Source organism: Copadichromis virginalis, linkage group LG19 (assembly GCF_057382275.1).
Source record: "Copadichromis virginalis isolate Kocher_CV1m ecotype Utaka linkage group LG19, C_Virginalis_male_GT1.1, whole genome shotgun sequence".
Classification (NCBI taxonomy): Eukaryota; Metazoa; Chordata; class Actinopteri; order Cichliformes; family Cichlidae; genus Copadichromis; species Copadichromis virginalis.
The window spans coordinates 7,991,486-8,135,664 of NC_140636.1; the positions used below are offsets into that span (position 1 = coordinate 7,991,486).

At 39.9% G+C, this 144,179-nt stretch overlaps 2 protein-coding genes and 1 long non-coding RNA gene across 5 annotated transcripts; 2 read left to right on the top strand and 1 right to left on the bottom strand.

Annotated features, from left to right (window-relative positions):
• The first annotated feature begins 4,094 nt into the window (after window positions 1-4,094).
• LOC146685496 (uncharacterized) lies at window positions 4,095-5,196 on the top strand. The gene is made up of 2 exons (XR_014916848.1): window positions 4,095-4,428; window positions 4,963-5,196. It is a non-coding gene; the product is annotated as an uncharacterized LOC146685496 (long non-coding RNA).
• Window positions 5,197-9,595: 4,399 nt separating this feature from the next.
• On the bottom strand, window positions 9,596-84,970 carry prkd1 (protein kinase D1). The gene is made up of 21 exons (XM_085441167.1): window positions 84,539-84,970; window positions 68,080-68,218; window positions 53,523-53,654; window positions 53,265-53,434; window positions 53,158-53,181; window positions 52,650-52,857; window positions 49,852-49,929; window positions 46,555-46,756; window positions 46,346-46,469; window positions 45,339-45,416; window positions 44,826-44,993; window positions 40,764-40,875; window positions 39,811-39,863; window positions 36,544-36,616; window positions 35,364-35,470; window positions 32,780-32,941; window positions 31,491-31,589; window positions 25,051-25,211; window positions 24,699-24,805; window positions 18,539-18,624; window positions 9,596-16,341 (listed from the first exon to the last, which is right to left on the bottom strand). Exons 1-21 carry the CDS (start codon window positions 84,776-84,778, stop codon window positions 16,111-16,113), a joined length of 2,754 nt encoding a protein of 917 aa, XP_085297293.1. The 5' UTR covers window positions 84,779-84,970; the 3' UTR covers window positions 9,596-16,110.
• An 18,270-nt stretch (window positions 84,971-103,240) lies between these two features.
• Window positions 103,241-108,383, top strand: LOC146685498 (uncharacterized). Of its 3 annotated transcripts, none has more exons than XM_085441866.1 (5): window positions 103,241-103,433; window positions 104,772-104,830; window positions 105,673-106,756; window positions 106,990-107,085; window positions 107,277-108,383. In XM_085441866.1, the coding sequence occupies exons 3-5, from the start codon at window positions 106,643-106,645 to the stop codon at window positions 107,514-107,516; spliced, it is 450 nt and encodes a 149-aa protein (XP_085297992.1). In that variant the 5' UTR covers window positions 103,241-103,433; window positions 104,772-104,830; window positions 105,673-106,642; the 3' UTR covers window positions 107,517-108,383. The 3 variants fall into 3 exon arrangements, with proteins under 3 accessions (XP_085297992.1, XP_085297993.1, XP_085297991.1); XM_085441867.1 differs by lacking the exon at window positions 104,772-104,830 and having other exon boundaries at window positions 105,673-105,724; window positions 106,601-106,756; XM_085441865.1 differs by lacking the exon at window positions 104,772-104,830.
• Window positions 108,384-144,179: the final 35,796 nt, after the last annotated feature.

The following is a 144,179-nucleotide window of genomic DNA, read 5'->3' on the forward strand; positions in this document are numbered from 1 at the left end:
TATTAGTTTAGTTTATATTTTACTTGATAAATATGTGGAGTGCGAATTATCATAAAGTAATGACTGAATAGTACTAGATTTAAGGGGACTATTTTGAGCAGCGGACCGATCCACAGTTGTTGTCTTAGTGAGGTGTATGCAGAAACAGCAGATACCGTCATGCTGACAGTCAGTCGGGTTTATATCTCTGATTAGCTGACAAAAAAAAATTAAACCACAGCAGAATAATCAATATCCATGTATTGTTTTATTATTAGTGCATTTAAATGTACAGCAAAAGTGTCTTGTTCTGTTTTCTATGAAGAGAGATCTAAAAAAATATATAATAAAGAGGTAAGAGCATGAACGATTGAAGGGAACGAAAAGAGAGTAATGAAGCGAGAAAACGACAGAGAGCGAGGAAGAGACATATGGTGGCTTGTGGTTTGCAGACTTTTCTGCCTGGCGGCGTTGAGCTGACAGCTCGCCTCACCGCTCCGAATAACATGAGAACACAACATGTAAAAATAGAAAGAAAAGGTAGAGACAATAGAACGAGGCAGGAGCGCCAAACTAAAAGCAGCAGCAGCAGCAGCAGCAGCAAATGGAGATGAAAGAGCAGAAAGCAAATGTACGTGCAAGGCTGTGTGTGCAGAATGTAATGTCAGTTAAATGAAGAAGGAAAGGAAAATAAAAGAAAACATACGAATTAGATTCAATTATAAATAAAGGCTAGAATAAAATAAAAATGTAAAAAACACTTGTACAGAAAGCAAGGTTATTTTTACTCAGAAATGTACTCTGAAATATAAACTTTGAATAATTTACAGGAAAAAAAAAGAATTTACAGGACATTTTAATAGCTCAAACTGTAGAGAAATCAAATAAATACGGTTCAGTTCAATTCAGTGGTTTACAATATTATCACTTTAAATACTTAAAGTAATAATTTATTAAATATTCATTATTATTATCATCATTAAATAATGTGCTGCATTTCTTCCCAAATGTAAAGTTTACCCTTGTAAGCAGCTTTGTAACAAAATCTTAAAATAAAGACAAAAAGAAAAATAACCTAAAAAAGCATAATCTGTTAAATAATAATCTAAGAAATTATTATCTATTAAAACATTTTGATATGTTGCAAATAAATACAGATATATGGTGTTTATCTATACGATTTATTAAAAAGAAGCAAATATTTTATTATTTTTAGATATTTATATACATATATATTTTGCAAATTAATTATAAATGTGGTGTGTACCAGCCTCTGCTGAATTAAATACAATATTAATAAAATAAGATTTAAGAAAACACACACACACACACAAATAAACTTTTACACAAGTCATAATTAGTCCTAAAATATATTTTCTATTTCACCATTGTAAATAATTTAAACCTTTCTTTCATAATAAAACAATAATAAATAATAAACATGCATTTTTCTTTTGATTAACAAAATTTTATTCCTTGTTTAAACCTTCCTGAGTTTTTGAATTCCCTGACTGTACATGTAGAATCATCGATGACGAGCTACATGTAGCTTTCTTTCTGATTTGGTTGCCATCTCAGCAGGCAAATACTTAACACAGAGAGCCACAGCACAAAGAATGTGGAGAACGGACTGAAGGTTCTTTCTGCTGCAAGAAACAAATCGGCAGACAGAAAACGGAAGCAGAAGGGACTGAACGAGCAAGAGAAGGACAGAGAAATTCAGCTCAGTGTAAAGACTATTTCAGTGAATTTAGTAACACTTATAATACACCGTGTGATCATACAGGTCCATTTGATTTCCTAATATAATTGGTCTTGCTGATCACAATATTAGCGGGTTGGGTGTAATTACTTTTTCAACTGTCTGATGTTTTTCATCATCCAGTTTTTATTTATTTACTTTGAGATTTAAGAACAACCAAGCCTACAACACTGTGTGACTATGGTGGATATAGATTCTGATACCTTGATTTCTTTTTTATTTAAATGAAATAAACAAACTAAAGCTTTAAAGCTTTAAAAAAAACTCAAATTAGTCCCTAAAAAATAAACATGTAAAAATAGAAATGATACAAACCACTTCTTTTAACATCATTATGCGATCACACTTATTTTTTTGACATTTCTTTTAGAATAAAAAACATTTTCGTTGTTAAACAGTTTACATATATAGTGAGATATATTTATATAAATTTAGTAGTTTATAAATATATATAATATGAATCTTTTAAATAAAAAACACTTAATAGATATAAACCTAGAAGCAGACAACATGACATCAGAAAAAAAGAGTTTTAAGTAAATTCACTAATGCAAGGCAGTTTGAATCATCTCAAACCACACAATCAATAAAAAAAGTTTACACACACACACACACACACACCCACACACACACACACACACACACACACATATATTTTTATAAACAAAGTGAACTGAAGTTCAACCTGATTGACTTGTTTGGCTTAGAAAATCTATGTTTGTTACACAAGATGTGATTTAATATGGTTCAGTGTTGGAAATTAATACCAACTACTACTGGACTTTACTTTGAGATTTTGAGAATGAAATCCAAACACAGACACACACGTGCGCACACACACACTCTGTCTGAAGACAAAGAGGATTCAGACATCAAGTAAGGAATTCAGTTCTGTTTTCCTGCAGCTGCTTTTACTCGCCTCATTGACACACATGTGACAGCTTTCAATGTGTGTGTGTGTGTGTGTGTGTGTGTGTGTGTGTGTGTGTGTGTGCGTACAGGGAGAGAGAGCGAGAGAGTAGAAACATGAAGCCTAGCTATCAACGGGTGTTTTGCTGCATTAAAAATAAAAAACAAAGTCACAAAACCCTAAAAAACAGAAACCAAACTGAACCACATGTGGGCTGTTTGGACTTCACTCTCAAGCTAAAATCCACAAGTCTCAAGGTTTGCTTGTTGGTCATTTTCAAGTAAACTTTCAGAGTTGGCGGATTTCAGCCTGATGACTGTCGTTTTTCTTTAATTGCTCACAGACTCTCAAAAATAATTCAGTTTTTTGTCTTAAACACGCCTCCCTCTCTCCCACTCTCTCTCTCTGTCCCTGTGTTTTTTAATTGGCATATAGGGAGGCTTGTTTGTTTTTGTTGTCTGCTGTTTCTTAAATGTGTGTGTTCGTGTTCATGTGGCCCCCAGTGTCCCAACAAGCACCGCGGTAGGTGTTGGGAGGCGCTTTCGGCGGCAACAACAAAACAACACAGAAAACACACGCAGGAATACACACAGCAAAATACATAACAAACACACAGACATAGACAGACACACACCGCTCAGACACAAAAACCTGTTAAAACACACGAAAGCATAAAACACACAAACACACACACACACACAAATGTGCACATCCTCACAGAAACACTGAAAAACACATAAACAGTAAATGGAGACAGTGACACGCACACACACACACACACACAAACGCACACACTTCTGTTGCCTCTCATGGGGCGCCATCTTGTGGCGATAGAAGAACCAACAGACACTTGTAGAAAGGCTTTTTTGTGCTTTTTGTGCAAATATGCCACTTTGAAAATACAAAAAGGAGAAGAAATTCAAACTTTAATCGTTAGAAGGATTCTGATACATTTTGTAACACATAAAGATTATTAAATACAACACACCATTGGATAAATCTTTATATATGAGAATTGTTTTAATTTTTGTTTGAAAAACATTCAACATTTAAAAATCCTCAAATTAAACACTTTATGCAGATATTTGACAAAGAAAAAGACAATTTCATATTTTTGAAGCTGCAAACTAAATTAATTCATGATATTACTGCTGTAAACAGTCTCAGAAAAATATCATTATTTATGACATGTGTTACTAGTTAGTTTTGTTATGTGTTTTTGCATTTATGTATTGCTTTTTTCAGAGTATTGCAGCATAGCTAAGGTAAGACGGGGAGTTGTGTGCTTTGTCTGTTTGTAAGACAGGTTTAAACTGAGTAAGATTAAAGTTTCATTTGTAACAGTGATATGTAAAATAACATATTTTTCACATTTTTTACTGTAAAACATGTACAAACTTTGTGTACATAAAGATAGACACACTACTTCTCATACACAGCAAATTCAAAAGTGTTAAATTTTTTGGTGTTAATAGTCTCCTTGCAAAAGTAGAGTTAATTTTACTCTAAGCAGAGTCACATTTTTTTAATGTAACTCTGAGGTGTAAAATGATAGTAGTTAAAATCGAGTGTTAAAAATGAGTGTTTCTATGTCAAATCTGGAGGTGTTACAATGGAAACATTAACTCTTGACCTCTTAACTCTGAACTCCTAGAGGGGCTATGACACCAACAGAGTAAATTCACAGACTCCGCCCCCAGCACGGCTCCAATCGAAGCTGAAGTGAAGCCGTTTCAGAACATTTTGCTCTACATATTTGAGTTGTTTGCCATGCTTGGTAAGTCATTTTTTCAAAGATTGTTTCAATTATTATTATGAGCTTTTACTTCTGTGGCTCTTTGGAGTTGAGACAAAGCTGTGTGAAAGGCATTAGCCATGTTGCTCGGTGATAGCATAATATTCTGTTTTAGCTAGCTGAAAGGTATTGTTTGCGGGCAAATACCACAGCCTTGAAAAAAGCTTGCATGTGAATTTTCAGTCAAACTTTTGGTCAAATACACCTAAAACAATGTCTAGAATGTGAAATGTTGGTATAATGGTGCTACTTGAAGCCTGAAAACGATCGCCCATAAAAAAAAAAAAAAAAACGAGCAAACAGCAGTAGCTGACATCCTGACTGGATTCTACGGTAGCATTTAGATCCCTCCAGAGTTTTGTGCACACGGTTTAGGTAAAAATGAAAAAGGAAAATACTTTACACAAGTAATGGCTCAAAGAGGATTCCTTTTTTTTTTTACTGTGCTGCAATTGTTTACTGGATTATTTGTGCCATTAATTAGTGTCAACTAATTTTTATTCAATCTCCGCACAGGATATGCTTGTGAAGATGGAATATGGGGGAGAGCAGAAGTGCGTTGAAGTTCCACAAAGTGATGAATGAAGGACATGCATATTGTATTGAAGAAATAAGTGATGAGAATGCTGTTATTTGCATTTACCATGTCAGACCTTTTGATAAACAAAATTCTAATGAAAGTGAGAACATGTACACTGTTACATCTTTCAGAAAATGTTTTGAAATTGTGGTGCACAGTTCAGAATAAAAGTTTTTCAAAAACCATTGCATCTTTTTAGCAAATGTTTATTTCCAAAAGAAATTTCTAGAAGTTCAGAACAGTAAAATTCCCGCTTTTTGGAATGAATTAGAAGATAACTCTTACGTAGTTAAACTAAAATACTCTTTGAGAGTTAATATATAAACTCTTAACACCGAGTGTTAAATTATCAACTCCAGACAGATTTGGTGTTTAACACTAAATCAGAGTTAACGTACCAACTCTCCAAAAAGAGTTAAATTAACACTCTCTGGTGTGGACCCATATAGACACTTTAATAGTGTTGAAATCAAATCTGACAGTGTTAATTTGGACATGCTGGATTTGCTGTGTATATATACATTCAGCTGGTAGACAAAGGATTGAAAGTCAGTTACAAATAGAAATATATCCATTAATCAGTGTTAAACCAGTGTTTAACATGTATCTATGTTCACATCTTTAAGCTGCTCCTTCTGTGAGATAAGGCTTTATGTTTGTGGGTTTTTCATTGTCCCATTCCTCTGAAGACACTAACTCAGTAGCACCATTAGCAATTTTTCTCCAAACAGCAAAAATGCTCCCATGGACTTGTGGATAAACCAATCAGAATTTGGTGTTCACAAGGGACAGTAATTTCATTGCAGATAACTCAATAATTCATGTATAAATTGTGACAAAAAGCCATGCAAATGTGTAATAGGATTAAATCATAATGACCTATTATTTCCAAAAGTTCAAAGATCACACATTTTGTATCATAAAGAGCACGCACTTCACATTTTGTATCACTTTCACATCTCTGTGAATATCCTTCTTATATGCTCAGACACTGAATATGTTCCCACTATGAAACTATTGTGTGCTTCTGTGCTGCTGGACTGTTGTGTCTAAGCATCTTTAAAGTATGTCTAAGCATATTTTCTTGGTTCTTTGCAGCAACATACATGCATTTGAGGCACTCAAATTGTTATATCAAAATCAGCTTTAATTGTGAAGCGTGTGAATTCATCTAAGGAATGTGTTTATTTCTTATGTATCTGTCTGAGAACTTACACAAAGACATAGAGCATCAGAAGAAAAAAGGCTTCACAAAGTCAGGTCCAACCACAAATCAAATGGGTGCTTCATTGTCTGGGCACCAAATGAGATCTTCTGCCCCTTGACCTTCACATCAGATGATTGTCTCACTGCATTCAGCAATAGCATCCACAAAAATAAGTAATACTGTGTTTTAATGTCATAAATTACTGGCATTTGTAGAAGTACATATAGTACTAATACTAGCATTTAGAGTATTTTATTAGTGCCTGTTACTACTAATAGATGTTGCAGTAAGGGTGTCAACAGCATGTACAGTACAGTGTATTTACACCATGGTAGTTACAATAGCTGTAATGGGACAATATTAACAGGACCTTTTCAAATCACTTTTAAAGTACTCTACAACAGTACTACTGTAGGTACTGGGTTACCTTGTTATATTATTATTTGTCTCTGGCATATTTAGCAATAGCATCATTTGACTGGTTTGGCACCATCAGCAAGTAAAACAGTTCCTAACAGCAGCAGGGCTACTCTTGCTGCTGCTCTATTCTACATTTCCACTGTGTTTCTACTTCAGGCAGAATAAAATAGATTTAATGTTTTTTATTTCTATTTGAAAATGTACGTTACAAATTAAAATGGATTTTCATGCCGCAATCATGTCAGTAGTCTTGACTTCTGGTTTCACCTCTCTGTGTCAGACAGAGGGATTACTTGGTGTCAGTGTTGTTGACCCTCTCAACTTGTCTCTCTAAAAAGCTGTTTCCTCCTCGTACCCCTTATGCCTCCCCGAGGCCTCATTTCTGCCACCAGCCATTACCATCAAACTCAGAAAACAGAGGAAAAAAACCAGGCGGCTTCAAAAAGTCTGCTGACAGGGCGCTCTAGTTCGGCAGCCTCTTATGCTTCGTCCAGCATAAGTGTGGAAAAGGCAAAATAAGGAATATTTGAGCATTGTCTAATCATAATCAAAAATAAAAACAATGTTGTGAAAAGTTATATAAAGAGTAGTTAGTACTTAGCATCTATATGCTTAGCAGAACAGCTGGAAGTAGGAGGAAGCTCCTAGCTTTGGAAATTATTTCTGCAACTCTACAAGTTTGTTGCTACACAACTATGACTGATTGTTTTCCAGTCAGTCTGGAAATTAGAATTTAGATTTTTATCAATGTGTTTTATCAAATACTTTCAGAGGAGCCACAGTATCCAGGAGGATGTAACATTTTTAACAACATCTGCCTCTGTGTGAGAAGAGTTTAGGTAGCTGCCCTCCACTGTGATTAAACAGTAGATGAATCACTTCCTTAAACCTAGTAGCAGCGCTCTATACAACATGCAACATTCACACAAGCATTAACTTGCCTTGAGGCGACTTTTGTTGTGATTTGGCGCTATATAAATAAAATTATATTGAATTGAACTTCTATGCTTTTAACTGCTTACCATTCCTACTCCCATGGATGCATCAAAGAACAACTTGGGATATTTGGCATGCAGACTGGGGGAGCCAGGGATCAAACCTCTAATCTGTTGATCAGTAGATGACCTGCTCCACCTCCTGAGCTACGCAAGTCTTCTGGCAACATCACTGTGGTTTTCTGCTTGATGACAACCAATATGTCTGGTTGGTTGGTGAATCCCTCAGGGCCATAGCCCTGTTGTTCCAGCCATATTTGGCTGTATCTCCCATCAAGAACTGGGGACTTCTAACTCATATGTGGCAAAGATGTTCTCATACAGGATCCTAACCACTTGGTTGTAACTCTCAGTTTATGCTTTTACAGCTTGCAACTGAGATCCGGCTACCATGTGCCGGACCTTGGGTTCATTGCATAACGTAGTAGAAACCACTAATGATGATGAAATGTGAGATTTAGGTAATCCTAGAAACTAAATGGAACCTAATATACACATAAAATCCAATTGCCTTTGTATTTAACCTTAAATTTTCATTTGTACAAACTCATACATTATGGCATTTGCCATCCTTACGTACTGGTCATAAAAATCTCATCCAATGATTGACTTGTAGAAATGTTAGTTGGCTATTTGAAGCAGAATATATTTGGATTTGAGTTAATGAAAAAAAAACTCAACACACTACCAAGAAGATTTTAAAATATCTTTATTTGAACATGGTCCGAAAAAATACATCTTTAAAGTTTCTGTAGATAGCAAATGCTTTGTGAGCACTTCAGGCAGGCTGTTCAGAGCGCAGACAGCAAAGGGATGAAGCCATACAGCATCAGGAAACAGCTGGACGTTCTGCACATTGACAGACACTTCAACAGCTCAAAGCAAAACACATTCAGAGAAAACCTTTAGACCTTCTTCTACTAATACATTTCATGTTTTCTGACCAACAGGCCAGGCAATAGTTCTTCATTATATTTTAATATAACTACACTTCATCCAATATCCACTGCTGGTGAATATCAAAATCTTCAGTGATTGTTCATAAAATGAAAATAAGCTAGTTAAGTAGATTGTACTAAAAGTAGACAGTTTATGTAAAGTCAGGTAAAGTATATACTCGTGTTTGTTCTCACTGAGTTAGATAATAATGGATAGGGATCTTATTTCAGTCTGTAATACAAAGCTGAAGCACAGCAATGACTAACTTAGCTTAGCAGAACGCAGGAGCAAACAGCTAGCATATCTTTGTGGAATGGTTGAAAAAACAAAACAATGAATTCTCACATCATATACATTTTTTTTAAATCCACAAAACAGTGTACAGTGTAAAAACATGAATTTGTCTTTTTTTTCAAGCATTATATGTGGTAATATTAACTACAGATATATCAGTCTGTCCAATTGGGAAGCATAAACTGGTTTCACCTGATCTGGTGCAAATGAAAGTGTTAACAGGTGCTCTGGAGAGCCAACAACAAGACAACCCCCAAAAGGGGAATTGTTTTGCAGATGGCGGCCGCACACCATTCACATCTTCTTATCCCTCCTGACTGATTTTTCTCCTGTTTTGCTTTTTTCTAGTGTCCTTGTCACTGCCGGTACCATGAGACAGTACCTGCAGCCCATACAGGTACTTCTGTGTCTCCCAGCACAGTCTTAAGTTTGTGAAATGGCACATCTACTGCAACACTAGATTTGCCATTCCACAAAAAGAGCTGGAAAGGGCCACAGGGGCCATGAACACTATTGAGCCATATTACAAGGCAAGTCGGATCAGTAAATGATTTCAATTTTAAACTTGGATTTTTGGTGTCATTTTAAATCCAGCCCTAAATGCGTTGATGATTTTGGTTTCCTATGATTTTCCCGTTGTTCTCAACAAATTACGTTGTATATCTGTAAGAATTACTTACTGATAGTAAGAATGAGTAATTAAGATCCATGTGATCACTGATTTAAGTGTTTCTTTAATTTGTTCAAGCACTGAAATAAATAGCAATAAAAGATTTTTGGATTCTGTAACATGAAAACTAACAGTTTTATTTTTTTAAACCAAGTTAAACTTCTGAAATTCCCAGAGACACAAGTACAAATATCTAATACCTAATTTCTGAGAAAGGCTTAATACCTGTAAGAAAATTATCAGGTTTAACAGTCTTTGCTTTCTGTATCAAACTTTCGCTTAGTTAAAAAGTGTACATAACCTAGAGCTCTACTTCTGCTTGCAGTCATCTACAGATTCTTCACAATAAAACATGTACAATGGTTTAAGCATGTTATAAACAAAATACTTAATTGAATGCTTTATAAGTCAACCCTTTACAGAGACAAGACACAAGACACTTAACATTTCAATTCCAGTTAAAGCTGGAATGCCAATTTTGGAGTGTACAGAAGTTTGATCTGTATGAAAGAGGCACAAAGAAGATGATGCCATAGAGTCTTGAGAGAAACAGCCCTTATGTTTAAGACTAATGGCAGTATCATGATATAAAAAAACCCCAATGCATACTGTTCTCCTTTGTTTCTGTGTGGGACAGGTTAAAATAACCGGTGTTCAACTTTGCCTTGCTTATCAGTAAACAAGTATCTTGCAGAGCCTGGTAGGAGCCCTCTCCTAAACTATTATTTATTGTCTGGGCAGAACTCAGGCCAATAAACTATAACCTTCTAAAATCAACTTGCAGTAATTGCTGGCCACCATTTTTTCTGCGGGGGAGAAAAACAAAGAAAACGACAAAACAAAGCAAAGCAAAGCAAAACAAAACCAAGCTTAAAAAAAGGAATTGTCATCAATAATTATCGATTATGGAAAAGATTGCCATGGGTGTATGTGTGGACCTGAGAGCTTTGCTTCACTCCCTCAACCTCTCTATCATATGCTCTGCAAACAGTCTTCTGACTGCAGCGATGCATGTCCTACAGAAGGTTAGCTGGTTAGACACAGCAGCTAATTTTACCACGGGCAACAACAGCAACACATGTAAGCAGGATCACACCTTTTATTTGGCTTTGACCACATGTTCAACCACCTTACAGAACTGCAGGGACATAGTCAACAAACACTCTGTCTGTGTCCCCCAAACACACATATACTTTGTTCTCTTAGTCTTAGTCCTTAGTTAGATCTTTGCATGTTTGCAGTCATTACTTTTGTAAATAAATTCTCATTAATACATATCCTGGTGTAATTAATGTTGTATAGGAGGATGTTGACCACGGCTGGTAGACACAGTTCTCAAATCCCTCATCGTTACTGATTCAGATATAACTTTAAATGTCATTTTAAATTTAATTATTAACCAGTTTCAAATAACTCATTTAGTATATTTTGTGGGTCTGATATATTAATAACTTTTCTTGATTTGATTGTTTTACTCATTCAAGTCCCCAAATTAATGGTTAATCAATTGAGAAGAGGTTAGTTGTTTTATCAGTGTATGTTCATTTGAAGGTGGTGTCTCAAAAAAGTAAATTCTTTTTCAGGGACAAATTCTGAGGTACAGCGATAACGCTGGTTGCTACTAACCTCTACACTACAATAACAGTAGATAGTTATTTCAGTACAGTGGCACAAACCACCTTGCGCACAAAGGGCTTGTTCTGTAAACAGTTGGTAGTAGCGATAGTACCCATGTACCACAGTTGCTCTCTCCTGAATTCTGAAAGCTGAAAGATGTCCAACATATCCATCCTTACAGACTGAGCTGATCACAAGCGACTGGTCCCTCATCGAATATGTGAGTACGGAAATGCCTTTCCGAAGTGACTGAATGGCAAGATTGAGTATTTAAACCCAGGAAGAGTGGTTGATGTAAAAACATCAAGTTAAGGTAATTTTCTTTACTTGCTGGTGTGAATATTAATAAGCTGGATAAATGCAAACTTGTCCTAATTTTATGGAGTATTTATTTAGTATGGGATCAAGAGAACAGCAGCATTTTTAACTAACAAATATCCAGATGTTTTGGCTGGATGACATTCTGCTGTTTCAGCTAAATAAGTTATTGCCAGATGACCCAGAGCGACCTGCACTGATGAAGATGATAAGGATCTTCATGGATCTGAGGAAGTGCTTCAAAAAGTAGAAGGAAACAATTATGCTAGTGCACAAAGGTAGCTTTTTGATTCCTTTGGCTTGACTTTCTACTAGGAAGAACTGAAATGGGAAGTGGAGGTGGCTAGGAGAGGAGATACGAGGATTGAGGTTGAACTGGGTGCCTGAGTTAAGCAAACTGGTGACAAAACTGCTTTAATGACTGTGGGGGGTCCATTGAGAGAAATTTTGAATGAGAAGTAAAACACACTGGTACTTCAAAAAGGTCGTCGTATGAACAGGATCTCTGACACATTGTCAACAAAATCTTGTCCTACACAATATCTTTCGCACCTGATTCAAAGTATGCTCCACACGTCTTATCCTCTGCTAGTAATTTAGTTAACAAACAGAGATAGGAAATGGAATCTTGACACAGGGACTGGCTTGTCTTTTGTCCAAAAGATGGTATAAGCCTTTAATCCTCAGTCTTAAAAAAGTTTCTACATAGAAGTATTTTTGGATAAATTGGTATTTGCTAAGTATTAACATACAGCATATTACCAGGAATGCATCAGCTCCAGTCTCTCAACTGTATAGAAAGAAGACATGAAACCTGCTGATTAAAGCTTTATTCAAATTCCAAAATTTTAAATATTAAATATTTTCATATGTTTACTAGTAAGCAAGGCAGAGGTGGACAGTCAAGACCATAAACAGGGAGATGAAAACTAGTTTGTGTGTTATTTTCTATGAATGTTTCAAAAAGATTCAGAAGGTTAACTAAATGTTGAGCTAAAGATGGAGCATTTCCTGAAAAGCTTAGGTGAAAACATGGCCTTGATGTTGTCCCTTACAAAATCAAAAGAGCATGTATTTGGGTCCTAGATTGTGCTGAGACACTAACATTTATACTGTTTACAGAAGGCAAAACATAGCATTCAAGTGAACTTCCTGTCAAACGAAACCAGACACATCACCTTTTATCTCATCTCATAGGAAAAGAAAGAAAACCACAGCAATGCAAATGTATCAAAGTAATCATATATTCCCATTTGGATTAGATATTTGTGGCTCCACTGTTAAAAAAAAATACTGACACATTAAAACATTTATCTTGTTGTTTTTGGTATGTCACTGGCAGTGTGTTTTTAGCAACTGAGGATTTTCATTCCAAAATGCTACATATCCATTTTTGGAAAACATGGGGAAAGTAAAAACGTCTCAAATCATAGTAAATTACTTTTCACTGAGCAGTCACTTTATCTGTAAATGACTTAATGACAGTACCTTGGATATCTCTTTTTGGAATGAAACCCGAACTCGTGACTTTTCATTGCTACAAAGGAAAATAAGGAATTATGTTTCAGTTGTGAAGATCAACTGTCCTTCTACTTTGTGTTTATCAGACAGAAGACAAACGTTACCTTAAATAATTTTACATGACGAGCAAAAGAAACGACTTTTGTCAATGTTGAAGAAAAATGCTGTTTCCTTTTTTTAAAATCAAGTTTAGAACTTTTTTTAATAATGAATAATGTATATACATTTTTAAAGAATTGTAAGGATTTAATCTACACAACATCCAGAGTGAATACTCTTTACTTTAATCTGACGATATGAGTGTAAACACTTGGTAAGTTTTGATGGTGAATGAGCTCTGTGTTTTGTTTTGAATTTGTTGTGAAGGAAGCCATGGCTTATTTCCACATCTGCAAAATCTTGTGCAAGCTGCAGGAAACTCGTGAATATGTGACAAGCCCTAAATAGCAAGTTTCATGTTTGTACAGTATAAATTAAATATTAGTTTATGATCGCCTTCTGACACACTTTCTGATGTGTCATTTTCAGTGATTTACTATGATTTATGGTGAAAAAAATGTAGTGGTTCCTAACAATTCACATTCATCTTTTTATTTTCTAAGTATAACTCATATACGCTACTGTGCAAATTTCCTGAGCCACCCCTCATTTCTTTATATATTGCTTCCAAGGACCCAAACTTGATTGTAATTGGTCTTTTGTATTTCTCCAGGATTTCTGAAGGCCTTTTTCTTTGGACAATGGCTGCTTGTTCACTCATTTTCAGTTCAGTCCAGATCATTTTCAGGAGAATATTCTTTTGTTTGATGAGCCATTTAACAATGACCCACGAATCACAGAAAAGGCATAGACCGTAACACATGAACCGGTGTTGTATCTTCACATTAAAGACAACTTAGTACAGAACCAATTTTACACTTTATCCTTAGCACTTTGTTGTCATTTTCCCTACGTCATTAGTTTGTTCTATGAAAATGGCAAAGATCGCACAGGCTTGCAGGCATAAAACAGTACTTGTGCACCAACGAGGCGATTCGGAAAGAAAAATTCACAGAAAACTTGGCAAATCTTGGCATACAGTGTTCAGTGTTCCCTTAACCCTCCTGCCATCCTTTAAAAAACTCACACCCATCACCCTAGGGACCATTCTCAGCCACGCCATAAAAAGACCATATATCCATATTTTATTCCACTTTAAATTAGCCAACCTTGTAAAACTACTTCTCCCTGAAATATTCATGTAAAGTTTTAATTATATTTTCGTTGTTTTAACCCTTCAAATCCCAGTGTTATTACATGAGCGCCCTGTGTTATAAGCCCCAAAAACCAAAAAACGAAACTAAATATTTCCACAAAAAACCAGTTGAAGTAATATGTGATTGTCATTATAAGTAGGCCTTTAGATGGACCAAAGATTGGCACCAACATACATTTTGACCTGCCATTATTTTTTTTGCATTTTTTTTGCAATTTAAAAATTTAAACTTCAAGGCCCTGAGTCTTCATTGACATCCAAGAAAAGAAGAAAAAATAAAATCATATGATGATAATTTGGGGTTGAAAAATAGCGTTTGTAATGGAAGTCAATGGGCAGAAAATGGTCCCCAGGGTGATGGGTGTGGGGATTTCTGCTGCTCAGCCATTTTAGGCTGATTTAAGGAATTCACACTGGAATATTAACATTGACAGGTAAAAACTATCCTGTGGCAAGTTTGGTTATATTCCACCGAACACAGTGGAAATGGCAGCCATTTAACACATAGCAGTGGCACAAAAAGGTCCCAAGAAGGCAGGAAGGTTAAGAAATCGGAGGAAACAGGACATGTGGAGTACAAAAGAAGAAGTGGCAGACCTCAAAACTATCTACAGCAGATCATCAGTATATGAAATCATCTCATTAAGAAATAGGAAAAGATCAGTCAGTCAGATGATGGTTTTTGGGATCTTACCAAAATTTATGAAAATATGGTTGCATCAGATTTTGATGCACTATTATACTTGCCAGTGGCGTCATCATCCAGGACGACAATGATCCTAAACACATAGTCAGTATAGTAAAGCATACTTTGGTAGAAAAAGCCCCACCTGCCATGAATTGGCCTAGCCACAACCCAGACCTCAACATTACTGAAGCAGTGTGCGCACAGGTGTTTTCACCTTACATTCTGTTCCCATTCAACAGAATTCTGTTCTATAAATCACTGCACGGATCTGCCATTTCCCAAGCAAAACATAAAGAATTGAGAGATGTCTCAAGATTTCTGCCCAGTACTGTAATTTGTAGCTCTTCATGGAGAAATGACATTTTTGTTTCATAGCAACAAATTAAGGATGGAACGATTATGTTGTTTTAAATTTATTTTACTACATTTAATAAGGATAAAGATTACAAAGGGAAAAAAATTGCATGAAATAATGATCCAGTAATTACAACAGTGGATCATATGTGTCTCCACTGTATATTTCGTAATTATACTATCTTGCATGACGTTAACTTTTTTAAAGTCAAAATTAAGAAGTCATTTGAAAAATTCGCACCTCTTAATCAAAAATCAATATTGCCTTAACATAGGATTTTTGTTTTGGTATTCTGGGATAGGGTGAGTTTATCAAGGTGCTTATTCATCTACGAGATTTAAAAGGAGCAAATGTTGCATTTGTAAATTGCGAGAATAATTCTTTGAAATCAGGAAACAAAAGACTTGTAATTACATAAAAATAATTACAAGATCCTTACATATAACAATAATCTCAAATATATTTGAAAGTTCTGTGCCTTGTAAAGGTAATAAATAGTTTGAGCTTCACAACCCTATTGAAAAAAAAACTATGGGATAAATAACACAAGGACCTTCTAATTAAATACAAAATTGTTAACTCCTAATTATGCAGTGACTCTAGCATTACAGATGTAATTCTAAGAGCCTTATCTTGCAAATACGAAACAACTACTTGTTAATTAGATTAATTAGAATAAGATTCGTTATGATTTATGGAAGTAAAGTAAGGATCTAATTTTTTGTAAGTTTTCATTTTGTGCTTTTTTCATTTTGTGATAGTCATTGTTTCTCATGTTGTTTGGAAAATAAGTCTTCTTACTTCCTCATAGTTCACTCACCCTCTCACTGAGGGTCTCCAGCTCTTCCTCCTTTTCCTTGTAACGCTTCATCCCCTGTCCAACTTCACCACAGGGGCTGTTGGTTAGGTGCATGGGGTAGTCTAGGCCGCTGAGCTGGGCGTGATGATGCCATCGCAGGTCATCACTCTCATGGGTGATATAGCGCTCGTTTATCCGAGACTCAAGGTTTCTTAGATCCAGCCACATCTGGTAGTCCTGGCGGAGAAAATGAACACACCCATAGCCTAAATAATTTAATAACACCATTATCTTGTCTTTTCTCTTTTACAAAAAACACAAATAGCAAACACTTTTGAAATCAGATAATGGGTGGCTGGTTGTATTTTCTCGTTGTCTGCGTTTGTCTGAAAACTTTGTGGTGAAAGTCTGAAAACCACAAACTTTGGTTGTGGTGACAAATACATAATATATAGATAATTGTGTTCCATTTACTTCTGATTAGTGTCATTCAAAATACTATCATTTATAAGTGTACAAAGCAAGTGTACTTTCAGTTGGGACAGTGGTTAGCACTTTTGCCTTGCAGCAAGATTTTGGGTTCACATCCACCATCTAACCAGGGACTTCCTTTATAGAGCTTCCATGTTCTCCTAATGGTTGCCCAGGTTTGCTCCAGGTACTTCAGTTTCCTCAAACAGGCCATAGGCAGTTAGTAAGGTTAACTGTTTGTTCCAAAATGCCTGTATTTGGATTTGCATGTGAAAAGTTGTCTGTTTCTCTGTGTTAGCCCTGCAACAGCCTGGCGACCTGTTCAGGGTCCTGTGATCCTGTGATAGTTGAAAGAGAATGAAGGGATGGATATATTGTTATCTAGTGACCTCCTAAATCCCCTACTGAATTCCTTACAGAGTATTCAAATCTCTTTGCATGCCACCAGATATGTTAATACTGCAAAATTGTTTTATTAGGTCCATCATGGTTAATGGTCCAACTCATGATGTTGGACACATCCTGGACCTTGTTTTTGCTCCTGTCCTATCCTTAAACTCGCTCTTCATGTCTGTTCTACAACCAGTTTGTCTTCACAGAGGTAGATGCAAATTATCTTTAATTAGATTTGGGCAGCTAGATTTTCAACTCTGAATTGATTTAATAATCTGTGTACATTAGCCCTTGATAATGTAAAAATCCAAATTAGCTCATGCTGTAATTTCCTCCCCTTGGATGAGTGGTTATATTCATCATCACAGAACAGACTGCAGAAAAGCTGAACCAAATACAACCTTCTATGTGCACTAGCAGCACATAAAGGACCTACTAACCACATTCACTCAACTTGTAAAATATGCATAACATCCTACTTGTTTGGCTTGACTAACAATAATAAGTGCAATGCAAGCTTCCTCTTTAGCACTATCAACAGACTTTTTACGCCTGCTCTGTGCAGTTTTCCTACAACATCATCTGATGATTGTGGAAATTTCTTAATTGTTTTCCTGGCAAAAATCAGTGGAATCAGATCAAAGTTCAAGCCTGGAACCTGTCACTCTGTTTTAAAATAGTTTTTATCATACTTCTCCAATCTTCTCCAATCATCAGATCAGGATCTCCTAACTGTTCCACACTCTAAACCAGAGGTGACCACGCTTCTGAGGTTGTAGCACCTAAACTTTCGAACAGTTTAGGCACTACAACTTCACGCCTAAACTGGTCCATAACTACATGAACAGATTTTCTGGCTCAGTGGGGGAAGCAAAACTGGCTGTAAACACAAAAATTGTTTGTTTGTTTTTTTTACCTACACTATATTTTCTGATTATCATCAACATAAGATATAAATCTAACAGATAGCAAATAAAATGCAGCATTAGCATTATTGTGGAATTGTGCCTCTGGTTTTTATCCCATACCAAAGTGAAATGCATTGTGATTCAACAACTAGATGTTTAATTCTTATTCACTACATATCATTCAAAGAATGTGAGATTACATGTTCTCAACTCATTCAGTTAATTCAGTTTGGAACTTCATGTGTGTCAGAAGTCTAGTCGGGTTGCTATACCAGAATGAAATCCTTTTCACAATACAGCATTTCCTGATTACTGCAGAAGCTGTGACCTTAATGTGGCCCCACTTACTTTGCCTGCAGACAATAAAGTTTAGTTAAACAAGATGGATTAAGGTTGCTGATGTTAAGTAAACAAAAAGAAAAAAATTCCCAAAACTCCAAAATGTTTTTACATGCTACACATATGGGGTTAATGAAAGCTCTAAATCTTAACTGAAACAGTAATCATATAAAGTGAACCCTTTATATGATTTGGATGATGCTATATTAATCTGAAATGTATTATTGACTGATTCTTGATTGTTATGTTACAGATTTGTATTGAACTTGAAAAATGCTCCCAAATTGATTTTAATGGAGTTATTCAAATGACTGATTTCCTACCTGCAACCAGGGGTGGCTTAGTGTCTTGTCAACACTATATCTCTTTCTCATCTTCACTTGCAGCAAGTTGTTGATCAGGTCAATCGCTGCATGGAGGAATACAAGAATGTAAGAAAGAAAGAACATAGGGAACACAGGGGGAGAATGGAAGTGCAGAGTATTAGTAGGAGGAGAATTTGGGGTTGAGGCCCACCCATGGTCATGGGCCAGTCAGGGCTAATGAGCAAAGCTAACATGATGTTAACCTCTCTTTAGGGGTCAGTGGTCTGAACAGCTCTGGGACCCCAAGGCCCCTCAGGTCTACAGAGGCCTCCATCACTTGGTATTATGCACATGAATGGACTACCATATGAACCCACCCCCCCTACAAACCTAAGATCCTCATTCCACAAACTGATGGACTCTCCTAGTTCTTCAAGTTTCTTTACCACATACATTCACCTCTCCTTAACTCCTCAGCAGCACTGGCTCTCTCCTGTTTCCCAGACCTGTCTCATGACCTCATAATTTGGATAATCCAAACCAAAGGCCAAAGAATAACAATGTTAGTTTACAGTCATTCTAAACAGTTATTGAACTGCAGTGTTTAGTCTCACAAGAAACCTGATTTAAAGACATACAACTGTGAATAAATAATGAGAAATAGTTTATTGTTATTACTTGACCAGATCGACATCCCAGGGACACCTTTTATACCCTATCCATACCCTATTTTGAAATGTAGTTGTTTCCTTACTTTTAAGCCAAATCCACCTAAAGTATAGATTTCAGAAAATTCTGTCATGTAGATATAGAATATTTGATTCCTGTGTTGACAAGGGGTTCAGAGAAGAGTGGAGAGGGCAGTGGGGAAGAGAAGGGCATGGATGTGTGAATTTCTTGGTGACATTTGGAAAAACATCTATAAAGTTCTCAGTCATCCAGGTTATGGTTGTATCTAAGGAGGTTGGAAAGAAAGCAACTGGACTTTTTTCCACAAAACTTAAAGAAGTCAGAAGGGCCCCAAAACAAACAAAGCAAAACAAAAACAAATCCTATTAAAGAGATCAAAAGTTTTGAAACTAAGATTAACCAGAATTATATAAAGAGAAAGGTATGGAAAAGAAAAGGAACTTCTCATGCCGTCAAGCAGATCATCTGTCAAACATGGTGGAGCCAATGCTATGTCATGGTCATGTATAACTGCCATTGGAACTAGGTCATTAGTATTTGTTAATCCTGATAAAAGTAGCAGAATGACTTCTGAAGTGTTAAGGCCGATACTCTGCTGACAGACCTGGTAGAGCATTTCAAAAGAGCAACAACATTTGTTGATATCTATGGACTCTAGACTTCAATCAGTCACTGACTGCAAAGGCTTTTCATCACAGTATTAAAAACAATTCTCATGTTTAAAGCTATCTTAGATTGTCATTTTGAGCCCTATAAAATAGCTAAAATGAAAATAACTATAATCCCTGAAATAATATCTGCAACATTTTGTTAAATGCCTTAAATTAAATATTTAAAAGCTGCACTCTATGGTGATGTGCAGAGAATAACAAAATCTGTGTCAAATATTTATGGTCCTAAATAAACCTAAATATGAAGTAGTGCAATCCCAGTGAAAGAGAGGATATGAACTGTATATAACTGTAAATGATAAATTATACAACATATATCTCTCATGTAGTGTGATATGCATATGTAGGAATTAAACATTTTTTTAAAACAAATGAATGAATTGTAAAATGCAAACAATTTAAATAATTGTCAATAATTAAATCAACTTTAATTAATATTTTCCCTATTGTTGCCTCTCCAAGGAATCCTTTATCGCTTTTATTTGGATCAAAGGAAGTGAACTAGGTTCACAATAGATTATGCCTTCTAACTGGGTAGATACATATACCTGAAGTTTACCAGACTTTGTGCTATATTGTAATTCTCAAGTGTTCCCTTAACTTTTTTGAGCAGTGTACAAAATATCCTTGCACTAATGTGTGAACACAGTGCTCTGTCTTTGGTCTTTCTTTTCCGTTTATCACAAATAGACCTGCTACTAGAGAGCTCGGTCTTTTCTCTTTGCAATTTACGATTTAGAAATGAGGATTGCATCATCATTAAAAGCTGCAGATATTAAAAAAGTTATTAGTGTATACTTCTGTTAATTTTGGCTGCTTCTTTATATCAATTATATTTTATAAATGTACTAGTATAATATCATCTGAAGCCCCAGCATGCTTTAAAAACAACTTGTATTATTTGGGATGTGCAAGAAGGTTGGCTAATGCAATCTTATTGAGTCTCAGGTAATGGCAGTTAAAGAGTAGCACCTTCATCAATGAATGGGTAACAAGTGTCCCCTTCATTAAGGTGCAGAATTGTAGTCAGAGTTTCATGACTGCACCACCAGCTACAAAAAAGAAGCATACAAAGTTTTTGCCCCATAAAGGGCTCAATGGCAATACCTTAGAGGGTACCACTAAGGTAATGCTGGTATATAATGGCACAGTGATGTGCCATTATACCTTTAAAGGTAAAACAAAATACTTTTTTCCTGGGGGAGGAAGACTACCTCTGCATGACCATAAATGTGGTAGACTTTCAAAACTTTATTTCATCTCCATTTAAAAACTTGAATTGTGTATGCTTGTAGGCAAAAGGGTCTTATTTAAAACTGATCTTTGCAAACGCACATTTCTTGGCGCACTTAGAGTTTATTCCCTGACATTTAATCCTCCTGTGGCCAACAGAAATGGCTTGTATTTATTTTGAAGCACAGCTCAAGTCATTCTGGCAGCATGAGGAGGTGGAGGGAAGGTTAAGAGCACTTCGGGGATCCGGTTTAGGAGTGAGTGAGTCAGGCGATTTTAAATCTGTCTCATAGTCAACAGGACAATTCCAGCCAACACACACGGCAGACACATTTAGAGACAATGACGGCAACAACATGAGTCATACAGCAGCAGAGAATGGCTTGAACTGATTTCAAGGAAATGTTGGAGTTATTATACTGCAACATAAAACATAATTACCTCTGCTTGTATGCTGTCATACATGGTGTCATACAGAAAGATGAAACAAGCAATTCATCTTTGATCACACATTCAACATTTCAGTCAGTCTCGCAGACATGAATCTGCCTGTTTAATATATTCTAATTTAAAAATCCAGACATAGAAATAAACAGGTATTGGTCTCTAAATTTTGAAGCTTTGGTATTAATGCTTTGGCTGCTGTTTTGTTAGTTTTAGTGTCAGAAGCAGTGTTGGGAAGGTTACTTTTAAAATGTATTCCATTACAGAATACAGAATACATGCCCTAAAATGTATTCTGTAACGTATTCCGTTACGTTACTCAATGAGAGTAACATATTCTGAATACTTTGGATTACTTAACATACTATCTTACATTTTACAACTATGTGAATGTACTATTGCTGTGATTTATTACTATTACTGAAGGTCCGCGGCTCCGAACCGTAGTAAAGGGACCTCTGACTAATATGGGTTCCGTGTCGGGCTCGTAGCCGAAAAATAGCTTTACTTTGTTGTCTGGGTCAACTCTGCTTGCGAGAGACAGAGAGAGGTGTTGAAAGGCTGCTCCAACGGAACTTATTGTTTCGGAGGAAAACACGAACAAAGCGTACAGTCGAGTCTTAATAGCTTACTTACAACTGGGCTGCAGTGGTTATTATTATATTTACATGCTTCTAGCTCCCGTTTTTGCTCAATGACAACTCGTACCTTTCGACTCTCCTTTTTCTCCCACCTCGCGCTCACAGACACATAACGAGTATGGCAGTCCATTCTCCCTGCAGCACGGACTACACTGCCTATGATGCTACATTCTGCATTCTGCCTATTAGCTTAGCACAACAACAACAACAAAAAGGCGCTCTCTCACCCAGGAAACACGCAGAGCGAAAGCGTCACCCTGTAACCATGGCAACCGCAACGCTGCCGCCTGGAACTACAGAACGTAGCTGTCAAACAAAACCGAAACAGTCCTGACCCACCACAATATGAAACAGGAAAGTACCGCAGTGTAATCCATTTATTTCAACAAAGTAACTGTATTCTGAATACCATCTTTTTAAACGGTAACTGTAACGGAATACAGTTACTCATATTTTGTATTTTAAATACGTAACGGCGGTACATGTATTCCGTTACTCCCCAACACTGGTCAAAAGTGACTATGGTCGTGTCCAAATTCATGGGCTGCATCCTCCTGAGGCCGCATTTGTAGACCGATTACGTCACAGCGACGCGCCGAAGGCTGTCCAAATTCGTAGACTCCTCCGAATGCAGCCGACAAATGCGTCCTCCTTTTCCCCAAATTTGAAGGATGGGTCGGGTGTGTCCTTCGTGGCCCACCATATCCCAGAATTCATAGCGCGGCCCAGCCAAACTCCAGTTTCCAACAATGGCGGCCGCTACTAAGTTTTAAAATTACTCATACTAATCTTTCTGGGTCACAAAATAAACTTTTAACATTTTTTTAGGCGAGAAAGTAGCTGTGTAAACATCAAATATCTGCTCGGTTTATCAAGATATCGCATATTTGCAAAAGTGCTTCGACGTTTTCGGAGACGTCTGCTACCCACCAGCTCGATAGCTAACCGGGAGCTCGAGGGTCACTGATGCGGCTGAGAACGGCACAACTCCCGGCACATCATTTTCAGATCACCGCGGACTTTCGCTACTCGGGTTAAGTCACTTAGAAAACCTAAAAATGTTATTGTTGGGCTTTTTTCAGTGTTTTGTTTGTTCGTGAGTAAATCGGTTTGGCTGAGATTAAAGTTATTAGATTAGATAAAATAAAACTTTATTAATCCCCCGGGTGGGTCCCTCCTTGGTTTTTACACAGCTGACTAAACGTCAAATAGAAAACTGATTAAACAGAAGTATGAGACGGTCGAGAATTTACGCCAGTGTCCTGTTATATTTTAGATAGCAAGGAGCAGACAGCTGAGTTTATTAAACTCCACCGAGACAGCGGTGACACTAATCAGAAGGCTAGACCATCCAATTTCCCCAGCCGTTTACTTCCGGCCTACCCGACCTTCTGACGACCCGGCCCACGTAGACCGCGAAGGCTGGGTCCTCAGCCCATGAATTTGGACACGACCTATATTTGGATAAGATTCCAGAGTGCCATGTCATAAGCTAAGGCTAGCAAGCTCTGTTAGCAACTAGTGTCCATAACATACAAGCTAATGACAGGCTAATAAAATACCAAAACTAGAGCACTGATTTCTTTGACAGTCTGAACCTTGCAACTATTTTTCTCAGATAATTCCAGTAAAAATGCTTTAGAAGAAACTGACACCAGCAATGTTCAGCTCATCTTTGAAACCAGCTCTGCTGGCTGAAAGAATAGGCTTCTTTATTAGTGATGCATGCATTAACCTAGCTTGTTGCGCCCCTCTGCAGCCCCTAATCTCTTTGAAGTGGTAGTGAAGGAGTGTTCAGCTGTTGCTAATTGACCACACCTAGTCAGGTGTGGATAAAGGCATATATGAGGCAGGCTTTCATGGAGGCACAGTAGTCTCTGTTTTAGTATTACCAGCTATTTTAGCTAATGTGTTACATAAATAATAAAAGGTGCTATATATAATAATAAAACCTCTTCTCATTTAAATTCTGGTATTAGTCTCCATATTTGTCATGGCTGCGGCAACAGACATGTGGAATGATAGAAGAATGAGGACCCAAATGCAGGAGATGCAGGAGAATGTTTTGAACGGACAGCGAGGCTTCGGCTGAACAATACTGCAAACCGGTGGAACAGAGAAAACTAACAACACCTAAACTTGGGAAAACTAAGCACAACATGTAACCTGAGGGTGGAGCAGAACCGGGGGATGAGGAACTGGGAAACAGGGAAAGCTGACAGAGATAACGCTGAGGCCACATAGGGAAGACACGCAGAGGTAACACAGGTGGACCAGTAACAAGCAGAAGAAAACACAGGGCTTGAGCCAGGCCGTAAAACATAAATGGGGGCTCGTCCAGGATAGTTTGGACATTTTTGTGGAGAGATATATATGACAATTATGTCACAAATAGATGTTACTCATCATGTCAGATCTTTTTTGAATGAAGTAGGTTTTCTGTGGGTTAGCTTTAGGTCTTGTAGACTTCTGGTTGAGAGGCTCAGCAACATGCCACACCTTCTTGGGAGATTTTTTTCCAGGGGTGAGGGGGGTACATGAAGGCTGCATTCTGGATCTGATCATTAATATCTTCATCTTCATTGAAAGGGAACGTCCCACTGAGACTGCAAAAACATAAATACTTTTAGTTTTTTGCACATTTATCACTAATCTTTTCATAATAATAGAAATTCATTAAAGTATAGATAGTATCCTATAGATGTTACATTGTGTTTACAGTAACACAACTAAAAAAGGAGAAGGATGAGATAAAGGAAAAATTCAGAAATAGACAAGCAGAAAGAAGAATACAATTTTAAACCAAAATCTACTCAGACTATTATGTTTATCAGTAAAGGTATCATCCTACCTGACATAGATGATGACTCCAACTGACCACATGTCCAGAGAGCGGTTGTAGCCTTTATTTCTCAGAACTTCAGGAGCAAGATATGCTGGTGTTCCGACCACTGAACGCCTGAATGACTTCTCACCAATGATTCGAGCAAACCCAAAATCACACAGCTTCACCTGCAGCAGGAGCAATATAAATTACTAAAGCTGTTAGTAGTGGAGGTAAAAGTAAAACAATGTAAAAGCTGGCTGGTCATTTCACAGCATTATATCTATGGTCTTAACCTACACAACTGTCAGACTGGTAATACTAGACTATAGCAGTGATATGTAGTAAAAACATGGGGTTTGTCACAAAAAATGTCTAAAACAGTCAATTTTTCTGTGTAGTGTGACACATTTGACATTCATTTGTCTTTATAATGTGAGGCTTATCAGTGTCTTGGACAGGAATTTATTACTCTTTAACCACCTGATCTAACATAGTAACCATCTAGCCAGAAAGAAATATCATGTAGCCAGAACCTGGTGTTAGTATTTAAATGGACATGTGGATTGATTCTAAGTGTAACGAAGCTACTAAAAGTTAAAAAAAACTGTTGGCTGTTAGCTTGCTGGATGATTCACTCACACTCAGGAGGAAGATGGAAATTATTATGGATATGTTGGCTCTTTTCAAGGTTGTGATGAATCATTTCTCTTTTGCAGACCTAAACATGCAATCTCACATCGTTGTCTAAATGTATTTCGAGTTGTTTCATGGGCTGTCTCTCCATCCTGATACATCCTGATACTCAAATACTGAGACTTAGTTTTGGAGTCTTAATGTAGGAAAAATCAATAACTATTTATCGAGCAATAACCACACAAGGTGGTTTCAGTGGATATCAAAATTGTCTCTCTGTAAGGTTGTAGAACCACATGGATTTATCAGGTTATGTCAGGGGTCACCAACCTTTTTGAAAGTGAGAGCTACTTCTTGGGTACCGATTAATGTGAAGGGCTACCAGTTTGACACACACTTCTCAAATAACAAATTTCCTCAGTTTAACTTAATTATGTGTTATCATTAATAATTAATGATATTCATCTATGTACGGACACTAATTATGTTAATTATTTTTCACCATAATTATAAAGAATGCAATTAGGAAACATGGTAGGAAACATAAATATCAATATGCAACGCTTTATTTCTATATATCTCTGCAAGTATTTACATTTTGAAGTGATCACTTCTACAACATTTTCACTTACCACTAACAAATTTTAACAAATCATGCACTGTTACATACATTATTTTTGTATGCATGTAACATACAAAAAATCAACTTTCAAATTTTACAGAACTTTTCACCAAATTGGCAGCATTTTAAAGCAAATTGTCACATGTTACACTTAACAAACACATTTGTTTTTCAATAATTAAATTCAACTTTGACATGACACTGTAATGTTGCCACTGAGAACATCTAATATGGCTTTCTTTGTCTGTTAGTGGGAAACCTGGCATTGCATGCTGTTCACCAGTGTGTTGTAATCTGGGGTATAACTTGACACTGCAACTCTGAGTGAGTCTTGCAGATGTGCATCGGAGAGGCGTGTTCTGTGTTTGTTCTTGATGAAGTTCATGTCAGAAAAGGCTGATTCACAAAGATAGGTTGAACCAAACAGGCTGGCAACCTTCATAGCTGCTGTGCACACACCACTGTACTTTTCTGTGTCAACAAGGCACCAAAAGTTTGGTGCACCCAGATAGGCTTTGAGGTGGACGTCATTTTGCAATGTTACAATTTCGATTTCCACCTGTCCAGCATCCAAGCTGAACATTGAACTTAGTTGCTCAGCAATGCATGTTGTGTCCACATTCATGAAAGGATTGGAAACAAATGAGACACATGGCTCAAGCTGATCAAGGTCACAAAACCTGTTCTCAAACTCTTGACCAAGTCGGTTTATGACTTGAGTGTACTTTTCTGCAACTTTGTCAAAAGTCTCAGATGCAGAAGCATTGTCTTTCAGCACCATCTGCACAGAGGGAAAGTGCAGCACCTTTTTTCTCTGTAAATGCACAGAGAAAATGTTCATCTGGGCTTTAAATCCATTTAAAGCACTAATCATGTCAGCAACAGTCTTACCTTTGCCTTGCAGCTCACAGTTCAAATGGTTCAGTTTCCCAGTAATGTCTGTTAAAAACGCAAGGTCAAGTGTCCACTCAGTGTCCTCCAGCAGAGATGTGTCTTCCCCTTTGGATTGCATGAACTCCTTGATTTCACCCAAAAGTGACAAAAAACGAAGCAAAATCCGTCCCCTGCTGAGCCATCGGATTTCCGTATGTAGTAGCAGGTCACCATATTCAGCTGACAGCTCCTCCAATAGCACCTTGAATGTTCTGTGCTGTTTAGCTCTGGAGCGGATGCTGTTTATGATCTTCACGACGGGAGTCATGACGTGCTCGAAGCCGATCACCTTTGCGCATAACGCCTGCTGGTGAATGATGCAGTGGTAATGCATGAAGTTTGGGAACTCTGTGTCACCTTTACAGTGAGCGATGAATCCCGTATGTCGGCCGATCATAGCAGGAGCCCCGTCGGTAGTCACTGATACCAGCTTTTCCAACGGTACCTTTTTCTTCGCGAAAAACTCCTTCACCGCGTTATAGATGTCAACTCCCTTCGTAGTTGTCTTTAGCGGCAGGAGTGTCAGAAGTTCTTCTTTTGTGGAGAAACCATCAAATACCATCCGGATAAAGACCACCAGCTGTGCTGTACTGCTGCTGTCGACGGACTCGTCACACTGGATGCTAAACCAACTGCACTTTGCCAGATCCTGATCCAACTGATCGGCCAAGTTCCCGGACATAGCCGACACTCTTCTAACAATTGTAGTTGCCCCCAGCTGGACATCAGAGAGAGTGGAGATTACATCGTTTCCATATTTCTCGTCTTTAAGCACAGTTTTTGCAATTATCATCATTGCTTCTTTGAAATACTCCCCGTCTAAAAATGCCTTCTTTTTCTTAATCATGAAATGTGTAGCTCTAAATGAGGCTTCGGTTGCTTTTTGAGAGTTTTTCACCGGTCTCGTGAAAAAAGACTGCTGTTTGCTCAAACCTGCCTTTAATTCGCGGGCCTTTTCCGCTCGCAGTGTGCTGCCCTTTGGATAGTTAGCATGGTAGCTTGTGTGACACGTTCGGAAATGTCTCTCCACGTTGTGCCGCTTTGCCGTTGCCACAGTTGCCCCGCAAATGAGACACACGCATGAATCTTTCACAGAGGTAAAAAAGAACTCTTCCTCCCATTCACTGTGAAAATTATATGTTTTCTTCCTTTTTTCCGCCATGTTTTCCTCATCTCCTCACCTTTGCCTTTGCTGGTCTTCACGGCAACTGTTTCCGTGGAGACCAGCTAGCACTAAATATTAGATCATGATCTAATATTTAATAATAAACATTTTTTTTATATATTATCTCTAACAAATTAACGCCAATGCAATTGTGATTAAAAAAAAAATAGCAAGAAAAAATAAAAATAGATGCAGCTTACTGGTAAGTTGTTATGGTGAGCTATTTTTAGAACAGGCCCGCGGGCGACTCATGTGGTCCTTGCGGGCGACCTGGTGCCCGCGGGCACCGTGTTGGTGACCCCTGGGTTATGTGATATAGTGACATTGTTGCATCTCATCAATCAGCATCTGGGCAGAGCATTTTCAAACTTTAGTGTTCTTCCAGAATTCAGGAAATTCAGTTTTTCACCCTAACCTATTCCCACACCTGTGGTCATAACTAAAAATGGTAGGCTGATGAAACTGGCACATTATATGAATGAATAGTTATACTAAATGTTTACATATGCATTGCTTGGTTTTGGTTTCTAAAAATTACATTTGATGCCTGGAAATTTGAGATGCTCTAGTCACCTGAAACCATCTCAAGTGATGCAAATTATTTTTAGGCATACATCAGATGCATCAACTAAGTCATACTTGTGTTTTTAATTTATTTCTATATTAAATATAACACATAAAAACTTAACTTATAACTTTTAGCATAGTAGAGCTCAGTAGTCACAGAGCCACAGTGATCTAGCAGATCTTCTAGTAGTAGTTTACCTCATTTTTAGAGCTTTTCAAACTATAAATAATGTGATTTTACCGTGTTTTATGACCTTATAGTACTTCCCACCAAAAAAGAAATATCATATGTTCATAGTTTTCAGTCACATTATTGACTGAATTGACTATTATTCTCTAGCTGACAAAAATTTACTCCATTATGACAGACAAAACTGGACAAAAATGTTTTGGGAGGTCTTGGATCATCTATCCGTGGAGGAAAAACAATAATATACAGAGAAACTATGAATTTTACAGACTTGTGATCCATACCCCCCCCCCAAGCGACTTTATTTCAAAGTACAGACAATTACATGTATTTTTAAATATTCTTTGTGCATTTTTCTGGATAGGTAAATTATGCCGCCATGTGGAACAAGAAATTGTTCAGCGTTCAAATAAAGGTAAGCGCTACATAGACACGTAAATCTTTCATTTTGACATTTGCTGACTTGCACTTTTATAGTGTAGAACCAGAGAAGTTACTATAGTATTCATTTGTCACATAAATGTTGTGTCATAACAATAAAGCTGAGTGAGTATTTTTCCATTGTCAGGCTAGGAATGTGTTTTCTCTCTATATAATTCAAAATATCAAACTTGAGTTCAAACTTTTTGACCTACTTAATATTCCTTTCTTAACATATGCTAAATATATTGTTAGCTTTCTAGCTACCTGTAGCACAAACTAACTGTGTACATTAGTTATATAGACTAAACAGAACTGTAACTGACAGTTTTATTCAGCTATGCCAACAACATCTCTCTTTCTCCCAGTCGTATTAAACTAGTTTACATACTTTCTCTTTACTAACACAGACATAAATCTGATGCCAATTACCTCAACTGATTCTGAGAAAGATAAAAAAGAGGATTTTGATAAAAGTCATATTATTCTTTAAAATTATTGATTTCACTTGTTTATGGCAACCGGCTGACACGCGAACGTTAACACATCTCTTCCAACCGGAGCCAGATATTTGCATTTTGTTTGTTTCATGATATTTCAGAGGAACAGGCTGTGCAGATGATACACACTAAGTATCATGTGAGGAATTATGAGCCAAACAGCTAAATGATGCATCACTAGAGTTAACAGTTAGTCTGTCTGACACTAACAGCTATTTCTAAAGACCGAACACTGAAGGAAGCTGCTAATAGTTACACTGACAGCTAATGGAGTGTCTATGTCCAACTTTTATTGCTTGCATCCACAAATACTAATACGTGTGCGTGTTTTGTATTTTCTGTTTCTATCACTGCATAACTTCACTCTTTCTGCAGCTCGGAACTCAACACACATCATTTTTTTTACTACTGTTGTTTGCCAGTGTTGTCAAGACATGCAAATTTTTCTGTAGATAATTCAGATAAAATTAGAAATTAGAAGAATTCTGACACAACTTTTAAACAGCTATACTAAAAGTTACAAGATATTAATAACTGAGAATTTGAAACCTTTAACAGATTATTTGCATAAGCCTGAATAAAGGTAGTCAATATTATCTAAACGGTGCAGGACCTGGGTGGAAACACAACATCTATTTAACAGTCTCACAAATATCATCTTCAGCCTTAGCAAAAACATCTACTTGACAGAGCAGTTCTATTACTATTACATATTGTCATGAATAATATGCAGAACCAAGGCTGAATCATGATAGAGCACCTGCAGCAACACGCCAGCAGCTGAATTGAGAAAAACAGTGAGTGCTGATGAGGATATTGGGTTTAATGTTTAAAACATTAAGATAGTAATACTCCATTTCAGTCCACCATACAATGCCTGAAAGATACGCTTTGTGCCTTGCTTTCCCAACTGGCTTCAGCAAGTTCAGGTTCAGAACATGCTTGCTCTGTTGATCTGATTGTTTGAGGTTTACCTAGGATAACTGACAAATAACCCATCCAATCAACTGACTTCTTTTGGAAGCGCTTGCATTTTTCCACCGAAAACTTCGTCACAAACACTTTAATCAACTGGCTCCTTTCGATGTAGAGGAGTAGCGAGTCTACTCTAACCCCATCGCTGATTGCGAAGCTCTTTAAGGGAGAGGCAGCTTGTATCCATGATCTTGTTGTTCTGGTCATTACCCAGAGTTCGTGTGCATAGTTGAGGGTGAGAACGTAGATCAACGGGTAAATCCAGAGCTTATACTCTCAGCTCTCCCTTCACCACGATGCACTGGTACAACACCCACATCACCGCAGCCACAGCCCCAATCTGTCTGCTGATCTCCCATTTCCCTCACTCGTGAACAAGACCCCGAGATACTTAAACTTAGGGTGGATACACATCTCCATTTGAAAAACAGGTACTGTCCAAGCACATAAACATACTACCTGGGGGAAAGAGTCTGCAGAAGCCAGCAGGACGTTTTCAGGTTTCAGATCACAGTGGACAATGTTCTTGAAGTGGAGATGACGCAACGCCACCAAGATCTGACAGTGAGACAGAAAAACACAGATTGCATTTGCTATAATAATGTTGGACCTCTTGTCAAACACTCAATGCTAATGGCACCGGTCAGGCAGTAAATCTATGCAAGGGGAACACTAAAATACTATGATCAGGCCGTAATTCAATTCAATTCAGTTTTAATTTCAATTTTAGTCCCCAGTCAAAAGTACAAACATAACTGACAAAAGCACAATGCAACATAACACAAATGAGACTCACTTACTGTCTGAACTTTACAACCTCCCTTTGAGATGCTCTGCCAGGCCTTTACTGAATCCATCTTTAGTTACTGCTGGTTTGCGAGTCTCTGCCTTCAGTTATGTTCTATTCATTTTCTTACCCATTGTTCATGTGCACAGTGAAGTGTCTGATCAGTGTTGCATCATTTGGCTGAATGTGAGCAGAGATTATAGACCTATACAATCAGAATTTTTCCAGTAATTCCTATCAGCAGTAACATGATTATTAAACACTCTAAGCTCAGGAGGTAGAGCAGGTCACCTACTGATCGGAAGGTTGGTGGTCCGATCCTTGGCTCCTCCAATCTGCATATCAAGTATCCTTGTGCAAGATACTAACCTAAAGTTGCTCTCCGATGCATCTATCGGAGTATGAATGTGTGTAAATGTACTGAGAAAGCACTAAGTTCAGAGAAAGTGCTGGTGAGAATGGGTGTGATTGGGTCAATCAATCAATCAATCAATCAAGGCTTTATTCGCCACGTGCAGTGAAATAGGATTCCCCCCCCCTGACCTTACACACACAACACAGACATCACATGGGGATACAGGTCGGAGATCGTTAGCATTACATAAATGTCCACAGCACAACATTATGGAACACGTGACAAGCCACAGGGTTGGGTGGGGGGTGAGGAGTAATCCACAGCAAACACAGTAGCCATCCTGCCCAGCGCTACCATTCCAGCGCGGGCTCAGACCCACCGTGTTCCCAGGAGGGAACAAGCATCGAAGGCGTTGTACAGAGTGCTTTGAGTACTCCAGGAGAGTAGAAAGGCGCTATATAAGAATCAATCCATTTACCATTTGTCCTGGATGTTGTCACTGGATTTTTCTTAACAAAGGCTAAATTTATGGACCCAAACCTTTGTGACTTTGTTTTTACAGTTAGGGTCAGACAGGGTGATGTTATAATTGAGGCAAAGTATCACCTGTGTCACCAGGAACTTTGTGATCCTCTCAGGAAGTCGGCCTTTCTCACTGGACAGGATCATCTCCAACATGTCTCCATGAAGCTTCTCCATGACCACAAACACTCGCTCTGGTGTCTCAAACATACAGTCCAGGTTGACCACCCCTGGATGATGCAGGCTCTGAAAGGACAAGAGAGATCAGTTTAGACAGTTTAAGAACAGTTTACAATCTCCTGGGTGGGAGATTCAGTTAAAGATTTTTAAAATTGGATTTCTTCAGGTGAACCTACCATATTTGGTAATAAAAATGCTTTAATCCTAAGTATTTACTATGAATTGCATACTTTTTAGCATTTATGTTATTTGTATGCAGTGATGGTTTAATTAAACTGGAATACAGATTAAGATGAATTGTGAATAGAGTTATGTCCACATCTAAATTTAACAACACAAGCACCTTCTTCTTCATTTTAACCCTTGCATGCTTTTTGGGACAAATTGGACCTGTTTTGTTTTTTGACACCAGAAGAACTAGGTGTACTTCTTTTATTCTGAAATTTGATGGTTTAAAGTTCAAATATGATATTAATGAAACATTTTATACAGTTTTAAAGGTGGTAAAAATATTTGTACACTGAGGCTGTTTCAGTTTGACTGAACGAAAATCAACGAGTTTGAGGATTCTTGAAACTCTGAAAACTGTACATGCCATGTCTTTGTAACATTTTTAAGGGACAGTGATAACAGACTTCAAGAGTTACCCTGACACTGTCACAAGAACTGTCTGTGTTCTCACTGCATGTGTCTAGGTTCCAATGACAGGCACCTAAAGGTCTTTGAAGTGTTATGGGTGAGTCTCAAAACAGTGAAATAGTAAAACAGCACAGGACTGATCACATATGATGCACATGAGGAACAGAAGTCAGACGTCAGAGACTGCCATGACACAAACACAATATGTAACAAAATAATCTAACACGTTACAGTCTTTTATCCTAATCTGAGATTAAAACAGAGATCTAATGAGGGGTTTTACATATAAGTAAATATTAGTATAAAATAAATTCATCTGAGCTGTGAATTTAAGAGTGGGAAAGTTATAACATCAAGATTTTCTGTTCAAAAAACGCTTCACCTAATCTTCCAAGATGAACGATGAAGATAGCTCTGAGGCAGCAAAGGAAACATTTATGTCAAAGGCCCTCATGACTCTTTGCATGCAAAAATGACACCATCTTCCCTGCGTGGGAGCTTTAGCAGCAGTGGCAATGGCAGCACAGCAATCTGAGCCTGGCCCTGATCAACACGTCACACAAGAAGCCAACACAAGGAGACAGAAGGGAAAGAGATGCAACTTCTGCTCTGCAATAGATGACTGCGAAACAGGGACAGCGTGCTTCAAACGTGGGAAATACATGTCGAAGTCCCTAATCCCACAGATGCAAGGTTTCCCACCATTGCTTTGAATGCACTGACTGGTTTGCAATAAGCCACTGATATGGAATATTAACAATCACGATGGCACTTGTGAGTATTTTTAATGGCCTCGGAGGATGGATAGCGCTGTTTTTGCTATTTTCACTTTCAATAAACTAATATTTAAATTATTATGGCTTTTATGTTGTCATTTTTGGGAAACAGAGAGCATAATATCGTGTTATCATAGATGTATTTGATCAAGAACAAGTGTGCCTGCTTCTCTCCCTGGGAGGTACGGTGGCAAATATATTACTTCTTTACTTGTACTTCCTGTCCTGGCTCACATTATAATTTATATTTAGCAAACCAAAGCAAAAACATGATGCTCATAAGATGAAGAAGAGAGAGCAGGATGGGTATAGCACCAGGATGTTGAACTTAAGCAGTGCTGGCATGACTTGGCTAAGTGAAAGGCATGAAACACGCAGTTCTGAGAGTGTTTATATAAAGGAATGCCACGGCTTATATTTTGAAAAAAAACACTGTCATACTGTAATATGTGTGGGTGGTTTATGTAGACGCTGCAGTTGTATAAATGAGCGTGCTTGTTTGGTTCAACGATCCCATCCAACCAATCTGTGAAGAGCTCTGGTTGTTCCAAGCTCATAGACATTACTTTATGTCACTTCAGCGAGGATAAATCTGTTTTGGGTGAACATGATATGACTTTATACAATAAGCTTAAGTAAATGTGCCAGTGTACACTGACCACAACTCTCTCTCTAATATGAAGAACGTAAAATTGTATCCACTGTACTTTGCCTCTTATAGAAACGATATTAATGATTAAAGATTCAAAGATCCGAAAGCATCCTCACCCATTTCCCTAACGGCTACAACAATCATTCAAATAAAATGCCAAAAAAGCTGATATGGACCCCAAAGGTAGCAGGAAGCCATTTCCCAAACAGCTCCAGTCTGCTGAGCAGCCAAGCAGAACAGATATCAGCTGAGGTGAACTCAAGTGTGTTTTATGTGCAGGTGTGTGTAGCAGCAGCGGCGGCAGAGCAGGAATATTTTCAGATGTCACACCCCTACAGTGTTGCCACGGTTCACAACAGGAACTTTTACTCCCTGCCAACAGTATCCTGAGCAGCATGGATGTGTGTGTGTGTGTGTTTACCTGCAGGATGGCCACCTCATTGCGCAGCTGACTCTCCTGTTTGGTGGGGAAGCGGAGTTTGTCGATGATTTTGATGGCAACGTCTCGGCCGGACTTCCTGTGCTTACCTGCGTGGAATAAAACCCCAATCTGAGTCACAAACACACTCAGCTGTTCCAGAATGTAATTAAAGCAACAAGTTGAAGAACCTGAATGTGAGAATTGGTTTTCATGGGTTTAAACACTGTAAATGTAATATTCTTCAATATTCTCGATTTCTGGAGCGTTGGTTAGGTAAACTTTGACATCTGAAGAATGTTTCCAAAGTTTATCTTACCTTGTGTCCTCCAGGATCCCCTTTTAATGGGAGCTTTTCTTTACCAACATAATCATTATTAACATATGTGTTTAAGCACCACTGTGAATACAGAAAGTTCTACATCCTTATGGTCTTACTTTTAGTATCCTCAAAATCTAACCACATATCTGTGATATGGGTATGGTGTTGGCAAACACAACGACAGCCAAGCCTCAGCTAAGGAGTTTTGAGCTTGTGTGCTTGTGTGTGTGCGTATAATTTTTCTGTGATACTGGATTGGAAGAAGAGAGCAGAATTAAATAACTGTAGTAAGTGAAGCTGGTGCCCTGAGATAAAGCTGCAGTGATTTCTACTACAGAATCGTGTCTTTTTGTTGCATGTGGACCTGGCGGTCACAATTACTCCCTGATCTTATCCCATGCTTAAAGATATTTCTCAGGATTATTGAACTTTTTAAACATCGGGCACCACAGATGAAATTTCCAATTTTTTTTGCAGTTTTATGTCGACAAACAAAATCACTGAACTTTTTCCCTGCACTGTGTTTCACAGAGGTTACATTTCATCTTAATGAATCGGGCTCTTTGTGGCACGTTTTACAAAACCTTTTTCTGAAACAACAAAAACGAATTGTGATTAAGTTTCATGTTGCCCAACTGATTTTTTGTCTCTCTTTCTAAGTTAAAACCAAGTAATATTTCCTGTGTTTTTAGCTGTGCAGAGTCTCATAGATGAAGAATGCGTTCCACAGGAGAATAAAGTCACAGAATTTTAAAAAATACATTTACATGTATTGGAAATAGAAGATTAATTTTTTTGTGCTGAAAAAGAAAACATTATGCATTTGGTGCAATGACAGCGTGTCTCAAATTCAGGTTTTACCTCCATACACAATGCCAAACTGTCCTGAGCCAAGAACCTCGTCTGGGAAGATTTGATACACTGAGTTGATGTCCTGGAAAACACAAAACACAGTCTGAGTAGCAATTCATAAATCATCAGATGGGGTCCAAGAAAAGGGTCAAATGAAAGTGAAATAAATGACTGAGACCAGTGTAGCGAAGCCTAAACCCCCTGCCAAAGGATAATGGATGCAGGGAGAGGCTGAAGTTCAGGGTGTCCAAATCTATGAGCCCATGGAGATAAAATAGCTGGTTGCAGGGGCATGCCACCCTGAGGATGGAACTGAAGTTTAATGTTTTGTCCTCAGTCTTTTTACAAATGGACGCATTAGGAAATGCTTGTTGGGCGATGGCAGATGTTTTGAAACCAAGCATAACATATGCAGATCCAAAATGAGAAGATGGAAACTAAAAAAAAATCCTTTAGTCAAGTTAGCAGAGCAAACACCGTCCGCTATGACGTCACCCATTGGTGCTTTTACTGAGGTGCTCTGGTGTTAACATCACAAGTGACTTTTACCAATTGGAATACAGAATAGGTCCATCCTGAAGCATGACCTTCTTTGGGATTCTGTTTGACTATAACGGGGACCACAACCTACAAAAGACTAATAATAAAAAGATGATAAAAAATAAAAATCTTGAAACTACTGATTGAGACCATAACCTCATTCTCCTCGTTGTTTCCTGAGGTCATAGATCAAATTAAGTGCCAATACAACTCATTTTAAAATTGAGAAGTTTCCCCCCCACCTACTGGGAAAGAAACAATGTCTCAGTCTCAATGAACTGGTCCCACCCAACTTAACTAAACATTTATAGCCCTACACTCCGACCACAGCACTTAGGTCTACAGACCAACTAAGTTGGATGTTCTCTGAGCCAGGCTTAAATAGAGGTGACAGAGCGTTTTTGGTGTCAGCCTCTAATCTTTGGAACCACCTACCATTGCACGTAAGAGCTAACCCAGTCACCCTGTGATTTGTAAAATGTGGTTAAAAACCTACGTATTCTCTTTGGCTTTCAGCTCTAGCTAAGCTGTATATCATAGCTTTTACTGTGTAAACCCTGTTTGTTGTTTTGATTATGTCTTACTGAGACTGTGTATTTTAGCACATATTTGTTGCTAATTTAGTCATCATTTGTATAGCTTGTATAGTACTTTTCTCTATTAAGTTTTTTGTTTTACGTGTGCTACAGAAATAAACATTAACTTGACTTGACTTACATTTTCACACACAGGAGACACCGTAGGTCCTTTTTTATATAAAGTCTATGACAACAAGTTGTAAAACATTCTTATGCACTCTGGGCCATAAAACATACCTTTCTCGGGTTTAAAATAGCCTGAAACTGCAAGTTTCTGTAATTAAAGTTTCAGGTCATGGTTAAGTTCCTTGAATGGAAAACTGCAATGAAGGAAAGCAAGGGAGGCTCACAGAAAGTGGGTTCAACAAAAAAAAAGTGAATGCATCAATTCATCACCTGGCAGAGAAGATTTCCGGAATTAATTTTTTGGTAGAGAAAGCCTACTGTGCACCTCTCTCAGTGTAACTACACAACGTCAGTGATCCTCCACAGCTTTGACACCAAAGCTGCAAAATATTTTCTCCTTCATTTGTCTGTAATTACGTCTCCTTTTTCTCCCCTGTTAGCTGACAGCCTAATATCACACCTCAAGCAAAGAGAACAGAAATACAATATTATAAACTTCCTCCCCCTTCCCCGAGCTCACTGCGTAATTACCATCGTCACCATGGAAACCGTTTGGCTGAGTGAGTAATCACAGTAATCTCCATTTGAGGTGTTTGAAGACGTGCTCACCTTGGAGACGGCGAGGTGCACGTCTGCATAGAAATGGGACTTGATGTTCTCTGCAGTTGCATTTATATGCAATGCAATGAATAGAAAAATGAATAGAATTTGCAGATATTGGAGCCTGATGTAAATCTTTTTGATGTAAATGTAGTGTTTCAAGCATAGTGACACGCTCTGGGAATCTCTGCAACATGACCCAGAAGTCTTCAAATGCAAATTAAGAAGAAAGTGACAGAAAGCAGGAAAAAAAAGAACTGGATGGAGGTGATTTGAGTATGAACAGGATGTTGTGTTGTCTGTCAGAGGTTGAAGATGGGGACTCTGTTTATAAGTGTGGGTATACAAACAACATGTCCTGATGCTGGTTTGAGTGCAGTGTCAGTTGGAGTGCCAGGAAATAAAGCATGAATGAAAGCATGGTGCTGATGTAACATCTAATTCAGGTTTGGGTCATCCATGTAAAACATTAGCTGTCCAATATCATCATGCCTAGGGGGACACATCCTACCACATGACTTAACTGACTGACCGTTAGTGGAAGGTCGGGTGAAACCTCGGTGCAAAAATGTCTCAAAGGTTCAGTCAAAGCAAGTCAGTGTCTCATTTAAAATGAGAGAAAAACACAATATGCACTCTTGCCTGATGAAGATTGTGACATGCTTTGTTTGCCCTGTGAACTTGTAGATCTTGAAAGAACACTGTCACTTTCTTTAACTCTTATTTACAGAGCAGGTATCTGCAAGGAAGTTTATTTGCCAGTGACATTCTGCAATTCAGTGTTTCTCAGCTTTATTACTTTGATCTCAAATAAAAATTGGTTGGCTCCCTTACTTTGTGACATCACTTTCCTGATGGTTTTATAGGCTAGTTTGAGATTAGTTAAGGAATCCTCATTGGTTAAGAAATTGTCAGAGAAAAGTCATTACCCTCAAGTCTCAAAACACCAAGACAGCAAAGGTGAAAATGCTCAGCACAAGGCTTCATGATAAGGACTTTACTAACCAGCGGGTGACATGGAGATAGACGGCCATGTCAGTAGTTTTAGAGGCTCTTGGTATTCTGATGTCGTCGATGTCATGGGTGCATGAATGTGTGAACCAAATTTTAAGAAATTCCACTGAACAGTTTTTATTCGCATAGCGATTTCATTTTGTCCTCAAATGCCAGAAAACACTTTACAAGAGAATTAAACCTTGTAATATGGTGCACGAAGAAGAAGCTTCCTTAAGCTACACCCTTGTTACAAGGGGTCATCACTGCAATGGATGGCCTTACTTCCTGATCTGGCTTTCCAGCTGGACTCAAACCACAAAGCTTTGGCTTAACAAGCAAATATGTTATCCACTACATTATGGAGCCACAGACTTTATGCAAAAGCAATCCAAAAATGTGTGTGTGTGTGTGTGTGTATTTGTATTTTTTCTCTTACCACATTCTCCTGGATCTGGCAGTTGGAAACTGAAATACTGATTGAAATCTCCTCTGTTAATGAGAGACACAAGTAAGATTAGAATAAAAAAAAAAAACAGGATAACAAAAAACAGTGAATTAGCATCCTCCTGTTATTCTGAGGTCTTTACCTATCAATGTGAAGTTGACTGTTGTTGTGATTTTGTATGATTAAAAAAGCATCTGAGATAATATACATTGTGAAACACAGTCTTTCAGTTGAAATGAGATTTTTTTTCATCAACATCAGAAGGACAGATTTCAGCGGATGCACATCTCTCTGTGAAGCAAAAACAATAAAAACAGGGCATCTGTAAAAGGATATTAACTTGTTTACTCTAAGCCACACTTCTGGTGTGCATTAGAAATAAATATGTGATAAATGTGAACCAGTTAGCAATCTGCTAGTTGAGACACATTTCTTTAATCATAAAAGGTACTACGACCACACTGAAGTGTTAGTCATGATGGTTTGACGTCAGTGAAATGCCTGAAATATCTCTGATGGGTTTTGTGTGGGTGTTGTTGGCCCTGAATGGATCTGAGACTCTCTGGGAGAATTCAGTAGCAACATGGATACAAATACTTGAGTTGAAAGAAATCATACATTGAATTTGTGATTTATCTGTTCCAAATAGTCTCTGGCTGGAGACAAAGTGAAAACTGTGCTGGAAATACTTTAATGTGGTTGAGATAGGTGTGACCCTGTACATGTATACAGCTTTGAGACTTCAACTCATTTTTTCAATGAGTGGCTGAGATTGTCTGCTACTAGTTCATCACTTAATTTGTTGAAATCAAGTGGTTGTAACAGCACATTTTTATTTGAACTCCCTTTAAGCTTTTTGTTAAAAAGATAGAAAGAAAAAATCTTCAAAAAATGCTAACTTATACATGTAATATTAACAGGCCAATAATATTACAACAACGTACTGTGTCCACTGCGGTGGGAACTGTGGCAAATTCCTGTAGAAACCGCTGGCATCAGAGCATGCTGGATGGCCATTTCCCACATTCGAGCCACATCCTGCCCAACACCGCTGACCTGAAATCACAATTCTGGTACTCACAATTTGATTCAGTAAAAGGACTAGATGTTACAATCCCTGATAATACATTGCTTCAAATGGAGAAAATCTTGGCTGTTATGAGGAAAGGCAGCTCAGAAACTTTATCAGCGGCATACAGCGTTGTGTGCCTGAGCTTTCAGTCTTTTACCCAGGCTAATCTGCCATTTTTTTCTTCCTTGGTTAGGTTTAGGGATTAGGGATCTTATAGTGGACCTTAGATTCATTGGGTGTTTCGGCCCTTATCACTAGGCACCCTCATCTAAGAAGGCCCTGCCAGTGTGTCACTGGTTTTTGTTATTTTTCTTCTTCTTTCTTCTGTTTAGTTTTCTACAGTTTATTTTCTTCTATCTCATCACTGAAACTGAGAAATAATACTTACCTCTTTAACATTTATGGAGCCTCACTTCTTCAAAGGGATAGAAAAGGTGATAGAAAGAAGTAAGACAAAAAGGGACAAGATAGGAGAGAGCAGAGAGGATAGCCGGAAGGGGGGCGCCCAATCTGGCTTCCCACACCTCCCTGCCAGATCGGGCTGTACGCTTTACCTCCCCACTGGGAGGAAGAGCAGAGGGGAGAAGAGCAGAATATTTTTCTTTTCTTTCATTCCTCCTTTTGGTTTCACTACCATGAGGTTAACTGCACAGTCCCCAGGAGGCCCTGAGACAGCTGTATCAGTCAACCAGCAAAATTTCTAATGTTATATTTTACCCTTTTGACGCCCCCTGTTGAGGTAGGCACACCACGGGTTGATAAATCCTGGGCTTGTGTCTCGCGGTTAGCTGACTGCCTTAGCTACCCAAGGCAGCCCTTTTTAGTAGGGCTGGGTATCGTCACTGATTTCTAGAATCGATTCGATTCCGATTCACAAGGTCCTGAATCGATTCGATCCACGATTCGATTCAATTGGATTTGAATCTGGGAAATTTTGCCTCAGACAGTCAGAAATATTATAATTCAGATCAGTACATTTACATATTTTTGTATCTATAAAAAGGAAGCTGACACTTTCGAGACTTTATCAAAGGTGTGAGCATGACAGCAGATGCCTTTGTGTCAAAGTAGCTGAAGATAAAACACAGAAAAACATGAAGGTGATTTTCCTGGCCTGGGATTTTATAAAAATATTCCACAGTACATCAAAAACCAAAGAAAACCATTAACCAGCACATGAACATTACCTCTGAAGTTACAGCGGTTTTATTACAGACACAGCTGAGCGTTTTGCATTTTGCATAATTTTAAAAAGTTCAGAAGCCTATTGAACGGCAGAAATTAGGTTTTCTTTTCGGAAGTAAGTAAAAGGGAAAAAAAACATCAGCCGACAGCGCTGTAAATAACGGTAGTCTTGTGCGTAACAAGCAAGCGAATAATGCAGAAAACAGATTTCGGGGATAGACGGGAAACTGTTCTTGAAGTACACAGAGAGAGAGAGAGAGAGCTGTGCATGAAGTGTGATTTTATTATGGTGGAAGCAAAACAGCAAAAGTAAGAGTGAATTCATGACGATGTTTATGTGAAGCGTAGTTTGGATCTTCTTTTGCTGCTGGTTCAGTCAATATTGTTTGGAGAGAGATAAAACTAACAGCTTTAGAATCAGCGCAAAAAGGGCGCGAACACAAAGCGCGGACCAGCCGAAACATCAGAATCAGCGAGCTGTTGGCTTTCAGCCCCGACCGTGTCCGTGCCATCGGATGAGAAAGTCACATCTCACTGATTCTGATCCGCGGGTCCGCGCTTTGTGTTTGTGCAGAAGCCGTGTACCTGCTCTCATTTACTGTTTTAGCTGTTTGGTGGTTGTCAAAATTTTGTGACGTTTCACCTGAGATTCTGGAATTTCGGGCAAAATACATTTATATTAAAAAATCGATTCAGGATTTTAATGAATCGATATCACGTTATCCAAGCTAGAATCGATTTTAATCGATGAATTGATTATTAAAACCCACCCCTACTTTTTAGCCATAGCCAGTGACTGGTCCTCTCAGCAGTGTTAGCCAATTCTCTTATAGCCTGCCATTGCGCCTGTCCTCTGATCCCAATCTCTCTAAGCAGTTTTGCTGTTGGACTGGCAACAAAGCCCCTGCATCCCACTTCCACCGGGCGCACCTTGATCTTCCAGCCTCTGTCCTCTGCCTCAGCTGCCAAGTTGGCATACCACAGCTTCTTACGCACAAATGTTTCCTCAATTGCTTCCTCCCATGGTACCGTCAGCTCAATGACATACGCAAGTTTTTGGGAGTTAGACCAAAGGACGAGGTCTGGTCGCAGAGTAGGTGCTACGATCTCTGTGGGATCCAAGTCCACTTGCATCTGCCAATCCCTGGCAACCTTCAGTGGGCCCATTTCTGGGGTTAAGGGGCTTGTACTCGGCCACAGAGGAAGACAGGGGGAGCCCTCATGGCTAATTGAATGGAGAATTCATGCTTTTATTTTGTCTTTTGTTTTTATATATTTATTTTAAATATTTAGTTATTTAGTTCCTATCAGAAAAACATAAATTCACAAATGCAAAGAGTTTAAAAAACAAGTCTTTAGAGCAGTCTGAATCCTGAATGAGACATATAGGAATTATTAGTACTGTACTTTGATCTAACTTTATCTGAAAAGATTTTTAAAATCGCACTTCATCACTTTAAACAAACTTTAAAAATATTAGTAGTTTCTGATTTTTTTTAAAGTAAGTTATGTAAAATTTTAACTTGAAAGTATTTCTCATTGCAGAAATAACTAAGTATGAATGGTAGAAGAAGACTGTAATCCATGTACCACAGAGGGGAAACGTCACTTTTTCGATTTCTGTCTTTTAGTTTAATATTTTTATAGCTGACATTTTTTAAACTTTCACCCCCTTAATTTTTACACCAATATCTCTCAAATATCTTTCTTAACATGATTGCATTTGAGGGGTGTTATTATTTCATGTCACCAGTGTTGGGGAGTAACAGAATACATGTACCGGCGTTACGTATTTAAAATACAAAATATGAGCAACTGTATTCTGTTACAGTTACTGCTTAAATAGTTGATAATTAGAATACAGTTACTTTGTTGAAATAAACGGATTACACGGCAATCTTTTCCTGTTTCATATGTTATGCTATCCCCTCTCTAATTTTGGTAATTCCACACATTGCCGGAAACCCAAACAAAGCACACAATGAGAGGCTCTAATGTGAGCGTCCAGTTAATGTTGGTGGTGTCAGTTACACAATGAACCCAGAGCCAGCACAACAGAGCCAGCAGTGAACGGGCAGGAAGGCATTTCTTACTTGGAAATTCTGACACCACTTCATGAGAAGAATGGGATGGGCAAAATCTGACCGTGCAATGCAAACTTTGTTTGCCAGCAACCAAGCTGCTCTCAGCATCAAAAGACTCCAACCTAAAGAAACATCTGGAAGTAAGTTCTTTATTTAAAAACTAACATTAACCTACTGCAACTACCTTGTTCGAGTTATGGTAGCTACCATAGCTATGGTAGTTATGTCCCACTTCAGTATCTTCGATGTACTATTGCTGTGTGATTTATTACTATTACTGATGGCTACAACCTGCTAGCTGCAAATAATCATCACATTTGAACTGAACTGAACTGAATGAAGAAAGATGTAAGAAAGAACAGAGTTGGAGAAAAAGAGATTTTAGTAAGGAGTACTCAGTGACATTTGATCAACTGTGAATTTAAATCTTTCATGTAAATGTGAGTTTTTCAAAATTTTGAAAAACAAATGTGACAAATGTCTTGATTTTGCCAGCTCTGACGTATCCGATTTAAGACTTTGTTGAAAAACATTTCTCCTTAAAGTGTTTGCATGATATCATGCAAGCACATTAAGGATGATATCAAATCTATCAATAATATCAAATCTAATTATGATCTTAGAGAACCTATCTTGCATCATATCAGATTAAATCTGCATCTCACCAGAATGCTGCTGCCTGTCACAGATGATTCAGGTCTCTGCAGGTTCTCTCCAACATAATAAACCAGTGATGCCGTGGCGATCTCAAAGCAATGAGGATTGGCTCCATCAGGAAGTAGAGAAAAATTCTGAGCAGGCTCCAGAGACAAGATTTCAGACAGAGGGATTTCCTGCAGAGAGGATGAAGTAAAGGGGTCTGGGTGGAATACAGTTTACAGTATCAGCACCAGTACACCATACATGATGTACCTCCTGAATCTGTAGTTGAGGGGTGTGCTGTGTTGCAAGTAATTTACATTCAAATATGAATTAACATATATCTCATACCAGTAGATCACATTGCTCTCAGACTGCTGAGTTTAGAAAGTAGAATAGGTATATCAGGCCTCTCTCAGCAGACTCAAGTTCAAAAAAGACTACTACTGTAAACTTAGCAGTTAGTCTTTAAAAGACAGGCACACCTGCAGTGATGACTTTGCAGCAACAAATAAACTGCTGGAAGGTAGTGGTCTTACCTTGTAATATTTACTTCCTGTGTCGTTCTGAAACAGCGTAATGCATTTACTGTCTAGCCTCCAGTAATGTCTTTTCCTCTGAAACATTGGAAGAGAGAAGAGGAAGAAAAATAAGGGAATACCACAAAGAAAAAAGAGTGACATTAAAGAGCAAAACAACTGAGGAAAGAAAAGAGAGCAAATAAGTATGAAGCAGACAAACAATGACAACCTGTAAATGCCTCTCAACTTGTTTTTAACACTCACGCAGCTGAAGAATTTCAGAACAGCAACACATCCTCAAACCACAAGTGGCAGTTTTCTCAGAAATAACTCTTGCTTCTATTAGGAATGAGTTTAACATTTATTATTTCTCACTATTTGTTTCTTCGATATTTCCTACCATCTCCGTTATTTAAATAGGAAGAAGCACAAACACTTAAGACAATCTTTGTACGATTCAAAGTGTATATTTATAATAATGTGTCAAACAAAGTTGGAAGCAGCACTTTGATTACAAATAGTGAAATATCTGCAACGCGTTCTGTCCTGTTTCTGAGTCCTCTTATCCTTCACTCAAAGACTTCAGAAACAGCATCACAACTGGATTCTTTGCTTGTTCTTGAAATGTAATGAGAATAAACTGTGTTTTTCCACATGGTTCAGGTCTTTTTTTTATAATTTAATTATGAATTAAATTATAATTCTAAAGTGTACCATCTTTAAGTAATTGGGAAAAATTTAACAATTACACGAATTCTCCCCAGGGTGCTGATTGACTAATCATTAGACTGAGAAGCCACTGTTTCATGTCACAAAGACAGAGGAATCGGTGAAATTAAAGGAGTAGATGACAAAGCTAAGACTGAGGCAAAGCCTGATAACATCCGAACCAGTGAACAGAACGAAAACAAAACAAACAAACAAAAAACCCTGAGGGCGCTAGCTGTTTGCTTCATGTAAGACAACATCCACAACACAAATTTGGTGAGGTAAATAGACTGTTAAACATAAAAAGAAAGATGTACCAGAGTGTCCTTGCTGGTGTAGTGGACCATCCAGCCCTCTTTCATCACATTGCTGCTCTTCCTCTTTGTGTGTTTGACAGACTGGACGACTCGCATCAAAGGAATGTTGTTGCTGGTGGAGGGGCTTTAAGGGGCACGAAAAAAAACACAGCCTCAGAAACATCTCAGTACTATATATTTTTCTTTGTGTGTAATTGTTCTGTGAGTACCTGATGGCTCGGTTGGACTCATCTAGGTCAGGGTCGTGCATGTCACAGAGATCGCTGGGTCCTGCCTCTAGCAGCAAGCCACTCTCTGAGGCCAGCGCTTCATCCATGTCATCCAAGAGGCTACCCCCTCTGTCAATATCATGGTCATCAAGGCAACCCTCCACCATGAGGGCATCCGATTCTGCACCTGGGCTCAGAAGTTCTATGCAACAATAGAATTCAGGACCTTTATTTTGTGTTTCTAAACCATTCAGAGGTGGACTTATGTGTTATGCTAATGTGTTTCAAACCCTTGTATTGATACATAATCCGAGTGTGCTAAGCTTCAGGACAGGAAATTCTCCTTCAGAATTTTAGGTTGAGAGCAGAATTCAAGATTCCATCAATTACAGAAAGTCATTCAGATCCTCACTCTACTACCACCACGTTTGACTGTTGGTCTTTTTATGGCTTCCTGTTTTACTCTCATGCCAGAAGTAACGGGACACAAACTTTTCAAAAAGTTCAGCTGTCTTGTCAGCCCACAAGTGGTGTTGTGGAGGTCAAGAGTGTCAGACACTATCATGAGTTTGAAACTAGATCGAAGGAGTGACGTTGAATGTTATCATTGAAATTTTAGAATATATTCAACAACCTGTAGAGAGTATCCCAGAGATGAGACAGTAGTGATTAGACCTCAGTAGAAATGTATGTGAAGAGTAGGGAGCTGATGAGGTGTTGGGAAAGTATGATGTAAGGAATTGCAGAAGAGCAGGTAGTAGTGGTGATCACATGCTTTAAGAAAAAACAAAACAAAAGGTGACGTATAAGAGTGGAGAAAGGTGCACAGAGGTTGATTTTTGTAGAAGGCGTCATATGCTAAATTGGCAATACAGCTAACAAGGCTGCAAAACAGGACCCAACACTGACAAGTCTAAAGTTCAACAGGTTTATTGAGTTAAAGTAAGTGAGAAGTTGAAAGGGGAGGTAAACACACGGATTCCTGACAAAACAAAGCAGGTAGGAGGACCTGTCACTGAGTCACTGAGAGAGTTAGCCTTGGATAATCCACAGAATAGCTCCAGAGAGTGTTGTTTAGAGTGAATTTGACTGCCTACTTGGTTGGTCTGGAAGAGATACTTGCAGGGGGACAGAGTCGTAGGAAGGTGAAGAGGCAGGTGAGTTGAAATTGAGAGTTTCTTGATCAAGGATTTCAGGAGGAGAAGACCAGTTTGACAGAGACAGTTAGGGGACACTGGAGGTGGAGCTGCTCTTAAGGCAGGGGACAAATGGGACACATGGCAATGAAGGTGTTACACTTGAAAGCTTGTGTCACCACAGGAGACACGGAGGAGCCAGATTACCAGTTAAAGGAGGCATAAAATCTGGTGGAGAGTGAACCCTGGATCTGGTCATACCAAGATCTGCCCAACCCAGCATAAACCCAAAACAGCAAACAGACCATGAAGGACCATGACAAAGATTGGAGACTGCAAGGTAGTATCAGAAATCTAGCTAGGCAGCATTAGGTGGTAGTCTGCAGGATGACTTTGGAACTCAAGAAGAGTAAGGGAATGAGAAAAGGACTAAGTTATGGAAGCTGAAGGAAGAATGTTATGCAGCATTTAGGAAGGAGTTAAGGGTTGTAGGGAAGAACTGCCAGATGACTGGGAAAAGTACAGCTGACGTGGTTAGGGAAACTGCCAAGAAAGTATTTGTCTACAGCCCCTTCTTGCTCTGGCCCCTTTACACTGAATACATGTGTGAATGAGAGACAGGTAGGAGTAACAGTGAAACCGGGGCAAAGGGAGTTAAAGTACATGACTGGTCCATTACCAGGGATCAATCATCCAAAGCATTGGTCAGTGCACAAAGGTGTTGGTGGAGATGAGTGTCAGGGTTGAATGGACAAAATTAGGAATGAGAATTAATAATGCAACGGAGTGATAGCTTAGGTTGAGTTGTTTGGAGACAAAGCTAGAGAGGCAAGGTTTAGACATGTTAGACGTGTGCAGTGGTGGGATGGTGACTACATTGCGCAAAGGGTGTTGAACATGGAGGCAGGAGGGAAATAGGATAAGCACAGAAAAGATACATGAATGTGTATATATATATATATATATATATATATATATATATATATATATATATATATATATATATATATATATATATATATATATATATATATACGAACATCCAAGAATACATTAGGAAGATGGCCCCAACTGACCGAGTGCTCAGTGAATACCTCAGGCAGCAGAAACCCAAGAAAGAGGAGGGAGACGAGGAACCATCATGGAAGGACAGGCCCCTGCACGGTATGTACCACCGGCAGATAGAGGAGGTGGCTGATATCCAGAAATCCTACCAGTGGCTGGACAAAGCTGGACTGAAAGACAGCACAGAGGCACTAATCATGGCAGCACAAGAACAAGCTCTGAGCACAAGATCCATAGAGGCTGGGGTCTATCACACCAGGCAAGACCCCAGGTGCAGGCTGTGTAAAGATGCCCCAGAGACAATCCAGCACATAACAGCAGGGTGCAAGATGCTAGCAGGCAAGGCATACATGCAACGCCATAACCAAGTGGCCGGCATAGTGTACAGGAACATCTGTGCCGAGTATAACCTGGAAGTCCCGAGGTCAAAATGGGAGATTCCCCCAAGGGTGGTGGAGAATGACCGAGCTAAGATCCTGTGGGACTTCCAGATACAGACGGACAAAATGGTGGTGGCTAACCAACCGGACATAGTGGTGGTAGACAAACAGAAGAAGATGGCCGTAGTGATCGATGTAGCGGTTCCGAATGACAGCAATATCAGGAAGAAGGAACACGAGAAGCTGGAGAAATACCAAGGGCTCAGAGAAGAGCTCGAGAGGATGTGGAGGGTGAAGGTAACGGTGGTCCCCGTGGTAATCGGAGCACTAGGTGCGGTGACTCCCAAGCTAGGCGAGTGGCTCCAGCAGATCCCAGGAACAACATCGGAGATCTCTGTCCAGAAGAGCGCAGTCCTGGGAACAGCTAAGATACTGCGCAGGACCCTCAAGCTCCCAGGCCTCTGGTAGAGGACCCGAGCTTGAAGGATAAACCGCCCGCAGGGGCGTGCTGGGTGTTTTTTTTTTATGTGTGTGTGTGTGTGTGTGTGTGTGTGAAAAAGAAATTAAAGCATCGTTTTTATTCAGTCTCAAGCCTGATTTTAAAATAAAATTTTAAGTTATGATGGGGTTTATGGATGTTGTAGCGGTGGCTAAAGTAACGCTCTGTGTTCATATAATACAAAAACAAAGAAATGTGTTTGTGTGTCGGTAGGTACCTCCATTTTTTGATACTTCTCCCAGGCAGTTGTTTGGCACTTTTTGCGCACATCGTTTATGACAATTAAATTTACAGTCTGAGAGAGAAACAAGAAAGAGGAACACAAGGCTTAGGAAGAGGCTTTGACATCAGCTCCACAGTAACTGTTCAAAATCTTAATACAGATGAAGACATGATGCAGTTAAAACTCCAAAACGGCCAGATTACACTATATTGCTAAAAGCATTTCCTCGTATGCCTTTATGAAGTTGAGGGATATCCTATTCTTAATCCATAGGGTTTGATGTTGGCCCAACCTTTGCAACCTTACACCTTGGTTCACAGTCCCCACTCATTTATACTGAAGGTGTTCTATCATGTTGAGGTCAAGACTGTCCATGTCTTTATGTTACTTGATTTGTGCACTGGTTTGCACACCAGTTGTACGCCCTTTCATTTACGACGTCTGATGATGCAGTTCTATATCTCCCTGTTCCAACATAATTGCACTTATGTTGGAACAGGGAGATATAGAACTGCATCATCAGACGTCTTAAATGAAAGGGCGTACAACATGATGTCTATAACCAAGGTTCTAGAAACTGTTAAACAAAGCTCTGGTGACTAGGATGGATTTTCTCCAAAGATCCATCCAGGGTGTACTCTAAGCCAGCGGTCCCCAACCCCGGGCTTCGGACCGGTACCGGTCTGTGAATCGTTTGGTACCGGGCCGCGAGAGTTGAGGCTCAGGTGTGAAATGTATGGTTTTCAGGGTTTTTATCGGTTTTCAGCGTTATTTTGTTATCGTTTTTATCGTTAACTCGGTTTTCCTGGGTCTTTTCACATGTGCTATGAATAAATCTTCTTTTTTTCATTACCGGTACTAGTTTTATTTTGTTGTATTTATCCGCGACACCTTAAAGGCCGGTCCCTGAAAATATTGTCGGGCATAAACCGGTCCGTGGCGCAAAAAAGGTTGGGGACCGCTGCTCTAAGCTACAAGAGAAAAATAGCACAGGAGCAGACCTACCCAGAGCTGAAAAAGATGTGTCACACAACACCAATGCTAAGTAACCTCCCAGCAAGAGCCAGTCAACATCACAAAGTGGACAGTGTTGGGGAGTAACGGAATACATGTGCCGACGTTACGTATTTAAAATACAAAATAAGAGTAACTGTATTCCGTTACAGTTACCGTTTAAAAAGGTGGTATTCAGAATAGTTTGTTGAATTAAAGGGATTACACAGCGGTCTTTTCCTGTTTCATTTGTTAGGCTATGCCCTCTCTATTTCTGGTAATTCCACGCCGGTGGAAACTCAAACAAAACACACAATAAGAGGCTCTAATGCATGTGTGTCAATCTCGCGGCCCATGTTACCTGTACTTGCGCCCGCATAATGATGTGAAGAAATATTTTTAAAAATTACTTTTCAACAAATTATTTATTATGAAGGCAATATGAGCAGAGTGTTACAGGCATAGCCCTGGAGAATGTAGCCTCATGGGCAGTGTAGCCCAGTTGTAAGTAAGCTGTTAAGACTCGACTGTACACTGTGTTCATGTTTTCCTCCGAAACAATAAGCTCCGTTGGAGCAGCCTTTCAACGCCTCTCTCTGTCTCTCGCTAGCAAAGTTGACACAGACAACAAAGTAAAGCTAGTTTTCGGTTACGAGCCCGACACGGAACCCGACGTATTAGCCAGAGGTCCCTTTACTACAGTTCGGAGCCGCGGACCTGAAAAAATATGCGCGCAATAGTTTTCTATATGAGATCGCTGCAAAAAGTGCAGCCTTACCTAATGTCCACCCTACTGTTACTCATTTATATTAAGATTTAAAAATCTAGTTGGTATTGGTATGGCGAGTATTCTTCAGTAATAGTAAAAGATCACAGAGCAATAGTACATTCATTTAGTTGCCTACATAATTGCCTGATAATATATTAAGTAATCCAAATTATTCAGAATAAGTTACTCTAATTGAGTAACGTAACGGAATAGGTTACAAAATACATTTTGGGGCATGTATTCTGTAATCAGTAGTGGAATACATTGTAAAAGTAACCTTCCCATCACTGATTGTGGAATATATCTGCTATTCCTCCTTTGCACTATGTCACTTTGTCTACAAACCACTCAACCTGAGCTGTCCCTAGAATTTACTAACTTTCAGTCCCAATGAAAATCTTAACATCTTCATTACTCTACCACTACCAGCTTGGCCTCCTATCTGTTTGTCACTGTGTCTTAACCATACATAGCAAGTCTCGCGAACATCTCATAAACTTCCCATTCACTATCCTTCTGTAACAAATCAGCCCTGACATTTGTCTCTAACAGCTCCCCCCATTTGCACACTCTTCTTCACCTCTCCTCAACACTGCTTCTGTTGCCTGGAATTTATCCCAGGTACTTAAAATAATCTACCTACATTATCTAAACTCTATATTTTAATAGTACAATCAGCAGTCTTTATTTATCCAGGTAATGTTTTTACACATTCAGTATTCAGTCTCTCTACTAGTCCTTTTACAGCAACATTACATGTAGCACCATGGCAAATCATTATTCTGTATTATACTGTATTACAGTATCTAATGGTTACATTAACAAGTAAACAGTAAACCTACTGGTAGTTTTTACATGGTTGAGCCAAAGAAATGTCTCAATGATTCTGAAAGGACAAGGTTTCTTTAAGCATCTTAATGCAAAATGTTTTGGACACTGGACAAGCTGTGCTACAAGCAGAGACAGTTTTAAGTTTGACATCTAGAGCTTTGAAAAACATCTACAGCAGGTTTTCAGAACAACAGCTCACCTTTGCACTGCAGGCCCTGCCTGAAGAGGCCTTTGAGCAGCTTCTTGCAGTGCTGGCAGACAGTAGGCCGGGTGTAAGAGTGAATCAGGAATGTGTGGGGAACTTTGACTTTTGACAGTAAGATCTTGTCAAGCTCAATGGGACGGCCAACATATGATTGTGAGCTGGATCGCCGCTCTCTACCAGGAAAGTAATCTAACTGGTTCTTCTGCTGTTGGGAGAAACAAGCAAAGCATTTCAAAGTTTTTCATACGTTTCTAGTTTTTGCCAGTGGACCTGTTTTCCATGATAAGTCACACTTAAAATGATTTTTTATGGCAGCAGATTTAGAGTTTGGTTTCTCAGCTCTGGGGTTACCGTTGCCTGCAAGAACTATATGATAAATAGACTAACAGATGGGAGAATGAATTGCACAGTATAATTTAACTTGGCTGCCTGTTCACTATTATGCAATAAGTAAAAATGACCCTAGAGAAGTATTTCTATGTAAAAAGATGGGAGGACTTACCTCCATGCTAGGACTGACTGGAGACTGGACAACAAAAAAAGAACAAAAAAAGTTACTTCAACATTTCTGAAAAACTGTGTTCCACAGGTCTGTGCTTTTGTACTGACCAATAAAGCATCATCACTGTAGTGGGGAGGTGAAGGCTCAGCAGAGAGCGGACGCCCGGTGTTGATTATCCCGCCTGTCAATGAGACATTGGAGGGACGACGCCTCCTCACCCCGCTGCAGTTGTTGGGGATCTTAAAGGCACAGCGCTTGTGGTAATTCAGACCACAACCTGGAGAAAAGGATAGTGTCTCTTTTTAAAATTTTACCTCAGCCATAATGTTCTCATGATTTCATCTTATGGGAGTAGGATATTTTACCTTCACATTTAAGTCCTTGGCGTACAAGTCCCCACAGCATTTCCCCACAGTGGTCGCAGAAGGCTGGAGCTCGGTACGAATGGACAAACAGGCAGTGTGGACGAATCTGGAAGTCCTCTACTGTGGCTGAAGCTGTAGAAAATTATAAGATATAAATGAATTCCAACTACAAGTTTTTGTGTCTGTCAAGTAAGGTTATATGTGTACTACTTGCTTGTTTTAATCAATTTTAAATCATGCTTTTTATTTGTTCTTGTTTCTAATGTCTCTGTAAAGCACTTTGAATCACCTTGTTGTTGAATTGTGCTATGCAAATAAACTTGCCTTGCCTTGCCTAGGGGGTTGATGCACTTAAAAGAGTTGTAGTTGCACTTATTGAAAACTGAAAAAAGTTTAAGTGTAAGTAATAAAATAGAAGTATAGAAGGGTCAGCTGAAATGTAAATCTGAAATAAAAGCAATGACTTGAGCTTAAATTTCAGGTAAAGTGTAGTGATGGGATTTCCGGATCTTTTTAGAGAACCGGCTCTTTCGGCTCCCAACTGGCTCTTCAGGTTGTTTTGTTGCTTTAATTAATTAATTATTGACAACAATATAAAATTATTCACAAAAGGAATTACTAATGTAAAAAAAAGTGGTTTTATTTATATATGTTTATATATAAATATATACGGTGGCCCCCAGAGACAAAACACGTACAAACTCCAAAACACATTTCTAGCGTTAACTGAACTTCCAAAACAGAGCTACCTAGATCACTTAAATTATACAATTGAAAGCATATGTGTATTGTTTGTGTATTTATACACAAGCACTCATATGTATTCAAATAATTTAAAAAAAATGTTAATTTTTGTTACTACCACACACCAAATCCGGTCGTTGATACTTCCTGGCTTGTGTGGCCACTAGGTAACAAAGCTCAACACTGCCCCTAGCATCCTGGAGCACTTCTGTTGTGTTTTGGAGTTTTTACGTGATTTGGAGTTTTTACATGTTTTGAAGTTTTGTGCTTTGTCTCAAGGGGCCACCGTAAATATACTTTTATTTATTCACTCCACATAAAATTTAATAAATAAATCGTATAATACAAAAACCAACTATTTACATTTCAACTTTAACTATTTAAATTTTCAGCTTTTTCCTTTTAAACAAGTTTAAAGTGAAACAACACAAAACACTGCAAACCACAACACAATTAAATATAAATATGAAAAAATATGAAAACAAAAAGAACATGCACATTCTCTGTCATATGGGCCTGCATGAATAAACTTTCTGAATCCTTTATCATCTGCAACTGAAAATAGTTGCGGATGATTACTATACCTTTCTAATGTGACGTTGTTGTCCCTGGCTCTTTCTCTCTCTCTCCCTCCCGCTCTGTTCCTGTGCTACTGCGAGTGTAACTACCGCCCCTCCCCCCTCTGCCCAGCGCAAAGCACAAGGCTCGTGTACGGAGTGAAGCGGGAAAAAAGTGTGTGTGAGAGAGAGGGTGAGAGAAAGGAAAAAAAAACCCATGGCTCCCAAAAAGGAGTCGGCTCGTGTTGTCCATGTCAAAGTGTCGGCTCTAAGAGCCGTTTCGTTCCCCATCACCAGTAAAGTGTAAACATGACAAAAACTTTAGGGCAGCTGGTGCTCAGGAGGTGGCAAAAGTTGTTCACTATTCAGAAGATCGGTGGTTTTAGTCCCTGACACTTACAGTGCACACATCAAATTGTCCTCAGGCAAGTAGAACCTCAAATTGCACTTGTGAGGGTAACACATTACACACTAATGAATGGCTGTACATATGCATCAGAAATCATATTACAAAAGTTTTTCAAATATTTGCAAAACAAAAACATTACGTGAAATGTAAGTGCTTAAGAAACTGAAATGTCAGTACACACTGTACTTTCATATTTGTGTTGAACTGTTTCAGTTAAAAATAAAGGTTAAAAGAAAGAATAAATATATTCTTTCTTAAACATTGTTTACTTCTTTGTGTATTAACTAAGGAAGTAAAAGTGGCAGTTAAAAAAAGAACTGCAGATAAACCTGGAGATTCATTAAAACATGGGTTAAGAGTCACTTGAAAACATATAACACAACATAAAATGTAAAACTCGGAGAAGTGGAAAAGTGAAGACAAATGGTGTGTGAATGCACTGAAATTAATGGGGTTTAATCATAAGAAGCTGAAATGTGAGCTGGACTGTACGCTGTTACATCACCTGAAATCCATTTTCACATGTCAGCTATGAAGTTTGCAGTTGAAGAGAAAGTGTCACTTCAAATGAAGGATAAGCATAATTTTTTAAAGGGATTTCTACGATAACGACCTGAGATGTACCTGAGTCAGTGTAAGTGGACATTATACATTATACACACACTAAATGTGATGTTGTCTGCCAAAGTGTCATTAGACATATCAGCAGTGAAAGCAGCTGAAGTGTTGCATGAAATGAAAAAGTGTACTGTTCTTTAACAAACACGTTGCAGTATTTAGTGATGAATTTTAGCGATGAACTTACTACTGTATTGTACCGTAACTATCAATACTCATGATACGTAGTAAAATTATGTTCAGTGGTTTAGTGTAAGGACTGGGAGCAGTTACAGTACATTTTGAAACTCCATTTCTGACATTATACATATGAGTCATTCCACATTTCAATAAACAGATGAAACCCTTTTTATACACATTGCTCTATGGTGTACTTGAGAGTTCAAATGCACTGCAACTTAGGAAAACACCAGCAAATAGAAAAATGCTGCAAAAGCACACAAATCACAACAAAAGTTAAATCAAAAAGTTGGATCAATAAAAGTAACTTTCAGCAAAATCTCACAAAACACAACTTAAAGAAAGTGACGAAAGGATTACACTGATACATGGTTAAGAAAAGCAGAAGCTTCATCAGTGTTGTAAGAAGCTGTTTAGTATTAGCTTGTCATTTCCACAACTGTTTCGTCATGTTATTGTCTCACCTAAAACACTTCTGTTGTGTTTTTTTAAGGTTTTTTTTTAAACTATGTGGTGTTTTTTTTCTTTTATTCAGCTTCCATAGTGTTTTTTTTCTTATTTCCAATGATTTTATTCAACTTCCATTTTCTTTAATGTCCTTCTACAGCATTTCTATTTGATGGTGTTGCAGTGCATCTGAACTGTCACCAAAACATTAGTTTTTCCGACTTGAGAACACTCCATAAAGTTATGAGCAATTTTCCCACTTAAAGGATAACAATATTCAAATCAAGGAAAACTGAAAGTGAAAAATAAGAACATTCCAACATAATAGCAATCCTGAATGTTAGACTTTTAATCACTGCTGACAAACCAATCTGTGGCACCATATTTTCCTCCACATTTTCCAGTGTTTCTCCATGCTTTTAATTTTATTTCAGAGATGAGCAGCTGCTTATCTGGGGTGACTGGGCTCTTGGCCACAGCAGCCATCTGAGCCCAAATATCCTCCAGCTGTTTTGACAAAAACCCAGTTGGGTGTACAGGCAGTGCCGATAACCCCTGCTGTTACACTCGTAATGTCAAACAAAGAATCAGTTTTTGCTGTTTTTATAATATCACAAAAACAAACGAACAAAAAAAGACAATGAAAACAGGGGCAAAGTGAATGGGATTTCTGGTAGAAACAGCTACTGACTCTGCAGCTTTACATTTAAAGTTTTTAAATAGAAAGCATTAAAGCTCACTTTGTACTACAGTCACTGGCACCAAACTACTGATTCAGACTTAGAACTGGCATGTGTAGCTCCAAAGGAGTTTGGTAGTAATTCAAAAAAAGAAATTAAAACAGAGCGCAATTTAAGGAATGCAAACTTTAGTCAGTAGCTGCTGAGTCTACAAACAGCCAACTTTGGCCAATCAGCTCAACATAAAAACTAGAAAAATGTAATTGTAATATTTACAACTTGTTTTTGCCTATTTATTGGATTAAATATGTGGGTGAGAAATGTGAAAAGAAAGTCTCAGAAATAAAGAAAAAAGAAATACTGAAAAAAGATAAACCAGATAAACCAGAAACATTTACCACTCAGATTTTATTTTATTTTACTTTTGTACTTCTGTCAAAGCTTCATGGGTAACTGAGATTACCCATGAACTGGGATTAATAGTTACTTATAGTTTAGACTCCATTAAATTTCTTGTTTCTTTGATTTCTTTTGACATCTGATATTTTTTGATTTTGGAGCATGTACAAAGTTTTACTTTTAGTGTTCTTATACATTTGAGAAAAAGACAAGCCACATTTCTAAAGCTTGTTTCATGCTAGACCTTATTCACATATCTTCACATTAAACCTTTTTTTAAGGATTGAGTGGGTGTGTAAAGCCTGTGCTTGATTAACATTTCCCATTACACCTGTTAGGGTGGAAAAATGTTTATCGTTATTTAGATTGTTAACGCCTGTTGGCTCAAAGAGTATAGGAACTTTGACATTTTCGTATTAGATTGTATTTTACAAAAAGTTAACACATATTTTTGAAACTTGTTATACAAGTCAGATTCCCAACTAAGAAAATAAAAATTTCCTGTAAATAACGTAGTTGATAAAATAGATATTTATTTATTCTAGATGTGTCAAATTAATATGATAATAATAGCGTTGCATTTGCCACACTGACTGGGAAAAAAAAGAATACATTTAAACCTAGAAACACTGAGGCAGTCAATGCGACCCTGATAGAAATCCATGTAAAACGCTGGGTTTAACATGCACCCCTGATAGTGTAGCAAAACATGATATAACAGGAGCCATAAGTAAATATATAGGGGGCTGTGGTAAAAGATGAAAAAACCTAGCCAACTTAATTGTGTCTTCTTGCTTGACTTTCTCAATGTTTGTACAAACCAAATTCAACAAATTCCTACTTTAAGTTGATGAGATAATAGGTATTATGGTGTTATCATAGTAAACTCCAATAATCTATTTTCTAATCTGTTGTCTATTAGTTTTAATACTATCAGTGTAAATTGGCAGCAAATCAGAACCAATTATGAAATTATCTTTTTTTTCTACATTATTAACACACTGCATATAAATTTTCAATACTGCCAGTACATGGGTTTGGATATATCATGTATTCTGTCTGCTGAGACTGATTCAGTCAGATGTAATTCTGTAAGAAATTTATTGTTGAAATGTGCCACATATATGTTATATGTAATAACCTTACTTATTGTTTATTAATTGATTTGCTTTTTTTCTGCCTGAATTCTTTCTAAAAATGTTGTGAATTTGAGAAAGGAGTAAACATGGAGGATGCTTGTAAAGATGAAGTGCATCAAACACACCTAATTGATTACATGATGACGAATACATAGAGGAAGAAGGCACATTTTGTAGAGCATTGGATGCTTCTCCTGTATAGGGGTGTGGGTGGATGTAGAGTTGGAGACACGGGTGTTGGGATCCTGACTTGAATGGCCTGACTAAAGCAGATTTTGTTCAAAATTCCAAAATATGACAGGACACTTAACCACATACATCTGTCAGCACCTCTTCAAAGGACTTTCCTGTAAAGACAGTCTGCCAAGGTGATCCATCTCCCAGAGAAAGTGTGTAGGAACTGAACTGGCTTGTAATGGCAACAGGTGCTGATTATACAGATATAGGTGGAGTAGCATTATTACCGATGTGAGTGTTCAACCTGTTTGTACTGCAGGACAGTCAGATCTGTCAGACCTAAGACTACGGATGGAAGTGAACCAAATCTAAATGGAAAAGGTGACTCATGGTTTTCACACGGTTTTCTAACACATTTTGAGTTAAGCCACCTTTACCTGCAGTCTGATCAAGAAGTGAGTTGTCAATTAACAATTTCACCAAAGATCTGTTCTCTGATCACTTCCTTTTCCCCATGCTGTTAAATTTACATCGTTCAACATTTCAGCATCACTACAATTGTCCAATAATCAACCTTCCTGGGTTCCCAGAGCCAGTTGGTTTCCACTCCATGCTGTTTCTAATTCATTGTGATCTGTCGCTCCTTTACACCAGCTCCTCCTCATCCATGTTGTCTAGAACATCTCATCCAAACTCTCCATGAACCATCTGCTTACTCTGCTACACTGCCACCAACGTTTAGTGTCGGGGGAGGGGGCCCACTTACTATGGTGTCTCCATAATGTTGCTTCTCCTTGGCGTAATTGCCAAAAATACTTGGATGTCAGAGCTTACTCTTTTCTCCCAAATTATTTCACCTTGACGAAAATCATAACTGCTGTAATGCAAACTTTTGCTAGTAGGAGTTAGTTAAAGGAACTGTGTGGCTCCCTGAGATTTTTCGGGATAACAGTGGAGCTAAAAGGAATAGTCAGTATCAGGTTCTGATACACACACACACACATTTGTTAGTAGATACTTGGAGCGCCACATGGGATTTGTTGGAAAAAAAGGAAAACTACAGAATATATTCAACTAGCCGGAGATAGAGGAAGAGAGAAGAAGGGAGGGAGATAAACAGAACAACAGAGACAAAGACTAATGAATGGGTTGTTAGTGGGTATTTTGTAAATGTTTTGGAGGTAGGAGAGGCTCTTAGTGGGCACAGATGGACTGAATGTCTTTTAAGTTGGCCAGCAGGCTTGGCAAGGCAGGATGGGTAGTTTATGGTACACAGTTTTCGGTCATTTTCTTTCTTTTTCTCTCTCTCTGCATGTATTTCCGATTCTCTATCGCCTTTTCGTTTTCGTTTACATACACACACATTAACACACCCACACACACAACCCCGCACACACACACACACACACACACACACACACTCGGCCTGTGTCGCGGTCCTCCAGTAGAATACAGCTCTGATTAGACATTCTGCTGTAGGAAATTACCTCCATTTATTCAAATTATTGTTTATGGCTTTTGTTTGGAGGGCCAACATACGTCTGGATGTGTGAACAAGCTCCCAAACTGTTATTATATGCTTCAGAAAATGACTTATGTGCATGTGTGTGCATGTATTTGTGTGTTTGAGTGAGGTTTCCTAGGTAGCCCTTGTTTGGATATAAATGCCTGTGTTTATGGCTGTGTGGTAGAATTAGGAGTGCTCGTTGCTAACTTGTTATCCTACAACTAGAAAACAAACACTGCAGGGGAAGAAAGTGTAGACCAGCGGCGGTGGCATAAGCAGGTGCGGTGTGTTAAGTTTACTTTCATGTGTTTGCTTTCATATGTCAAAATAGGCTGTATGTACAGTAAAATAAACATTTCAGCACCCTGCAAATAAAACAAATAAATAAAAAAAAAAAGATGTGGAGACATTTCATTCAATAACTTTTGCTGGTGCTGTGTTCTACTTTTGACGCTGTTACTGCTCACAGAAGAAATATGTCATGAAATTGACCCAGGGATGTTTTGCCTGCTAAGACTCAACATGACAAGATATTAATTAGCAAGCAGCTAAAAAACTGCTCTTATCTGTAGCAATAAGAGCTGCTTTTCACAGTTTCAAAACCTGAAAGGCCGGCAGGCTCCAGGTAAGGCAGAAAACCGGGCTCATGATTGTTGCAACTGTTCAAGGATTAGAGACTGAAAATGCCGGCTCCTAAAGGTCAGCAGAAATGTCTGAGCTGTTGTACGTGCCAGCATGTGATAGCACAGTGAGCATTTTCATTCATTTTCTTTCCACACTTGGCTCCATGCAACTTTGTAAACAACAAAAATTAATCAAGTGGAAAGATTACAGTTTTCACACACTGGAAAAAATCCAGCACATATTACAGATGCGCAATTACAAGGGGACATAACATGATTTCCATGAAGTGATCTATTAATAGCAACTATACTGAAAATGGTCCAGATGTCCATGAGAAGCTGATGTGGAATGAAAGATGAGCCAGATTGAAATCAGAAAAAAATGTAATGACTTACAGTATTATAGTTCCTTGAATGTACCATGACTTGGCAAGTTAAGAAAATAATAAAAAAAAAAGTAAAACAGCTTTACCACAAATGCAGCTAAATGCTGGACAATAAGCTTAAGTGTCTGGGTGGACAACTATGGAGATCTTGCTCACTAAGCTTTAGTGCTTTTGTTTACTGTAGATTAATATAATGGACAAACATAATGGTACCATTATATTAAAAGAACAGTTACTCCCTGTTCTGTGACCTGGTATGAAACACAGTTCCTTAGGCTTGAACTATGGCACGACTGGGGGCTAATTTTGGGTTAGATGTGAGGTCATTAAAGGTTTTTTGCTTCGCTTCGTGTACCACCCGAGCCTTTATTATTGTTTTAGTCCACCCCTGCTTACTATATGACAGAACATGCATTCTGTTGGAGTTTGCATCTCTGTTTTGTGTTAATTTCCTGTTTGTTTCCACCACATTTTCAGCTGTTGCTGAGACTGGCACGGAGCTGTTAACAAATGTGTTTTTAACTGAGTGGCAGCATCCTGACGGAGGAGGAGAGAGAGAGAGACAAGTTAAAGAGGACTGAGTCAGAGAAGGGGAAGGTACGAAGGATTAGTCAAACATGTAGGGTGTTGTAAACAAGATGGAAAATACCAGGCGTGAATGCTAAAAGATACAAAAAGAAAATGATTATTTCACATCATTAGTGCTTAATTCAGCTGGCAACTTTCGGTGCTTCCGTGTCTTTAAATGCTTGAATGTCATCTGTTGCGTGTATGTATTTGTTACACTTTAGGACCTTTTCCAGTTCCAATTTATTATTTTCAGCTGAACTGCATGTCACCAAGCTTTAGAGCTTTTGTTGTAACTGACACTTTCAGCACCTAAAGTTCTTTCATTGCTTCTGTTTCAGCAAGCAGTTCCTTTGTGTCAGTCCTTTAAATCTGGTACAATTATAACACAATAATTTACCATTGAAATGGATATTACACTACACTACAAGTATTAAAGCTAATTTACACAAGCCCTACTCTGAAAAACTGTCACAGAGTTAACACTGTCTGTGAAGCTGGATTTAAAAGGTAAATGTTTAAAGTTTCCGTTTTTCAGCCCATGTCTAGCGGCATGTTGTGTGAGTACAAAGTGTGATTTCCCTGGTTGGTTGGCTGGTTGCTGCTAATAGACTTACTTTCTTTTATGCTAGCTAACTAGTGACAGAAGTGATAATTCAATGCAAAACAAGGAAAATAAAACTAAAAAGCAGTCTAAGGGGGTCACTGGTACTCAGTGTTGGGTAAGTTACTTTAAATAAGTAACTTAGTTACATTACTAGTTACTTCTATCAAAAGTAACTCCGTTACTTCAAGTTACTCGTTACTTTCAAAGTAACTAGTTACTAGGGAAAGTAAATTTGGTTTTACTCAGAATTCTCTTGTTAATGTGTTGCTTCCATAACGTTGCCAGTCTTCTAGCTTGCTTACTTGCCACAAGTGCCCTGTGCCACCTACCAATAGAAAGGAAAAAATAATGTGCATATTTCTACGAGAGAAATCCCACACCTGGACCATCATTGACCGCTGCCATGATTCTAGCCTACGTCACAGCATGATGTGTGCTTTTTACATCCAACACAAAAACTGCAGTCGTGGTGCTTTCGATTGTACTCAGAACTCGGAAATTCTGCCTTCCGAATAGGAAGATGTAGGTAACACCAGACTGAAGATGGGCTGCATACAGGGCTGGTTTGGGACAAAAAATTGGCCCGGGCTTTTTGACTAGCCATTATAGGAAAAATCATAAAGCCTTTGAATGAAAACAAACACTGTTGTGACAGTGATGTACACTGTTTTGATGGTATATATGTATCAATCTATCAATCGTTTGTTGTAAGATTCAGATAATTATTTTTTAAAAGTGAGACATTTTAAATGAGAATAAGAAAGAAAAGTATTTCTTTGTGCCCCTCTCTCCCTGTTAATGCCCTAATTGCCCCCCCCCCCTGGCAAAACTTTGCTAGATCCGGCCCTGCACAGTTACCAGCTGTCAGCTACATAAAAAAGGATCCTGGTGTATTTGTTTCTCAGAAACAGAGATCATCTTCATGTTTCCCTCTCACCAAATATCCAAACCGACATCATGACCAGCAGGTTTACAGCTGTGGCTCCAGCAAACATCAGCTGATAATAGAAATTAATATTAAATAAACTCTAACAACAGCTAATCAAGCTTAAACGTGCTGCTGTTGTTTAACGCGACATCGGCTGGTTTCCTCTTTCTGGCGCAAAGCGGGCGATAAACAAACAAGAGAGAAAAGCCGATCAGCTGATCATTGATCAGTTTTCATGATTGAAGTAGAAACAGGAGAGGGAGGGGAGAGAATGAGAGAAGAAGAGGCAGCTGTGCAGCTCCACCTTTGTGTCTTTTTCATTGTAGCTGAAGTACCGGACAAACTGTGTTCCTTTTCACCTCAATACGAAACGCGTAATATTTTCTCTGAATACGAGACGATTCTGTTTTTTACGGGACGGTTGGCAACTCTAATAATTAACCTTATGAACAAAATAAAGTTCAACGGTTCATCATTAACTTCATAGCACCCACCCAGCTGTATAGAAACTCCATCATGCTAGCTAGTACGCAGTACGGAAAAAGTCAGCACAACGAAAATAAACTCCACCTAAACTTGGTTTATATCTGACCCAGAGAGACTGCAGGTCATAACTTCTTACCTGAAGTTCAGTTCACACTCGGACCGATGGCCGCCTCGGGTCTCTCATCCACCTGCTGGCCTCCACCACTTGCTAATGTTACTGAATCTGTGGAAGCTCCGCGATAGCCACCACCCGAAGTAACGAATAACGACCATATCTAAATCCCAATAACGATTAACACGTTCCTGATTTTGGCATAATAACTAGTTACCGTGCTCGTTACCACAATAATAACGTAGTTACTGTAACGCATTACTTAATAACGCGTTAGTCCCGTGCTGCAATGAGTTTTATATTAAAAAACAATGCCATACTGTCCACCCTCACTCTGTCCCTTAAACAGTAAGTGATTCTTCATTGTTGGCTAGCAGCATTGAAATGGCACAATCTACCTGTTAGCCACAAGTACTGTGTGGAGAAGAGCCTGTTTAAGTCAGATGCTTTTGTAGTTCACCAGACCGACCACAGATCCCAGTGGCACAATCAGCTGGCCACTAACTATAAAGAGATCGCTTCTCAGACAAATATATTTTCTCACTTTGCATCCATCCTTTAAACTGCTTCCATATTGCTGCCAGGGTAGGATATTATCCTTGGAAGCATGTTTGATTTCCTTCTTGTCCATGCCCCTTTAAAAAGACTGACCCTAAATGACACAACTGTTGCCTGCAGGTGATTTATGCTGTAAGGTAAAGGCCCTACAATAATACAGACAAAAACAGTCAACAATCATATGACACCCTATAAGCAAGCTTTGGTGACTGTAGGAAGGAAAAACTCCAGGGGAACAGGAAGAAGCTCCGGCAGAACCAGGCCATTTGGGGCAATCTGCTGCCAAAAGTTGGGGATCATGGGAGGAAGACAGAACAAAGACAGTGCGGAAGAGAGCTTGAGATGAATAATAATTAATGATTAAATGTAGAGTGGTGTAAAAACACATATTGAGTGAAAAAGGTAAGAGAGAAACACTCTTGGGAAGCCTCCGCAGCCTACACCTATTGCAACATAACTTAGTAATGTATCTTTATCAAAAAGGAAACTTAAAACCTAATCTTAAAATACTCAGAATACTGATGCTAAGACTGATGGGGAATACTTTTCCACAGAATAACTTTTTTTTTAAAATTCCCATCCATCCCATCCATTTCTTTTTTTCCCCCACTTACCAGTCATGACAACAGCAGGCTAATCATAGAAGCTGAGACTTCCTTCCTCCTACACATCTCCAGGTTATCTGGGGAAATGGTGACACATTCCCATCCCAGCTAAGAGATCTAATCTCTCTAGTGAATCCTGGGTCTACCTCAGGGTTTCCTTCCGGTAGGATACCTAAACCCTCAACGAGAATGTACCCTGGAGGAATAACATGCAGACTCCCACCTAAAAACCAGCAGTTTCCGACTTTGATTGATAACATAAGAAAAAAAAACCCCTATGTGACAGTGGAGAGCATATTTAATTACTTATTACATTTTTTTTATAGATGTTCCTTCAAGATAAATCACAACCATGGATGAAAAATGGGAAAGGGGGAAAACACTTCCAGTAGGGAGCTGGTTGCCAATCTTTCCTTGATAACCAAAAACTATTTGAACCTGCTCCCAACTGTTAACAGATTGTGGTGCCAGTCATGGATTTGCATTCATTTTTTACAGTGTAGATTTGATTTTTTTTTTTTTTCATTCCTTTTCTTTCTCTGTTACTTTCTCTATGTTTGTCTTGTTTAACTTTGGATGCCATTTTTTCAGTGCATACATTTCCTCTATTACAATGTTGCTAACACCTGTTTTGCACTTCTTTGGCTTTTTGGGGGTTTTTTTATCTTCAAAAGTTTGTGCACATATAGTATGCTAAGTACAGTGTTATAGTACACAATATATAATTTGTTATCACCATTAAAATTTATTGTTAAAGAGAAGCTAAAATTGTAGACAAAGAGAAAAATGTAAACATATTAATTAAAGCAAACACACACAAATGTAGACAAACGATATGCAAATGTTCGCACATACTACAGTTGATGGTGAAAGAAAGGCAGGAAATTAGGGAGAAGCAGCTGTCGGGCCATTAGCATAGCATCGTGTGAACACCTGAGTCCTGAGCTGGATGACAGCCAGAAAGACAAGCTTAATAAAGAATTCTCCAAAATGAGATCATCATTACACACATCTGGACATTTTTTAATTCATTTCAGGCAACCAGATTACACTAACAGTACATGCTGTTGTTGTTGAACATGGAGCTTGCTTTTTTTGCTGTTGTTCTTTTTAATAAGGCAAGTGTGTGTGTGTGTGTGTGTGTGTGTGTGTGTGTGTGTGTGTGTGAGATAGATTATTTTGGAGACATAGTACAATACATATGTTTCCACAGGTACACTATGGGATGTCAGTTTCCCTGTGGGGCACACAAACATTTCCCCAAAGAGAGACTAAGTTACACAGTCTGAGTAAGAGAAGTTGGAAAAACTTAAGAACACATGTAGCTCTAGCTTATCGGCAGGTTAGAATAGCTTTCAGTTAAGATTACAGTTACAGCATGGTGACATCTAGGTTAGAAGAGAATGATTGATGCCAAGGCAGCTTTAATATGACATGAGTTATTGTTAATCTCTGGCTCTTTTCCACAGTGTGTCTTTTGTCCCATCTTCCTCCCCTCACCCCCACCATGCCGGTAGATGTCTGCCCCTCCCTGGTTCTGTCAGAGGTTTCTTCTTGTAAAAGGGGAGTTTTTCCTTCCCACTGTCACCAAGTGCTTGCTCAGAATTGGTTGTCTGATTGTTGGAGTTTCTTCTGTAGTATATAAATAAAGAGGGCATGTCCACACTAATATGTTTTTGTTTGAAGTCGCATCTTTTTCTCTACGTCTTGGCCTTCCGTCCACACAGACGGCGTTTTTGGTCAAGGAAAATGCAGCGCATTGAAAACGCTCTCCAAAGTGGATACACTTGAAAACGCCGTTTTCGTGTCGCAGTGTGGACAGCAACCCCGGAGCCTTTTCGAAAACGATGACGCATTTTAGTCATGTGATGCAGTCATGAGACCAATTAAACTAAGATAGCGGAGGGCATTATACAGCAGTTGGTTTGTTTGCTCTCAATTTTGGCAGCCCTATTAAAGATTAATATCAGTCTGTACATGCTCCAGATAGCTTTTCTTCAAGTTCTTTAATTCTCACTTGCTTTTGCAACTTTGTACTTTTGTGTTACTCGCAGCAACAACTCCACTTCGTTCTTAGTCCATTTAAAACACTCTGTGCTTTTCCTCAAAGTTTTGCAGCAATGTTTCAAAGAGCCAGAAAGTAAATAAACAGCAGACAGAAATGAGGCAGGTCGAATCGTCTTGCGCTTCACGCATGCGCAGTACTGGAATGTAAACGTTTTCGGCTGTTTCAATGTGGACGCACAACTCTGTGAAATTGACTAAAACGATAATGTGGACGCGGAGTGTTTTCAGACGAAAACGCTGTTTTCAAATTTATCCGGGCTAGTGTGGACTTGGCTGCATTCGATTTGATTCTCCAACTCTGGTGTGATGGTAGAAGCACTGTGTTACATAAATTCTAGGAACATTTCATTATAGCATAAAGCTGATTAAAATTTGTGTTTATTTGTGGTAACCCTTCAATGTTTGGGCCATGAGCTTCTAGTTGGATGTGCTCAGAAAACAGCCAGTGATCTTGTTCCTTACCTCATGACGTAAATATTGCCATCATATAATACAGAGTGACTGTTACATGGGACAAAATTCCCAGGGGTACAGTCATTTATCTGTCTGTCCTAAGCTCATTGTTACTGTGCTCACATGACTCTTAAGCTCCTTCACACTTATAATTTTATAATGATAAAAAACATGTTTTCTGGAACAATAACAGAAGACTTTAAGGCTGGAGAAAAACTAAAGCTACGAAGGAAACAAGTACAGAGCACGGATTCAGTTTATTTTTTGTACATCAGTGGTCTGACATGGGTACCCCTCCTTGCTTTTACCTGACAGTATGGCTTCCACCAAGTCACCCTCCTGGATCTGAGAAGCAGAGCGCAGTAGCTGCAGCACGTTGTCTGATGTAGGATCATGACGGAATAGGAGGATCTTCTCGTACATCCCATAGAAGCCGCACTCTGGTAACTAACAGAGACAGAAAGGCATATTATCTCAGCAAAATCTGTATTTCAAAAAAAGTTATGTTAGTTGTAACTACGTCTTTTTCATAATTGCTAATATGGGGATTTGTTGATCGTATAACCATTCTTTATCATAGTTTTGAGTAACTTTGTACTCATTGCATATCTGCATTTGGTCTAGTATGTCCACTTTTTCTCTTTATAACAGTTTTCTGTTATTTTCTCCTTATGGTCATTTCATGTGGATATTTTGTGTCTCTGTACGAGCTTTTTATCTGTGCACAATTGGTTCCTGCACAAAGCTGTGAATCAGGACAATGTCATCAGTTGACTGCTCTGAAAATAAAAACATTTTACACACAGACTTTTAAAATAGCATGAGCCTGTCTTTCTACTGCGATCACGTCAAAGTAAATTCAAATTTGAGAGAGCTGATGAAAAGAGACAAAAAAATGAAGAGTAGTGACGCAGAGAAAGAGAAGAGCTTTGATCTCTATCAACAGATTAATAATAGACTGAGATTATCATCAGAAGGAGATGGACAGACCGATTTCACCAAATAAATTAACACAAATACAATGATGTTGTAAATTTGCAGAGACAGAACTCTATCAAAGATATTCATGTTCCTAATTGTGTTATGATGATATAATAACAAACAGCAGCCTGATAGTCCTCCTACTATTTGACAGTAAATTTGATTCAAATCTACTACTTTTAATTCAAACTGCTACATTTTTGACAGGCTTCCATTTCAGGAATACAAAATCTGTATTAAAGCTGCATATATTATATTATATCAACATCATCTATTACTGGAAAACAATGTTACTTTTATTTTGAAAGTTTAGTTTCTGCTAACTATCGTCTCTTTTACATATCATGTGACGTTGTGGTAGTGATGGATGGCATTCGGCTGTTTCCATTGTCAGATCAAACTCCAACTGCCTTAAAGTGCTATTCCCACTAACTGTACTGCTACCAGTTCTGCTGGAAACCATGCAGGCCATGAAATTGAAAAAATTAATAATAATAATAATTAATAATAAAATAAATAAAAAGGACCAAAGCAACGAGAGACTAGGGGCACAAATGTATGAGTAAGAGATGCAAAGTAACCACAGAGAAACACACAACAAAGTGGAATAGATATGAAACCCAACTCTAGAATCTGTAGCTGTTCTTTCTATTTCAGTCTTTGGTTCCTCTCTGGTGGGTGGGGGGCAATTCACAGGTCTGTGCCCAGGGACTATCTGTCTCATAATCACTGGATACAGAAGACGATAACACTGCAGGAGAAGTTTCAGATGTTTCACTTAAATCGCTAAAAGTGTTGGAGTTGCCAAAGTGCTAAAAGGTGTTAAAATCAGTAAGACTTCAAGCCTCGACTCTACATGGAGTTGTCACTTTAAAAACACAAACAGAAGATTAATTGCTCAAACTAGTCCCCACAAAGACAGGTGTATGTGAGCAAACGCACAAACGCAGCCGAGTGTAACCACAGGAAGTTAAAGGTGCAGTTCGCTGTTATGTTAAAGATCGATGAGGCACTGCTGAAAGGAGCAACACATTGACCAAGTGTAGAACACCACTGAGATTGTTATCGACCACAAAAACACACAAACACTCTTCCACGGTAGAAGAAGACACACACACCATAGCATACAATAGCATACATGAAAACAAAGATTTATATCAAACTTCTATTTTTTTTTTTTACATACGTCACTTCCATTGCTACATATATGTGGTCAGACCAAATCAAATTTTTTTAAGATACCACAGCACTGAAATGTGATTGAAAGCATCCATTTTTTCCAGTTATGTGGTTAGGAAGTCATTGTTTTCTTTCTTTCTCCTTATAAATTATAAAATTATGAATTCAGCATATGTATAAGAATTACCCACGAGTGCCATACACCTTGTAGTATTCATTTTCTTCTACTCTTGGATCTGTCTGGTAGTCAGAAAACTGAATATTTGATGTACGACGTGGAAGTTTTATTGGAGTAACCTACAGTTAGTGTGTCACTGCAGCTACAGCTATTTTTCTGCCTTTTCTTTCTGGCTCCTTCATGATCAGAAACTTGTCTGTGTGAGCAAATATCAGAGAAGGACAGACACTGTATATTTGTGTGTTTTTTGTGCACTAGATTTTGAGTAGCAGTGAGTAAGGATTTGGCAATGGTATGAACTCCTTATCCATATTTAAGTTTTGGGAGTGAAAATAAAGTCACACAGCGGCACTACTACCTTGGTAAGTAATGTTAGTTTTTATTTTTTCTAAATAAGCTCTAAAAATACTGGAATGTTGTGTCCCCCTGATTTTACTCTGAAATTTCCACCTATGGTGGAGGCTATGGGAGTACAGAGAAGTTACTGTCATTCCCAGAAAAACACTCTGATATGGACATGGTCATGCGCTCAGGCGCTTCTGTTAACATGAGCCTCAGTCTATAGAGTGACTCAGAGTGTGTCAAAACAATATCGGCGCACCATTACAGCAGCAGCAGCGGTCAGAATGAATAAAGGTGGGGAGGATTCCCTGCATTCATATCATTTACACCAAATTATCCAGTTTTGATGAGCCACTGCCCTCAGTATCTTCTTCTTGGCCGAGTGTGTTCTTCTTCTACAGCAGTCCATCTTTAGTGTCCCTTGTACCTGAATTACTGTTAACATTCTAGTCATTATTGTTTGACTTCTGCCATCAACAAGATATTTTGCCCACATTAGCATCACTCCTTGAAGCTGACATGCAAGAATTAGCAGTTTCTGTCACCCTAAATGATGAATTTCAAGGACAGCAGTAGGAGAGAGAAGGGTGAGGAGAGGAAACAGAGAGGAAAGAAGTTGAAAATGAGGTACATAAGAGCAAGAACATAATAGAACAAAAAAGTGGAGACGCTTTATCATACTGCCCTGAACCTTCCTTTTGATCAGCACGCTTGCATCATTATGTGTGTGTGGTGTCACCATAGCAGCGGTGTCGCCGTTGTTGTCATGGCAACAGGAATTCAGGGCCGATTCCTTTCCATCTCCTCCAGCTCTCTTTATCCAATTCAGCTCAGTTCAAGACTTCCTGTGCTGAATATGTTGAACTACAGCATCGTGGATGCTGGAGCCTGACTGACTGTTCTCTTAACATCTTGTTGTCCAACAAATATCTCTAAAGCAAAATAAAATTTCTTAAATTAAGAACATGTGATAAAGGTCCTGATGTCACTTCCTCTATAATTTTCGCCATGAGCTTATTTTATTTCCCCAAATTTTTAAGGCATGTATTCTCATTTTTCTAATCTCTTTACTCCAGACCATGCCCTGAATCATTGTTCCAATTTTTAGGACTACTGATGTATTGGAGTTAAAGTACTCCTCACTATCAGATTCTGAAGTAGAAGTTAATGTTTGTATATACTGAAAAATGCTAATTTGACAGTGAATTAAACTTAGCAGAAAAAAAATATATTTATGAATGAAAAACTGATTCAATATTTTGGTTTTACATGATATGGGCTCACCACCTGCAGGAGGAATCATAAGGGTTGGGTGCAGTGTTTGGTTGCAGCCATTGAGGGTCAAACTTTGGCAATACGATCCCCAGCAGAGAAGGAAGGAGTCTTAGGTAGTGTGTGAGGTTAAGAGCTGGATTTACCTCAACACACAGCATGGGTTTTAGAACCAGTCTCCTAGAGGAGGGGCTGGACTTTGTTCTAGTCTGAATTTTCCATCAGTGAAAATTCTTGACATTCTTGCTGGCGCCCGTGTAGTAATTGTCAAACCAGTAGGCAGACAACAGAAGTGAAGGTAGCCGTCAAGCTAAATGAGTCTTTGGTGTGGTACTCAACAAAAAGATATTCAACCAAGCAGTGTGCAGCTCTTACAGTAGCCGAATCACAAGCCGAATCAAAATAGTAGGGGTTCAGTGAGGCCATGGAACAAGACTTTCGGTCAATCTTGAAGCTTCCATCCATCCATTCTCTTTTACTTATCAAATTCAGAGTTGGTGGGGGCTGGAGCCTATCGCAGATGCCATAGGGTGAAAGGCAGGGTACACCCTGGACAGGTCGCTAGTCTGTCACAGGGCTAACGCAGAGAGACAGACAACCATTTTCACTCACATTCACACCTATGGGGTATTTAGAATCACCAATTAACCTACGCCCATATGATGAAATCAGAGTACCAAGAGGAAACAGAAAAGCCCAGCAAGATGATAGATTCAAAACTAGGGCCTTCTTTGTGTGAGGCAACAGTGCTAACCACCACAGCAGCGTGTTCCCCTGGTCTCCAAGCAATTCAGGGAAATTATCAGGTTATTCCGAAGGGGAATACAGTTCTCTAATCACACAGTATATAATGTGTGCAGGGTGCTGTTAACTTCAACTCAGGAAGGTCAAAGGGATACTTTGAGGATCTCCTCAGTTCTTCTGTAGCAGAGGCGGAGTCTGGAGATGAGGTGGGTGATTTGCCCATCACTGGAGGTGAGGTCACTGAAATCGTTAACTCCTTGGCAGAGATGGGCAGTAACGCGTTACTTGTAATGCGTTACTGTAATCTGATTACCTTTTTCAGGTAACGAGTAAAGTAAGGGATTACTATTGCAAAAACAGTAATTAGATTACCGTTACTTTCCCGTAGAAACGCTGCGTTACTGCATTACTAAAACCATGATTTTTTTGCAAGAATGTCTCATGACAGTGACGTAAGCGAGTGCGACATTCGTGACAACAGCTGTGTGCAGATCAACAGTGGATCATATATATCGAGTTAAAACTAATAAAACAAGTTTTAAAAAGGGACTTTTCCATTTGATTACATTTTGTATGATGGATTATGTAGAAAAAGTAGAATTGGGCTGAAAGATCTATCGCTTTATCACCTATTCAGGTTGTAAATCGTGTTTTTAAAAAGTAACTAAGTAACTAAGTAATTAATTACTTTTTAAAATAAGTAATCAGTAAAGTAACGGGATTACTTTTTGGGGGGAGTAATCGGTAATTAGTTACTGATTACTTTTTTCAAGTAACTTGACCAACACTGCTCCTTGGTAGCAGAACCCCTTGGGTGGATAAGGCTCACTCTAAAGAGTTCATAAAGGTCCTGGATGTTTTAGGGTTTTCCTGGTTGATACCCCTTTGTGATATCACATGGAGATCTGGGGCAGTGCCTCTGTATTGGCAGACTGAGGTCATAGTTCCCATTTTTAAGAAGAGGGACTGGAGGGTGTGCTCTGCCAAACCACACTACTCAGCCTCAAGGTGTATGTCATAGTACTGGAAAGGAGAGTCCATCTCTTAGCTGAACCTTGAACTCAGGAAGAGCAATACAACTTTTATCCTGGCTGTCAAATGCTGATCCAGCTCAGTGTCCTCTCGAGTGTTTGTGGGCGTTTGCCCAACCAATCCGCATGTGTTTTGCGGACATATGACTGCATCTCTCAGGGGATCCTGTGAGAGATACTTCAGGACAATCAGATGTCTTGGTTGTTGTTACAATCCATTCAGTCCCTATACAACCCCATAGCTTGGTCCACATTGGCAGCAGTAACCCTGAATAACCCAACTGCATTCATAACTTTATAAACAAAGGCTGGATGTGTTTGAGGAACAAACACTGCAGTGTGCTACCTGTTCTTTTTCAGCAACTGACATGTTTTTCACAGCCGTTGTAGGTTCAACTGTTTAAACAAAAAAGCAAAAATAAAACCAAACCAAAAAGTTTTATCAATCAATAGGCCAAAATTTGTCACAAATACTGAATGTAGTACTTTAGTAAGTTAGGTTCAGCTATGCCCCATAATAAGCTGGTTACCTATCCAGGATGTACCCCACCTTTTCCCCTATGACAGCAGAAAAAGGGCCCAGGACCCTCATGACTAAATTGGATAAGTGGTTAAAAAACAATAACTCATGGATCCGATCCATGGACTCATGGATAGATCTTTTTTTTAATGGAAACTGTGTCCATCTTGTCTAATCAATATATCAATATATAATGTCTACTTAAAAATAACAGTTATATATTTTAACTGAGGTCAGTTAACCCATCCATTCTCTTCAGGTTATCCTCATCAGGGTTATTGACATAAGCCCATAAGACAAGAGGCAGGGTATATCATAAACAGGTAGCCAGTGTGACCCAGGGATAACACAGACAACCATTCACACTCACAATCACACCTATGGACAATGTAGAATCAACAATTACCTATCCCCACTTGGGAGGACGTCAGAGTATGGGAAGAACATGCACACTCCACAGAGAAAGATCCCAGTCACACGGTGAAGTCAAACTCAGAACTTACTTGCTGTGAGGCAACAGTGCTAACCACCGTGCCTCTGTGCTGTAAAGATTTTATGATTAGGCAGATGGGCTTAAAAAGCCGTACCAGAAAGGGGCAAACCCTTTAGTCCAGCATGTACTTAATTAAATATAGAAATACGTATCTATTTTTATCTCAGCACAAGAAAAAAGCACAAGAATGATCAGTGACATTAATATCAACTGAATCCTGTTAGGTTAGCTAATTCTAAGGACCTGCTGTCACTGAGCCATCACTGATATTATTTAGTTATTTTATTTGTGATGGTGCTGCTAAGGAACACGGGGGTGTTAAAAGAGCCCATGGATGCTGTTACATTTGAACATAAACACAGCAATCCATCCTTATAACATAATGAGGACAAGAGTAGGCTGTCACTATAAAAACAGAACATGAAATAATCTTCAAATGTGCATGCACTTGTTTTACTTGTAGGAACTTGAATCCATATGTGGAACTCGACTTCAAAGTCAACCCAATGCAGAAAACTACATGTGTGGTATTTATAAAAATTAATGTTCCTGCAAAGGTGAGTAAAATCTACAATTAGCTCCTTAACAACACAACAAGACTGCTATCAAAAATGATTTAAAGTCTCAGTCTAAATGCATTACTATTTGTAAATTTTGTAAACAATTTAAAGTTAAAACTTAATAGCAAATAAGTATGAGACATCTAAATAGTCTAACGTGTAATTTGGTTGCTTACGTGCCTATAAATAATATGAATAATATATGTTAATCAGATTATGCACCACTGCATGATTTTCATTTAAAAAACAAAACAAAACAAAAAACAAAATATTTATTTTTTATAAAAGGGCATCAGACCAGACCCATGGCAGTGTGCATATGCACATTATCAGGTTAAACTTTGTCCAACAGCTTTTTAAAAGATTTCTACTTGATAGTGAAAATTAAATTTTACAAAACACAAGAATGATCGGTTACAAATGTGAAAAAATAATAAATTTTTTAAAATAATGGAAGACAAAATGAGATGAAGAGAAGACGGAAGAATAAAGAGGCATGAATGGATAAATAAAAAGTAAGGAGATGAAAGAGAGCAAGAGCGAGGACAATGACATGGACAGAAAACACACATACATCTGTTCATCTTCTGTCTCATTCAAAGTGTGTGTGTCTCATAATGGCCCTCAGAAGGACACTTCACAGCTGCAATCATCATCAGTTGCCAGGCAACAAGGAGAAACCACTACCGACAGAAACACAGCACACTCGGCTTCATTATTATTGTTACAGAGTGGCAGAGGCGCGTGTGTGTGCGTCCATTGTGTGTGTGTGTGTGCATGTGTGTGTGTCTGTGGTATATGGTAAGAAAACCAATCCTTGGTGAAACCCAAAGTCTTTTCTGGCATGCTATATCATAATGTTCATAGAGCTGTTCATTACATTACCATTGACCACAGTGCATGGTATGTTTTTGAACAAGACTGAAAAAAACGTTCATACCAACATCACTTTTAAACTGTGCAGACTGTGGTGCTATGCTGATGCTAATATAACAACTTCCCACATAGCAAGTAGGTCTGGCCCGAATCTGGTATCAAGTTGGCACTGCTGGCTGACTTCTGGCATGATAAGACGTATGTCATCCAGATATGGGCCAGGCCTGGCATAGATGGCACTGTCTATGTGATGGCATGCCACATCTGGCTCGATTGTGGTTTGGGTTATGTGGCCCAGTCTCATAGAAAACAGGCCTCTGGCATCAAGCTGGCACTTCTGACTGACTGGTGTCATGGCAGAGTGTATGTCAGCCAGATGTGGGCCAGGTCTGGCAATGACGCCACTGTTTATGCGATGGCATGCCATATCTGGCCCGATTATGGTTTGGTTTATGTGGCCCAGGCCCATAGAAAACAGCTCTGGCTGGGATCCGGCATCAAGCTGTCACCTCTGACTGACTAGTGTCATGGCAGGGTGTATGCCCAGATGTGGGCCAGGTCTGGCAATGATGCACTATTTATGTTCCTATTTTAGTTAGAAGACCCAAATGCCATGTTGCAATACTATACTGCTATGGTAGCCTACATTTCAAATGCAGATTTGACAGGTTTGTGAGTGTACACTTTATCCAAAACCTAGTGACGGTTTACTCATCTTTGCCAGTGGGTGGCTGTAACTCAGGAGGTAGAGCAGGTCACCTACTGATCAGAAGGTTAGTGGTTTGATCCCTGGCTTCTCCAGTCTGCATGTCGTGAGTGTGAATGTAGTTAGGAGGCACTCAGTTAAGAGAAAGTGTGTGGTTGGGTGAATGTGGCATGTTGTATAGAGCACTTTGAGTAATCTGGGAGACTCGAAAAATGCTATATAAGAATCAGTCCATTCACTGTCTGAACAGAGTTTCGTCGTGTTACTTTTGCACTATTACGCACGTTGTTATTACATGGCTTAATTAAGGTACACATTAGGCTGACATTTAGGGCCAGAGCTGAAACTGCTCTGGGCCAGCACAGGGCCAGCAGTGTGTCTGCAACTGGCCTTGTGTGGGCCACCTTTCGCAAACCAGATCTGGGCCCCCAAAGGGCCCTCATTCTTTGTGGTATGTGGGCCATGTGTAAGCACATTGTCTGCCATCCTTGTCCATAGTCTTATTACATCCCGTATTGATTACTGTAATTCCCTCCTATTTGGTCTCCCTAAAAAGGTCCCTTCATAAACTCCAACTTCTTCAAAATTCTGCAGCTCGGGTCATAACTTGCACTCCGTTAAGTGCTCATATTACCCCAGTTCTTCAGCAGCTTCACTGGTTGCCCATAGAAGCCAGGATAAATTTTAAAATCTTACTTCTTGCATACAAGTGTATCCATAAATCTGCTCCTTCATATTTGTGTGACCTGCTCCATATCACCACTGTTTCCCGCACTCTCAGATCATCATCTGCTATTCATCTTACTGTTCCGTCCTCACACCTTATCACTATGGGGAACAGAGCTTTCAGTCGCTCTGCTCCTCGGCTCTGGAACTCTCTTCCTCCTGCACTAAGAAATATTGACTCCCTCTCCGTATTTAAGACACAGCTCAAAACACATCTGTTTAAACTGGCTTATTCGCTTTAATGCTGATTTTATCTGTTGTCACGCTCTGTTTTGTAATTTTAACTTATTTTATGTATTTTATGACTATTGTTCCTTTTATTAATTGTGTTTTTTGTAAGGTGACCTTGGGTTTCTGAAAGGCGTCCTCAAATAAAATGTATTATTATTATTATTATTATTATTATTATTATTATAAAATCCCACATAGCAAAATTGGCATGACCCAGACCTGGCCCACACAATATGCTTACACATGGCCCACATACCGCAAATAATGAGGGCCCTTTGGTGGCCCAGATCTGGTTTACCAGAGGTGGCCTACACATGGGCCAGCACAAGGCCAGTTGCAGACACACTGGTGGTCCTGTGCCGGCCCATGTGTGGACTACCTCTGGCAGACCCTGATTTGGGCCACCAAAGGGCCGTCATTCTTTGCGGTATGTGGGCCATGTGTAAGTTGTGTGCAGCCACGGGCCAGTTGCAGACACACTGCTGGCCCTGTGCTGGCCCAGATGTCAGCCTAATGTGTACCTTAATCAAGCCATGTAATAACAATGTACCGGAACATAACAGTGCAAAAGTAACATGACAAAACACTGTTCAGACAGTGAATGGACTGATTCTTTTATAGCGCTTTTCTGCTCTCTTGGATTACTCAACGTGCTCTATACAACATGCCACATTCACCCAATCTCTCTAAACTGAGTGCTTCCTAACTACATTCATACACATGCAGACTGGAGGAGCCAGGGATCAAACCACTAACCTTCCGATCAGTAGGTGACCTGCTCTACCTCCTGAGTTACAGCCACCCACTGGCAGAGATGGGTAAACCGTCACTAGGTTTTGGATAAAGTGTACACTCACAAACCTGTCAAATCTGCATTTGAAACGTTGGCTACCATAGCTGTATAGTATTGCAACATGGCATTTGGGTCTTCTAACCCGATCCTAGTTCTAGCAACATTCTCTTTCCCTTTCTGAACTCATCTGAATAAGCGCTTGCAGACAAATCAGATCTTCACTGTCAATTATTACGGAATTTTTACTATTTAACATAGCCAGAACATATAATGTAATGTAATTGTAAGGCATAAGTACATTCTAAGACACCTGGAAGGTAACATCTACTACACTCCAAAACTATGGCAAAATGCAACCTAACTTTTCTTACACATCTTAAGCATCTTAAACATTTTGTTAGTCAGTTGAAATAAACTGAGTGCTTAAAAACACGCATTCAACAAGCTTAAAAATAGAGAAAAGCAATCGTTTGACCTGAGTCACCACAAATATTATTTACTCTAACATCAACCTAAGACATAAAAAGACCATTATTGTATTCCCACTTTAACATTATTCCTGGTAAATACTGAATTGATAAAGTGACTCTGCTGCTGAAATGATGAAATGCACTATAGAAATAAAACACAAAATTCAACTGGTTCCTCTATCACAAGTCATATTTTTATCACAACAGAATGTCATTGTGCATGGCATATTACTCTCATATTATGGACGTTTATTACTAATGATCAGAGTGTTGGGGTCTCACTGGTGAAAGTAAGTCTATTACTGTTACATTACTTCCACAGTACTCCATAAAATGACCTGCAACCCATTGTCACATAATTAATAACGAGGACATATTTATGATCTTTCTTTTAGTTTTTGTTATCTATGAACACAAAACTGACAACAAAATGCACAGTTAAAAATCATCCCACAGTGATTCTACTGGTAGAAATGGAGGCTACAATGCTGCAAGCCTGACTGCTCATCACTGTGTTTATTACTCGAATTTGCCTTAGTTCCTGGCTGCTGGGGCCAGCATACATTTAGCTATAACATCCCTGTAGGTTTTTCACTAGCTTTTTGTTAGCATGCTATCTGCGCAGATGTTTGCAAAGAATTGTGTTAGGAACACAATGCAATTGTTTTTGTCCTAGAGGCAGTTTGCACTTTACCATTGCATTCTTGTTCTTTTGTGCAATAAAAATAAAAGTACTGTCTGTATCTCTACTCCCCAAAAACTGTAGCTCAGCTCATACAACCCAGTGCACAGGAAGAAAAAACTTTGTAACTTTCTGTCAACAGTTACAATTTTTTTGTCAACAGTTACAATTAACTGTAATGTAATTACTTAACTTCGTGCTGCATTACTGAAAAAATGTGATGTGATTACAATACACGACACTTTGGAATGCACTACACGCACAACAGCTAAGGGGCCACTGGTATATATAACCCAGTCCCATTTATAAAATTAAAATTAAGATAAAATAATAGACATTAATTGCAATTATATTGATACTGAAGGGCTTGATGTTTTACATTGTAGCTTTTGGAGTGGACGTTGGTTTGATTAGGTGTTGGAGAAAGAGAAAAAGTAATTTGCAACAACATTATTGTTATTTGTGGAAATAAGAGAATAAAAACACGCCTGCATTCATAAACTCCTCTGAGATTTCTCTCTGCTTGCCTATGTGAGAAATAGGACATCTATCACATTCATAAGGACATCGACACTGTCTGTGTGTGTGTCAGCGTGGTTTAATTATGAGTGCTCGGTAACAGCTTTGCAGTTCAATTCAGTTCATAAAGCAAAAGCCAGAAAAACAGAAAAACCCCTGCAGAGCGAGTGAACAAAGGCAGAATTAATCATGTTTCCAATGAGAAACAAGCCTCAGAGTGAGTCACCAACTGACTAACACTCCTTTCCAGACTCACATACTGTAGGCTTTACACATAGAGCGAAAAACTGCTAAACACACTGCATGCCATCAGAGAAATGTTGTGTGTTCATGTGTTAGTCTGTTCAACAGCAAAGGCTTGCTGCTGCACCTCAAATCTCCTGCTGCATGTAACAAATAAAAAACACTGTATCAAAAGTCTAAAAATGCAGCCATGTTTGCGAGGATGGATACATTCGAATGCCTTATTTGAGCATCTGATACATTGTCAATACAGTTATTTTAAAACAAACAATTCATGAAACTGTTTGTCAACAATAAATCTTTTTTAACAGCAATTAACTTAAACAAATTACCCTCGGTGATATACTAAATTCTTTTGTGCCAAATTTTGTTTCATCTGCTGGTGAAAGAATCGAATGGAAACCACCATCCTTATTATTGTTGACGTATATAACAAAGCTTAATATAAGCTTTGTCACAACTAGTCAGCATTCCTGAGGTAAAGTTGCTGTACTGGAAACAAACCTGTATAGTGTATAAAAACTGATTTGTAAAGGTGTGGAAAGTGACATAGCAACAGTATTCCCCTTTCTACTATTCTAAGCCTATGTGTTAGTTCAGTATTAAGCTCTGCAATCATCTGCCCACTTCCCTAGGTGTTCAGCTTCTTTACATCACTACCGCTCTCCCACACTGTCAAACTCAACACTGGCATCGTTGTTCCAGTCCAATCATCTTCTTCTTCAACTGAGCCAATCAGACTCACTTCTGTGTGGTTTAAATCACAAACCACTTCTGTCATTCTGCCTTTCATACATGCAGTGGTGTTTATGATGTTTCTTTTGTCATGCTATCACATTTTTAATCATGTGTCCCCCTCTTAGTGACATCCTCGAACCTATTCCTGATCAAGATCAGCCAGAGCCATTTGAATCCTCATCTGTGTGAAATTCTAGTAGAGGGAGCTCCTGTATTGTGTCCCATCAGAAGTACTCTTCTCTGCATCTTCTTGCCCGATCATAGTGCATGAGAAAATATGAGAGCTTGCTGTTGCATTAGACATGACTCAGTCTGGACTGCAAGTCAGTCCACCTCCTCAACAAACCCCCATTCCTGCTGTTTCTGCTCCTTCTAAAACAATTACGTGCAAGCAAAATAGAACCAGGAAGTCTGCTGCATCACCTCCCCTTCCACAGGAAAAGCATAAAATTCCGTGAAGCTCGGATCCTTGGCCATCTACCAGCAACATGGATGTGACGCAGTTATGCCTTTTCTAAATGCCGTCGACTTTCACCTTCAAGTGATGGAGAACCCAAACTGCGTACACTCACCTTTGATCTCTTCCACTCAGCCAGTTTTGCTCCTTGGGCTCAGTGGCATCCTTCTGGAATTCAAAATGTTACTTTGCTGTTATTTTAATGTTCAGGTGTAAAAGACGTCATTTTCAACCTAGTCTTTGAAACTCTCTGATGGATTGTGTTGAATAAAGTTAAGCTTCCAGCTGTGTGTCACCTCTTGGATGATTTCTTCTCATTGATCCTCAGTTCAAGAATTCCAGCTTCTATTCTCAAATTAAAATCCCCATTTCATCATTTAGAGATTGCCTTTTCAATATTCAGTCTTTTGGTATTTGCTTGATTCAGTCTCATTAGGTAAGGGTTGTGGCTCAGATTTAAGGTTCTGGTCTATGCTGCTGAATAACTGGTACAGAGTAAGTTTTTTTATGATGACATAGTATTTTTTTCTGACTCTCTCAAGCCCTTCACAGTTGCACCATCATCTATAAGTTTTGAAGGTATTCTCAAAGGGTAAAACTGAGTTCTCAGTTTCAAAAAGTTATTTTACAAAAAGTGCAAAAACAGTGAGGTGAAACACCTGCATATGAACATTACTTTTATTTTAACATCCAGGACGGAAACAATTGCATTATGCTGCTAACATAACTTTGGCTCTTTGCAAGCATAAACAACGTGCTACTGTATTGTTAAACTAGCCAAGAGCTATGTTGAAGCTGAGTGAAAGCCAACTCAGCAGCCAGACCCTGAACTTCTACAGGAAAAAAAGAAAGAACAAGAAGTGATGAGCAGTCAGACTGCTGCCTCCATTTCTACCTGTTCTTGTTTCTAATATAGAATCACCATGGCGATTGTTTTAAAGTATCTTTGTGCTGGTTTTCATGTTTGCTTTGTTCTGTTGGTTTTGTTTTCATACCTAAATACTAAGAGAAAAATCATGTATGTGTGTCCTTGTTAGGATAGAGATTTGTGCTGATATGTGGTACTGTAGACTGTGTTTAATTGTAATTATGAGACAATGTGTTTTAGTTCATTTCAATGTAACCAGTAGTGTAAAAACTTTCTCCTGGAATTAATTAATATTTTGAATTACTTTTTAAGAAAACTGTTCTGTGTCAACACGTTTTCATCCCAACACGTAACATGCAGACACTATGTGACAAATCATCAGCATGTTGCGCGTTCTGAGGCATGAGAGCAGGTTGGAATAAATCTATAAATTTAAGATTATGGTTAGGGTTGCAATAGAAAGCTGGCAAGAGAATAAAAAGGAAGCAAATAGAAAGCCACGAAGCAGCTTTCTATTCACTTCAATTAGGAATCTGGAGCGTTTAATAAGGACACGGAGGGGTAGCTTTCGCGTTACTATGACACGCCTTGGACCGCGACAAATCGTCGGTATGTTACGCGTTGGGAATGTGAATGCTCTGTCTGTGTAATGTGTAACACATTACTTTGTTGAATGATGAGCCCAACACTGATCACAACAAAGATGAGAAATACCTCCAACATGCACAAACATTTGACTACACAGCACGCAATTAATCTGCATGACTGTAATGCCTTTGAGATGCTGCTTAGCGATGGTGGTGAGTCTAAAAGCCAAAGAGAACCTAATGAGAATCAGTAAAAGAATTAAATCAATAAGTGATATCCGTAACGGAATCGGAATTGGTAAATTCTTATTAATGCCCTTCCCTGCTCATCTCACTCACTTTTTAATCCTTTTTCTTGATACAGGATTGATGAGTAAATGTTTCCCTTGGTCTACCCTTGGGCATGACTCTCTCTGCCTTCTACACCTGTTCTGAATTTCCTTATCATCCAGGAAGGACAACAGATTGTTACACCACCCACAGTCTCACTCTGTGGATGTGATTTCTGACTTACCTGTATTCCCAGTGAGTTCCACTCAAGCCTCCAACCCCACTGACCTGCCTTCCCACTCTCCACCACCACTTGTCTCTTCTTGCTGGATACTTGCCTGTAACGTATAACCTCCTCCATGATTCATGTCCGGATAATCCACAAGTAAGGCAATTCCATTGCTTCACAAGATTCTTCCGATATTAAGATTGGCCAGAAATAACACTCTCTTTCCTCTTGTACAGATTATCCACTAGTTTTCTGATAACCAGTATCCCTTTCTGAACTACTCTCCAGTTCCCAGAACTATCCAACAACTTGTTCAATAATCCTTTTAAATCTGACACATGTGAGATAAATCTCTCTTTGGAGTCTGACCTGTAGTTCTGAAAGCTGGCACCACTGTGCCAAGAATAGCAATGCATTTTATTTAAGAAATGGATGTCTTCCCACTATTGATGGCTGACTACTCATTATTGATGACTTCCTAATTTGCAAAGTAATCCAGTGGCTGGTTTGTACCCAGTTGCGGGTCAATTTGATTAATATATGTCTGACACCCCCAATTAAAAAATAAACTAAAACAAACAATAACCTACAACATTAACCTTCAAATGTTTTTGTTTGTTTGTTTTATTGAAGGAAGAAAACCAAACCAGAAAGTGTTTAAAAATTCAAGAAAAAAATTATGATCTGTAGATCATATTCGTTTTAAATACTGTAGTGCAGTGTCCACTTCCCTTTTTTTTAAAAAAAAAACTAAAATATATACTGGGTCAGAGAGGACTGTGACATCATCTGTGAGGTCACGAAACCCCCAAATAAGAAACCCACTGAAAAATCCAAACTCCTTATTGCACTTCCTTTGGTCCTCAACAAAACACTTGGCAAGTTTAAAGTAGATCAGAGAGACGAAAAGCGTGAAATGAAATTATCTGTGTTTATGGTCTATATTTAATGAATTTTAAACCCGTGAAAGATTTATGTCACCAATGTAACTTCTTTACATTATGATTACTCTGTCAGGACTTAGAGGATTTTAGAACTTGATTTTAGAACTTGGTTTAAACTCTTTAGTTACCTTTTGGTCCACGATGGAGCACGCCACCTCCCGGACCTGACTGAGGCTGAACTCCGCGGCATCCAGCAGCACGGGCTCCCGGCTCAGACCGATCTGGATGTGGAAGGAGATCACACCACCACCTCCTCCTCCTCCTCCTACACCACCACCACCCCCTCCCCCGGCGCCGGTGTTGGTGTTGTTTGTGCCCCCTGAGAACGGGAGAGGGCTGGGCGCACGGATCAGCGGAGGCGCACTCATATGAGCCTTTTCACCACCGGTTTCTAACTCTGCCAAGAAACAATTAGGAGTCACGACGACGTGAAACGACCGCACGGGTGAATGAATAGGGAAATTAGCGACACGTCCAGGTGGAGCAGCCAGAGCAGGGATTTACACCGTGGAGAGGTGCGAGAGGCTCGGACGCACGGAACTCCCCAAAGCGTCAGAAAAGTGCAAGAGGATAAAAAGAGTTTCCGACAAAAAAGACGACTGATTAACTAAAATAAAACTAACTGAAAAAAGAAAGGGAGCCGCGAGAAGACAAACAGCGCGGGTGTGAACACAGAGGCAATTAGAAGAGCCATAATGACTACATGACTGGACCAGAGAGCAGCGTGGAAACCGGTGATGCGGGTGACAGAGCCATGGACGTCAACAGTGGCTGGAGAGGAGGAGGAGGGGAGTAAAGGAAAGGAGAGGAGAGAGGGAAATGTCCTGGACTGAGGGATGGTGGATGAATGATGGATGAATGGAGAGGTTTAGAATTCAGAAGCTGATGAGACTGTGCGTTCTGTTCACTTATGTAAATCCAGATATTTGCAGATTTTCAAAATCCCAAATTCTGTCTCTACTCCGTCTATCCTCTCTTCATCTACTGTCCCAGTAATTATTACTGTATTCAACTACTAATTTCTTAACAATATATGCAGTTATGGTTGAGAAATAGATTTTTGGATATACTAATCTAAAACTAGTGAAATATTACCTCTTGAGTTTGTCTTTTGCTGACAAGGCATTTGTTACCCTAATATGGATGTATGGGGTGGGGGGTGGGGGGTTAGGGTGACTTTAGTAAAGTGCAGAGGAGGCAAAACACAGGTTGAAACTCTCCTCACTGGTTTGATTCGGGTAAGTGTCGGGCAGTCAGGTTACTGTCTGGGCTTGCCATTTTGCCGTAGACCCATTAATTCCCAGTAATGTTGAGATGGCTTTTTACGATTAGATTAATTATGTAGGATGTTTAATGTGGTTGCAAACGTGGGTCAAGCAGTTAACTCAGGAGCAGATTCTTTTTTTAAAGGTAATTTTGCTTTCTTCTTGTATGCAGCCTCTTTTTTGGTTTGCAGTGCAGAAAAGCATAGACTGTACCAGAAATGGAATTTGTAATAAAGTTAATCTGTTTTCATGTAACATAATTTTGTCTGTGATTTTCTTTAATCAAGACAGAGATTATTGCCACTGGAAACAATTTAATTTTGTCCACCTAAATCTAATGGATTGCAGTCTCCGCAGACAGAAGGGAATAAATAGAATACAATTAAAAAATAGACTTGGTGAAGAACAAAGTAAGGATGCATTCATTTTCTTTGTATTATCGTGGGGTCTTTACCTTACAATATAAAGTGTGATGGTTAGTGTGATTTCATGCTATATAAATAAGACTGAATTTAAATGACTAAAAGCCCTGTGACGGACTGGCGACCTGTCCAGGGTGTACCCTTCTCTCGCCTTAAGACAACCCCCCCCCCCCCCCCCCCCCCAAAAAAAAAAGGATAAGTGGAAGAGAATGGGATAATGGATGGATGGACTGACTAAATAATATTTTTTTTATTGAAGTATGACAGACTCTTACTTCTCTATTTAATAAAAATGCGAGATACCCTCCTGCTTAAAAACCTAAAATATTAACATAAAAACATGGTATTTAATAGGAATTTGAAAAATGTTAACAGAACCTAAGAAAATGAGGTGAAAAATGAATTTGATCATTTTAGTCACCTTTTCCCCCTGTTTTTATTTTATGAACTATAGAAAGTAGGACTTCCAGTAGTTGAATAAACTATAGATCTGAGAACAGACTGGGGACAGAACCACAGTAGTGTCTATGCTTGTTAGACTATGAATAATATTGTAAATGTCCTACTGTGGAGTTACAGAGAGGTCGGAGTTGTAGAGTAGTGTGTGAGTCTTACTTAGGCATCAAAATCACTTGTTCGGGGTTAAACAAACATTACAGTTCGAGGTAAATTACAACAGGATCAGGTGGTGAGTAGTAGCTGGTCTACTAAATATGCACATGCTGGAATACAGAGGTGGGAATTAAGGAAGTAGAAATACTTTAGTACTGTACTGAAATAATATTTTCAGATATCTGCACTTTACTCCAGTATTTATCTTTATTTTTAAATATCAGTACTTTCAACTCCTTACATTTCCCAAACAGGCTCTTTATTTCAGGTTTAATACATTTGAAGGACGATTTCAGAGCGCTGCATGTCTTTGAACATCAAACTGAGCCTAAATGGTGGGATGGCATATCCATCATGGTGGCTTATCACATGTAAAGTGATGAAAGAGGCAAAACCATATAATTTATACATCATTCATAGCTCTATGCTCAGGGGTTTAACTGGGCTGGAATGAGCTGGAACAGTATTTTTGGTGAAGATGTCCATAGGCTGTGGTTGCGGTGCTTCAGCATCTAGCTAGCATTACAGAAGAGAAGTGAGCATAATGTTCAGCTCAGTACTGCTCACTGCAAAACAAAGTTAAGTATACTAACTTTGTGTTATTCAAGCTCTCAACATATTAGTGCAGAACAAACAGGTGAGCTTGTTGGACTGGGGTCACTTTACAGTAAAGCACTGTGTTGGACTGGTGGGCAGAGGATGTGATGCAGCATGACACCTTAACGCTGCCAGATATCGTCGGGAATTTTACTTGAATTTGTAGCAAATCCAGGTAATGATGCTCTTAACAGCTCAATTACCGAATGACATTCAGTAATTGATCCAGTAGGAATTCTTTTGTGACATTTTGAAAATAGATGACAGAGACTGACTGGTTCAAAGAAAATAGGCAGATATGCTCATTTTAATTTTAAAACTAAAGGATTCTATTTGTTTTAACTTGAAATTAATCATGACAATAAATAAAGTCTTCTCTACCTCATTCCAGCAGCATGTTTTACAGTGCACCTGTTGCATCTGCAGCTTGATAATGTTCTGTCGGCTCACTGCAGACTGAGAGTGAAGGGTACTGGTTGCTAGGAGACATGCACATATATATACACAAAGACACACTTCAGCCAGCCCTCCTACGCTTCAACCTTGCCTCCATTTAGTCCCGTTTATTACCAAGGATGATGCCAGAATTGTAGCATATGGTATGTGTGTGTACTTGTGTGTCCATCTTTGTGAGGACCGATTTGAGTTTCTGAGCATGAGGCGGAGGATATTTTTGGAAAACGAGAACATCCCGGTCCTCGCTTGCGGACAGAGGTTCAAAAAGCTGGGTGAGAGTTCAAATTGAGTCTAAGGATCAGGTGTAGGTTAAGGCTAGAGTTTTAAAGTTGAGCTTTGCATAAGAGGCATTGTGCCAAAAAGGGAAGTGCAAATGTGTGACTCCAGAGAGAGGAAGAGTCGTAGCAAACAACCAACAGGGTCAAAGCAACTAAATATAATTAATATTAACTTGTAAAAGATTCAGTGGATACAGAAATGTAATTAAATAAAATAGCGAGACCACATTCATGCAAGAAATTTGGCTATAGGGGATTATGTGGTGTGATTTCAAGTTTACCAACCCTGCTCAATGATTCTGAATCCCCTGAGCAACAATAATAAATCTACCTATTCATCTTCATCTGTGAAGGTTCTACCTCTCTTTCCATGCACTTTATCAGCAAAGTGTGAAATTCAGTACATTTATGTGTTAGATGCAGACATTTTAACAAAAACATATACAAAACATATATATATATATATATATATATATATATATATATGAAACTGGAAAGACAATAAATCCATGTTAACATGCTGTTCGTGTATCTTTAGGCAGGTACTGCTGTTTTTCCTGAGCCCTATATTTGAGCCCTTCTGATGTCATATTGTTGTTAAAAGTACAACATTTTATTTTTAGCAACTTCAATGTAATGAATGTTACATGTAATGAATCCATACTGTAGATGTGTGAACGCATATGATTGGATTACTGTTACTCTTGCAAAAACGTCAGGACTTCCCTGTATTTTTTGTGTATTTTTTTCCAGGTTTTGCTGACATATGTTTCCTTTACTTTTGGTTTGGTTATGGATAACATCCTCTAAATTATCAGGAAGCACATAATTACACACCGTAAGCCTTTCTGTAAGAAATAAAGGTAAATGAAAATTCCCTCTTTATGTAGTGAGCCTGTAGAGCCATTAGGGTCTGTGCAGTAGCACTGAACATTAGCTTATTATTATAAAATATCATTTTAATTGTAATAATATAATCAGACAAGAGATGTCAGAAGGATTTCCTAAAACTGATTGTAAAATTTGGATTGGTGTTAGTTTTATGACCCTGTGCCAATGCAGTCAAAGTGATTTTGAAAAGTATTTGCCCCCTTCCTGATTTATTTATTTGGATATTTGTCACATTTACATGTTTTCAGATCATCAAGCAAATGTTCATATTAGACAAGATATTCATGTAAATGCAAAATGTAGTTCTTTAAATTATCATTTCATTTATTAAAGGGGAAAAAAGCTTTTCAATTCTATCTTGGCCTTTGTGAAAACCTTCCTTGGGGATCATCAAGATGTCAAGAGCCTTTGTGTTCTTTTTGGTTAGAAGTGTTTGGAACTTTATATCCAGGCATCCATAGATTCCTATGGATCGCATGTTTGCACAGTCACTTTCTTATTCTTGAATCATAAACTCTGAGCTTGACTGTGGAACGTGAGGCCTGCAGCTCTTTAGCGTCATCTACAAGGGTTTTTTGTGACCTCCTGGTCTGAACTAATTTGGTAGGTTCCTGGAAAGGTTCACTTCTGTTCCAGGTTTTAGCCTTTGAAATACTTTGATTAACCCTTTCCAGAATTTTTCCAGACACGCTTTATTTAAGCGATGTCTTCAACAGTTCTGGGAGTAATGAGGCCTTGCTGTGGCAATTAAAATTAACTCAACTTTTAAAAAAAAACAGGTTAATCAGAGTTAATTCATTAGTTAGAAAGAGTGGGCAATTGAGGTGGCTGTAGTTTAGAAGGTAGAGCAGGTCATCTACGGATTAGAAGGTTAGTGGTTCAATCCCTGGCTCCTCTGCATGCCAAGTATCCTTGGGGAAGATACTAACCCCAAATTGCCCTCCGATGCATTCATCGAAGTATGAATGGTAGTTAGGAAGCACTAAGAAAGTTAGACTGGGTGAATTTGGCATGTTCTATAGAGCGCGTTGAGTACTCCGGGAGAGTAGAAAAGCGCTATTTAAGAATCAGTCCATTAGCATTACTTTTTCAGATAGGGCCAGGATGGTTTGTACAGCCTTTCCCTTTGTAAATTATTCCCTTTATTTTGTATTTATTCAGATTATCTTTGTCTGATATGCAATTTCTGGTGATTTAAATGTGACAAATATGCAAAAAACAAACAAAATCAGGAAGGGTGTGTTTCTTGCTGAAAAACCTTTAGCCTGAAGGCCCTGCCTCCCATTCTATTTTTAAATGCCTTTGGAACCACAAGTAGCCAGCAGTCTTAAATTGCATAATTTTAGTTTCATTTTGTTGATTATCCTTTTTCTGCTCTGACGTGTCAGAACGTGTGCAGTAATAAGAGTCTGTTACACACCCAATATTTTTACTGAGCATGTTTGCAGTCTCTAACAGTGTTTTATAACCCAATTATAAAATCAAGCTAAAAACTGTCATGTTTTGAGAGCTGAAAGTATGGTCTAATGCATGCACAGCCGGGAGGCAGGAAAAGTCATGCTATGCTAAATTCAGGCTTAGAGGCAGGCAGAAAGAAAACAGCAACCACTAGGAACATGACAACACAAGGAAAACAACAATAGGAGACAAAATAAGTCAAACAAAACTGAGGCAAGTGTCATTTATGAATTCAGTAGGCCTGAATTGATAATTGGCAGCAGTTGTGTATGACAGCTACAACCAGAAGTCTAAATGTATGTAAGGGGTTAAGAGAAAAAATACACTCACTGTAAGCAATACCAAAAGATGGAGAAAGACTCAGTGATGTAACCTGCTGAAATGTTCCATTGTGATCCTTAAACTGAGCGTTTTCATCTCTGCCATGAAAACCATTTAAAGGTTTTTAAATGATGTAAAAAGACAAGCTTGGATCTAAACTGAAAGTCACAGCACAGTTACTGATTTTTTCTCAATCACAAAGTAAATTTTACAATCATTGTTTGTCCTAAAAAGGACCACAATTTAAAAAAATAGGTATCATGTTGCATCCCGTAGCACTAAAAACTAGTGTCGGAGCCTATAAAAACAGGAAAGTATTAAGTAAGTTCTTAGAGCAAGGGGGTGTTGGAGTTTGTGGGAAACTCCAACACACTCTGAGTTTCCAAGAACATCCCCGAGCAGGTCAATGTTTTGGTGAGCTGGCATGACAAGGGCTCAGGCTCACTGAGAAACGTGCCCATACAGGAGCAACTTCCCAGACAGTTTTGGAATTTCAGCCAAACTTTGCTCTGCACAGTAAAGAACAATGACACTCACACAGCATATTCAAATTCACAGAAGCAAACAGTTTGTTTCAGAATTGGGTATTTGTTATAAATCATTTTTAAAAGTAAATGGATCCAGGTACACTGTGTCCCTTATGAAGGACAAATGAACTAAGAGGGAATGATTAGATTACATTTTCAGTCTGGCAGAGAGGATGTGCTGTCCAGCTATGACTACATCACAAGTTCTGCTAAGAATGCTTGTGACATCCAACAACATTTCATCTTTAACAGTCATAAATACAAATCTCTAAAATCATACTCAGCTCTGGCATGTTGTTTTCCACTCTGCGTTTACTTGCAAGCGATTCACTGTGCCAGAGTTCATCTCCCCGTGGATCCATCCAGGCTGAAAATGCACAGTTTGCAAGAATCTGTATTTTTAGAAACATTTGCTAAAGCAGGACAATGTTGATGACTCGTAGCAGATGATGCTTTGGCAGAAAACTTCACGATGGGAGAAGTTGGTAACATTTTATGATAACTACAATCATTAATAAGGTATTAGTAATACTTCATCATTTATAAAGCATGACTCCTTCTCAGTATGTCAGTTAAAAACATGGATATAAATGGATATAAACATAGTTTGGTGTTGCTTTTTATATTACATTTTAATGTCAGTATTTTTATACTTTAGCAATTTCTTAATAAAATATTATATAAATTGCAAAAAACTTTATTTATGAGCTGTTAATGGTTCAACAATGTCTTTAGATGCACATTTATACCTATTTTTTTGTGAGTGTGTTAGTGGAGGTTTTATAACGACTTATTATAGCTGGCTTTAGTCAAACAAGTCAGTGTTCAGTCTGGTTTAGTTCCAAAGTGCTCCTGGATTAAACTCAGCTGAAATGAACAAAGCAGGGATGGTCTCCTTGTCCAGCACAATGAAAACTCAGAGCAGCTCCTCACAGTAAGGAGGTGACCAGATTTAAAGGCGTCTTCCTTTGTCGTGGCATTTCCATTGAAGCTCAGTTTCTTATCTAAATTGCTTTGCGATTCTCAATGACGAAGCAGGTGGCTAACCACCCCAGGAGCCTGGTCACCTCGTTACCCGAGGAGCTGCTCTGAGTTTTCACTGTGCTAGAGGAAGAGACTATGCCTAACTTACATAATTAGAATTTAAACTGACTTGACGCTGACTTGCCTGACAGCTGAGATCAAAGGAACTGAGATCATTTGTTTTTTTTCTCTTTTTTCTTTCTCAATAGGTGATCCAGGTGATTGATATATGTATTTTTTGTCTGCTTATTTTGTTGGTTTTTGTTCTTTATCACCATTCCTCTTCCCCGCTGTTTTTCTTTCCCCATTTCTTTCTCCCCTTTCTTTTCCCCAGTCAAGTCTGTCCCGTATTTAGCAGGTTAAAATAAAATAAACAATAAAAGGTGAATCAAATAGACGAATACTGCAAGGCTGGGTTGGTCGATTTGGTAAAGTAAATCCGTTGGGCATCTTTCTTTGCCTTTAGACAATAATTCTGATGCCAAAAAATCCCAGACTTTTAAACATCCTGGAGCAATTTTCCTCTTTACATATCAGGTGATACTTTATAAATAGGGGAAAGCCTAAAGTAGCTTTTATCAGTGAAATATGCATACTTTGTTTGCAGTGGTTACCCTTGTTTGTGAAGCAGTGTGGCTTCAGGGTGTACTTATATCCACATTGATTTCATTATTTTAAACTTCAGCCTTATTAATTATGAGCGTTAACCAATGTGTTTATATTTGACAGAATATAAGAAAAAGCATTGACTCACTTTTAAGAATTCATTTTGGTTTAAAATCTCCCCCAAATAAACTGTGATTAGTTTAAAAATATTAATATAATTTTTTGTTTGACCTCTGGATTTCCTATTTTCCATGTTCTATTTAAGTTGGCTGCTGAAATTACTTGTCTCTCACATTTGTTATAAGGTGGTAGAAATGGTGTAACTGTAGCTTCCCTTCTCTGTGTTCGTTTCATTAAAATTCCTCTCTGTGTGCTTTGTGCTTGCCTTTCTGTCTGCCCCCACTCCCAGAGTTTTACCTTTAAAGGTAATATTCAGTATTTCAGACAACGATTGGATCATTTTCTATATTTTGGTCAGTATATAAATAAAAGGTATATGCAATAAGCTGATTACAATATGAAAATAGCTAATTACAAGTTGTGCATTCAAAAATGTAGATTACTTATATAAAAGTTAGAAACATTGTTTCTTTATGGCCTCTCTGAACATTTCTATGGTGATTTTCTGTTAATATAAAGTTATTTCTTAATGTTTTATGGTACTGATCTACCAACTCCTCAAAGGGTAATGAGGAGAAGACTCATGGACAGAGCGGGTAACCTCTGTCCATGAATGATGTGAAATAGGTTCATTAATAATGTGAGGTTCTGTCTTGGACCATCCAGCTCTCTCTTGAGACAGTTCATTTATGTCCAGCAGCACAAATATACATTTTGCATTTTACCAAGGGTCAACTCGAAATTAGATATTCACAGAAAATAAACCATATGATCCAAATTTGTTCCATAATTTCCATCTCCTAAGCCCTACCAACTGTCTTTAACTGTAAAGCCATAGATTTATTCCCTGAACTCGACAACACATTTGTTTTCTGAGTTAGAGACAAATGAAAGAATCTTTCTAACTGAATCATAATACGAGGTGAGTCAGCAGCTCGACAGTCTGCTTTTAGGAAATCCTCCCACTCCAAGCCTGACAGCTCTTCCTGAATACTTGCCTTCAGTGACCCACTCACTTTTTGCGTGCGTTATAAAAATAGCTTAATACATGCATGCCCACAACAGAATGTGTCTTCCCCATCAGCAAAGCTATCTACTTCCAGTTACCTTTATATGCTAATAATTTGTTTGCCATTTCCTCAACAGCTTATAAATCAGTTTCATATACAAAACTGCTAAAGAAAAACTCAGTCAGTCAATTAAAACCAATCAACCAACAAATCAGTTACACTAGTATCTCAGATTTGTCCACTGTTTCCATAGTAAAGTGAGATCAACACTGTAGCAGCTCTGGACACTGAACTGTCTCCTCCATGGTCACTATCATATAATGTGTGAAGCACACTGTGACATTAACAACTCGGAGCAGATATGTTTGTTTGAGTTCTCTCGGTCCATCTGGGGGCCCAAAAAGTTGACAGGACCTGAAATCAGCAGCTGAGGCCCACGGTGTGAAAACATGTCGGCTGAGAGTCACAACTTAGAGCCACCAGGGTGAAACTGGACCACATGGAGTGATACAAGAATCCCGCTGCAAGTTTCATTTAGTGTGGAGCTGAATGTGACACAAGGGGGTCTTACCTTATTGAATGAAAAACCAGAGAGATGTGCATGTTTGAGCGAAATGTGTTTCTGAAGGTGTTTTTATAGTGCATCAAACAAACTGAACAAAAGGCTGGAAAGAGGACAAGAAGAGCAGCAGGGGGTGGGAATTTCCCTGATTCCGCACAGAGAACCAAATAAAGCCTGTTATGGGAGAATTCTGGTTTAGTTGGTGCACTTTCTTTGGAACTAGCTTTGCATTCAATTACATCCCAAAAAAGTGATGTGATTTTTAAATGAACCATTTTGAATGTTTGTTATAATTTAGAAAAATAAACATGGAACTTGACATGGATTGGACATTTGCTAACTACACTAGGGATTTTATTTCAGGGGCACTGCCTGATGTAAACACCATTGCTCACACTCACCTTTTTTCTTCAAGTAAGGCTCGTGCTAAGCTAATTATATCCCATTATATAACACACAAAATTGCATATAGTTATAGTTGAAAATAAGGTACCCTTTCTATCATGGAAGGGATGCACAGATGAAAACAAACAATTACTTGGCAAAGGTTGTCATACTATTGCAACTGTGCACTTTCTTATTTCACTGCTAAAATAATGGAAGCTCATATTAAACGTGGACAAAGTTTTACGTTATGAGGTCAGCATACATGAAAGTAATTTTTATAATGTCAGTGAAAACATTATTCTCAGTTATGTACCTCTGGCTGTGAGCAGTGAAACCTCTCCTATTTGTTATATATATTTTTTTCTTTTCTTTTCGAGAGGGGGCAACCACTGAGTAGTTGGCTTAAAGTGAGTCCGCAGTATGGTTCAGAAGTCCATGAACTGACCAAGAGGCTGAAACAAACAAAACTAAGTTGAGTCTGATGTGTAAAAATGTACAGAATATGGACAAAACGAATAAGACAACCGTGTTGCATCATCACAAACAGCAGTTGCTTGTTTTTTAAGTCCCTCTGACTCTACAAGCAATCATCCTGGAAAAACAAAAGACTAAGGATGTACATCAATGTGTGAAACCCCAAACAAATACTCAGCAGGAGGTGCCGACAAAAAGAAATTGTCAAAAACAAAAGGTAACAGGGTGCACAAGTTGTTGAACAAATAAAATGAAATGTAAATGTCTTTGCTTTTACATGACAGGGACTCCTTCCTGTCCCTCTCTCTCCTTCAAAGTTGTAGATGTCTGCCTCGCTCCACTGAGCAACCTCAGGATGATTGGACTTCCTGCAACACCTCAAAACACACTCACGCAACACTTGGTTACTCTCAGTTATTCACACACCATTGTGGCAAAATGAACACAAACCGCTTATTCACACGCGTACACACATATACACTTGTGTCAGAATGAACACACTCCACTTCGGCAGATTTGACACCCACCACCCGTCGTTACATTTTTGCAGCCCCCTCCTCCCTCCATGGGTGCTATTCCCGTCACCGTGGGGTGTGTGAGATGCGGAAAAAGTGCTAAAAAGCTGTCGTCTTTTCCCAGTAAACTTGGTGCCGTTGTTGTATGTTGTTGTGCAAATGTTTTGAGAGGAAGTTTGCTGATGCCGACGCATGGCGAGGCACAACAGTAGTCAAAGGGCAGCAGTAGGAGGGGATTGGAGTACTCCGCAGGAAGTCCACACGTGTCAGTGTGCAGGTCACAGGGCACGCCTCCTGAATGTTACAGTTTGTCTTAATTATTTTCACATTTTCTGAAATCATACTTCACTTTCACAAAACATTCAAAACAAAGACACAAACATAAGACACCCTGTTTGTGTGTGCGTGTGTGTTTTCTTACACCCAGTAATATTCTGTTCCTCCCAAAGTACTCGCATTCTTTCTTCAGCATTGTGCAAAACTTAAGCCACAATGTCCCAAATGTTTTTGTGCATGCATCCTTCAATATTAGATTTTATATACCTCAGTCCTATACCACAGTTAACATTTAATATCTGCCATAACTGCTGACCTGTTTAAAGTTAGGAATGGGGTGGTTATTACCTTAAAATGCTTACTTATCCCTTTTGTAAGGGAACATCACCCATTTTCTTGTTTTCTTTTGTTTCCTTTTGGTAGTATAATTGTTTATTTTTGCAACATTATTCCTTTTTATTTTGGACATGACCTCTATGATTTTGAAATTCTGATATACGTTGCTGGGAGAGGGGAGTCATATTTATGTGATGCTTATATTTCCATCCAGTAACCTGCTGAATGCTAATTACTAAATTAACCTAAATATTAAACATTAGGAATCAAATTTGCTAAGTGCAAAGCCACATTTGCAAAAATGTGTAGAAATGTAGATGATCTGTGAGTAGAAACATGATTAAACTAGTGTCAATTCCAAACTCGTACTGAATGTTGATTCATCAAAAGAACGCTCCAATAAGTGAGGCTGCTAACCCTCTAAGCCTAACCCCTGCACCTAAACCTAACACCCCCCTCCCTGCAAAAAAGAAAAAAAAGAAAACCATTGAAAAAACCAGAAAACTGTTTGAACAGTGATTTATGGCTCAGGTGTTTTTTTTGTGTGTTTTCATCTTCTATCATCCTCTGAATAGCAACTAACATCCATGACATCTATAGCTTGAGGACTGTCAAAGGACAAGTTAAAGCTGAGTTTCTTTCTTTCATGCCAGTGAGCAAGAGGCAGCAACATGTAAAGAGAAGCTGATGATGTGAAATTAAAGGCTGAGGTGACATTAGCAAAGAGTTTCTATCCTAAAGCAATAATATCACTTAATGTTGAATAAATGCACTTAGGCTGCTGTTTTCGAGAGGAATACGAGGGGAATGTGTTTATTTGTGTTGCTTTACTTATTTATTATATAATTATTTTATTTTTCTTGCTTTATTCTTTTACTTGCTAATCGCCATACCAATACCAACTAGATTTTTAAATCTTAATATAAAATGAGTAACAGTAAGGTGGACATTAGGTAAGGCTACACTTTTTGCAGTGGACTCGTAAAAATATTTCTGTATCAGTAATATGTTTTCTTTTTGTCTGCTTTCAGAACTGCACATGATTATTTGCAGCTAGCAGGTTGTTGATGCTAACCATCAAGTCTATGAACTAACCTCAACTAACACCAGCTAACAGTGTTAGCTCGGTGGCGAATAGCCTTCAGTAATAGTAATAAATCCCACAGCAATAGTACTTCAAAGATACTGAAGTGGCACATAACCCAGGTAGCTACCTCAACTAAAACAAGGTAGTTGCAGAAGGCTGACATTAGTTTTTAAAAAAGAACTTACTTCCAGATGTTTCTTTAGGTTGGAGTCTTTTGATGCTGAGAGCAGCTTGGTTTCTGGCAAACAGAAGTTGCATTGCACGGTGAGATTTCACCCATCTCTTTCTTCTATGATTATGAAGTGGTGTTGGAATTTCCAAGTAAGAAATGCATTCCTGCCCATGCACTGCTGGCTCTGTTGTGCTGGCTTCGGGTCCATTGTGTAACTGACATCATCAATATTAACAAGACGCTTACATTAGAGCCTCTTATTGTGTGTTTTGTTTGGGTTTCAGTGAGTGGAATCACGAGAGTTAGAGAGGGGATAGCCTAAAATATGACACAGGAAAAGATCGCCGTGTAATCCATTTATTTCAACAAAGTAACTGTATTCTAATTATCATCTATTTAAACTGTAACTGTGACGGAATACTGTTACTCATATTTTGTATTTTAAATACGGTGCATGTACTCCGTTACTCCCCAACACTGCAGAAAACTGAGGTTTGAAAATACATGTTGAGGCACTTTGTTACTAGCAGCCTGTTGCAAAAACAAATATTTTTGTTCCAATTTCCCTTTTTTTGAATCTATACAAATGGCAACGATATTATACTGTGGCATCAGTGTACCTTTTAATGCATTAGTGATTCATTTACAAATTAATGTTTAATTGTGCTTATTTATTTAGAAATTAGTAAAATAATTCATTTTTTAGATGTAAACAAAGGGATTATAAATAAATATTTTGAAATAACAATTAACCTTATTAATCAACTAACAACTGTTAATTAATTAATGAGCTATTAAACATGAAAAAAGATTTACAGACACTCTCAGTAAAAACCTAAAAAAAATCCACTTTCAGATGCAGATTTAAAAAAATAGATTTTCAACATATTTTAAAGAGAAATAAGTAAATGAATTCAAAAACTAAATTAGGAATACAGATTTTTTCCCCCAACATATTAAAATGGCGATTCCGTTCAGTTCAGATTTTAAAAAAAGCAACAAAATCCAGGCTGCCAGCCTTTGTGTCTATAACTAATTTGCATTGCTTTTTTTTTCTACAAGGACCAAAAGAGTCATGGAAATGCTAAATGGAGACGCTAATTTGTATTTTACGGCATATTTCATTGTTAAATCACAAAATGCTTTATTTCAATGCAAGCGATTGTCTGGTCCTTTCCACTTGACCAATAAACATGCAGCATTATCGTGTCCACCATTTTGGATGTGTAACAATTGAAGGAGGCCCCAGTGACACAGAGCTAGAGACTGCTGAACAATCATGTGTCTGCTAGTAATCTGGGAGAAATAAGTATTCCTGACAACCTGCCAGTGGTTGGGGAAAATGACTGCAAAATCCCCAGTTCCACAGACCTACATACTGGTCAGTGACCCCCCAGCAACCACTAGTCGCTATGGAAAATGTGTATTTCCAAACCAAATATTGTGATTGCTTTGGCCACTGCCATATTACTGCAGGCTTGAATGGAAGTAATGGTAAGAGCACCTTTTTTAAGTTTCTAGTGTTTTCAGTTTTTTTCACCAAACAACACCTTCCAGGAACTATTGCCAACCAGTCATTTCAGAGGTACAGTAAAAGTGACAATAAACTTATACAAATAATTAAATTAATTATTTGTATAATTAATTATATGTATTATATTTATTAATTATAATTAATCAATAAACGTATACTTTGAGTCAAGTATCCTTTATACATTTCTATATTTAAAAGCATAACCACCCAGACACGCATCCACATACAAACAAAGAAAAACCAAAGTGTACCGCAATAGAAAAAAAATCAGCTATTAATGGTCCTATAAGAAGAAAAATTCAAAACCATGTCACATGTATTTCATGGCAAAATTGATATTGATATGAACATAACATTCATCTTACAAAGTCCATTCAACAGCAGCAAGAAAAAGACTCATTTTAAACGGTTACAGGGATGGAAGTAGGCCCATTTTTGCATGTTTAAAACAAATCAGGTTTCTGCTACAGATGGGCAATCAAGGAACCACATCAGAGAAAAAAGATGTTTACTGTTACCATGCAACTGTTGCCTAGCAACTGTGTCATTAAATGCCCTTAGAATGTTTTAAAAAGGAATGATGACACGAGCATGAGATTATGAGCTACGTATTACAATGAAATCAGATTTTGTTGACTGATAGAAGATGTCTGTGTGTGCTTTGAATGCCTAACAGTAGATTAGAACTGTCTAGTCTCTACGTAGGTGCTGGAAGCTTTCTGTAAATGGTTCACAGTAAATCACAATGTATGCAGTGAATAACTGATAGTAGATCTCAACGGGTGTATTTCTATGACTGTTTATGGACATTTTACTTTAATGACTCTTAGCAGATCACAACAGGTGATTATTCTTTATTTATACATTAGATATTTGCTGTGAAGTAGGTGTTTCTTCCTTGTTTATATTCTAGATCATTTCTGTGAAGGACTGACAGTAAATCGCAATCCATGGTAGGAATGCCAAATATAAGATCAAAACAAGTGTGTACTATGTTAATACATGGTAAATGGCAAATAGACTTGTTCTTATAAAGCACTTGGGAGACACATCCTGTGAATGACTGACAGTAGATGTTAGGTTTTGTATTGTTGATTGTCATTTATGCTTAGAAATATCTACTTATATATGCTTAGTGTTTTATAATTAGTTGCAAGGTACTCTTTGTTTGTATGTAGACGTCATATGTTAATGAACCTATGTATATTCATGTAACCTCAATAGAAGAGCAGTGTTATGGGGGAGCGGACGAGAGCAACTGGGGTCAAGCGAAGGAACGGCGTTTGTCCGGTTCTCTCCCGTGCACGAGAAACATGAAGAACTTTGCCTACTTCGTGTCTTGCTTGCTGTGTAATTATACTGTCTTCAACGTTCCAGCGAATAGGTTCAAGCTACAAACCTATCAGTAGATCACATGTGTTTTCAGTAGATTTTCAGTTTTATTTATGTCGCACCAAATTGCAACAGCAGTCACCTCAAGGCTCATTATATTTATTTATTTATTATTTATTTATTTATTTATTTATTGTCATTGTCAAGAACAATGAAATTGCGTTTGGGGCTTCCATACAACCCAAAAAAAAGAAGAAAATAATAAATACCCCTTAAAACCCAAGTGTACATATTTAACCCAGTGTGACTCCAATGCAATAAGACAATCCTTAGCAATAATGTTCGTAGAAATTCAGACAAAGACCTGAGAAACATGACAAAATACAACAATGCAACCCATTCAATATTATTGTACTGTGAGATATGATATCAGATATATCAGATATATTATCACGTAGAAACCTTACAATAATACAGAGAAAACCCCAACAATCAAACAAGCCCCTTTGAGCACACACCTGGTGACAATAGAAGGGAAAAAAAATCCCTTTTAACAGGAAGAAACCTCCGGCAGAACCAGGCTCGGGAAGGGGTGGCCATCTGCTATGACCGATTGGGCATGATGCGAGAGACAAGGTATCCTGTGAATGACTGACAGAAGATTGCAATGCTTGCTGGAAATGAGTAATAGAAGATTATAATACTTATTTTGAATGACTTCACTTATGTGGAGTGGATCACAATGACTGATACACAATAGCTATATGGCAACATGTAACGAGACATAAGTTCTTGTTGCAAGACAAGAACTGTCACATTTCAGGGGCCCAGGAGAGATGTGGGGAAACTCATCGTTTTGCAAAAGATGCATGTGTGCAAAAGTATATCGGATAGTAAGCCACAGTGCTTCCTGGGAATGACTGATGCAGGATTGCAAGGTGTTCTGTGAATGACTATAATCATCAATTATATCACAAACTTTAAAAGGCAATGAAAATGTAAATGATAATTAAGAAATGTTTAACAGAATGATGAAGACAGTTTCCAAGATGAACAGATTAAACTTGCACGTGTTTATGTAACTGAAAAGTGTGCTACGTAAACAAATCGACTGACATCTGACAACTATTATAAAATATGTGACAACTGAAGAAACACACAAAAAGGACAAACAAAAGATGCAAAATGACTAAAGTGAAAGTGAAAATTACCACACTGAAAAGCAAGATGACTACAAAGGGCCCCAAAAGGCCCCCAAAGGCTGTGCTTAACGCACAAAACAAATACATATAAAATGGCTGCAAAGAGAATAAGAAAACCAGAAGAAATAACCATGAAAAACTGCAAATGACCAGGAAGAAATTCATATACATGAATAAATTACATGAATATAACATATTTATGAGGCCTTTGAATGTGTTCAAAAGCCTCATAAATAACTTTTTTGGTTCACCATAGTCAGATTTCTTTATTTGGACTTCTGACATCTTGATCAGACTTGCATAATTTTGTTTTATATTTCATGATTTTGTGTTCTTATTATTGCTAAGCATTTTCCCATGGTGAGTATTTTCACTATAAATGAACCAAGCAATATCTGCAATGCGTCATTTTTTAATATTTTCACAACTTCAATCAATCAATCAGCCACATAGTATAAATGATCATACTTTACTTTGTCTGCAAGTGGAAATGATCTTCTGTTAATTTCATTCCCTGTCATTTTAATTATCCATCCATATGCAGAAAATGAAAGGATAATTAATCGTGTTCCGGAGGCCTTTTCATGATCACGTGTTTGCATGAACAGCTTCATTATTTTTCCCCCTAAAGGCATCAACAATAGCAAGTCCTGAAGTTTCACCAAACACAATTTGCAACCTTAACACAGGGGCATGCAAACACACACAGACACTCATCATTGTGAATATCAAGGTGACAGTGCCACCCCCTCTTCGATGCTAGCTGTTTCCCCTGTGAGTTTTATGTAAATACTGATGAGTGCCTATGCCTGCAGCTGAACTGCTGTGCAGGAGCCGTCAGCTTTCATGTTTCATTTCCTTTGACATATGTTGATGAACAACTGGGTAGACGTGGCACTGCAAAAAGTGACAATGCCTGCAATTTATTTGATCTAATCTTCAGTTATTGTTGATAACAGAAAGTGAAGTGCCTTTCATTATTTCTGTTCTTCATCTTGTTTCTCTTTTATAGAGCCTGCAAGTGTCCTCAACCTGATGTCACATGTCAATGTTAGAAGAGATCACAATCCCAATACTTCTAGCATGAAGGGAAGAAAGAACTGGTAGCCATGTTTGACCACAAACCACTATTAATATTTTTTGGTTTGGGACTATTAGAGAGAGAAAATAAAACATTAGAATACTTCATTCTGTGGAAAATTGGGGGAAAACTGCAGGTCTTACAGCGATGTACACTGAAAAAAGTGATATTGTCTCCTTTTAAATATAGCATATTATATTTTGGTATATCTTTTCAATTCAAATGAGTAATTCCTGTCTACATATATAATTCGAGTAACTCCAGAATACATTCCCTGCGTTTTAATCCAATTAATTTTAGTTAATTAAATGTAGCTCAAAATGCTTAAGTATGTTTTTCATAGCCTCCTGCTGGGCCATTTTGCGCATGCGTTAGGACAGGCCACCATTTTGCGCGCGGACTGAAGAAGCGGACTCTTTGTGTGCTGCAAGCGGGCTTAAGTTAATCGCACAACTTCATATAAAGGTGGTCTAGCTTCGGTAAGTAAACCTTTTACGGTCGTTTTTGTTTTATTTTTTTACCTCAGTCAAAGCATGTTGACTCTTTAAGACGTGTGCACATGGAGAAAGAAGTCTAAGTAGTTGTACACCTCTGAACTTTGTCATGAATTTGACTTAAGCTAGCTATGTGCTCTATTAGCTACTGCTCTATTAAAAGAGTAATTGTATTGATGCGTTAAAATGTCATATGTTTTTAGCTTAGTTCTTGTGGCACACTTTGTACTAACAAATTATGGAACGAGGCAATTTCTCTGTAGTTAGCTGTAAAGTTCACTGTACAGTCCCCTGCAGTTTTAAGTGGAGAAATCGTCCCTCCCGCCACAACATTGGCATTAAGGAATAGTCGGGCGGGGGAGGGGGCTTCTGAACGCACCTGCACAGTCAGGGGTGCAGTAGGAAATAAGTAGGATTGGCGTTGCACAACGTCTTTTGTGCAGAAAAAAATAATGGTTGTAAACTGTGGAGGAGAATAACTCAGTGGTTGCCAAAAATGTGAGATCAAAAGGCACTGAGAGTGATGTTTGTCAGGACTGAAATTAACTCAGAAAAGAAGTTGCTTCACTTGATAGAGCTGTTGAGTGCAAGACCTGTCAGCGGTCTGGTTTAGCATTTAAAGCCTCGCTACGTGCTTCCAAACCGCTGCATTTAATCTCAGAGAAAACTAACACAGAGAAGTAAAGCAAGTGTGTAAGTTCATCTCTTTATGTTTGCATAGTATTTCCATGTTGAGCTTAACAACCGATGTATGGAGCCACAGCTGGACTGGCTGTCGGAGTTTTGTATTGAGGGGGAAAGGAAGCGATTTGTTTTATACTTCAGCTAGAATGAAAAAAGACACAAAGCTGGAGTTATTCGGTGTCTTCATGCTGAACAGCTAAAACGTCTTCCCTCATTCTCCCCCCTCCCTCTCCTGTTGCTACTTCAATCATGAAACTGATCGATTATCAGGTGATCGGCTTTTCTGTCGCTAGTCTCTCTCATTTGTTAGTCACCCAGTTTGCGCTAGAAAGAGGAAAACGGCAGATAAACAACAGCAGCACGTTTAAGCTTGATAAGCTGTTGCTAGAATTTTTTTAATATTACTTCTAGTATCCGCTTATGTTTTCTGGAGCCACAGCCGTAATAGCTGCTGGTCATGATAGTTTGGATATGTGGTGAGAAGGAAACATGAAGGTGAAACCAGGAGAAGTTTTTACTGAATCATTAGAGCTGAACAGGTAATGAAGAAACAGGTTTACATTTTAGGTCACATGAATGAGTTGAAGGGAAGTTATGAACTGTTTCTGAGAGACAAATAACTCCAGGATCCTTTTTTAGGTAGCTGACAGCTGGTAACTGTGCAGGGGCGGATCTAGCAAAGTTTTGCCAGGGGCCAGGTAGGGCATTAACAGGGAAAGGGAGACACAAAGACATAATTTTCTTTCTTATTCTCATTTAAAATGTCTAGCTTTTAATAAATAATTATTCTAAATCTTACTACCAAAGTGGTGATCTGGTTAAATGTATAGAGATCCATTATTGTATGTAGTAAATATTAAGTCTAATATATGCCCTAGTAATAGTAGTACATATAGCACTTTTTCCTTTGGGAAGGTATGCTGTCTGCGCTGTCTGCAACTGTATTGAAGAAAAATGTTGAATCAAATTATTATAGAAAAATAATTGATTTCTGTGCATTAAAGTAGATTACGTCAATTAAGCATTATCAGGCGGAGGGTGCGGGGTGGTTTCCTAATATTTTTGCTGGGAGTTGGCAGTCCTATTAGTTAGTTTAATATTTCTATGTACTGTTTAGAATACCTGAATAAGGAGGATGGTGTAAGTTTTTTAGGTTGATCAGTATTGCTGAAGTATAAAATATTTTGGGTGCAGTGTATTTTTTGCATACAGGTATAACAGAATAGCTTTAATGTTTTGTTTTTAAAACTGAGTATGAACTTATACAAAATGCAGCAAAATATTTATAAAAACAGTTTTATTTATTATAAAATACACTATATCGGATTCATATCGGCATCGGCAGATAATCAAATTTATGATATCGGTATCGGACATAAAAAAGTGGTATCGTGCCATCTGTAGTTTGCACAGAGGCACAAGTAAGATTTGTTTTGTTACAAGGGAGTATCATGAAGTAATGCACTAATGGCTTGGAAACGGTAATTGTTTGTCTTTCTAAAGTTTTTTTTTATTTTTATTTGTCTTCCTTTTCTGGCAGATTTTCTTCCCCTTATGTGTTACTGTTTATTCAAGAAGATGGTGTTATTTTGGTAAGTACATGCAAATTCCTTACATATTTATCACAACAGTATTTGTCACAGTATTGCAGGGACAAGTTTATCTATCTCATCTTAAGGGTTCTTGTGATTATTAATATTGATATTAATTAATATCAATTAATATATATGATTAAATTTCTTTTATCCAGGACAAAAGAAAAAAAAACTTGCGAAAGTGAAATGAAAAACAGGAATTTAGTTCTTGTGAGTTAAGAGGATGCAGAGCATAGGGTTAGATGGAGGTGGATCATTCACTGTGGTGATCCCTGAAGGAAACAGCCAAGAGAAAAAGGATCAGATTGCAAAAAAAAATGTGGTTTGTTTGCATACATGAGTCTTTACGGTACCCACAGGACTCCTGAAGTATAAGTACTCTGAAGTTTGCAGAGCAATTTCAGAGATGTTTGGGGCTTACATGGCAAGCATGTTTTTAGTTGCACATCTAAATTTTCTCTGCTCTCTGTTGCTGATGGCAGAGTTCTGCCCCGCTGACCTCACAGGTGAGACACTCCCACCAGTGGACAAAGAGCACAGGAAAATGTGTTGCCAACCACCTGAAACAGACAAATATCTGCTTTTTAAAACCCTTTAAACCCGTTAAATGGACTGATGCCATTCATTTCTTCTTTGATTAACAGTAGTAACATCCTTCATGCACTGTATACTAACCCATATGATAATCATGCTTTATGAAGTGATGGCAATTGCATTGTAGCATTTAATGAAGAAATAACAAAATAATCATACCAATGATTAAGCACCAGTCTTCTTTTTTTCTGTGTGTGTGTGTGTGTGTGTGTGTGTGTGTGTGTGTGTGTGTGTGTGTGTGTGTGTGTGTGTGTGTGTGAGAGAGAGAGAGATATACAGGTAAATGCTGAATTCCAGTGTATTACAACACTTCAACTGGAGATGACCTTCGCGGCACAGTTAGACAGAATTACACCTCAGTTGATGACAGTTTTCCAGAAGAAGGGCGGTGTTTCTGGGCAGAAACTTGCCCACCACTTGCAGATCATGCAAGAGGTAAATCTGAATATTGCAAATTCTATTTGGATTTCTTTTGTCTTAAGTGGCAGGTCACTGGTGAGTCCAATAAGCCGTTTTAGGTGACCAGCCAAGCAATCTAAATTTTGAAATTTCATATATAAATTTTATTTACTATGTTTGAACTGACATATGATAAAATTTACTTATTGCGAATGTCAGACATTGTTCTTTTTTCCAAATTGGTTTAATCAGCAACTCTCTTTAAACAGGCTGAAAGTGATGTTAAAGTGAAAAGGGAAGCAGTTCTCAGGGCACTTTGCCTCTACCTTGGTGAAGAGGACGGAAGCCTTATTCGGGAGTTCTTTGTAAGTCATTTAAGTCATTGTAAGCAAGTCATCTATACACACACTTTTTAGATAGATATCTGTGTGTGTGTGTATTACACACACACACACACACACACACACACACACACACACACACACACAAACGACTAGATTGGAATTTAATTGTAGAGTTAATTGTTTTTTCTTTTACCTTTTTATTAAATGTTTAGGACATTGAAGGAGATGATATCCAGAGAGACCTGAAGAAGCACACCATGGGCATTTATGTCATCAACAGGGAGGATGGACAAAATGGACATTATGATGACATTGGAATATTTGTTGAAGGGGAGATAGTCATGGACAACATTGGATCTCTGGCCCAAGCTTGTGCATTGATGCTTGGAGTAATCTATGCACTAAACCTAGCCTTCCCCAAGGAATTGAAGGACTATTATGAATTCATTTAGAAAGTGTTGATGGGATTCGATGGTGAAAAGCTCTCCCCCAAAGTCTTTGGGCTGAAGAACAAAATTGCTACTGGATAGGAAGATTTCTAAAATAACACATCAAGAGAATGCTGTTATGTAAATTACCAATGACTGGTGCTCTTGTGAATAGGAGTGAAACTCTTGTACAACCATCATTTGTTCTGTGTTATGTTTCGATTGAACATTTTAACTTTCAATAATGAATGTTTCACGTGTGGTACATTTGAGTAGCTTGAAGAGCAACTTTGTAATTATTCAGTTATAGCTGCTGCCCTGCGTATAATCAGTGTTAACTCAACCGGATAAAAAAAACAAAAAAACATTCATGATTACCACACTGCAGCACACTGGTAACACTTTAAAGACTATTAATTGTTTTGAAGCGAGTATGTTAGGTCAGAAAATATGTAAAACATTCAGAATCTTCAAGGAAGGACTAGAATGGAAAGACAGTGGTCAATAAGCAGTAAGGAAAACACAAGTTTAATTTTAAGTCTAATTACCTTATTAAAATGCAATTTCTAAATATGGATCGCAGAACAGCAAGTCTGAAACTGGTTAGTTTGTGGATGCATCAGTTTCTAATTGTGATACATTATACTGCTGGTAGTGTTTTATTCTTTTATGTAAGGAGTTTTTTTTTTCTTTTTTAGAGGAAGAGAAACATTGGTTAACATTTCTCTTGTCTGTTGTTTCTGTTTTGTTTGAATACAGCTTTTTAAAGCTACTAGTTCATAGGCAAAAGTTTTGTAATTTGTATTATACAAATTGCAGCAATTTCCCTTAGAGATGTGGATTCTTATTCTGTTTGCAACAAATTTTGCATTAATAAATGATGTGAAAGAATGTTGTAGTTTTCATTATTGACGTTTTTAAAAACTACAAATCAGGGTAAGCAATATTTTTTAAGTAAACTTAACTTAATTGAAATAGAGAGAAATTAACAATTTGATTGATTTGAATATAAGTTTGGGACATAAGTGTAAAGGAAACAAATTATTCTGGTACATTTAACACGACCTTAGTTGGACTTACTAATAATATTTGACTAAGACGTATCCACAACAGTTAAGTTAAAGTAGCTTAAAAATATATGTTGGTTTTACTCGCTTAAATTAAATTCAGTGTACTTAAAAAATATTTCTGGATTCAAACAAATTTATTTCGTGCAACCACTTGTCATAAAAAAATTGAGTAAATTGAACAAAACATTTTTTTCAGTGTAGTTAAATAGACTTTAAGTAAATAAGGCCCAAAATTCATTCAAGTAACAGTTTTAAATTACGTTACATAAAATAATACAAAGTAACCAGAGTCAGAAGTTCATATGGCTAGCTCACATAGGCTAAGATAAGATTTATTAGATCATTATTAGTCCCAATAGAATAAAATAAGATAAAAGAAAAGAAAAGAATAACATACTATACAAAATAGAACAAAATGCTTGGCACAAGGTTATTATCGTTAACGAAAACTAACGAAATAACGAAAACTAGAAGTGAAAAACACATTTTCGTTAACGGAAATAAAAATTTATAAAAAAAAAAGGAAAACTAACTAAAACTGTAATGAGTGTTCACATAACTAACTAAAATTAACTGAATTTATAGCAAAAATGTGTTTAGTTTTCATTGATGTGTGCGTGTCATACAATAGTCAAGGGTGAAAATGAAGTTTAGTTTCCAGATTTTTTTCTTGCTGTGTCTCATTATGCCAGCAGGTGGCAGTACGTTAGTCGAGTCGTCTGTGTTGCTGCTCCGTCCACGCACAGAATCATGTCAGGAAAAGTCGGGAGAAAGCGCCAGAGTCCAATTTGGGATTAGTTTGAATATGACTGTGTTTTGGCTAAAGCAAGTGTCTTGTAGTGGAAAGAGACAAATTATGAGGGACATTTCTAAAGGGAAAAAAATCCCACAAACCTTAAAGTGCACTTGAAAAGCTCACACAAGAAGGCTAACCTAGCTTATCTTGAGAAGGGAGCACACTCAACCCTCATCCCCAGAAACAGACGCTAACCCCAGGCAAGGCAGCGTGATGCATCCCGAGACAACAGGACTGGGATATCTACATAACTGTGTGAGTCAATTGCCTTCAAAAAGTTTATCAATTCACTTGAAACAAAATTACGAACACCCGGTGCTGCAAGAGCTAATAGTCTCATTGGGGCCAAGATATAACTTTATAGTTGCCTGGTATCAATGGTTGTTCATCTGCCTATATTTATTTATTTATTTAAAGAACCCATAGGTGGGAATGTGAGTTGTCTGTCTCTGCGTGTTAGCCCTGCGACAGACAGGCGACCTGTCCAGGGTGCAGGGTATGGTAGCTGGAATAGCAACATACCCGGGTATGTTGCTATTCCAGCTACCATACCCTGCACCCTGCTTATGCAGAAGAGAATGACTGATATGATGAAACTGGGATTTTGTTACACTTAATTATTGCAAACACAACTAAAACTATAACTGAAACTAATCAAAACTAAACTGAAACTAAGGATTTTCAAAAAAAATAAAAACTAAACTAAACTAGCAAACAATTGGTAAAAACTAATTAAAACTGATATAAAATTGAAAATCTGAAGTCAAAACTAAATAAAAATAAAAACTAATGAAAATTGCAAAACTATTAAAACCCTGGTTTGGCACACTTGGTACTATTACACATCAGGGAGACAGGACGAAAAGTTACCATTGGGTATGGGATGTGTGTGTGGTCATCTGCAGTGACCATGTTGTGGAGTCTGACAGCAGCTGGATGGAAAGACCTGCGAAATCTCTCCGTCCCACATCGTGGGTGCAGCAGCCTGCCACTGAAGGAGCTGCTCAGTGCTGTCAGTGTCATGGTCCTGGGTTGTTGACCCAGCGTTTTGTGTTTCCTTGAAGTTCATTTTTGTGCCTTGTGTTTATTCTGATTTTGTATTAGTTTAGGGTTGAACCTGAAGTTTGGTGTATATTCAGCTCTACCTGTGTCTGTCCTTGGTGCTCTGTTCATGTCCCCGTGTTGTGTTGTAAATCAGTCTGTGTGTTTCCTGCTTTACTTTGAAGGCTCGTGTCCTAGAGTTCCTGTTTTGTTCTGAAAGTCTGTGTCTGTTGTCATTGTGTTCAGCTTGTCTCCTCCGGTCCTCATGTGTATTGGGTTCAGCTGTTCTTCCCTCCTGTGTGTGATTACCTGGTTACCTTAGGGCGACCGTGGCTCAGGGGGTAGGGAATCGCATCTGTAACCGGAAGGTCGCCAGTTCTATCCCTGGGCTCTCTGTCCTGGTCGTTGTGTCCTTGGGCAAGACACTTTACCCTACTTGCCTACTGGTGTTGGCCAGAGGGGCCGATGGCGCGATATGGCAGCCTCGCTTCTGTCAGTCTGCCCCAGGGCAGCTGTGGCTACAACTGTAGTTTGCCTCCACCAGTGTGTGAATGTGAGAGTGAATGAATAGTGGAATTGTAAAGCGCTTTGGGTGCCTTGAAAAGCGCTATATAAATCCAATCCATTATTATTATTACCTTGTGTTTGTATATTTAGTGGGTGTCGGTCTGTGTTCGTTGTCGGCTCGTCTGCGTTCATCTGCGTTCATCTATTTATCTCTGCGTTCTATGGTGTTCCTGTCTCTGCGTCTCTCTGCCCCGCACCCCTTTTGTATGGTCTCAGGTTTGTCAGTTAGTTTCTCCCAGTTTAGGTTTCCGTTTGTAATTACTCACGCTTCATTGCCTGTTTTTGCCACTACCACTTTGTAAATAAACATCACTCGTATCATCAGTCACTGCTGCATTTTGGGTCCTCCTTTTCCTCCACACCACACGGCTCACTCCGCCAGCCGTGACAGTCAGAGACCTATTTTTAGGTGTCTAACTACTTGGTTAGACTTAAACACCCCAAAATATCAAGGTTAAAATTTAGCATTTGCAACCTGTTTCAAGGTTTGTAATTTTAGGATTCCTGCCTGAAATATACATGTACAAGTAAATTATCCTTATAGGCACAAAAAAGTAAAAACTGATGTCCATTTTGTCATGCTCCATGCTAGTGTGTCAAGAACTGTAGTTCTAACACACAAGCTGGACCCAGAAGCAAACACAATACGCAGGAAATGCACACAGAATAAACTTTATTTCTTAACTAGGTGACCTGGAATAACCAAAGGGAAATGTTAGAACAGAAGAGACCGGGAGATAAACGATTCAGGAACACCGTGATCAGGACCGTGGGAGGCTGCAACAGAAAAGGGAGAGGGTTACTGGGGAGCAGGGAAATGACAGCATACAAAGGGGTAGAGCTATTTATCTTACGTTCGGGACCGGACCGTGGGGACCGGAGGGAGGGGTGAGTGTCCACGGGAGAGGATTGCAGGGAGACGGAGAGGATGATGACAGGTGGTTTATCTGAACTCCAGGCGGGCAGGAGGACAGGCAGGTGAAGGGTCGAACACGCCGGACAATAACCTGAGCATGCGGTAACAGGATTAACACAGTTCATAGAAACCAGCAATTCCACATCAACCTTCGTGAGCGGCCAAGTTACCACTGAATGGTGACTGACGGACTGGCGTGGAGCAGCCGGCCGTGCGGGGTTAGTCCTCCTGATGATCACCTGGAATGGGATGCAGGTGTGAAGACGACAGCCACACCCGTAGGCGTGGGCATCCCCACCGCTCCTCAGACACCGAGCCGTGGACCATGACATAGTGTGTCTGGGGTTTATGCTGTTTGTGCAGGAGGACTTCCAGGGTTCATCCTCTGGGGAGGAGTTTCCTGCATCTCACCTGCTCCTGATTCCAGAGTGATCAGCAGGAGGGTTTTAAAACCAGTGCTGCATTCCACTCTCTGCCAGTTTGTCCTGCTATTTTTGGTGGTAACTAGGCCTCCATGTTGCCTTTCTGTGTCTCTACTCCAGTTTGCAGTTCCATCAGATTCTCTCCCTGCTGTGCTCTCCAGCGCTGGTCCTATTTGTTTCCGCTTCTACAGCCAGTCTACAATCCAAGGGTTCCACACTCACCTTGCTTACCTGCCTGCCCTCCTGCCCATTGTGACTCTCCTGTACCCCCTCTGGACTCTCTGGAACAGTACCTTTACCTCTCACTGTGCTCTCTCCCTACAGGACTCCCATGGACACCCTCCCCATGGAGGACTAATCAATACTGCTCTGCAAAGTTCCCGTTCCGTCCCTCTCCTTGTGTTCCCAGTGTTTAAGCATTGTCCAGCTACAACTGATTGTGAATTTGGCCAACTTTATTTTCAAAATTGTGAAATTGTTGAACTGCTCTTATGTTGCTGGAATGGTATGTGGGTTAAATTAGTTAGTTTAACACAGTGGACTAAACCCATGAGCTACATAGGTTGTGCATAGCAGTATAACTAAAGATTAGTTGTAAAAAAGCTTATGAAAGTGCTACTACTGAGAAAAAATACAAAATGAGATTTATCTATCTTCTGTTTACCTGCTATAAGGAGTTTGTGAACTTCAGAGAAGCCAGAGGCTCTAGTGTCATATGCTCTGAGGTTCAAGCATCATTAACAAAATAGTCAACTTGCAGGTACCTGACACTGTAGGAAACAATAGGGAAAACAATTTCTCAAAGCACATTGATGGCCTGTTAGATCAATGATTTTATTTATATTGTTCATTTATAATGTACTGATACATGTTGGGGCAATCACACCATGTGTGTGTGTAAAACCAAACATTCCTAATGGCAATCACATTCTTTTGTATTTCTTTGATACATCAAAGATATTCCTCTAAGAATGGAGTTAGCTTTCTCCACAAACACGACTTGAGTTATGTTAAACAGTTATGTTAATTGTTGACATCTATCCACATCTTTCTTCCAGCATTGCAGATGTTCTACCAGAAATTCAGAGCAACCTGCACACACTTTTGGAAAGCTGAAAGAGTCCAGAATACTTTGGAAAACTGTAATGAAAAGGTATTCTGTAGCAATTACACAAGAATATCCAGTAATGTCCCTGCCTACAATTAAACACATTCACTTACCGAAAATCGTGGGCATCTGCTGTGGCAAATGGGTGCAAGCCTTTTACCACAAACTTAGTCACTGCTCGGTGACATTCGTCTATCCTGGCCTGAAAGGAGACACTACCGACAGACTGCAGCGAGAACTGCCAGCATCTGAGCCAGCCAGACTCTGTCTGTCTCTCTCATCATGGTCACCTAAATGCACAGTAATGGCAGGTTTTGTAATAAGGCAGATCGCGCTAACATAATATGCACTGTTAGTTGATTATTTACCTGCCGCATTAGGACGTGCAAACGTTACCGCTGCTGCTGGGTTGAGATTCACGAGTCCGGAGCGGAATTAAAAACATGACATTCATTTAAGGTCATCGTGTGTTTTGTGAGCAAATGCTTTTGCATATTCGTAGTGTTTCCTCCCTTAAATGAAATATCTACTTTGCAAGTATTGCAAGTTGCCCTGTTGTCATCCATTCTCGTAAAGTATAATCAAACTTTTGAGCGTTTGAGCCGCCATGTTTCCTGCCAGGTAAATGACGCTCCGCAACGTGGTGACGTCATTCGGGGCGACTGGAATCGATAAGGGAATCAGACCAGACTGACCAACCTGTGCACTGCCTGGATTGATTACAAGAAGGCCTATGATTCAATGCCCCACACCTGGATCCTGGAATGCCTTGAACTATATAAGATCAACAGGACCCTAAGAGCCTTCATCAGGAACTCAATGGGGATGTGGCGTACAACACTAGAGGCCAAGCCCATAGCACAAGTCACCATCAAGTGCGGGATCTACCAAGGAGATGCTCTGTCCCCAATGCTGTTCTGCATAGGCCTTAACCCGCTCAGTGAGATCATTAACAAGACTGGCTACGGATACCAACTATGGAACGGACCAGTTGTCTGCCACCTCCTGTACATGGATGACATCAAGCTGTATGCCAAGAGTGAACGATACATTGATTCACTGATCCACAATATCAGGATATACAGCAATGACATCGGGATGTCATTCGGGCTGGAGAAATGTAGTCGGATGATAACAAAGAGAGGGAAGGTAGTCAGAACTGAGGGGATCGAGCTACCAGAAGGCAACATTGGAGACATAGAGGACAGTTACAAGTACCTGGGGATCCCGCAGGCGAATGGGAACCACGAAGAGGCTGCTAGGAAAGCTGCAACCACCAAGTACCTGCAGAGGATCAGGCAAGTCCTGAGGAGTCAGCTGAACGGTAAGAACAAGATCCGGGCTATCAACACCTACACCCTGCCCGTGATCCGGTACCCAGCTGGTATAATAAGTTGGCGAAAGGAGGAGATAGAAGCCACTGACATAAAGACAAGAAAGCTCCTTACCATGCATGGAGGGTTTCACCCCAAGTCCAGCACAGCACCCTGAGGCTGTACGCTAAGCGGAAGGAAGGGGGCCGGGGACTGGTGAGTGTCAGCACCACAGTCCAGGATGAGACAACGAACATCCAAGAATACATTGGGAAGATGGCCCCAACTGACCGAGTGCTCAGTGAATACCTCAGGCAGCAGAAACCCAAGGAGGAGGGAGACGAGGAACCATCATGGGAGAACAAGCCCCTGCACGGTATGTACCACCGGCAAATAGAGGAGGTGGCTGGGATCCAGAAATCCTACCAGTGGCTGGACAAAGCGGGCCTGAAAAAAAGCACAGGGGCACTAATCATGTCAGCACAGAACAAGCTCTGAGTACAAGATCCATAGAGGCTGGGGTCTACCACACTAGACAAGACCCCAGGTGCAGGCTGTGTAAAGATGCCCCTGAGACAACCCAGCACATAACAGCAGGGTGTAAGATGCTAGCAGGTAGGGCACACCTGGAACGCCAGTGGTAATTGGAGCACTAGGTGCGGTGACTCTCAAGCTAGGTGAGTAGCTCCAGAAGATGCCTGGAACAACATTGGAGATCTCTGTCCAGAAGAGCACAGTCCTAGGAACAGCTAAAATACTGGACCCTCAAGTGCCCAGGCCTCTGGTAGATGACAAAAGCTTTAAGGATAGACCTCCTGCAGGGGCGAGAGGGGAATTCTTGGTTATTTATATACCGGTCAAAAGTTTTAGAACACCCCAATTATTTATTTCAATTTAGGTTGGCTTCATCGGGTGAGGGCCTCCAGCTCGCACTGGAACGGTTCGCAGCCGAGTGTGAAGCAGCGGGAATGAGGATCAGCACCTCCAAATCTGAGGCCATGGTTCTCACCCGGAAAAGGGTGGAGTGCCCACTCCGGGTCGGGGATGAGTTCCTGCCCCAAGTGGAGGAGTTCAAGTATCTCGGGGTCTTGTTCGCGAGTGATGGGAGAAGGGAGCCGGAGATCGACAGACGGATTGGGGCTGCAGCTGCAGTAATGCGGACGCTGCACCGGTCCGTCGTGGTGAAGAGGGAGCTGAGTGTAAAAGCGAAGCTCTCAATTTACCGGTCGATCTACGTCCCTACCCTCACCTATGGCCACGAGCTGTGGGTAGTGACCGAAAGAATGAGATCGCGGATACAAGCGGCAGAAATGAGCTTCCTCTGAAGGGTGGCTGGCCTCTCCCTTAGAGATAGGGTGAGAAGTTCGGCCATCCGGGAGGGGCTCAGAGTAGAGCAGCTGCTGCTCCACATCGAAAGGAGCCAGCTGAGGTGGTTCGGGCATCTGACAAGGATGCCCCCTGGGCGCCTCCTGGGTGAGGTGTTCCAGGCATGTCCCACCGGGAGGAGGCCCCGGGGCAGACCCAGGACACGCTGGAGAGATTATATCTCTCGGCTGGCCTGGGAACGCCTTGGTATTCCCCCGGATAAGCTGGAGGAGGTGGCTGGGGAGAGGGAGGTCTGGGCCTCTTTGCTTAGGCTGCTGCCCCCGCGACCCGGCCCCGGACAAAGCGGATGAAGATGGATGGATGGATGGATGGAGGTTGTTCAAATCCAAATACCTTGAAATGGCTACAAAGGTTAGTGGTGATCTGCCAGAGGTTAAAAAAAAGGGTAAGGTTACCCCCAAACTGAAAATAATGTACATTTCAGGATTATACAAAAAAGGCCTTTTTCAAGGAACACAAAATGGGTTAACAATTTAAAACTGTTCTGCCACAGTGGCGTTTGATCAAGCCTTGAAAATTAATGGTGAGAAAAAGGCAATTAACAATGGAAGAGACAGACCATCATAACACTTAAAAATGTAGGTCTTTGCTACAGAGAAGAGTCAAGGTGCACAGTACACAGTTTCCTTGCACAATCAAACAGCACTCAGAAATTGGGGAAAACACTGACAGGAAGAGGTCTGACAGACCTAAAGCCACAAGTGAATCAGAGGACAAGTTAAAAGCTTGCGTGATTGGCGGGACAAAGCTTCATAGTGGTCACAGTACGCAAGTCTCAGTTTATATAGAAATGAACTCAAGACTAACCAAATGAACTTAACCATAATACAAGATGATGTGAAAATACAAGAACACAAAACACTGGGTCAAATGACCCAGGACCATGACAAAAAGCAAAGCAACTAGCAAGTACCACACATTTATGGGAACTTCTGCAAAAGATATAGGAATAACTTCTATTGTAAAAACAATTCCATGGGTGTGTTCAGCTGTTATATCTGCCAAAGGTGACTACTTTAATGAGTCAAAGGTTTAGAATACATTTGATTCCATGATTTATTTAAAAAAAATGTTAACTCCATTTGCGTATATGTATTATGCTTTGATTTCAGAGTGCAATGAGACACTGCATATTTTTCCAATAAAAAAAATCTAGAAACATTGGGGTGTCCTAAAACTTTTGACCAGTAGTATTTTTCATATGCTACTTCTGCATTGTGGCTCAATTTTGTTCACTTGTTCACAGGCGTTGTCATTTTGCCTTTATTCATTCATTTCTGTTGTCAAAATTACATCCTTGGTGTTTATAAGTAAGTATAACCCACTATATTGTGAATGAACCTATTCTAGTAAAACATGGCATGATGGCATTTGATTTCAGTACACTAGAACTGCCAAGGGGATTATTTTGATAGGTGAAAAACAGGTTCAGATGCTGGGTGTGCAGAGCAATGAGGAAACCATAGCTGAATTATGCAGAAGTGTGTAGAACTAAACTTAGGAAATAAAGAGTAAAATCTAGAGCACAGCAGCCAAATCGAATGGGTTTCAGTCCTAAACAAGATAAATGAGGAGCTGAGGGCTGCAAACTGAGGCAGAGCAGTGTGAACAGTGGATGAAAGAGAGGGGGTGCAGGTCTGGTGCAAATTTGGATGCTGTTGTACTTTTATACTAATCAGTTTTTTAAAATATGTTTTCAATTTTGTTGTCGCCAACTGTGAGGTCAATTTTAAAATGTGTGTTTCACAATGAGCACTCTGTTTTTATTTTGGTTAAGTGTATAACTAATACTACACTTAACCAAAATACATTTTTAAATCCACAATCCATCCATAATATTTGATAATAATTACTAAATGTAATTCCATCCAAAAAACCTATAAAGGAACTCAAAATAACAAATCCAGCCTGCTCTCTTGACTTTGATGCAACTAAAATGTTATTCATTTTTATTTTATTTCATGTCATTACTCTTTTTCTCATTTACTCTGAAAATAGTAAAGTACGTAAGGAGAAAGCCAGGTGTCAATTCATAAATTTTCACTTGTACAATGTAAACATGTCAATATTATCACAACAGCGCTGCAGCTTGTTGTGAAAGTGCTGACATATGAACCGCAAGGCTTCTGTGAAAGGTCTGCAGATGCTCTTTGCTTCTTATGCATTTCACTTGACGACCACAAGTCTGTGGAAAATCCTGCTGTGGCTGCTTCTGACTGTGACCCATCCTGCTGTGAATCAATTATCAATTTGCAAATGACAACACACATTTTATGTCACAGATATACACAAACCAAAGGGCACAAACATCCAACAAAAAGAAGCATTTATTCAGAGTAAAATTAAATAATGCACTGGAAAAAAGAATCTGACATATGGTGAGATGAATGTATGCTTCCTGCTGTGATTAGAGCGAAGTTGAATTAAGCTTTTTGTCTATATAATGAATATTTAACATTTAAATGCTACATCAATAAAGAAGAAAAGGCAGGCAGAGTGGAGGTGAGGCTTTAATCAGCCTGTTAGTGATTGTGTTGTGTTTAAGAAACAGACCTCCCACTGGAAACACACACGCCGTTGTGTTTCCCTCACTCCAGAGGACATTACTTAGGCTTACATTCATTTCCTGAAGACTTGACCTAAGCCTAACCTTACATCCCCTTTGCTTTACCTTAAACAATGCCTTAACCCTGAGGATGCGACCTCACAAGCTAATTCAAACTTGACGGTTTAACTACGTAAACAGATCTGTGTCCTCACAAGATGAACAATACCACTATGCACACACACTTTGCTTGTTTACAGACAAACATTCGAGGAAAACATGATGTGAAATAATCATCTGGAGAAAAACAACAGTTGATATTCATCAAAACAATTCATCAACGCAAGATTTATGAATTTATTTGAATGTTACTGTTACTCTTACTGTGGATTGATTCTTCACTTTATTTTGTTGGTAATTATACAAAAAAAAACATGTTCTTTTATTTATATTCAAAACGCTTCTCAGAAATTTCTTCTTTGGCAGTGGTTAAAAGTGCTATTTTTTTGAGTTTACTCACCAAGTTTGAACAGTTTATCTCACTCACCTGACTAATCAGCCAAGTCATCTCTAGGCCCATTCACGGACGCTCTTTGGCGTTTATGTCTGAGCTTTGGCTAGACCAGTCTAGATCTCTCTCTGGCGGTACGTGGGAAATCTCCATTGTTTTTAAGATTAAATAATATACTATTGTGGAGGTATGCAAAGATGACACGAGAGTTCCCGAGGCTCTTCTGGGAGCCGGAGTCAACCAGAAAACGTGTCCCCGAGCGTGAGTCCCCTATAAAGAGTAGTAGTAGGGCGGCGGAGGGAGCTACTTAATTAAACTCCCGGAGAGCAGCCATTTGGCTTTTCTACTTTTAAAACCCGGAGAGCAGCCAAATGGCTGGTAGGCTTTTAGCTAAGCTTTAGCTTCAGCCAAGTGGAAGCTAAATTGGCTAGTCATTCATATGTATATTAGGTTGTTACCTGGGAATTCTGGAGGGAGGGGAGTGGGGGTGTGTGATTGAGGGGGTGGGGGAGCTGCTAAAAGCTGTGAACTTCCTTTTGTGTTTCATCTTGATGCATTCTCAATCATCCAGGGAAATAAATCTCCAAAAGTCACCAACTTGGAGTGTTTCAGTTTGCCATCTTAGGGAGAAATCAACACACATGGGTGTATGTCCTTGCTGAGATTTATTGTCATGAACCGAAGTTCCACGCACAAGCTGGACGGAGGAGCAGAACACACACACAGCGGTACGAGAGAACAAAAAATAAACTTTATTATAACTGAGGGTGTCCCGGGAGGGTAGAAGGGAAAAAAATGCACGGAACCAGAAAAACCGAGGGACCGGGAGGTGAATCGCGCAGGAACGCCGAGAGCGGGACTGTGGGAGGCTGAAACAGAAAAAGGAAAAAAGGATTATTGGGGTGCGGGGAAAACGGCAGCATACGAGGGGAAGTAGAGTACGCGTCTTACGATGATAGCGGGGCCGAGGGAACCAGAGGGAGGGGTGAGGGTCCGTGGGGAGAAGCTTCAGAAAGGTCGAGGCGGCTGGGGCTGATCGTGATCCAAATTCCGGACAGGCAGGTGGACAGGCTGGTGGCTCAAACACGCCGAGCTCTGATCTGAGTATACAAGGCAGAGTTAGTGTTAGTTCACACGGATAGGTTTGCATAAGGGCTTTCCCGCAGGTGTACGTTACCGCTGAAGGACGACTACGGACTGGCGTGGAGCAGCAGGCTGGGCAGGATTAAATAGTCCACCTGGTGATCGCCTGGGATGGGATGCAGGTGTGGAGTTAGCAGCCACGCCCACGGGAGTGGGCATCCCATCAGCACCTCGGACGCCGGGCCGCGGACCATGACAGTACCCCCCCCTCAAGAATCGCCCCCAGGCGACTGGCCGGGACCCCGCCTGCGGAGAGAAGCATGGAAAGCAGAGATGAGACGAGGGTCCAGAACGAAGGAGCGCGGGACCCAGAGGCGGTCCTCGGGGCCGTACCCCTCCCGATCCACGAGATAACGCTAGCCGCGCCCGCGCCGGCGCGCGTCCAGGACCCGCCGGACTGCATAGGCCGGATGGCCGCCAATGAGCCGGGCGGGAGGAGGGGGCTCGGAAGGAGGGCACAGGGGGCTGAGGCGGACTGGTTTAAGCTGAGACACATGGAACGTGGGGTGCACTCGCCGGGAGGCTGGAAGCCGGAGCCTGACCGCCACCGGGTTGATGACCCGGTCCACCTCGTACGGCCCGATGAAATGGGGAGCCAGTTTGCAGGACGTGCCTCGGAGCGGGATATTCCCAGCAGCCAACCAAACCTTCTGTCCCGGCTGGTAGTCAGGGGCTGGGGCACGGCGCCGATCGGCGTAGTGCGCATGTCGTTCCTTCGCGCGCAGGAGGGCGCTGCGAACGCTGCGCCATACATGTTGGCAGCGCCGAAGGTGATGTGGAGCTGACGGGACGGAGAGAGTTAAGTCCTCTTCAGGGAAGAGTGGAGGCTGATATCCGAGGGACGCTTCGAAAGGAGATAGACCGGTGATGGACGAGGTTAAAGTGTTATGGGCGTACTCCACCCAGGGCAGGTAGGTAACCCAAGAGGAGGGGTTTTGACTAGCCACGCACCTCAGCATAGTCTCCAGCTCCTGATTGAGACGTTCAGTCTGTCCGTTGGATTATGGGTGGAAGCCGGAGCTTAGGTTGACCTTGGCGCCGAGAGTGGAGCAGAAGGTCTTCCACACCTGTGAGGTGAACTGGGGACCTCGATCAGAGACAATTTCCAAGGGGATTCCGTGGAGCCTGAACACATCAGTAATCAACGTTTGGGCAGTCTCCGCGGCCGAGGGCAGCTTGGCTAGCGGGATGAAGTGAGCGGCCTTAGAAAATCGATCTACAACGGTGAGGATGACACACTTTCCGGAAGAGGTAGGGAGACCGGTAACAAAGTCGAGGGAGATGTGAGACCAGGGCCGGTGGGGTGTAGAGAGCGGGTGGAGCTGACCTGCGGGGCGCTTGGTGGATGACTTATTACGGGCGCAGACGGCACAGGTGGACACATAGTCCCTCACGTCCCTTGTTAGCGTCTTCCACCAAAAATGTCCTTTGAGGAGGTGCGTCGTTCTGCTCACGCCTTGGTGGCACGTGAATCGTGCTGTGTGGATCCAGTGGATGACCGCTCCACGGGCGGCAGCAGAAACGAAGCGCCGTCCGGGTGGTCCAGTCCCTGGATCGGGGTCCCCCGGGAGAGCTCGGCGAATGGTCTCCTCAATCTCCCAGGTGAGAGTGCCCACCACGCAGGCGGCGGGTAGGATGGTGGCGGGGGAAGACGCGCCACTGTCGGAGGAGTACTGACGGGAGAGCGCATCGGGCTTGGTGTTCCGCGACCCTGGACGATAGGAGAGCGTGAAGTTGAAGCGGGCGAAGAACAGAGACCAGCGAGCTTGGCGTGGATTCAACCTCTTGGCGGTTCTCAGGTACAGGAGGTTTTTATGGTCTGTCCATATGAGTAAGGGCTGTTCGGCCCCCTCCAGCCAGTGGCGCCATTCCTCTAAAGCGAGTTTAACAGCTAGCAGTTCCCTGTCGCCGATGTCATAATTCTTCTCCGCGGGGGTGAGTCGGCGCGAGAAGAAGGCGCACGGCCGGAGCTTATTTAGAGGCCCAGACCGCTGGGAGAGAATCGCTCCCACTCCCGCATCAGACGCGTCAACTTCAACAATAAATTGCTTAGAAGCGTCTGGGTGGGTTAGGATGGGTGTGGACGTAAATAATCGTTTTAACTTAGCGAAGGCTGCGTGGGCCTCAGGGGACCAGGTGAAGGGCACTTTGGGTGAGGTGAGCTGGGTGAGAGGCGCGGCCACCTGGCTGTAGTTCCGAATGAAGCGGTGGTAAAAGTTCGCAAACCCCAGGAAGCTCTGAAGCTTCTTCCGTGACTCCGGAACCGGCCATTCCAACACTGCCTTGACTTTCACCGGGTCGGTCTTCACCTGCCCACCTGCTAGGATGTAGCCCAAGAAGGAGATAGATGAAACGTGGAACTCACATTTCTCCGCCTTGACGTACAACCTGTTTTCGAGCAGCCGTTGTAGCACGCTCCTCACATGGACATGATGTTCCTCGGGTGTTTTGGAAAAGACCAAAATATCATCTAGGTATACGAAAACAAACACATTTAGGAAGTCCCGTAACACGTCGTTGACTAGAGCTTGAAAAACCGCCGGGGCGTTAGTTAGCCCAAACGGCATCACCAGATATTCGAAATGCCCCAGTGGGGTGTTGAAGGCGGTCTTCCACTCGTCACCCTCGCGTATCCGAACCAGGTGATAGGCGTTCCGCAGAGCCAGCTTGGTGAAGACTGTGGCTTCCTGGAGTGAGTCAAAAATAGAATTAATTAGCGGGAGGGGATATTTATTCTTGACGGTGATGTCGTTTAGACCCCGGTAATCGATGCAGGGGCGAAGCGTCCCGTCCTTTTTTCCCACAAAGAAAAAACCCGCAGCGACGGGGGAGGACGACGGCCTGATACGTCCTGCCGCTAGCGACTCCTGGATGTAATTCTCCATGGTTTCTGTTTCGGGGCGAGACAGGTTATACAGTCTGCTAGAGGGCAGCGAAGCTCCCGGGAGTAAATCAATGGCACAGTCATATGGACGGTGAGGAGGTAGTGAGAGCGCCTCGTCCTTACTGAACACCTGCCGAAGATCATGATATTCGGGGGGCACGGAAGAGAGGTCTGGTGCGGGTGGCGGGGCTGAGTTCCGTTTCGTTGAGGCGGAGGGAACGGCAGACCCCAAACAGTTCGCCAGACAGAACACACTCCAGCTCGCAATTCTCTTTCCGGCCCAGTCAATGTGAGGGTTATGTTTCTGTAGCCAGGGGTAACCTAAGATAAGCGGGGTGTCAGGAGCGGGAAAAGTGAAAAAGGAAAGCTGCTCCTGGTGATTTCCTGATGCGACTAACTGTACTGGTGCGGTTTGGTGGGTGATATAAGCAAACACTTGATTATTCAATGTGGACGCAGGGATGGGCGGCTCGAGTGGAGTAAGAGACACCGCTAATTTCTTAGCCAGTCTCTCATCCATAAGATTCTGTTCCGCCCCGGAGTCCACCAGCGCGGAGCATGTAAAGGTCTGGTTATTAGTCACGAGGGTAACGGACAGTAATAATCGGGGTCTAGTAGTGCTTAAAGTGCTGCCCACCCGTATCCCCGGACTTACCGGTGGGCCGGGTCGTTTGGGCGGACCGGGCAAACAGCGATGCGGTGACCGGGCCTTCCACAGTACAGGCATTCCCCAGCCCGAAATCAGTGTTCCCTCTCCTCCGGAGAAAGCCGAGAGCGTCCGATCTGCATGGAGAAACACGGATCCTGGGGCGCAATACGGAGCCCATAGGCTTAAGCCGCCACTCGGCATCCCTCTCCCGCAGGCGTCTATCGATCCTACGGGCGAGGGAAGCCAATTCTTTGAAGGATTTAGTTTCTTCGTGGAAAGCTAGTTGGTCCTTCATCTGGTCGGTTAGTGACCGTAAAAAAACCCCACGGAGGGCCGAATCGGGCCAACCCACGGCGACCGCTCTGGTACGGAACTCGACTAGGTACTCCGCAATACTGCGCCGCCCCTGACGGAGCCCCAGCAACTTCTGCGTGGCGTCATCTTCTGAGACCGGAGGGGAGAACGTAGCCCAGAACTCCTCCAGGAAATCATCGTAATCGCAATCACGAATGGAGTGAGAAGTTAAGTAGACCTCAGCCCACGCTAAAGCACGTCCCCGTAACAAACCCACGAAATAGGAGATTTTAGCTGCATCCGTGGGGAAGGCGTGTGGCGTGCGGCTGAAGAACAGGGAGCATTGAAAGAGGAACCCCCCACACAGGTCTAACTCCCCGTGGAAGGGCTCAAAAGGCGGAGGCGAAACGCTGCAGAGCACCGGGTCGGGCGGCTTGGTTCGCAGCTGTTCCTGAGTGTCACTGAGCTCTTGGTAGCGGTCCTGGAGCGATTGGAGCTGCTGATCGTGGCGACCAAGAATAGCGCCCTGTTTATTAATGGCGGAGCGGAGTGGATCTGCTGGGTCCATACTGGCCAGTCCGTACTGTCATGAACCGAAGTTCCACGCACAAGCTGGACGGAGGAGCAGAACACACACACAGCGGTACGAGAGAACAAAAAATAAACTTTATTATAACTGAGGGTGTCCCGGGAGGGTAGAAGGGAAAAAAACGCACGGAACCAGAAAAACCGAGGGACCGGGAGGTGAATCGCGCAGGAACGCCGAGAGCGGGACTGTGGGAGGCTCTCGGCATCCCATCAGCACCTCGGACGCCGGGCCGCGGACCATGACATTTATTGATAAAAACAGTACAAAAAACCAACCATTTGTACACATATTTACAAATGGCCTGCTGAGTGGTTCATGGAGCATGTTCATTGGTTCATGGACCTCCCTGAACTAGCGGGGCCGAGGGAACCGGAGGGAGGGGTGAGGGTCCGTGGGGAGAAGCTTCAGAAAGGTCGAGGCGGCTGGGGCTGATCGTGATCCAAATTCCGGACAGGCAGGTGGACAGGCTGGTGGCTCAAACACGCCGAGCTCTGATCTGAGTATACAAGGCAGAGTTAGTGTTAGTTCACACGGATAGGTTTGCATAAGGGCTTTCCCGCAGGTGTACTTTACCGCTGAAGGACGACTACGGACTGGCGTGGAGCAGCAGGCTGGGCAGGATTAAATAGTCCACCTGGTGATCGCCTGGGATGGGATGCAGGTGTGGAGTTAGCAGCCACGCCCACGGGAGTGGACATCCCATCAGCACCTCGGACGCCGGGCCGCGGACCATGACATTTATTGATAAAAACAGTACAAAAAACCAACCATTTGTACACATATTTACAAATGGCCTGCTGAGTGGTTCATGGAGCATGTTCATTGGTTCATGGACCTCCCTGAACTAATGGCATTTATTGCAATTGTCATCTTGCGGGGGGTTAACAGGGTTCCATCTCTAAATGACTGCTGGTCAGCAAACCTGGGAAACCCACAGATAATTGGAACTATGGCATGAAACCGCTTCCAAGACATCATGCAACACCTACGCTTTGATGACAAGTCCACCCGCAGTGATCGAGCAAAGACTGATAAGTTCGCTGCAATTTCCAGTGTGTGGGGATCATTTGTCACCAACTGCATCACGTGCTACAACCCTGGTCTACATATCACTGTTGATGAACAGCTTTTCCCATCAAAGACTCGGTGCTGTTTCCTGCAGTATATTGCAAGTAAACCTGACAAGTTTGGGATCAAGTTTTGGGTGGCTTGCGACCTAAAATCCAAGTACATTTGCAATGTCTTCCCATATCTTGGCAAGGACTTTCTGAAAATGTAGCAATGAGGCTGATGGAACCATTCCTAGACAAGGGCAGAAATGTTACCACGGACAATTTTTTCACATCACTTTCACTTGCGCAAAAACTTCTTAGACGGAAAACCACCATCCTCTGCACAGTCAACAAGATTCGCAGGGAAATTCCTCAATCCACTCAAACCCCCACTCCCCTCCCTCCAGAATTCCCAGGTAACAACCTAATATACATATGAATGACTAGCCAATTTAGCTTCCACTTGGCTGAAGCTAAAGCTTAGCTAAAAGCCTACCAGCCATTTGGCTGCTCTCCGGGTTTTAAAGGTAGAAAGGTAGAAGCCTGGGGATGCTACTGTTTTAATGGTGTGGTGAAGCCTCCACTGACGCGGGATGATTGAGTGAGACTCCATGAGGAGTGTGGGAAGCCCGAGAGCAGCAAGCACTGGGAGAGCACGATGAAGCTGGGAAAAAGAGACGACACGGGAGTAAGGGAGAGCACGGGGATTTATGATCATTTATCGCACTGTAAATAAATGCACCGTTTGCAGTGAAGAGTCCTGTGCTTTGGGTCCTATTTTCCTCCACATCCCCCCACGGCTTGCCCTTGCAAACCGTGACAGAATCATCCCGCCACCATGGACTCAGGATCTGGCTCGGAGGAGGAGTTTGTCGCACGGCTCTGGGACCACTGCCGGAGCATAATCTGGGCCACGGATCGCAACCAGAGGCACTGGCATGCGGTATTCTTGGATGAGTTCCTGCCCTTTTTCCCAGAGATTTCTGGACATTCGAGAAATCTGTCAAATAACCACCGACTTGAGAGCAAGTTCCTGCTTTGAGCTGTTCGGCTTTGGCAGCCCAGGCAAGGTGAGTGCCGCCATCCTCCAGGAAACCCTCGCCTCCTGGTATTTCCGAAATCGTTGGACGATGTTTTCTCCGTCACTTGCTCATTCGACCCTCCTTTTTGGGAAAAGCGACGCTCAGACCATCGTTTCACCACAGTTAAACTCACTTCAGCGGCTGCAACAGGAGCAGCTGCTGTCGGACCACTGACTTGGATCGCCGGCTTGGAGTACTCGCCACGGTGAGTAAAACAGCCTCTGTCACTCCGGAAAATTCGCTCACTGTGAGGCAAGGAATGGAGACTGTTTTTTCTATGCGTATGGCAATACCAATTCGTTTTCAAGGGTAATTGGACCCGCATTAGCGGAGGGACAAGGCAGTGTTGAGAAAGGCGGGTTGTTGGCTAGGCCTGTTTCGTTGTGTGTTTCGGGGTCTAAGACCACCGACAAGGTGTGTAGTGGGCCTGGTCGGGTAATCAGAAAAGGAGTCATGTTTTGTGCCAGCCGGAGAAGTACAGAGAACTGGGGTTTGGCTCCAGGGTCGAAGGATTGTTTTATTGAGCCTTTAGACCCGGAGCAGTTAAGCAGACAGAGTTTTGATTACTCTGTCTCAGAGCCTAGTAGTGACACTGCTTCAGCTAATGTTAAAGGACAATGTGAGGAGGGAGCAATCAGCTCTATTGTTTTGGCTCCTAAGAGAAGACTGTGACAACGTTGCTGACGCCCTGTGCCGCTACCGGCATCTGAGACGACTGTTAAAGGTGTGGCTAAACCCACAAGGGTGGATGGACATTGTATTTCTGAACTGCCGACCAATAAGTGTTGTCTGCCTGCCAGCTCAGGGGTAGTGTTTTATGTAGGCTCAGAGCCTGAACGGTGAACCCAGAGTCAGTGAGCCCAGTAACTATTAGGTTTGAAGCTGTAAACCCCAAACCGGCAGAACCTGTAATGGTATTTTTGATCTCTGAAAAGGTTGACTTTGAGACTGTGGGCTCTGGTTTAGGGTGTGTGAGTTGTGGCCAGAGGACCCAGAATCATCAGCACAGCCCGCCGTAGCACATGGCGGAAAAAGCATGGCGGCGACGGAGAATGAGAAGGGCGAAAGCGGATCGTTGAATGAAACGGATGAACCAGAATTGGTTTGTAAAAATGCTGCAACTTCAGTGGTGTGGAACTGGTTTAGCTTGCGTCCGTCAGATACACAACAAAGCACTATTTTTGGTAGAGCATGTTAGCGGGCTGTCATTATTACCATGTTTTTTGGAAAATACGGCACACTTGAAATCAATCCTTTGATTTTTCTGAAAATCGACAGTGCCCCTTATAATCCCGTGTGCCTTATGTAGGAATTCTGGTTGTGTTTACTGACCTCGAAACGATTTTATGTGTACACGGCGCTCGAAAATCTGTCAAATGTTTTAGTACAACTTCGCTAAGTTACGAAGCCGCACCGCTTGATGGATTGTCAGAGCATTACGGCTATCGTAGGCAGGAGCCTCGCGGAGTGATACGTACTGTGCTTCAACATAATATTACCGTATTGTGTGTGTATAACCTCTTAAGTTTTGTTGATATTATACATGGTTATGCTGAGGATATGTCGGCCAATTTCCACTGGAAATGCCTTTTGGTTAAACTGTCAGCAAGGAATTTGCTTTTGCACTGTTACATTTTTATATAACTTTAATGCACATAAAACACAGCTGCTTGTTTAAGTGAAAATACATTGATGGGGTTTTTTTTGCACTAATAAAGTTGTGGAGTTGTAAAATATTTTGTCTAGTGTCAATTATATCGTCAGTTATATCGTTAGCCCAAATTTTCAAATGTATATCGTGATAAATATTTTTGGTCATATCGCCCTGCTGTAGCCCGTGCTGTCCAAGCCGGGGGTCAGCGAGCCAGAGGGGCCCATGCTACCCGTGCTGTCCGAGCAGGAAGTCAGCGAGCCGGAGGAGCTCAGCGCGCCGGAGGGGCCCGTGCTGTCTGAGCAGGAGGTCAGCGAGCCGGAGAAGCTCAGCGAGCCGGAGGGCCCCGTGCTGCCCGAGCAGGAGGTCAGCGAGCCGGGAGGAGCTCAGCACGCTGGAGGGGCCCGTGCTGTCCGAGCAAGAGGTTAGCGAGCCAGAGGGACCTGTACGCCGACCCCGTCCAGCACGGCCTGCACACCGATCACATCCAGCACGGCCTGCACATTCATGTCCAGCAACCAAACACCAGCCATCAGCCAAGACCCATAAACACTGGCCATCAACTAAGGAGCCGCAACGCTGCCGGCACTGTACCCGTGGCAGGCCACCCGACCCGCAACGACGTTGCCACTGGACCCTTGGCAGGCCACGGGAGCCACAACGCTGCCACTGCCGCACATGTGGAAGGCCGCCTGAACTGTTTTGCTGCTGCTGCCGGACCCATGGCAGGCCACCTGAACTGCAATGCTGCCGTTGGGCCCATGGCAGGCCGCCGGAGCTGCTATGCCGCTGCTGCCGGACCCGTGCCAGGCTGCCCCAGCTGTTTTCCTGCTGTCACCATCTATCGGGCCGGCTGCCAGAACTTTGTTGTACCACCGTCGGACTTGCGGTGAGTCGGTTTTTTCTTTTTGGGATTGTGTGCCCCGCTGCTGGAAGTGCAGCTGGGTTTTTGAAATGTTTTGGACTGGGGCTCTTTTTGCCTGACGATTTTTGTTTTGTACCCAAAAGCAGGTGTCATCAGGTCATCACTTAAAGATTGGATATTCCACCTGTTGTGAATGTTTTAATGCAGTACAGTTGTTATTATTATCACTTGTCACATCCTGTTTATTACAGTTAAAATAAATAACATTCATATAAGAAATAAAATTGTCTCATGTAAAATGTCCGTTCGTCATAAGGGTGGTACTTCAAGAGCCAAATATTTTATGAGGTGGTACTCATTGTGAAAAGTTTGAGAACCACTGGGGTAGACCATTCAAGAACTTCTCATTCAGAGACTTGTCCCCATCATATGCTGTTTTTTAACTACAGTTATTAAGTATTGTTTTTACGTTTTTTTTCTTTTGTGAGATGTGAACTATTACATCCATATTATACAACAGTATTCCGGTTCTTCCTATCTTGGTGGGGACTAAATCTGAAATTTACTATATTGGTTGGAACCAACAGCCCTAGTGGGGAACAAAATCCAGGTCCCCATGGGGTTGAATGCATTTTTCACACTCAAAATGTGGTTTTAGTGTCAGAGTTACAATTGGGTTATGGTTAGGTTTAGGGTAAGGGTTCGGCATTCGTTTTTGATGGTTAGGGTAAGCAGCTAGGGAAAGCATTATGTCAATGAAATGTCCCCATGAGGATAGCAACAGCTACCTCAGCTGGGGATGGGTCACCAGTCTGTTGTAGGCTTTTTATTTATAGCTTTTACAGCATTCATACATTAAGATAATTGTTTCATTATATTGTTAGTATACTACCACCATGCTTCACTGTTGGGAGGACATTTAGCAGAAACAGCGCTTGGAGTTCTGCTCCAGGTAGAGGTGCTTTTTAGTCATAAAGCTGTTCTTCCAGCAGGCTCTGTAATATCCACAAAGTTATTTTAGAGGGATTGTTGTATTTTTGGTTACCACCTTAACTTGTGAATAATTAAATCTTCCTAAAGGTTTTATAGCATTGCCTTAATGTGTCCCAAATTTGAATGTGTCTCGCTAGAAAGAATTCTCAGAGAGCACTTTAATAAATCAATCAAAGAAATTGTTGGTAACATGCTCACATGAGAAGCAGTTGTCTTTTCCTGAAGCAACATTGTCACTTCACTTCTATGAAAACATTATGAATAGTTTTTGTTTATTGGTACATTTGTTAGGTAAAGTCACAGAACAATGCCACCTTGGAAGTGCCTAGCACACAAGGCATTTGACAAGAAATATAAATAAAGCAGAAAGCTCATTGTCATCTTTACTTCTAAGAAGCATAAACCAAATTTACTGATTTGGATTATTGTTTTATTCATGTAACAGATCAGATGTGTGATTTTTAAAGACCAGGTGTGTCCCCCGAGCTTAAAAATGAATGAAGAGAAGGTAGAATTACTCACACACTGCCACAGTTCTGTAAACACACAGCGACATCAACAGGAGCAACAAGAAATATTAAATTTTTTTCCCACTCTGACAAACAACTTTAATTGGCTCTCTCTCTCTCTCTCTCTCTCTCTCTCTCTCTCTCTCTCTCTCTCTGTGTGTGTGTGTGTGTGTGTGTGTGTGTGCGTGTGTGTGTGTGTGTGAGCATCCAACAATGATAATTAGAAGCTGTGAATAAGGTGACTGTCCATTATCTACAATGTATAAGCCAAACATGTTTAATATCAGTGATACTGATGCTGAATGGAAACACAATTTCATTTATTACATAATAACGTTTATGAAAAAGTAGAAAGTAAATAACTGATGGTTTTGGAGGCCTGTTTTAATTATAACGCAGGATGCTGATTTAACCTCTAAAATATTTATGCATGAAGAAACCAACTGTAATAGTTGTAAGAGTGTAACCTGTTTTTTATGGTACTCCCAGCAGCTCTGAAAACCTGAGGTGCTGTTCAAACAAGCCTTTCCATCAACTTAATTGAATGAATTCACCCACCATGCAACACGATGCCTTCACCATATATTTCTGTACTTTTCTTCCAGTTATTCACACTTGTCAGTTCTAACCTGTGGTTCCCTTTCAGACTTGCCATTTCATTGTCCAGCAGTTGTCCCTACTGTCTTCCCACCTTTCCACATCCCCAGACATTCAACAGCCAACACACCTGCACCTTATTCGTTCTCATCAGGTACAGTTCTTATCCAGTCCATACACTCTCCTACTCTATGATGAGTATGCCTCTGTGGAGTTGCATTTGCGACTGATGAAGGGTGTCTTAATTAAGGATTCAGGTATAAACACAGCAGCACGTTTTGGGATGCCCTCACCTTTCTCACAGGGGAACCTTTCATCAATTTCTCTCATTTATGCTACTATCAGTAGCATAAATGAGAACTTTTTCTAGTTTAAATGAGAACTTTTTCTAGTTCTTTGTCATCAACATTTAAAACATCAAATATATAAAACAATAATAATATCAGTAATAATAATTGTAAAAAGGATCCTAATTCCTTAATGTTGTGTGCTTAGACATGCACCTTTGCAAGCTCAGTTTATAGGCCTTTATGACTCATTTCATCTTAAGGTAAGTTAGCTTGGAACAGCATTTAACTGTAGAAGATTCTTCATGTGACCTTGCAAACAAATATGTCAAGACTTTCAAATTAAATAGTTGTAGCCACTCACAGCTAAATGAAGCACCTTTTATCAGGATGTAGCAGCAAATTCAGCAGCTTTGGGACAAACCTACGTCTTTCAAGGGCAGAAATGGAGCACAATCTTTGGTGGTATTTTAATAACTGGCTGATTGGAGTTGCAGATCATTTGCCTGATCATTCATCTGTCCATCTATATCCAAGTTTTAAATAGTTTGCCCTGTCTTCCTCCCATCACCCCAACTGGTAGCCACTCCCTGAGCTTTGTTCTGCTGGAGGTTTCTTCTTGTTAAAAGGGAGTTGTTCATTCCCTATGTTGCCAAGTGGTGGTCCTTTGATTTTTGGATCCTTTTTCTCTATTATTGTAAGCTCTCTACCTTACAATACAAGATGCGATTCCTGTTGTGATTTCCCACTTCCAGGTGTTAGTTAATCACACGCATTTGGATTTCTTCAACCACTACATCTTCATCTACATGGACAACATCCTTGTCTTTTCCAAAACTCTTTTGGACCACCAGAACCTCGTTTTTCAGGTATTCTAAAGATTACTTGACAGATACTGCAGATTACTCCACAACTCACCAAGCCTTTAATGCCATGAAATGTTTTTCTCAGTTTTGATTCAGCCATTTTGCTCTGTCCGTCATGTATTTGTTCCTTGACAAATACAGTCATGGTCTAATTCAAGATTCATATTGCTGTTACCACTCTAGATTATATGTCATTGACAACAACAAACTCAATGAATATCTTTGATTATGACTGCATATTTTAGAATTCTTGTGCCAGTTACTGTAACGTCTCTTAGAGTGACACCTAAAACACCCAAATCATTCAGCACAGTAATGACTAATCATGGTCAAGCACTCATGGTTATAAGATGCACCATTATGCCACTCCACTGTTCTGTCAGGGTCAACCATGGATGGACAAATGAGGCATTTTTTTCTCTTTTTTTCTGCTAGTTGAATCAGTTTTAATTCTGGCCAAACCGATGATTTATGGCTCATCTTTCTGTCTGGCAGCTGAAGGCCAATGTTGTAAGATCTTCTGGATTCAGGTATTGATTATTTTCCAGAAAAACTATTCATGTGAGGTATAGAAAGGCTAAAAAAAACAACAATATAACAGCTTCACCAGTAATCCAACGTATTTGAACATTTTTGTGATCTTATACTGTGACTCTGCTTTTATATGATCTGAATACGAATGTCACAACATACAATAGCTCATCAACAACAGCATAATTTTCAGGAGTGTAACCCAGAAACTGTCCTTCAGGGAAAGCTGATAAAACAGCTTGTTGTATAATCCAGTGTCAGTGTGCATTCATTAAAACCCAAAGTTTATTGCTAGAGGCAAATGATTTGAGGTTTTATTGAATCAAATGAATGTTTTATTGCCCCAGTAATCAAACCTTACAGCATATACTTTCTGTGTAGTGTTTTAAAGCTCATTCACCTTGCTATTATTTGTTTGTTTATTAAAGCCTTTCTCATTTTCCATCTTCACACAAAAACCTTGATGAAAATGCTGCTCACGTTTTCCACACTTGTCACGTTGTTTTGAAAATAAACCTTCACCCGACACTGCTTTTTCCTGAAAGCAACATGGAGTGATTGAACAAATCAGTGAGGAGGCAGGTGAATGGTGAGGTTGAGCAGCATCCCATGATGCTGAGCGGCGTGATAAGAAAACATGTTTGTTATGTGCAAGGCGATGTGAATAAAGACCAGTCTCATTTACAGTTTACAGCGGTGTGTATGTGTTCATTGCACTGGTTTACATGCATTTAATTTTGTGCGTTTGTGTGTGAGTGTTTTATGATTGTTTACTCACCTCTGCACCTTCACACACACACACACATATACACAAATTGTTTGTCATAGTGTGTACACAAATTACAGCATGTTTGTATGAGAGTCTGCATGTTTTTGTGCTTGGCAGCTTGCATGTTTTTGCATGCTGTTTACACACCTCTGTACCCACAATGCCCATGTTGTTTTTGTGCATATATGTGTGTGGGCCATCAGTCCATGGCTCAACACACACAGTAATAGAGCCCACTGGGACACAAGTAAGTCTACAGTTACTAGCTGTAAATTGACCCGTGTGTATGTGGAGGGGGTTGTCCACAGAGAGCTATAATAACTGTTATCTCTCCCACAGGCCCTTATTGTTTCTCACACACATAGACACGCACACACATACTCATACACACACACACAGACCTACGAGAGTCACACTGCTGCACTAATAATTAGAGCTTTCAGCCCTCCTCAGGTCAGAGGGACTGTCATTGATGTAGACAGACAGATAATCAGTCTGTACTCTGTGTTCACAGAAGACGGGACGATAAATAAAAACACATGATAAAATAAATAAAAGAGAATACAGTGGAAAAGTATTCAAGCTAATTGATAGAATAACATTTTTTATTAAGTGTTGTGGGTCGAGTTGATGAAGAGGTGAATCAGCAGGATCAGTGATTTAGAATTTAATGGTCTGCTTTGTTTTTTGAGTGCGAGATGCTTTCTGCTGTTTTTACAATAATTATGAATTGAAGTTATATATGTGTTTAATGCAATATTTTTATTGAGATAAGAGTTTCTACAGTTTTTATTGGGATATTGTTTTGGGAACGATTTAATAAATTGCATGCAATTGTGTGTAGCTCCTTTTTGTCTGGCTCATGCGCTTGATGCATGCTCTGACCCAGGCTGGTGGTCTCCCAAAGCCAAGAAGGAGACCATCAGCCTGGTCACGGTATGGTGACCCTAAAGCTGAAGCAGACACAAAAGTGAAACATATTTAAAAATAAAGCAAATATCCTCATGTAGGGGTAGAGCTAATTTAGGTTTTATCATAAGTAAGATTATGCTCTTATATCAGCAAAAGTAACAGCAATAAAAGGTTCAGAATAAAGTTGTACACAAAAAAAAGCCCAAAGGCCTGAAGCTAGTACTGAATGGTGGCGATCTCGAGGTTGCAGAAAGCACTGTGTGGAAAACAAAAAACAACAACATCTGATATTTTGCGTGTTTATATTTAATTAAATAAGGAGTTTTAGGTGATTTGCCTTGTTAAACATTACAAAAACAGAACACATGCCAAAAGAAAAAAAACTGGTACTTGGCTGTACTCGCTGTTACTGTATGTTTTTTCGTAGCATCCCTAATTAGGTTATATGAAATGTGCAATTCACTTGTATTTTTATTTTTATTCCTATTTATTCTATTTATCCCCTTCGTATATTTTATTTATATTGTCTCTGTATTTATATATATGTGTGTGTGTATAACTCTGTAACTTCTGTCGGTGCTGTGCTTTTTTGGAAATCGAATTTCCCAGAGGAACCCACCCGAGGGATTAATAAAGTTCTATCTATCTATATTTTTCAGGTTAGAATTTTATTAGCTGAAAATTTTGGAACTGTGGGGCCGGGTGATGCCAAGTCGTCTAAGCAGGACTTGCACTGTTCAACATCTATTGTTGTGCCGGGAAAAACCGACTGTTTGCGTTCCTCTTAATGTTTGTGCTTTAGCTTGTGTTCCTGTAAAATGAACATGATATGAGTGGGTGGAGCCATTCCCACAAAAGATTAAATTGTAAATATGATAACTTTTTTCTTCCACCTCCCTTCGGACGTGACCACAGCAAGTCATTTATTTCCTTCCATTATGGAATGAAGCAACTGATTTGGATGTTTGATTTGCAAAACTGTGATTATAATAATAAAACCTAACATATATCCAACTAGGTATAATGTCTGTGACAGAATCAATTAAGACCAATTGTTATTCTTGTCTGTTTTCTGCCAAAGTTATCATAAGGGTAACACATTTTTCCTGCTCCTGCGGCAGGTGTTTTTTTTTTTAATTCTCATTTTTATTCTAGTTATATTAGTGACATGCTAACCATCTGACCATCTGAAAAACAGATTCTTCTTTCTCACACCTCACCTTAAATTGTGAGTGCGTGTTTAATTGCAACAGCTCTGTTCTGTTCATGTTTGCAGGTGGTTGGTTAATTGGTGCTGGAGGCTCAGCTCGTTAACTCGACCCTCATCTGCCTCCAAAACAGCCTCACGCCAATTACTGCTGCTCACTCATCCTCTTCTCTCTTCTCCTTGTTTACGTCTCTCACTCTCTCACGTTTTTCTAAAATTCAAATTTGCTTTACTGCCTTGACCATAATTAGTAACAGTACTAACAAAGCAGGTTTGCTTCATAGCATAGAAATTTAAAATGTTGTAAAACAAATGATGTCCACAATAGCTGTGTTCTGTGTATCGCTGGTACTTTTACAAAACCTTTTGAAAATAATAAGGGGTGTAGATATTAACCATAACAACATGATTATTAAAACCTAAATGGTGTATCTGTATTGTTGTACTAAATTAAAGTCAAATTTTCCAATATTTAAATACTGTGACATGCAAAAAAATCTAAGCCCATTTGTTCCATAACAGCTTTTAGCATTATGTTTCTCATGCTAAAGACGGTCCACTGTAACACCAAGGCTTCTTGAACATGTATTTGTATAAGATCAGTTAGAGGTCAAACGCAGTTGTAATAGAAACTTATTCTTTTCCCTTCTTCTGAAATTTATCTCACACTTACTCTTATGCATAAAAGTCAAACTGCAAGGTGCAACTTCATTTAAAAAAAAGGGGGAAACAAGCTATTCAGAGCAGTTTTATACCCTGAACATAGCTTACCTTCTGTACATGCAAACATAAAGACGTATGTATGGATGAACAAATAATGAAAGGTACATCTAAATCTCTCTATTTCTGCTTTCATCACACTCTTTTTGACTGACATCCAAACAACCAATTACTACGTAGTTACCATGACGACCCCCCTCTGTTTTTCCCTCCCCACTCATTCTCTTTTTCGTTCCTTTTGCAGCCTCTCTGTCTCTTCTCTGATTGACATCTTAACAACCAATTACAGCCCTCTCTCCCTTCAAACACCCCCATACCCTCCCCCATCTCATCCTCATGTCTCTTTCATTAAACCCATCTTGTTGTTGTTTGTCAGTCCACTGCTGTGTTCTTAAATGCAGCATCACTCCCACTCAAAAAATCTATTGAGCGAACAGAGCACTGCTGTTTACCAATAAAGGATGAGCGTGGGAGTTTGGGTGAGACCCCGCCCTGTTTGTGCTAAAAGCACAGCTCAGGTGTTTGTCGCTCCATTATAAACCTGCCAGCCAATCACATCCTGGTATTGTTCATGAAGTTTTTGTTTTCTTTTTTTTTCTTTTTGAAGATTCAACCAGTAGCTATAACACTCAGTATAGAGTGTATATATAATCATTGCTTGTTAACATTATTTGACCCAAAGCTAAGCGGCAAAGTCTAACAATTGTGAACCATAAAAAAGCAATGATTCATGATTTTGCAGAAAATCCTGGCTGTGGGTCTGTCATTTATGCATTTATGCTCTTCTTTGTTGTTGTTGTTGTTGATGTTCTTATTTTTGTTCCAAAATCTGATAATTCTTCTACTGGATGTGTATATTTTCACATGGGGACCATAATCTCTGAACAGCCACATCCTGTAGACTTCAGGATCTTGATGATGTTTATTTGTTGGAAGAAAAGAGCAACAATACGCAGCAGGACAACCAAAACTGTCACACCCTCACAAACACCTATACCCTTTGTGTGTGTGTGTGTGTGTGTGTGTGCGTGCGTGCGTGCGTGCGTGCGTGCGTGCGTGTGTGTGTGTGTGTGTGGTTTTGCTACAGCTGACTTGCAAAATCATCACACATCTCTTATTCATCCCTCCTCTTATCCCTCACTCACTTTCTCCTCCAAAATTAATATAAGCCGGGCTGCTGTTGAGTTTTTTGCCCAATCAAGAATCCATTAATACTCTCTCTCTGTAGTTTTTACCCCTTGCTCACACATGGCTCACTACACAATAACACAACAACATACAAATGCAAAAAAGAACACTTGTGGTTTAGCTCTTTTGCAGAGGTAGCCTAATGATTGAAATTTCACCATATCAAATAGTAAAATATGGTAAATTCAGGTATAGTATATATTCTTGCATCTTTCTTCATTATCGGCTAAACCAAAGCAGATAAAAATATATATTTTATTTTTTTCTTCATTGTTTTCTTATTTATTATAACTGATATGGAAAATGTAATGAATTATGACTACACTGAAGAGACCCCACACATTATTAGCATTTTGATAGCCAGTAATATGTTAATAGAGTCCTAAACTTGACAGACAGAGGAGAATTTCTAAAGATGGAAGAAGAAATCATTTTAGGTCAAATTTAAAGGTCAATCATTGATTCTGATGAAAATTGATAAATAAATGCTTTTGCTACAGTAAAAAAAAAAAAAAAAGAACAACACGGGTGTTAAAAGGCCACATTTATTTGAATTTATAAACCTTTTTATAAATTCTTTGTCTGTATAAAAAAAATATTGTTTATACAGTTAATTAAAGAGCACTATTTGACAATTTATTATGGTGCTCTACATTTGGCAAGGGGGCCCCTAGTTGCATAACACTGACCTTCACAGTTGCTTAAGTTGGATGCCTTAAAATGCAGTCTACTAGTAATTATTTCATTTACATTATAGGAATAAATTAATACCTCTGAAACAGGAGTTTTAGTTAGTAGCTAACTTCACTTAAGTTAATATAGAAACTACTCGAAGATGGGGGAGAAACAGTAAGTCATAGTGCAAACTGTCAGGGGTCGTGTGTGGATGCGAGGAAGAGATGACCCAAACGCAGCACTCATGGTGCAGGATACGGAAGTTTATTATAGTGAGTGGATGAACACAACATGAACGAACGCTGACTGGCTGGATGACTGAAAGGCTGGCTGAACTGAAAACATACACGGGTATGACGGCAGTGACAACATCAACGACAAGACGCTGAAAAGAGAGAAGCTGAGGGTTTAAATACAGGCTGGATGATGAGTGATTAAAAACCGGTGAGTGAGCAGCTGAACTTAATCTGAATAAAGACACATGGAGGTAACTGGAACATAATACACAGGCAATGAGAATGAGTGGGAAATAAACTGAACATGACAAAACCGAAAACACTTGGTCAACGACCCAGGAACCCTGACACAAACATATGCCTACCAACACCCCCAAGGCTTGAGGAATAATAAGCTGAGTACAAACAGATGAATAATTGACAATTTCACATGCGATTTAACAGTGCTGGGTTTGACTGCATGTAAAGTGTCATTCACCAACTACATTTTTTTGCTCCTTTTTCTCTTCACAATGCAATCATGAACTGAATGAAATGTCCTGGGTTTATATTTTATTAGTTATTATTTAGTTTTTCTTTGCTATACATTTTCTGTCTTTGTCTTGATTTTTTTATCAGTGCTCTCCATAATGTTTGGGACAGTGGCACAATTTTTTACATTTTGGATCTGTACACCATCACAGTGAATTGCAAATAAAAAAAACAAAACAGCAATTTTTATACACCATCACACCACTTTAGATGTACAAAATTAATGGGACAACTGACTGACAAGCAGTTCCACAGCCAGGTTAGGCCTGGTCACTTGTTATGTCATGAATGAAGCAGACATGTTATCTAAAGTTGGTTCAAAGTGTTGAATGTGTATCTTATAGCTTCCCATTGTAGTTTTATTGTAATTGTAAATATGAGGCCAAAAGAGATGTTAAAGTAAGTGAGGGAGGCTATCATTAGGCTGAAAAACAGAGAGATAGTAAAAACTTTAGAAGCGGCAAAATCAGCAGTCTGGTTCATTGCCAGCTCTGCAAAACCAAAAGGCATGAAAGACCACAGAAGGCAAAATTGTTTCTAACTTCACAACATACTGAAATCAAGAACAGTCTTGAGGAGGCAGCTGTATCATTGTCAAAGTCTAGAATCAAGAGTTTACAGCAAGGTGCAACCATTGATTACACTCAATACCAGGAAGTTCAAAACTAATCAAGTGTAATTGGATAATGACCCAGAGCATACATGAAAAGAAAATTTAACAGGGTAAAGAAGTTTTTTTTCGATGGCCAAATCAATCACCTAATCTTAATTCAATTCTTTATAATGTAAGGTAGACCCTACAATAATGCACACAGAGAAATACTCAACAATCAAGTAGTTTGGCGACAGTGGGAAGGAAAAACTCCTTTTTAACAGGAAGAAAACTCCAGGGCCAGGCAGGGTAAACTGTTCCCTCGATGTTTTCCTCATAAGGGTCTTCTGAATCGCCCCGCCCCTCCCCGAACCAGGCTTGGGGAGGGGCGGGGCCATCTGCCGCGACCAGATGGAAAACAGTATAAAAGACATGCTGTGGAAGAGAGCCAGAGATTAATGACAGTGCAGATTCAGGGCAGATAGGTCTATTAACAGTGACTGAGAAAGGTGAGAAAGGTGACTGAAGAAGAAATACTCAATGCATCATGGATCATTGAAGAAGCTAATATAGGAGAAATACGCTCTCTTTTTCTAGTCCCTCTAGGATTTTGGATTAACTGAAGACTTTTCAGGGAGTTTTTCAGGATCAGGATGTTCTGATAGTCATGAATTAAAGTAGTCCAGCCTAGAATCCAGAGTAAGAATCTGGTTAGATAGCATATTTCTAAGATTTTCAGGTCCGACTACAATAACCTCAGTTTTATCTGAATTTAGAAGCAGAAAATTAGAGGCCATCCAGGTCTTTATGTCTTTAAGACATTCCTGCAGTTTAACTAATTGGTGTGTGTTATCTGGATTCATGGATAAATAGAGCTGGGTGTCATCTGAATAGCAGTGAAAATGTAGACTATGTCTTCTGATGATACTGCCTAAGAGAAGCATGTATAATGTAAACTGAATTGGTCCTAGCACTGAACCCTGTGGAACTCCACAATTAACCGTAGTGAGGAGGACTGTCCATTTACATGAACAAATTGGTGTCTATTAGATAGATATGATACAAACCACTGCAGCGCAGTACCTGTAATACCTACAGCATGTTCTAATCGCTCTAATAGAATATTATGGTCAACAGTATTGAACGCTGCACTAAGGTCTAGCAGGACAAGCACAGAGATGAGTCCACTGTCAGAGGCCATACGAAGATCAATTGTAAGGGTGGTGACCATGGTGGCCATTTAGAAGTTGGCCATCTTGGATACAACTTTTGTTTTTTCAATAGGAAGAGGGCCATGTGACACATCAAACTTATTGGTAATGTCACAAGAAAAACAATGGTGTGCTTGGTTTCAACGTAACTTTATTCTTTCATGAGTTATTTACAAGTTTCTGACCACTTATAAAATGTGTTCAATGTGCTGCCCATTGTGTTGGATTGTCAATGCAACCCTCTTCTCCTACTCTTCACACACTGATAGCAACGCCACAGGAGAAATGCCAGCACAGGCATCCAGTATCCGTAGTTTTAGGTGCTGCACATCTCGTATCTTCACACCATAGACAATTGCCTTCAGATGACCCCAAAGATAAAAGTCTAAGGGGGTCAGATCGGAAGACCTTGGGGGCCATTCAACTGGCCCACGACAACCAATCCACTTTCCAGGAAATTGTTCATCTAGGAATGCTCGGACCTGGCACCCATAATGTGGTGGTGCACCATCTTGCTGGAAAAACTCAGGGAACGTGCCAGCTTCAGTGCATAAAGAGGGAAACACATCATCATGTAGCAATTTCACATATCCAGCGATTTACAACCTGAAGAGGTGATAAAGCGATAGATCTTTCAGCCCAATTCTACTTTTTCTACATAATCCATCATACAAAATGTAATCAAATGGAAAAGTCTTTTTTTAAAACTTGTTTTATTAGTTTTAATCTTTTAACTTTATGCATCAAGCAAAAATTTAATTATATGCAACATTCTCTGAGTTGAATAAATTTGTTTAACATTTAAACCTATTTTCTACACATTCCAGCACATAAAATAAAAATATTTTTTGTGTTTACACTCACTCTTTCAAATAGATGCAAGTAAAACACAGCAGAAAATAAATAAAGTCAAAGACTCAGCGGTCCTGTTGCTCTATTTTCACCTGTAAAGCAGGACTGAGGTAGGCGGAGGTTTACCCTGGTGCAGGTGTGCCGCGGTCAGTTGAAGAATCCGCGAGTTTCTCTGTGAGTTTCCCATTACGTCGTAGCGCACTCTGTGCTTGCTTGGAAGTTTAGAGGTTTTTTTCACTGTTAAAAAGAAGTTTTCTTCCCACGCACGATGGACGCTAATGTTTTTGTCACTTTTTATGGAATGAAACTCAAAGTAAGGTCAGTACTTCCACGCTTTAAACGCTGCATGCTCATACTCTCTCCCACAATCGATATGTGATCCATTGTTGATCTGCACACAGCTGTTGTCACTAACGGCGCACTTGCTTACGTCACTGTCGTGAGACATTCTCGCAAAAAAATCACGGTTTTAGTAACGCAGTAACGCAGCGTTCCTACGGGAAAGTAACGGTAATCTAATTACCGTTTTTGCAATAGTAATCCCTTACTTTACTCGTTACTTGAAAAAAGTAATCACATTACTGGTCGTCAAGTGGAGAAAATCAGTTAGACACATGAACTGGCTGGTTCTGGGGCTTCTGTTTAGTACTATGCTTCCTCCCCACCATCACCCAGCCATCCTGTTTCCCCAGCAGCTCGGGGCCTGCAAGGGGACTGCAGCAACTCAAAGTGTCTGCTGTAAAGGTCTAGTCTAGCTAGCAACTAGCAATCTAGCAACCCAAAGGAGGAAACACCCAGAGCTTTGTAAAACCCCTTGAATTAAAGCTGAAAGTCTGCACTTCAATCACATATTAATTGCTTGATTTACAATCGACTGTGGTTATGTACAGAGGCAAAACTACAAAAAATGTGACTTTGGCCCAAACATTAAGGAGGGCACTGTATCTCTGTATGTACATGTTTTCATTTTATGTGACTATTTTGTTAAAATGTATCCTCCCTGTCTCTTATTATCCTGCTGACTGAGAGTCTGTGTGGGCAGATTACAGCCTTTTCAATGAAATCCCTTTCAATTGGAAGGTACAGCTGTGAGTGTATGTGTGCATTTGTGTGTTACTAAGTGTTCGCACGTGTTTCACTAAGTGTGTGTGTGTGTGTGCACGCGCGCGTGTGTGCGTGTGCATGTGTAGAGGGCCATTAGTAAGCTCTTGACTGACAGACTGAAGGACGGACTGTGCTGCAGCTCAGCTTCATTAGCACAGGTGTTTGACTGTGTGTGTGTGTGTGTGTGTGTGTGTGTGTGTGTGTGTCTCTGTGGAAGAGTGGGACTGTGTGAAGCGTGTTTTGTACAGGAGACATAAGCAGCTCTTCATCCATCTATCTATGTAACTGATCTTTTCTGTAAACAAATGATGCTATCAGTAATAGGGCTTTGGAGCGTGATGTCACGGGGGTGGGCGTGGAAAGGATTTTGGCCTGATGCGCCATTTTCCTTCTCCGTGAATCTACCTCTACCTTATCGTGGTGGTGGGGTTTGTGTGTCCCAGCGATCCCAGGGGCTATGTTGTCTGGGGGGTTTTGCCCCCTGGTAGGGTCTCCCATGACAAATTGGTCTTGGGTGAGTCCCCAGACAAAGAGCGATTCAGAAGACCCTTATGAGGAAAACATCGAGGGAACAGTTTACCCTGCCCGGCCCTGGAGCCAAGCCCGGGGAGGTTGCCCGAGGGCGAGCGTCTGGTGGCCGGGCCTTAGTCCATGGCACAGCCCGAAAAGGGGACATGGGCCCATCCTCCCGCAGGCCCACCACCCGCAGGAGGCACCGTAGGGGTTGGGTGCATTGTGGGCCGGGCGGCGGCCAGGAGCGGAGGCCCTGGCGGGCTGATCCCCGGCTACCAAGACTGACAATTGGGACATGGAATGTCACCTCTCTGGTGGGGAAGGAGCCTGAGTTGAGAACCTGCGTGAGGTTGAGAGGTACCAGCTAGATATAGTCGGGCTCACCTCTACGCATGGCTTGGGCTCTGGAACCAGTCTCCTGGAGAGGGGCTGGACTCTGTCTCAGTCTGGAGTTCTCCATGGTGAGAGGTGGCGGGCTGGGGTGGGTATTCTAATATCCCCTCGGCTTGC

What these genes read in the sequence shown, in the direction of transcription:
- prkd1 (XM_085441167.1), bottom strand. Translation starts at nt 84,778, where the DNA reads ATGAGTGCGCCTCCGCTGATCCGTGCGCCCAGCCCTCTCCCGTTCTCA. An exon ending in CAGGAAGTAAATATTACAAG is followed by an intron (nt 44,994 to 45,338) that starts GTAAGACCACTA and finishes TCCTCTCTGCAG; the next exon opens with GAAATCCCTCTGTCTGAAAT. An exon ending in TTCCCACCGCAGTGGACACA is followed by an intron (nt 39,864 to 40,763) that starts GTACGTTGTTGT and finishes TCTCATTAACAG; the next exon opens with AGGAGATTTCAATCAGTATT.
- LOC146685498 (XM_085441866.1), top strand. Translation starts at nt 106,643, where the DNA reads ATGACCTTCGCGGCACAGTTAGACAGAATTACACCTCAGTTGATGACA. An exon ending in ACTTGCAGATCATGCAAGAG is followed by an intron (nt 106,757 to 106,989) that starts GTAAATCTGAAT and finishes CTCTTTAAACAG; the next exon opens with GCTGAAAGTGATGTTAAAGT. An exon ending in GCCTTATTCGGGAGTTCTTT is followed by an intron (nt 107,086 to 107,276) that starts GTAAGTCATTTA and finishes TTAAATGTTTAG; the next exon opens with GACATTGAAGGAGATGATAT.